This window comes from Neomonachus schauinslandi, chromosome 7 (assembly GCF_002201575.2).
Source record: "Neomonachus schauinslandi chromosome 7, ASM220157v2, whole genome shotgun sequence".
Taxonomy (NCBI): Eukaryota; Metazoa; Chordata; class Mammalia; order Carnivora; family Phocidae; genus Neomonachus; species Neomonachus schauinslandi.
Window position 1 is genome coordinate 39,731,731 of NC_058409.1, and position 144,179 is coordinate 39,875,909.

A 144,179-nucleotide genomic window follows, 5' to 3' on the forward strand; every position below is an offset into this window, starting at 1 on the left:
GCAGGCTTCCCGCTGAGCAGGGAGCCCGATGCGGGGCTCGATCCCAGGACCCTGGGATCATGACCTGAGCCGAAGGCAGACGCTTAACGACTGAGCCACCCAGGCGCCCCTATTATTTATTTATTTTTATAGATTTTGTTTATTTGACACAGAGAGAGAGAGCACAAGCAGAGGAAGCAGTAGGCAGAGGGAAAGGGAGAAGCAGGCTCCCCGTTGAGTAGAGAACCTGACGTGGGATAGATCCCAGACCCTGGGATCATGACCTGAGCCGAAGGCAGACACTTAACCAACTGAGCACCCAGGTGCCCCTCATATCTCCTTTTTTAAAACCTAAAACGGCATGTGTGTGTATGTGTGTGTGTGTGTGCACACCTATGTCTGTGTATTACCTACGGTGTTTGTACATTATTTATATTTACAACCAACCAGTTTTAGGTTTTATTTATCCTTCTGACTTTCTCTTCTATGAGTCACTTCCTAAGTGAGTCCAAGTGCTCACACCTGTTTCACATTTAAAGAGGGTCTGGGGTTGGGGGGTAGTTTCTCAAGTAATTTATAATTCCAAATTACCTTATTGTTCTATTTCTCCAGGTAACACAAATTTAATCTCTGGTGCTTCATTTTACTACAAAGAAGCAAGTTAGAACTCATCAGGAAAAAATTCCTCCATTTTTTACTTCTCTTGTCAACCTACAAATTTATTTGCATTCTTGCCTTTTTATTTTATTTTATTTTTACCATATTCCCTCTCACCACAGTGAGAGAAGGTGATTACTCAACTTAGTACTGCATCTATCTCTCCCACATTCCTAGAGATTCCAATTCATCAAATAACTTTTCTCAAGTGTCTTTAAATTCTATCAACTGATTTTCTTCCCTAGTCTGTAAACAGGCTTAAGTCTCTCCCATCTTAGTTAAACGGACATATATTCCCTTTCAGATACCTCTATGTCTTTTCTTTCCATTACAGCCAACCCCCTGAAATAGAAGCTACGGTGTCTACCCTCATTATTTCTCTAAATCTTCTCTTGCCGAAGTCAGCAGTGGCCTCTTCCTTGCTAAAAACCAGGGCATTCGCCACAGCATCTGATGCTCCTGACCTCCTTGGAATGCTTTCTTTTCTTAACTATCTTGGATTTTCCCTCACCCTCGTCTCCTGATTCCTCTACTTCTCTGGCTATTCCTTCTTATTCTCCTCCGCAGGTTCCTCTTTTTTTCAGAAACAGAGAAGACCTTCAAACATCAAATTTCCTACTGTTTTTCACTCTATTTTCCCTCTTAACCTGGAAGAAAATAGCATAAATTAATCTTTACAGAGTGATGTCCTCTGGAGCTGAACTCTCGTCCTAAACATTCTTACAGAGTCTTCTCTGTCCCCATTGGACTTGCCTAGGGTCCTATTTGCCTTTGCCAAAAGGCAAAGTGTCTAAACCGAAACTCATAATTTTTCCTCAGAACTTGTTTTTCCTCCCATACTTCCCTTTTGATGTATAGTACTGCTACATATCCAGTTATCCAAGCCAGTGATCTGGCATGGTAGTGTGAGACAGTAAGATTACAAAACAGAAAAGGCGCTGAAGTTTGCAAGTAAAAAGATGATTTATCATATGCTTAAGGATAATCTCATAAAAGGCAATCATATATAGACTATATACAAATAGGCTCTATGCAGGGCTTGAACTCATGACCCCAAGATTAAGAGTCACATGCTTTACCAACTGAGCCAGCCAGGCACCCCTGGTTATATTTCTTATAATTGCCTTTTATTGGGCACCTGTTTGGCTCACTTGGTAAAGCATGTGACTCTTAATCTTGGGGTCATGAGTTCAAGCCCCACGTTGGGTGTAGAGATCACTTAAAAAAAATACAACTAGACCTCAAAGGAATCTCTCTCCTCAAACTCTCTATTTCCCAAGTTCATCTGAATCACTTTTCTTGACTTCTATCTATTTCTTCCCTCTGTGACTAGATGTTTCTGCTAATCTATGGATCACTAAAACCACTATAACTCTGACCCAATCTGACCTTTGAGGCCAAGCCCACAATAGCATTTCTCTGAGGTCTCTGAATATCACAGTACATACCCAGGGAGAATCAGATTGCCCCAACTTAGCTGAGTCAAGTGGTGCAAACATGTCTGCTCCTGTCCTCTATCTTAGCTAGATCTATAGATGGAAAGATTCCCTTTGAAGGGATTGTGGGAAAGTTAGACTGTATATTGAGTGTCAATTCTTGACTTTTTACTCTTCACAAATCCTTGTATCTAAAAAAGAGTGATTGGGTTGCCTGGCTGGCTCAGTGGGAAGAGCATGCAGCTCTTGATTTCGGGGATTAAGTTCAAGCCCCACGTTGGGTGTAGCAATTACTTAAGTAAATAAACTGTAAAATTAATTAATTAGTTAATTAATTAACAAACAAATAAATAAGTGATCAATTTCTATCAGTTCGACCTAATATTTCACAAATCTAACCACTTCTCTTCATTTCCCTCTCTCACTTCTCTAGTTAAACCACAGTTTTCTAGATCCTCCCAATGTGTCCCTACATTTACTTTTTGTTTCTTCTCACCCATCTTCTACACTGCAGCCAGAGTGACCTTTTTATTTTTTTAATTTTTAAAATTAAAAAAAATTTTTTTTAAGATTTTATTTATTTATCTGACAGAGAGAGAGAGAGCACAAGCAGGGGGCAGTGGCAGGAAGAGGCAGAGGGAGAAGCAGACTTCCAGCTGAGCAGGGAGCCTGATGCAGGGCTCGATCCCAGGACCCTGAGATCATGACCTGAGCCAAAGGCAGACGCTCAACCAATTGAGCCATGCAGGTGCTCCAGAGTGACCTTTTTAAAGTACCAGTTTAATAATGTCACTTCTTTACTCAAATCTTTTCATAGGATATGTCAAGACTGACACCTGACTCGAAGATATCTATATGTCAGTTCAAACTTCTTAATATGATTGTATTAGTTTCCCAGGCTGCCGTAAAAAATTACCACAGATTTGGTGGCTTAAAACAACAGAGACTTATTTTTTCACAGTTCTGGAGGCTAGAAGCCCAAAATCAAGATGTTAGGAGGGCTATGCTCCCTCTGAAATCTCTAGGGAAGAATCCTTCCTTACTTTTTTCTAGAATCTGGTGACTCCTGGCTATCTGTGGCATTCCTTGGCTTGAACTGCATCTCTCCCAACTCTGCCTCCATCTTCACATGGCGTTTTTTCTGTGTCTCTCCGACTCCTTACAACAACAACAGTCATAGGATTTAGGGCCCACCCTCTATCCAGGATTATTTCATCCTGAAATCCTTAACATCTGCAGAAACCCTGACTTCTGAGGTTTCAGGTAGACAAGAATTCCAGGGGACTATGAATTAATCCATTACAATTGCCTACAGGCCTTTTATGATACGATATCTCCTCACCTCTCCAGCCTCATCTCTGACCACTCTCCACCTCTCATTGTAATCTCCATACTAACTCCATACTAATCTTCATACTAAGCCCCTTGCTATTCTGGACCACAGGTTGCTCATCCTCACTTCTGCAAAAGGATCTTTGCATTTCCTGCCCACCTCTGTTTAGAATGTCCTTGAAGCCTCCCTTTGCCTGACTTACTATTTTTCAGATTCAGTTGCTCTAGGAAGTTTTCCTGAATCTCACCCCTCATTTCCATATGCTCACCTCACCCCAGATGCCCACTGCACCTTCGGTCAACCTTGATCAGAGGTGCAGTGGGCATCTGGGGTGAGGTGAGCATATGGAGCATGTTCACCACTATTTCATAATTTTAATTGCTGCGCCATCTCTTCTCTACATTTCTATCCCCATTTCTTTGCCAGCCAAATAATCAGTAAGGGACCAATCATTTCTTGTTTTGTTTTTATTTGCTTTTGTATTCTCAGAACCTAACACAGCACCTAATAGGCACTTGACAAATGGTTATAGAACGAATGAATGAATGACTGTCTTTGAAAAGCTGTTCACATATGGTAAGAATTTCCAGGTGTTAAAATTGATATGCAGTAGCATCTGTGGTGGTTTCTTTATTCATGTTTGTCCTTTAAAGAGAATATTAACTTCATCTGAGGAAATTGAGAGAAGTACTCCATAACTATTAAATATTACATTAGGCAGTAGTAAATTACCCCATTTGGTTTTGGTGTTGCATGTGATAAAAACCCACTTTGATCTGACTGTAGCCCTATTCATTTTGATTATCCTTAGATCAAATAATGTAAGATACCCAATTACAGCCATAAATGGGAATGATGGGCTTACATTATAAATGGGTTTGAATTCCATATTAATATTAACATTAACTTTAAAGAAAATTATGTAGTTTACCTTCTAAAGAGAAGAAAAGCTTCTACTGAAGTTGGAAACTGTGTATACTTACAAGTGAAAGAACCAGAAAAATAGCCTTAAAGAGAAAGTTAAAGTAGATAGTATTGATTATCTTCAGGTAACTCACCACTCTCATTACGAACAGAATTTAATTTATACAATCACCTTAAATAAAACGAGGACCGGCAAATATTATTAGGAAGATCACATTCCTTTTAGTTAATCATTTCTGGAATAAAAGGCTCCCAGGATTCTCCAACGTTTTCCTTTTTGGTTGACATAACATCAAGGATTATACAACTATGTAGCAGAACCTCACACTTGTCAGAAAGGTTAAAATCAACAACACAGGAAACAACAGGTGTTGGCGAGGATGCAGAGAAAAAGGAACCCTCCTGCACTGCTGGTGGAAATGCAAACTGGTGCAGCCACTCTGGAAAACAGTATGGAGGTTTCTCAAAAAGTTGAAAATAGAGCTAGCCTATGATCCAGCAACCCTACTATTGGGTATTTACCCAAAGAATACAAAAACACAAATTCAAAATACACTGTACCTCAGGATAACCAACTATTTGATGAACAAATTTCTCTTTATAGAATTACAGATAGAAAGAAGGAACAAGGGCGCCTGAGTGGCTCAGTCGTTAAGCGTCTGCCTTCGGCTCAGGTCATGGTCCCAGGGTCCTGGGATCAAGCCCTGCATCAGGCTCCCTGCTCCGTGGGAAGCCTGCTTCTCCCTCTTCCACTCCCCCTGCTTGTGTTCCCTCTCTCACTGTGTCTCTCTCTGTCAAATAAATAAATAAAATCTAAAAAAAAAAAAAAACTTAAAAAAAAAGGAACAATATTGAATTCAAATATCACCATCTTGCAATCCCTAATGAATGAACAGATCTAATCAGTGAACATCAATGGATGCTAACATCACAAAGAACAACAACCAGACTTTCTGTGCCACCTAATAGGAGAATACACAGCATCACTCATGAAGTTGTCTTGGGGAAAAAAATCCAGTGTAAATCTCGTTAATCATTAGATCCCATTTACAGAAAATATGAAGGACTTCTGTTCTCTGCTTTTTCTGGAAGCTGGCACCCCACATCAATACCTCTGCCCGATTTCAGGTGTTCCAGCACTAGCTCATAGAGTTGGGCAGATCAATTAAGGTATTAAGTGGACAATTTGTTTATCTTTGAATTTCCAGACAGAATTCTCTCTCCTCATCTTCAATTCCTCATTCTCTACTGGATCCTCCTCATCAGCATTTAAATGTGCAATTAGTTCCCACTGAGTTGCAATCGGTTGTGTGTCAATCTTCATCTTATTGGACTTCTCAGTTGCATCTGTTATAGATCCTCTTTGAAGCCATTCTCTTCCACTGCTAGTATATTACACTCTCCTGCTGGTTTCCTAGTCTCCCTAATCAGGGCTTCTCATTCTCTTCTGCCAAATCATCTTTACATGTTAGACATTTTTAAAGGTTCAGTTCTGCTTTCCCTTCCTCCTCATTCTGCTTTCTGTCTTTCTCTCTCTTTGTCTTCCTCCCATTTCATAATATCCCTATCTTCAATTATTCACACTTCTCCAGTGATTTATATGCTGATGACTCCCAAATTTATATTTCCAGGCCAGGCCTCTCTGATTGTTTTAAAACATGTCTGTCAATCTCTGACAATCCTTCCATCAAAAATGGAGTCTAATTCTTCTTTGCTTAAATATGGTCTGGCCTTATGACTCTTGACAAAAAGAATGTGTGTAATGGAATACGTTTGTTGGCAGTGAGGCTGCACGACCTCTGAGGCAATTAGAAGAGGTGATCCAGCTTCCTCCTGGTTCTCTCTCTCAGGATGCATGCTCTAGAGCCCTGAACCATCATATAAGAATTCTGGTACCCTGAAGCTGCCTGGAGAGATAAAGCAGAGATCACATTGAGATAGAGACAGATGTCTGAGGAGCTTTAGCTATTCCAGACTCAGAGTCTTCCCAACCCAGTGTCAAGCTTGTGAATGAAGTCTTCCAGATGACATCAGTCCCAGCCATCATTTGACTGTGACCTCATGAGAGACCCAAGCCAGAACACTTCAGTCAACTCATTTCAGATTTCTGACCCATAGAAACAATGAAAAGTAATAAATGACTATTATTGTATAAAGCCACTAAGTTTTGGGGGATTTGGTACATAGCAATAGATATTCAGAATATCCTCTGACTTCCACACAGACATCTTCGAATTCAGGACACACCACCCCCAAATATGCCACTTAGGCAAATTGACTATTTTGAGCTAAAGGAACTGCAGATGCAGGAAGGGCCCTCTGACCTCCCCTTTCCTACCTAAAAACAATCCATAAAACCTCCCATGAGAAAGGCGCCCTCCTTGAACAGGAAGAAAAGAACATTCTTATCACCAGAAATTGAGAATTGGGGGCGCCTGGGTGGCTCAGTTGGTTAAGCGACTGCCTTTGGCTCAGGTCATGATCCTGGAGTCCCGGGATCGAGTCCCGCATCGGGCTCCCTGCTCGGCAGGGAGTCTGCTTCTCCGTCTGACCCTCCTCCCTCTCATGCTCTCTGTCTCTCATTCTCTCTGTCTCAAATAAATAAATAAAATCTTAAAAAAAAAAAAAAGAAATTGAGAATTGATGCTGAAATAGATCTATACAAATAAACTTACTAAAATAACACTTGTCTTCCACTAGTCTCCCACCCCCATATCTCTTAGTCGCTTCTCCATAATTTACTGCCCCTAGCCCAAACCCCTTTGTCTCATCATTTCTTCTCAAATGTATTGTTTCTTTATCTAAAAGGTATAAAAACTTTTTGCTCTGATCACTTTTCTGGGTCATTTTCTTGTAAGATTTCCATGTACATGTAAAATTCTAATGAAACTTGTATGCTTTTCTCCTATTATTCTGCCTTAAGTCAATTTAATTCTCAGGCCCAGCCAGAGATCCTAAGAGAGTAGAGGAGAAATTTTTCTTCCCCTTTGTCTGGCCCTATTGTTTTCCAACTTTTTCCACTTGTTAAGTAGTTCATTATCTTCATACATAACTCAACTCCCATCTTTTCATATTTGTTATCTGCCTTGTTTTTCCTAGAATTCTTATTTGGTAGTATCCCAGGCATTTGTGCAATATTAAAAAAAAAAAAATCCTGGGATGCCTGGGTGGCTCAGTCGGTTAAGCATCTGCCTTTAGCTCGGGTCATGATCCCAGGGTCTTGGGATCAAGCCCCACATTGGGCTCTCTACTTAGTGGGCTCCTTGCTCTGCAGGGAGCCTGCTTTTCCCTCTGCCTCTGCCTCTCCCCCCCTGCTCATTCTCTCTCTCCCTCTCTCTTTCAAATAAATAAAATGTTTAAAAAAAAAATTCCCTAGGTGGAGCCAAGGCAGACAACCTATGAAAGAGACTGTACTGACATATGCATAAATTGGAATGCAGATCCAAGTGTTTCATGAAAATAGTTATCTGACTGAAGTAGAACCATTAAGACCATTAAACTTTGACATGAGTTGTTAATGAAAGCAATTATTTCCTTTCCTAGAAGACATTAAAAGAATTAGATCCACAACAAATTAGGCATCTAAGTAGTAAAGATACAGTCACTTCTAAATCTAGGATAAAGGTCTGAAAGGCCAATGGTCTGTAGGGAACCTAATTTTAAAGGCTGATAATAGACTTGGATTAGAAATATTTGTGCCCAAAGCAGTGGTTTCTGTATATACTTCTACCCTGCCTATTCCAACCAAGGGATAAATGATACATTTTTTCTAGACTTGATGTCTCTTGGCCTTGATCTGCACTGGGAATGGAAAGAGTGGGATGAACCAAGAGAATCATTATGAAAGTAAAGAAAAGGGAGGAGCAGGAGAAGAGGGTCAGTAGGACTAGTAATGCTCAGGTCTGCCTCAAGAGGGGAGGAAATGAGACAGGATGACAGACAAGTTAAGAGAGGTTGTGCCCTAGATGGGTTCAAATGGAATTTCCTTTGGGGGACTTCCATCAACATACTTCCATCTCAGAAGGAAGAACTGTCTGCCTATTCTTGTGAGAAATTTTGGTCATGAATGTTAATAAATGGAAAAATGCCATTGATGTGTAACATCTAACTATACAGCTTCATATAGCTCCAAACTATGATGTGTTAAATCGAAGACTAATTCTCTGATAAGAAAATACAATAATTGATGTTTTTTAGAGGGAGAGGGAGAGAAAGAAAGAGACATTCACAGAGAGAGAGAGGAAGTAATCCTTCAAAAAATCCACAAGAAAAAATATTAATGGGGTGCCTGGCTGGCTATCAGTAGGGCATGAGACTCAATCTCAGGGTTGTAAGTTCAAGCCCCATGGTGGGTGTAGAGATTACTTTAAAAAAAAAAAATTAATGAAATGAAAGACCAGGTTCAATGTCATCTACACTGCAACATATCGGAACATAAAATAAATCAGTAACTCAGTCCCCAGATATTTTAACACAATGACTAACTCACCAAAGCAATGCATATTTAATAGAAAAGGCCGAAAGTGAAGCACTACAGTAATCTAGAATGAACATGAACAGCTTTTGATACTAGACACATTAAGTGTGAGGTGTTTGGGGAAAACAGCTCTGTTTTTGACAAGTATACATCTGAGATGACATCTGAATAATTAATATGTTTAGCCTGGATAATACATTTCCAGAATGAATGTGTTACTCTGCATACAAATTTTCAAACAGCAAACAGCACTTCTTATTGTCACCTCCCATTATGTGTCTTTTCATCACCTATTTAGCCAGCTGTGCTGCTATGTAGGCAAAAGCGAACATGTAACAGATGCTCCTAGAACTTAAACCATGAGGTGTTTTCAAACATGGCTAGCTACCTTGGTTAGAAATGAAAGGTGTCTGCACTGAAAAACAGATTAGTTTACCTATTAAGAGTAATAGATAATATAATAAAATTCATCACCCCCTAGCTCTGTGATCTTGGGCTAAGTCATTTAAACTTTCCAAGACTCAGTCTCCTCTTCTTCCTGCGATGGCTATGATGATTAAACAAGATAATCCACTTAACAACAAACATATCGGGCACAGGGTAAATGTTCAATAGATGTTAGCAATTCATTATTTCATTTTTATTGAACTGCGTATGTAAGAGCTTTGGAGAGTAAAGAAATAGTTTGAAGTAAGCAAGTTGGTTTGGTGCAGTATTGCAGCTGAGGCTGCTGCTTGGTTGCAAAAAACAAACAAATAAAACAAAACAAAAAAACAACCATATGAGTGGAGCTCCAAAACTCTCACCTAAGTGAAGTGGAGAAGTTCAACTTTTATCTTCTATATATTGAAGTTCTGTATAAAGTTCCAATTAAAAAAAAATACTACTATTTCTTTTTTTTTAATGATTTTATTTATTTATTCTAGAGAGAGAGCAGGAGGAGGAGCAGAGGGAGAGAGACAAGCAGACACCACACTGAGCGCCGAACCCAACATGGGGCTCAATCCTAGGACCCTGAGATCATGACCTGAGCCCAAACTAAATAAATACAGTAATTACAGGTGCCCCAATACTACTATTTCTTAAATAATTTACAATAATTGATAGTGGGTAGAGCCTCTGATTTCAAATCCATACATTACATGTCTATGATAAAACTCTTAGAAAACCGGGCATCTGAGTGGCTCAGTCGTTCAGCAACTGCCTTTGGCTCAGGTCATGGTCCCAGGGTCCTGGGATTGAGTTCCACATCAGGCTCTCTGCTCCGCGGGAAGCCTGCTTCTTCCTCTCCCACTCCCCCTTGCTTGTGTTCCCTCTCTCACTGTGTCTCTCTCGGTCAAATAAATAAATGCAATCTTAAAAAAAAAAAAACTCTTAGAAAACTAGAGACAATAAAGAACTTACATAATAGGACAAATAGTATCTACAAAAAAAATCTACAGCAACAATATACTTAATAGTAAAATGTTGACAGACTTCCCTCTAAGATAAAAATGAGAAAGGGATATCTGCTTTTCATTCAATATTGTACCAGCCAGTGCAATAAAGCAAGAAAAAGAAATCAAAGGTATAAAGATTGGAAATGAAACAATATAAGTGTCATTAGCTTCAAGTAATATGATTTTAAATATACATATCCAAAATAGTCTACAGATAACTATATTTAATGAGTTCATTAAAATTGATGGGTGCAAAGAAAATATATGAAACTCAGTTCTATTTCTTTTTTGTAAATATTTTATCTATCTATTTAGGGAGAGAGAGTGCAAGCTGGGGGAGGGGCTGGCGGGGGAGGGAGAGAAACCCCAGTAGACTCCATGCTGAGCGCAGATCCCATGAGCCTGAGATCATGACCTGAGCTGGAACCAAGAGTCCCACACTCAACCGACTGAGCCAACTAGGCACCCCACTCAATTCTATTTCTATATCCCAGCAACAAATAGAAAATAAGTTTTTAAAAAGATACAATTTTCAATACTTTCAAAAATATCAAATACATGGTAGTAAATATAGCAAGCAAGATGTTAGTGGGATAAATTTTTAAAACCTGAAATATAGAGATACAACACATTCTTAGATTGGAAAACTCAACGTTGAAAGGATGTCAATTCTTTCTAAATTGACTTCCAGTTCAATGTGATCTCATTAAAAATCTCAACAGAAATTTTGTGAGTTGAGAAGGTGATAGTAAAATTTACATGAAAATGCAAACAGCTAAGAATAATAAAAAACCATTGAAGAAGGATATAAAGTAGGAGGACTTGCTGTACTGATATCAAGGATTGTTATAATAACAAAGACCATAAGGTATCAGTGCAAGAATAGAAAATTGCAGAGTCCAAAAAAGACCCATATGCATTTTGGCACTTCCTTTACATTAAAAGTAGCAATGCACAGAAGTGAAGGAAAGACAGTTTTTCCAATGTTGGGTAACCTTATAGGAAAAAACAAAACTTGACCCCCACCCCACACAATACACAAAAATTAATTCCAGATGGATCTGGGCTCTAAATGTAAAAGGCAAAACAGTAAAGTTTCTAGATAGTAACTTAAGAAATTATCTCTATAATTCTCACATTCTCCCTCCCAGATCCTATATAGGAAACCACCTCTAGGAGAAAAAATGATCAACTCATTTACATTAACATGTAAATTCCAGGGACTGGATGTACCACTAGAGGTTATATGTTCCAGTTCCTCATCATGATGTATAAAAAGACTGACTGACAACAGTTAGCATTCCCAGGCCCTTCAACTGGACTATGGAGTAAATTTCCTACTATGGAAGTTAAGTGCCAGACTGCCAGGCTGAGGAGGACATTTCAGTCCCCTGCAATCATATCTCCGAGTTTGGGTTGTGCCTGATTTGTTTCACTTTGAAGGAGGTATTTTGCTTGGAGCTTTGGGCCATGTAATAGTGGAGGATCCTAAATCCTCAGATGTTGTTTTGAGGAGGGAGGGGATATGGCTCATCACCTAGGGTAGGGTGACCAACTGTCTTGGTTTGCCTGGGTCTGGAGTGATGGTGTCAGGACAGTCCCTCTTGACTCGGGACTGGAATCATCTAAAGGCTCATTTATATGTCTGGTCAGTGATGCTGACTATTGACTGGGAACTTAGCTGGAATTATCAACTGAAACACCTCTACATGAACTGTCCATATGGCTGCTGGGGAGTCCTCACCACGTGACAGCTGAGTTCCAAGAATAAACACCCCAAAAGAACCAGGCAGAAGTGTGTCAACTTGGGGCGCCTGGGTGGCTCAGTCGTTAAGCGTCTGCCTTCGGCTCAGGTCATGATCCCGGGGTCCTGGGATCGAGCCCCGCATCGGGCTCCCCGCTCGGCGGGAAGCCTGCTTCTCCCTCTCCCACTCCCCCTGATTGTGTTCCCTCTCTCACTGTGTCTCTCTCTGTCAAATAAATAAATAAAATCTTTAAAAAAAAAAAAGAAGTGTGTCACCTTTTATGGTCTAGCCTCAGATGTCACATAGCATCACCTAGTCACCCAGATTCAAGGAGGAGAACCCTAAATACCACATCTCCATGGGAAAACTGTCAAAGGCACATTGTAAGAAGAGTGGGTAGGATGAGGGATATTGTTGTGGCCATTTCTGGAAAGTACAATCTGCCACAGTTTTATACAGAGCCCACTGAGATACCCCAAGGACTTGAGCATACAGGTGATGGGTAGGGACTGGTGGTGGGAGCAAAAAGAAAATCATCCTCTCAGGTGCTTCTCATGATCTCAAGCATCTCATGGGTCAAGTTCTATCCTGTGAGTTTTAGGTTTTAAAATATGGGCTGGATTTCCATAAAATTATGGTAAAGAGTGAGAGCCATGTGGCTGGCAAGGCCATCTGCTCACAGTTTAGGTGTGCTTTATAACTTTGGTGACATTATATGAATGCAGACTGGGGGCTGGCCACTAAATGTGGTAAGAAGACTATCAGCTTAGGGTTAGAAATTCTGTCTCTTTCCACTGGCATCTCCACTGTTTCATCTTATGACATTGGTCAAGTCACTTTTGTGTCTCAGGTGCCTCATTTTTGAAATAAGAGTGATAGCAATACTTGACCTATTCACTTGACAGCTGTAGGAATTAGGTAAGATAAGTTTGAGAGGGGCGCCTGGGTGGCTCAGTCGGTTAAGCGTTTGATTTCGGCTCAGGTCATGATCACAGGGTCCTGGGATCGAGCCCGGCTCCCTGCTCAGCAGAGACTCTGTTTCTCTCTCTGCCTGCCGCTCCCCCTGCTCGTGCTCTCTTGCTCGCTCCCTCTCAAATAAATAAATAAAATCTTGGGGAAAAAAAGATAAGTATGAGAAACTGCTCTGGAAGCATAAAGCTTTACAATATTATATAAATGCGTCAAGTTTAACATGTGCCATCTTCAAGAAGGCAAAGTATAGAAGCAAAGACAAGAACAGCCTTGGATGGGAAGGCAGTGTAGATGACCTCTGAGGCCCTATCAGACGTTGAACCAAACTAATTACTTATACCTGACTTACTGAATTAAAAACATTTTTGACCAACTGAGGACCAACTAACAATTAAATGACAAAACTGTGTTTAATGCATTGATACAGTAAATCTGTAGATCAACTGAGGTCCAATTATACTCATTATTTTTGGAAAATAATAGAGAAAAAGCATAGTTCCTATCATTTTTATAGATCCAGAGTTTAACAAACTTTTAAACTTATTCTCATTTTATTTAACCAATGTTCCACTCCACTGAACTTCATGATGCAGAAAATAGACCATATTGTAGAAAAGGCTATTGGGAAACTGAAAATTGAAAGTAATGATCACAAGCCACTATGGAAAGTGGTTATAAAAAACTGAATGAAAAATGAATAACACTAAAAAGGAAGTTAAATTTCCTAAATTAATAATGAGTCTAGTAAAGAAGTCACAGACTGAAGGGGTGATAATAACCACCTTGATGGATAATGAATTTGACTGCATTTCTGTTTCTAAGACAGCAAGTTTATGGGACAGCTCACAATGGGATGGAAAGTAATTTGAAATACACAGTAAGTTAATCAATGCTTATTTTATCGTTGCTGAGCTAGGGAAATTGCTGGCCCAGAAAGAGAAATGCTCTGGGTCTCAGCTTCCAATTGAGGGTCTGAGGCCTTCTCACCTGGCTTTTCTTCTTGGTTTGCTTCAATCCCTCTCAAAACTTCAAATGATCACTTCTACATGGGTGTGTGCCCTTCTATCACGAACTTCATCTACTCTTCTGAGCCCGACTCACATCACTAATGGCCTACTAATTATAGGGCAAACTACTGTCCCATTTTATTAAGAATGAGGGGATTTCCAGGATGTAGACTTTCAGTGCTCTAACTGGGCAGGGCCCAAGCACACTGGGACAGGTTACACCTTACTACTGAGTAATTCTCCCTGAACACTCCTGAGGTGACTTACACTCAGCATATCCAGAAGTCACTGACCATCTTCCCCCTCAATACAGTTCCTCACAATATTCTCTCCAGCAATACCCAGCACCCTGTCTGTGCTGACTACTGTGTTAGAAACCTTGGAGTCATCACAGACCTTTCCTCCTCACCTATCTCCCACACAAAATTAATCAAGTCCTCTGAGTGCCTCTTTTGAAAGCGATGTCTCTTTAGTTGATTTAACTTCCTCGTCATCTCTTACGTGGACTAATGCAAAGGTCTCCTGTTATAAAATGAAATGATATTTAAATATTCACCCCCTAACATATGTCTCATTACTTATATTATTTGGACTCTGTATTCAATTTCTTTATTAACAAAAATTATTAGTATACCTTAGTGTCAATGAAAGACTGAGGAACTGCTTCAGAGCAATAGGACATGACAGAATCCTAGATTGAGGGGAGGGGGAGTTTGCTATAAAGGATGATATTGGGACAATCAGTGAAAACTGAATATGGAGTATATATTAGATAATAGTATTTTATCAATATTAAATTTCTTGAATTAGATCATCACTTAGTAGTTAGGTATCTGAATGTCTTTGTTCTTACGATTTATATGCTATAGGGGTGACAAGCCATGACCTTGGCAATTTTCATATTTTCAGCAAACCATTCTTAAAAAATTAAAAAATCAAAAGGGGATAAAATAAAAAGTAAAAAAGATACCGTAGGTGTGTGTAAGCACTTGGCAACATTATTGAAACAAAACATTAATCACAGGCTGGCCCAAGTCAGGCACTGTGTTTGGAGGTCCCATTTACAGCAGATGTGATGAAGATATCAGGTCCAATGTGAGGTCAACATAAGTTGTAAAGGCAAGACTTTCTAGAAGGCCATTTCTGGTCTCAAGAGGAGGTTAGGGGGTCCCGTGAGCCAAGGTTCTGTGGATAAACAATGGGATTTGCCAAGTAGGTGCTAACCAAAGTAAAGCTTGGAGGGATTCTAATAAAGACAGAGCAACAAATGTTGTCTACCACAACCCAGCCTTCCACTTTCTGATTTTTTTTTGCATCTCTGACATTAAAAAGTGAAGTCTTGAAAGGGTAAATCTATAGTATCGGGTCAACTGGCTTATGTCTTAAAGAAACCAGATCAGACCTGACCTTGCTGATAATTCCACCTCTGAGTCATTGAACCAGTGACTAGAGATCAGGTAACAGTCAGGCAGTGAGGTTGGCCCCTGAGAAGAGCACCTGTTTCATGAATTTGAAGCCTCTAACAGCTTCCTGCTCAGAGAGTCAGCTCCCAGTGTGTGGGTCAGGAATGACAATGTGTTGCCCTTATACTGCATCTGAGTACTTCTGTCCCACATCCAACTTCTATGCCTACTATTTCTGCAAACATGGCTTAATTTTCAGCTCTAAATCACCTGTTCCACCCTTAACCCATAACGCCCTCTATGCCTCCATATCTTTGCTCATATGTTGCTTCTACTCAGATGACCCTTTCCCACTAGGCATGCAAGAAACCTCACCTTGCTTCAAGTTTATAGCAAATGTCTGCTCTTTAAAATCTTTAGTGAGGGGTGCCAGGAGGGCTCAGTTGGTTGAACATCCAACTCTTGATTTCTGCTCAGGTCATGATCTTGGGGTCTTGGGATCGAGCCCCACATTGGGCTCCTCACTCAGCAGGGAGTCTGCTTCTCTCCCTCTCCCTCTGCCCCTGCCCCCACTTGTATGCTCTCTCTCTCTAAAATAAATAAATAGATCTTTAATAAATAAATAAAATCTTTAGTGAGATCTTTTCTAATTCCTCCAGAGGTTGGCTTTCTCACATAAGACTTTATACAGACTTCTACTATAATTTTTATTTTTAATTTTGTTTTATTGTTACATTTTTTTTTAGAGAGGGAGGGGGGAGGCCAGCTCACTGGCCATTGTACCAGGTGTCTGTGGTGCCCACTGTTTAGGTTGGTCTGAAACATGTATCTGTCTCCCTGTTTATTCTACCAGATTGAATAGTTTGGGTGTGGGATGGAATGCCTTGTTTAGATGAGGCTATAAACAAGGGCAGGGATGCGAACAGAAGTGGAGACAGGAGCAGGGCGCCAGGGTAGCTCAGTTAAGTATCTGACAATTGATTTCAGCTCAGGTAATGATCGCAGGATTGTGGGATCAAGCCCCGTGGTGGGCTCTGCGCTCAGCTCTTTCTCTCTCTCAAATAAATAAATTAATTAAATCTTAAAAAAAAAAAGGCAATTGTTTTGTTAGGTATGGTAATGGCATTGGAGTTTGTTTTTAAAAAATTGACCTTATATGTTAGTGATATATACCAAAGAATTTACAAATGAATTTATGTGGTATCTGCAATTTGTTTTAAAACAATCCAGAGAAAAGAAAAAAAGGAAATTAGAATATCTGACAAAATGTTAGCAATCATTCAATCTGGGGTAGTGGGAGGTTTTATTATATTATATTCTTTCTACTCTTATACATTTGAAAATTGTCATAACAAAAGATTTTGTAATGATAAATTCTTTAAAAAAATAGATTAATGGAATTTGGGATTAAAGCTGACCAAATTTTTATAGCTGAAAGTCACCATTAGGCTGTGAAATCTACCCAAGATACCCCCGGAGGAGACAAAAGCAAGATTCAACATGACCACCACCAACAACAAAATTCAGTGACTGGAGAATAAAACAAGTTCCTTTTTATATCCCTCCCTCCATCCTCTCCTGTCTTCCCCTTCCCAAAAGAGTGGATGTAGTAAAACAAGTTAAAATGCTACTCCTGTCATCCAGTGAAGGAGCAGCCTGGACTGGGAAAGTGGCTATGGAGATGGATTAAGAAGCGTTTGGATTTATTTACAAAGTGGGTGTAGGGAAACCTACAAGGATAGTGCAGTGATCTGGTGGCAGACTGGATGCTAGCTCCCTCAAGTATAGAGATTTGAGGAGAAGGAGCATAATAAACTGGAACCAAGGGGGAGAGTCACGTGGAGTTGGCCTGCTTTAGAGGAGAAGTCGCCTTCAGTGAGGAACGCAGCCAGCATGAAGGCAGCTCAGAGAGAGGGAGCCGGGGAGCTGACCTACACTTGTTCCTCTGTCCTCTGCAGAGATAACCAGGGGCTGAAGCCCAGTGTAAGACAGGCACATAGCCCTTGATACTGGGCCTTGAGTGGGGCAAAGCAGGGTGGAGAGTGAATTGTGAGGAGCAAACACAAAGTGTCTTGCACAGTCTTCAATTTTTGTGCATGACCTATGCTGTGAGGTTCACCATGATCTGAACACTGCCTACCTGTCTTGCCTCTTCTCTAGCCACACTCCTATAAAATGGAGGTATTAGGAGATAATAGTGTCCAATTCATAACCACTAGCCATGTGAGAATCAAATGAGTGAACCTGTGTAAAGCATTTAATTTGCATAATGCTTGGCAATAGTAAGCCCTCAAAAATATTATGAGAAAGCCTTTCTGGACATAGGTCTCTCTCTCTCAATTTTTTTTCTTTTTTCATTTTTTTTTTAAAGATTTTATTTATTTATTTGAGAGAGAGAGAATGAGAGACAGAGAGCATGAGAAGGAGGAAGGTCAGAGGGAGAAGCAGACCCCCCGCTGAGCAGGGAGCCCGATGCAGGACTCGATCCCAGGACTCCAGGATCATGACCTGAGCCGAAGGCAATCGCTTAACGAACTGAGCCACCCAGGCGCCCCTCTTTTTTCATTTTTTTAAAGATTTTATTTATTTATTTGAGAGAGAGAGCGCACGTGTGAGAGAGAGCACAAGCAGGGTGAAGGGCAGAGAGAGAAGCAGACTCTCCGCTGAGCAGGGAGCCTGATGCGGGACTCGATCCCAGGACTCCAGGATCATGACCTGGGCTGAAGGCAGATGGTTAACCGACTGAGCCACCCAAGTGCCCTCTCTGAATGTTTTTTCTTCCCAGGTACTCTAGGAACCATGTCTTTTTTTTTTTTTTAATTATTTTGTTATGTTTTTCTTTAGTTGCCTGAAAGAGTAGGTATTCAATAAATACTTGTTCAGTGACTTAACTCTCTTAATAATTACTGTTTTCCCACTCTACACATTTTTCTTTCCCCCCTTTTATTCTTTCACTGAATTTATATATATTTTTTAATTTTTTTCGAAGTCATCTCTATACCCATTGTGGGGCTTGAACTCACAACCCTGAGATCAAGAGTTGCATGCTCTACCAACTATGTCGGCCAGGTGACCCTCTCTGAATTTATATTACAAAATAAACACAGTTAATGTGAATTTGATACTTGTGTTGTCTGTATGAACAGCCATAAATTTATAAGAAAATATTAGTTAATTAATATGAAACCCTTTTCCAGATTGTGTTTCTTTTCTTTTCTTTTTTTTTTTACTTTAAATTCAATTAATTAACATATAATGTATTATTTGTTTCAGGGGTACAGGTCTGTGACTCATCAGTCTTATATAATACCCAGTGCTCATTACAACACATTTTCTCACGATCTGTGCTAGGTGTTTTTTTGTTTTTTAAAGATTTTATTTATTTATTTGAGAGAGAGAGAATGAGAGACAGAGAGCATGAGAGGGAGGAGGGTCAGACGGAGAAGCAGACTCCCTGCCGAGCAGGGAGCCCGATGAGGGACTTGATCCCGGGACTCCAGGATCATGACCTGAGCCGAAGGCAGTCGCTTAACCAACTGAGCCACCCAGGCGCCCTGTGCTAGGTGTTTTAACCTGCATCATCTCAACAACCAATAAGGTTGTTGTAATTCCCATTTTACATATCATCCCCATTTTACAGATGAGGCTATTTGAGGCTCGGCAACCTTCCAACTTGCCCAAAGCAGACCAGAGACTCAGGACTGTTTTACTCTAAAACCCATGTTCTTTGCCCTGAACCAGTGGCCTCATGCAGGAGGGACTTTCTGCATGGAATGAAAACTGGCCGATGGAGTGTCACCCTGACATTCACTCCACTGTGAATCCCCCAAAATGGGTCTCTGCTACCAGGAACCAGGTGACCATATGACTCTTATCTGCCAATAGGCTTTTGGGTCACAGAGTCTCTGCCTGAATCAACTTTGTGTCCCCACAGGACACCCCATTTCTTGGGTGCTATTCAATGTCTGTTGACTTAATTAATACAATAAACAATAGGCCATCTTCTGCTCTTGCTGACCCTCCTTCCAATGTACTTTGGTTCCCTGTGGGGTTGGGTGGCTTAGCCTCCAACTCGTAGTCTAGAAGGGCTCTGCCTAACATTCATTAAGCAATTTCATTGCCAGGCTTTGTTCTAGATGCTTTATGCATAATAAACCATTTACTCGTCGTGACAAATCTATGGGATAGGAATTATCCCTATTTCTATTTTAAGTTTCAGGAAACTGAAGTTCAGAAGAATTTAGTGAACTTGTTCAAGGTGACACAGCTAGCGAAAAAGCCAGAATTTTGAATCCAAGCAGTCTGATCCAGAACCTGTACCCTCAAATATTAATAATGAAGAGCTTACAATGTTCCAAGTGACCACCTTGCCCTTTTCTGTTCTTTCCACCTCTCATAGTTCTGTGGCCTTTAGCACCTCCCTGCTCACCGAGAGCCTAAGGCACACATTGTCTCTTGTTACAAGTGGCAGTTAAGAGCAAAACAAAGTGACAGCTTCTTTCCAGAATCTTTGCTGCCCACCTGCTTGACATAGATGAGTCTCACTTTCTTATCTTTGTCAGGCACATTTAGAGATGAAGCTGCTGAAAGGGAGTTCAGTTCAGCTTTTTATTTTTCATTTTTTTCCCACAGAACACATTTGGCCTGAATGCTCCTAGTAACAAACCAAAACCCAAAACTTCATGGCAAAGAGCTGTTGATTAAAGAAGATTGAAGAGACACTGAGGGTTCTAGAGCGGAGGGGGGTGGGGGGATGGGTTAGCCTGGTGATGGGTATTAAAGAGGGTACATATTGAATGGAGCACTGGGTGTTATATGCAAACAATGAATCATGGAACACTACATCAAAAACTAATGATGTAATGTATGGTGATTAACATAACATAATAAAAAAAAAGAAGACTGAAGAGAGAGATACAAAGCAAGCAGCACAAAAGCTAGAATGGTCTACAAATCTCTGCTGGGCACAATGTTAATTTCATTGAAATAATTGCTAGTACAAGTTACTTAATGTGACCAAAATAGTAATAAACTCAATTTTAAATTCATGACACAAATTTATGTTCCTTTAAAATTTAGTAATTACTGTTTTCCCACTCTACACATTTTTCTTTCCCCCCTTTTATTCTTTCACTGAATTTATATATATTTTTAAATTTATTTCAAAGTAATATCTTTACCCATTGTGGGGCTTGAACTCACAACCCTGAGATCAAGAGTTGCATGCTCTACCAACTATGCCGGCCAGGTGACCCTCTCTGTATTTATATTACAAAATAAACACAGTTAATTTGAATTTGATACTTGTGTTGTCTGTATGAACAGCCATAAATTTATAAGAAAATATTAGTTAATTAATATGAAACCCTTTTCCAGATTGTGTTTCTTTTCTTTTTTTTTTACTTTAAATTCAATTAATTAACATATAATGTATTATTTGTTTCAGGGGTACAGGTCTGTGACTCATCAGTCTTATATAATACCCAGTGCTCATTACAACACACACCCTCCCCAATGTCCATCACCCAGTGACCCCACCCCCCTCCCCTCCAGCAACCCTCAGTTTGTTTCCTGAGATTAAGCGTCTCTTATGGTTTGTCTCCCTCTCTGGTTTCGTTTGTTTCATTTTTTCCAGATTGTGTTTCTTAGAAATAGACTCTGACAGAAGTTAGCCTTAATTAGGGAATGAATTCTCTTAAGACCAACACCTGAAGAGGGGGGTGGAAGGCAGGATTAGGAAGTCAAGCTGAGAGGCAGGCCCAACAAAGGACTCAGCTAGCCTTACAAGGTTGTCCTGCAGACAGAGGACCCTTCACAACTGTCCTGAGTTGAGGAAAGGGAACCAGGCCTTTATAGCCCCACACTTGTTAGTCATTGGCTGCAGGCCAGCCCTGAAGAGACAGGTGATCTTAGGCAAGGAATTTTCTTGAAACCCAGGCAACTACCAAAGAGAGGGGACACCTGAGGGCTGACTCCTTGAAGCCTCTCCTGGCAGTTGTGGGGATCAAGTCTTCATTCCTGAAAGGGGATCTAGGTGTTGTGCGACAATGTCCACCACAGAAACTGGTTAAATGTAACTCCCTGCTTAGTTTTCAAACTCTAAGAAAGTCACATCACTGAATCTCCTAAGCAACAACACATTTCACCAGTCAAATGCAGTCAGTTGTCTTTTTTTTTCAGCCTTATGCTGAGGCCATGGCAGAAGCAAAGATCCTGAAAAGAGGCTCCATCAAGCAGTGGGAAACATATGTACAACTAAGTGTAGTACAAGAGCACTCTGGGAAGAGCTACAGCACAGCACAGGCAAGGCCAAGCGCTTCTGAGAACACAAGGGGAAAGGTGGATTCTGACTAGAATTCTCACTACAATTCCAGGAGAGGGAACCAAGTAAGCAAAGCACAAGGGGAATATGAGGGCACCTAAAGGGAATGGATTATAATTTGGCACTTCTGGCTCTATCATCGAAGAACATGGAGAGATTAAGCTCAGTTAGCATGCGGTGGACTGAATTGGAGAAGAGGTTATAAGATAGGACATAGGCCTAATTATGGAAGTTGTAGATGCCTGTAACTGTGCAACAGGCATGAATCTCAGTCCATAGACTCACACCTAACAGATACGTTGCAACCAATTACTTCTTATGAATGAGTTTAATTATTTCGTCGAGTCCCGTCCCGAGTTCAAAAAAATGAACCTCAGTCACTCTCTGAGTTTCCTCTCAGGATATGCCAAAAAGGAGGCTCTAACACAGTCAAAGAAGCAGGGGTGGGTTGGGGTCCTCTGGTCATGGCCAACTCTGCAGGCCCTGGTGGAGTTGGCCCTTGTTCCTGTCCGTATAACTCATTCCAATCCAGTGGCTCTGGGCAGTCACGTCACACTCAAGACCTGGGACTTGGCAGATCTTTTTATTTTGGTCCACAGAGTGGCATTCAGACATGTGAGTGAATTGCAACATGTAACAACAGGATATTTATCCTACAACATCCAGATTTATTCGTTTTTTAAATTGAGGTCTACATTCTCCTCTGACATCTCTAAGCCAGAACTAAGTAACCTCCTGGCTCTGAAGGTACTTGAATTTGCAATCCCTGCCCTACATGACCCATGTAGTTATTCCTCTTGGAAGGCTTGCTGCATTTTCTGAATACAATCCAGGAGCACCATGAGGCTCTCTGCTGCTCAAAAATATCAGAGTTCTTCTATGGGATCAATTGAGCTTTTGGAGATAAAGACAGGAAGTCTGACAAGCTCCTGTTTTTTGCACTGTTGCAGAGGCAAAGAGCCGGCTACCTGCTTGAGTGAGGGAAGAACAAGTGGAAAAGAAGGGTAGAAATTTGAAACTAATATCTCAAAATATCATCAGCTGCATATATTAAGGAGTTTGGACATTTTTATTTTGGAGATAATGGTTTCTGCTCATGATGGGCACTTTCCCAACTTTTTTTGGATGATAAAAATGTTTAGAACTGTTTAGATGACCCCAATTTTGTTGGCAGCATCAAATCCCCATAGTCAGAGACCAGTTTAGTGTTTGCCTCCTGGGCTCCTTCAGGCCTGACCAGGGTGTTGACTTCAGCCACATCAATGCCATGCAGCTTTTTCAAAGAGTGCTTGATCTGAGGATTGTTGGCCTTGGCATCTATAGTAAAAACCAATGTGTTGTTCTCCATCTTCTTTATGATCAAGGAGAACTTGATGATGGTATTGTGGTCTAATTTATTCTTTGGTCCTTGGGTTTCCTTTGGAATCACAGTGCATAATACCATGGGAAGGCAGGTAACTATTGGGCCTTTTGGGAGCTGTGGCTGCCTTTCCGCATGGCCTTCTTAACCTTCAAAGCCTTCGCTCTTGCTTTGATATCATGAGGGGCATGGTTCTCCTTTGCCTACGATGTCATCTCTGTATAAAGGTCATACCTCATTTTCATTTCCATTTATGATGACTGATGATCCTTGTTACGGTGATAAGAAATGCCCAGTGAGGGGCCCCTGGGTGGTGCAGTCAGTTAACCATCCAACACTTCGTTTTGGCTCAGGTCACGATCTCAGGGTCTTGAGATCAAGCCCGGTGTCAGGCTCAGCGAGGAGTCTGCTAAAGTTTCTCTTTCCCCTCTCCCTCTTCCCCTCCCTGCACTCACTCTCTCTTTCTTTCTCTCTCTCTCTCAAATAAATAAATCTTTAAAAAAGAAACAACAAAATGCCTAGTGAGACAGAGACAAGCCACATGGAGAAAGGTGACAGAAAATAGCAGAACTTTGCTGTGTACCACAATCTAGAGCTGAGTCTTCAAGTTAAAAAACTCCATCTTTTTAAATATTAATTTATCTAGAGAATCAGCTTCTCATTGTCCAGGAAATCAACAAAAAGCTGAAACCAGCATCCCAAAGGTATTAATTTATGATGAAAAAATAACTTCCAAATGGAGAAGCCATTACTATTGCCCGGTCAGAGTATTCTGTGTCCTGAAAAAATAAATACATGGGTAAAACCAGAAGGTAACTGGTTAATGTGGAATTAGGACAGGGGAAATTAGATGGTTTTAATATCTATCATCATCAAAATGACTGATACACCTATCTATGTAAGAAAGATACCCATATCTATGAAAGACAGACACACCTGTTGACACGATGGGGATCCTCTCTGTGGCTAGCTAATGTGCTCTCTTTGCTGCTAGATAGGGAGACGTGGTACCAACTTTAGTTTGTGGGGAAGCAGAATAATGGACCCCCAATGATGTCCACATCCTAATCCCTGGAACCTGTAAATATGTTATATTCTGTGGAAAGGGAGAATTAAAGATAACAGATAGAATTTGGTTGCTAACTGACCTTAAAATACAGAGATTATCCTGGATTATCTCAGTGGGCCCCATGTTATTGTAATATACCACATTTTGTTTATCCATTCACCTGATGATGGACACTTGGCTGTAACCACCCTTTGGCTATTGTGAATAATGCTGCCATGAACATGTGTGTACAAATATCTTTCAAGTTCCTGCTTTCGATTCTTTTGGGTATATACCCAGAAGTAGAATCACATGGTAATTCTAATTTTTTGATGAACTACCACATTGTTTTCCATAGTGGCTATATTTTACATTCCCACAACAGTGTACAAAAATTCCAATTTCTCCGCATCCTCACCAATACTTGTTTTCTATTTTTCAGATAGTAGCCATCCTAATGGGTGTGAAGTGATATCTCAATGTGGTTTTGGTTTGCTTTTTCCTAACGATTAGTGATGTTAAGCATCTTTTCATGTGCTTGTTGGCCATTTGTAGATCTTTGGAGAAATGTCTGTTCAAGTCCTTTACCCATTTTTAAATTTTTTGTTTTTTGTTATTGTTGAGCTGTAGAAGTTTTTTTTTTTAAATATATATATATTCTGGATATTAGTCTCTTATAGGATCTATGATTTGCAAATATTTTATCCCATCCCATAGGTTCCTGGGGGTTTTTGGTTTTTTGTTTGCTTGTTTTTAAGTTCAGTTTGATAGACATATTTATATCATCTGCCTGGTCCCTTTGGGCATTTGAATTTCTGACCCTAGCTGATACTTTCTTAGATGCAGCATTTAACATACCTCCCTGAAGTTAACACAAGCCTCCTTGATTAGATTTTAGATATTTTCCACATTCTTCAGTTAGTATTTGAAGACAATTTCTTTTGTTGTATCATTTGTACAAGCAGTTGAACTCATCTGTTAAATTTTGAATCTACCTGATTTCATTTCTCATTAACTTTAATTTGGGAAGGACCTTGCTGTGATCCCTATGCATATGTGATTTTAGCTTCATTGATCTTATTCAATCAGTTCTTTTTACAGGTGAACCTTGAACAACATGGATTTGAACTGCACCAGTCCACTTACACAGAGATTTTTTCCCATAAATACAGTACTGTAAATACATTCTCTCCTCTTTGTGATTTTCACAGTAACATTTTCTTTTCTCTAGCTTACTGTATTGTAAAATATAGTATATAATACATGTAACATATAACCAACTATGTTATCAGTAAGGCTTCTGGTCAGCAATAGGTTATTAATTGTTAAGTTTTGGGGAAGTCAAAGTAATACGTGGATTTTTAACTGCACAGGGTGGAGAGAAGAGTATTGGTGCCTTTAACCTCTGCATTGTTCATGGTCAACTGGATTTTGTTCTAGTTTTTAACCACAATACTTTCATTTTAATCTTTGTCTCCTAAAAGAAAAAGAGAGAGAGAGAGAATTTTGAAATTTGCAATTTCAGTAGTACCTGAAAACTGCTTGGTTAAATGTATTACTTTTCCATATTTTAAAATTATAAGCAGTTACTTCTTCTGGAAGCAAAGTTAACTGCACAGTGGGAAACAGAGGCCATGAACTGTGAGATGTTCTTGATGCTATCATTTCTCCTTTGAAGACATGTTTCTATGATACCTGTTTGTGGAAGGCACAAATACAACTCATATAGCACCTAGTCAAAAAGATACAGATTTTAAGAACAGTGGGGAGGGGGGTGGCAAAAACAATTTAAAAAAACCAGTAAACAATGGGCATTAAGGAGGGCACGGGATGTTACGAGCACTGGGTATTACAAAAGACTGACGAATCACTGACCTCTCCCTCTGAAACTAATAATACACTATATGTTAACTAATTTAATTTTAATAAAAAAAGAAAAAAACAGTAAACAAAGCAACAAAATTAAAAGAATATTGTTTCTGGGTCTCATGAGAGATGAAAGAGTTGGTTCTTTTAATTGTCATAACAAAAGCATACAAACCTCTTCAGTTGCCAAAATCAGTTTACAGAACTAAATTCTTTATCTAGGACCTCAAGCAGACCTATTTTTTTTCCTTTAGAAAAGACCCTAAGGAACACTCTGGATGTCATCACATCACCTGTATTCCAGGCTGGATTAAAACAAAGGTCTTGGAGACCCCAAAGATCTCTCAGGTCTCCAGTATATGTATGTTTTTATCATTTTTTTATTTATTACCTTTCATATTAGACCTCAGTTGTAGAAAATTTAGTTCATCATACCTTAATATTGAGACCAGCTACGTAATGTTGATTACCGGTTTATTTTAGTTTCTTTTAACCGCTATCCCTAAACAAACAAACAAACAAACCACCTCTATCCCTAATCCCATTTTCCTTTCCCCCACTCTAATGTATTTGGTACATGTTACAAAACATGCTTATGTTCTTATAAAATATGTAGTTTTGTATTGCATGTCTATGTATTTTAATTTACATAAATGATTTATGTATTCTGCTCTATTCCTTTCTTTCCTCCTCAGCATTATGTTTTTTATGATCTACCCATATTGCTGTGTGTGTGTGTGTGTGTGTAAAATTGCTTACACCTGCACAGCATTCTATATCCACCACATTTTATGTATCCAGCCCCAGTGTGCCTCTGGCTCACAATTACTGAAAACACTGCAGTGAATCTCATTGTGTAACTCTCCTTCAGATCTATGCAGGAATTTCTCTGGTATACTCAGGCCTTGAGATAAGTGAGTCTGAGGCACACACTAACTCATTTTCACTGAATTCTGCCAGATTGCTTTCCAGAATACCTGTGTCAATTTATACTACTTCCCCATATTCTTGCCAAACTGATGTATATCATCCTTTCTAAATTTTGCCAATCTGATGGGTGTAAAATTGTGTATCATTTTTGCTTTAATTTTTTATTTATCTACTTACTGGTGAGGTTGAGTACCTCTTCAAGATTTGTTAGCCCTCTGGTCTTCCCTTACTTCAAATTTCCTATTCATATCTTTTATTTAGTTTTCTATTCAGTTTCCAATTTTATTCCTAGTGATTTGCAGGAGCCCTTTGTATATTCTAGTTTAAATGTCCTGTACATTTGAGTCATTGCTAATATCTTCTCCTAGTCAGTCATCTGTCTCCTAAAGTTTGTACTTTATTGAACAGGAATACTTTATTAAATTTCATGCAGTCGCAATAATCATTTTTCATCTCATGTTTGTAGTTCTGGGTCTTGCTTACCAAGCTTTCCATCTGGTTCATAAAGATAGTTTGTATTTTCTATTACCTTAGTAAGCTGTAAAATTCATTTTGAATCCCCTTTGCATATGATAACAATGCAGTATCCAATTTGATTTTTCCCTGTATAGTAAGCCAGTTTTCTCATGCTACCTAAGAAATAATCCTTTCTACGTTGTTTTGTGGTGCTGGCTTTATCAAAAATCAAGTTGCCACATATTTCTAAGTTCTCTATTCTGTTCTACTGGCCTATTTGTCTTCCTACGTGAGCTCTATACTATTGTTACTATTATGACTTTGGATAAACATGACTGATCTTACATTTGTGTTGTACTTGGTCAAATTTTTTTTATTTTAAAGCTTTTTATTTATTTATTTTGACAGAAAGAGAGAGAGAGCACAAGTAGGGGAAGTGGAAAAGGGAGAGGGAGAAGTAGGCTCCCCGCTGAACAGGAAGCCTGATGTTGGGCTCAATCCCAGGACGTTGGGATCATGACCTGAGCCAAAGGGAGACACTTAACTGACTGAGCCACCCAGGTGCCTCTGTACTTGGTCAATTTTTAAATAGATTTTCAGTGAAGTTATAGTACCATTACATTTCCTTTTCCCTTGTTGTAATTGGTACAATTTCTCTTACTGGAAGGAGCACATAGTGATTAGTGTGACTCCCTTAACAGTGATAGAAAGCAATAACTTGTATTTAATCACATTTGTTTCCCCCAAGAACGGAAAAATTATTAATTACACCATGAGCGTCAGAGCATCTTTAAGTCCATATCTGCTGCTTAGCTAGGATGTTTATTTAAATCCTTTTCACACGGACTTTTCACATTTGGGGGTTTCTTCCTTACCCCTTCTTGAGGCCCCATATTCTTCATGAATATGGGTGAGCTTTATCAGGTCCCCTAGAAATTGCATGGAGTTAGTTGATTATCTTACTAGCCCCATTTGGGGGTGGGGGGACTTGTTTCTACACTCCCACTGACTTGATTTATTTTGGATACAATTCTTAGTATGCCCAATTCCCTACAAGCTGAATTCCTCTAGGTTTCGGGTTGCCAGACTGAAACTGGCCATGTTACTGCAGATACTTGTCCTCCAAATGTTAATCTCTTCCCTAAGATGTGTGACTTCTCTACCATTTTGTCTTATTCCAGGTAGCTTCCTGCTAAATCTCCCTCACTCTTCCTGCCTTGTGCAAAGAAGAGGTAGAAAATGAAATTTACAACCAGCATGTCTTTAGAAGGAGAATGGAGCATGGTAAATAAAGGTTTTTTTGTCCTGCTGAACATTTGGTTAGGTTTGGATATGCAAAAGTGGGTCTGGACCTTAGCTTGGAAGTAGACACAAACAAGAACTGCTGTGCTCTGCATAAAGAACAGGAATTTGCATTGGGGGCTACAGTCCAGGAAGGAGAGGGTGCTAATGACCTAAGAGACCCAGGAGAGAACAAGAAGAGAAACAAGCCAGCTAGTGTATTGCTGAGCCCCTATATGGGTGGGAACTGAGTAGAACAATTCCTGGGAAAAGGTCTTTTAAGAAGTGTCCAGTTTTGGGGCACCTGAGTGGCTCAGTCGGTTAAGCGGCTGCCTTCAGCTCAGGTCATGATCCCAGGGTCCTGGGATTGAGCCCCGCATCGGGCTCCCTGCTCGGCGGAGAGCCTGCTTCTCCCTCTCCCTCTGTCAGCCGCTCTGCCTACTTGTGCTCGCTCTCTACCTCTGTTAAATAAATAAATAAATAAAAATCTTTTAAAAAAAAAGAAGTGTCCAGTTTTCGGGGTGCCTGGCTGGCTCAGTTAGTGGAGTGTGCGACTCTTGATCTCATTGTTGTGAGTTCAAGCCTCACACTGGGCGTAGAACTTACTTAAAATAGTTAATTAATTAGTTAATTAAGTAGTTAAAAAATAAAATTGAGCTTCGTGGAAGCATTAGTGTAGCCATTAAAAAAAAGAAGTGCCTAGTTTTCAAGTAGAATGCCTTTACATTGTTGAGCTGTAAATACTCATACCCCAGGTGTCTTCCCAAATTTTCACTAAATTCTGACAAAAACAAAAGTGTTTCATGTTAACAGACACACTCATCTGTGTGTGTTAAAGGGAAAGGAGGGGGAGCGGTGGTATTATGAGGATGTATCAATTGAGAAAGGGAATGGAAATGATAAATTGATTCACATGGTAACAAAGGGGACAACCTGGGTAAGAAATAGTGAGACAATCCATTAACTGACCATGTTCAGTGGAAGCAGGAATCCAGAGCCAGAAGTCATAACAATAACAAGGAGAGGAGGAGGAAGCAAAAAAGAAGAAAGAAGAATGAAGACAGAGACATGAGTACCACTTGTAAAGTGTGCCAGGATTTGTTCTAAATGCTTAGCTTTAGACAGGTAATGGTGACCATGAGAACATAACACCCAACAACTGCCTCTCTCTCCCAGAGATGCACAAAAATCTTAGGGAGGGCTTTGGACTTCCCACAGTAACCAGTGAACATTCAGGCCAATCCTCTCCAGATTTCATAACACAGGAGACATCAGGTAACATCTGGAAAGCTTTTAAGCATTAGCCCTTACTCCCAAAAATACTCCAAAGGAAGCTTAAGACCTGGTGCAATGGTACATCACAACTTCCTTCTAGCTTCCAGCCCTGTAAGGGCGCCCAACCTCATTATTAGAACAAATTTTGTTGTAATTTCCGGTGTATCATAATGATCATGAATATTTTAAAAGGAAAAATTTTTTGAAAAATAGAAAAAGCTTGCCAGCCAACCTGTTCCTTTCATGGATTTCGATCTTTCATCGTCTCTTGCCTCTGATGTTGACACAGGTCAGCAACTTTCTGCTTTTTCTTAATCTCACTCTAGAGTACCTAAGCTGGTTCCTAGCCTCTTCTATTAACTTCTGTTCCTAGTCTAGTCAAGTTTGAACTCAGCAGGCCCCAAACTGGTCCTATATCTCTCTGGGAATTTCCACAATTTCATAATCACCCTTGAAGGTCTCAGCTGGTTCTCTCTGTAGTAGTTAAGGCAGCTCTTGGCTGCCCTCTTCTGGATCAGGTCCCTAAGCCACTCACTGCTGTTGACCAGAAACCCAAGTCCCAGCTTCCCCTCTGAGCTGGGATAGGTGGGGTAACCACAGGTGTACATCTGCAACTCTCTTCTGCTTCCACAGAATCTTAGCAATGTTATTTTACCTACATATATATTTTTTCATTTCTTAAATGTTGTAGCTCTTTTACCAATAAGGAAGATCTTGTGGGGGAAAAAAGAAATGCTGAGGCCTCTCAGGTAGTAAAACATTAAGTGAATTCAATAAAAATAGATAACATTATCTGGCACTATCCGTTAAACCATGTCTTCCAAAAATGTCACATACAGTTTGAACATCATAGCCATTTATAAATATCTCAAAATTTAAACAAAAATCCTCACTTACACTATTCTGGGACAGCTAATTTTTTAAAGAGTAAATTGAAATATGCAGAGTAAAAGAATACGCTTAATGTTCCTAAAGTTCCCACTTTCCAATTTGCCCCACGAATTATCTAAGAACACTCCCTTGGCACACACATGCATACACACACACACTCACACCTTTTCTTTGAAATATTATTAGGAATTAAATTGCTTAGGACCTTCAGACTTTCCATTCTTTCTATATTCTAGCTATGAACATATTTTGTCCCTACATTAAGAGCCCTCCTCCCAATCATATGGAAATGATTATGAGGCTGGGAAACAAGGGGGCAAAACAAAAAAGAAAAGAAAAAAGAAAGAAAAGAATTATCATACACTGCTGGTGGGAGTGTAACTACTTTGGCAAACTGTGGCAATTTCTACTCAAGTAAAATACGACCCACCATTTCCACTCTTAAGTATTTACTCAAAAGAAATTAAAACAGAGGCACCTGGGTGGCTCAGTTGCTAAGCGTCTGCCTTCAGCTCAGGTCATGATCCCAGGGCCCTAGGATCCAGCCCCCACATCGAGCCCCACATCGAGCCCAGCATCAGGCTCCCTGCTCCGCAGGAAGCCTGCTTCTCCCTCCCCCACTGCTTGTGTTCTCTCTCTTGCTGTGTCTCTCTCTGTCAAATAAATAAATAAAATCTTTAAAAAAAAAAAGAAAACAAATGTCCACATAAAAACTTGTATAAGGGGCGCCTGGGTGGCTCAGTTGGTTGAGCGACTGCGTTCGGCTCAGGTCATGATCCTGGAGTCCCGGGATCGAGTCCCACATCGGGCTCCCTGCTTGGCAGGGAGTCTGCTTCTCCCTCTGACCCTCCCCCCTCTCATGCTCGCTCTCTCTCATTCTCGCTCTCAAATAAATAAATAAAATCTTTAAAAAAAAAAAAAAAACTTGTATAAGAGCATTCACAGCAGCTTAATTTATAATAGGTCCAAACTAGAAACAACTCAAATGTCCATTAACACTTGAATGAATGAACAAATTCTGACGTATTCGCATAATGGAATACCAACAACAAGGGGAAAAAAAAAAGAACAGCTGCAACAGCATGGATGACTCTCAGAAATACTATGCAGAGACATAGAAGAATACACATTGAGCCCATTTCTATGAGGTTCTAGAAAAGACAAATAGGCAAAACTATTCTAGGGTAGCACAAATCAGAATAGTGGCAACCTCTGGTGGGGGGTTGGTGGTCCCCAGGAATGGACACAAGAGAACTTTCTGTGGTGAAGGAAATAGTCCATATCATGCCTAGGTAGTGGTTGCATGGGTGTAGACATAGGTAAAAAGTCATTGAGCTATCCATTCAAGATTTGGGCATTCTTAAATGTCAATTACATCTCAATTTAAACTAAAGAGCATAGATAAAGAAAAGGAAATCAGAACATCAAACAGTCACAGGGCTAGGAAAGAGAGCTGTCAGTTAGAGAATATCTACCTGCAACCCATAATGTTATTAAATATCCCATCCAATTTAAAAATAGAATAATTGTTAAAATTTATGTTAATTGCAAATGACATCCCAAATATTGCAGTAGTTTTCGAGGCTCTGCCTTTGCTCGGGACCTGGTAAACATCCTGAGAGGGCTGAATGTTGGCCCTGGAACCAAGGCGGACTTCAGGGATACACAACTTATGAAGTAACACGGGGCTCCATGTTCAGAAGGGCTCTGCACTTGGCTTAGGGCTCTGCTGTCACTGTCTTAAAACTCTTGAAAATTCTATCTTTGAACTTCTGTTTGGCAAGTGAGCTTCAGTGGGACAATGAAGCCAGCTCAGAAACAGAGGAAATCCAAGCATTATGTGTCTCTGCTGTTCATTGCTGTCCATTTGCACATACCACTTGTGATGCCCATGGGCACGGAATTTCTTCCATACACAAGGTGTGGGAGTTCCCTGTGACTCAAACCAAGTACTAGATAGCATAGTACATCTACGACTGAGTAAGGAGGGAGGTCCTGACAGTTCCCAGGACCACGTTACTTCTTACACCAAAACTTGTTTCCAAAACAGAAACAAAAGCAATGGTGTTCTAAGAAGCATGAACCATCAAGAAACCTTACCATATCCTTTCTTACCTTTGCTAATCCCTTGTATGAGCCGTGTGAACTTGATGACATAAAAGAAAGGGAAATAGAGGACAACTTGTTTTTTCTTTCCCTTTTAATCACTCCTTACTCATCAGAAAGCTGAAGGTAAAATGTGTTGGTACAACATACATAGACATGTCAAGAAGTGAAAAAGTTGTGCAGCCATCACCTCAATCTTGTTCAAAGCTATTTCTATCATCCCAGAAGAAACCCTCTACCCAGGGAAGTAGTCATTTGGATCCCTTATTTACATTTTTGCTCTATTTTGTCTTTGGAAAAGAATGAAAGAATCTGAGTTTAAATTATAGCATTATAAAAAGAAAGTGAAATAAAAACACGTGAGTTTTTAAATGAAAAAATAAAATGATGCCTCTTTAAAATCCTTGTTTGCCCAGGACACCTGAGTGGCTCAGTCAGTTAAGCTTGTCTTTGGCTCAGGTTGGGTCGTAGGGCTCTCTGCTCAGCGGGAAGCCTGCTTCTTCCTCTCCTTCTGCCTGCAGCTCTGCCTACTTGTGTTCTCTCTCTCTCTCTGTCAAATAAATAAAATCTTAAAAAAAAAACAACAAAACACTGGCAGACTCCACTTCCTGTCCCTTTTGGATGCTGGCCCTTGAAACCCATTCATTATGCCCCAAGAAAGTTGAAGTAGCTTATGAAAAACGCCTACATAGAAAGGAATTGTGTCGCCCTGGTTTCATCCTTGGCTGAGTTCTCAGTATCAATCAGCAACTAACCCGCGATGAGGATGAGCTATATGGGAAGTGGATCTTCCAGGCTCCAGCTGAGCTAGCTGCTTCACTTGACACTACATGGAGCAGAGATGGGCATCCCTGCTGAACCCCATTCAAACTGCAGATCTGTGAGCTAAATAAATTATTGTTGTTGTTTAAAACCAGGTGTTGGCATTTTTTTTTATGAGGTGACAGATAACTGATACACTTCTTGGGTTCTCCTGGGAGAAAGGTGGACTTGATTTAGGACTTGGAGTTCCAGCATTTTTACCCATGGGAGGTCAACAAAGGATAGAGGTTAAGCACACAGACCCTGGAGTTAGATTATCTTGGTTAATATTCCCAGTTCCACCGCCTACCAGTTGTGTAAACTGTAGGCAAGCCACTTATACTTGCTATTCCTCAGTTTCCTGTCCATAAAACAGAACAATAATATAATGATATCCCTATGACACTGTCATCAAGGTTAAATGAATACTTAGAAGAATATTTGACACATAGTAGGCTTCTATACCATCATTTCCAGAGTAGGAGCATCTTCATCTTTTTAAATTATCCCTCACCTGTGATTTTGCTCTCTCTAGAGCAGCCAGGCTTGAGAAAATCCTCTTACTTTTTACACGTTTAGTAACGACCTCTCTTTTAGGATTCCACTATCAGTCTGCCTCTTTACGTTCTACAAGATAATGTTTTACTTTATTTATAATCAGAAAAAGTGAAAAAAAAATCAGTAGCACAAAGAAATGAAGCTCATGCTGAAAAGCCACAGATTGGATTTGAAGCTGTCCGGTAGGCATATCATCTCATGCATCCCATTCTGTAACATATACTAATTTTGTATTACTCTGTTAATTATAAACATTATAGATGAGCTCTAAGTTATGGGGATGCAAGTATCATGCTTATGTTAGCACTTACCTGTACTTTTAACATCTCTCAAAGTTAAAAAAAAGAAAAAAACAGATATTTATTGTTCAAAATCTGGAAAATACAAAAAAGCAAAACAATCACCCATAATTTAACAACCTGGAAGTAATTACTCTGAAAATGTCAGTACCCATTTCTTAGTGAAGGGAAAATGAACCAATCTTCCAGAGATTTTATAAAGGTTAAGGAGGTGGCATCTGAAAGCAGAGGAAGCACTGCTCTTGAGAACAAGTGTTATCACGTCCTTCAAAATAAGCTGAGGGGCATAAAAGGGTACTTGACACAAAGGCAGAAAGGTAACATTTTAAGACAATCAACATTACAACACAATGGTTATAATTTAAGCAACTCTTTTAATTTCATATGAACATGTTTCAGAACTTTGCTATTCTAATTAGCAGAACCATTCACTTATAAAATATCCACTCTTGTAAAACAATTTTACTTGTCCTTTGGGTCTGCAGGTAGCAGAATGCTTTTTGTAAATTTATTTCTTCACCCAGCTTATAAGTCATAACATCATCTCTACAGGAATTTCTGCCAGTTTGTTTATTTCCACTGACCCAAGTGGACCTCTTGGGTGATTAAAATTATCCTTCTGGCTCTTTCTACAGAGAGCCAATGGCATGAGATTTCACCTGAAGGAAGGGGGTCTCAAACGGTGGTTTGAGGCTGCCGGAAGTTATGCCCCTGAGGCAGGAACCCCACAAAGGCAGACCATCCCTTCCAGCTCCGCCCCATGTTTGCTCACAGCAACTGTCCTAATGCAGGATAGAGTCAATTTGTGGTTTTCTGGCTTTAAAATATGACACCATTTTCCCTTTCCCCAAACTGCATCCCCTAGAGGCTAGACTCAGCTGGATTGGGGTTCCCCTGCTCAGCAGTAAAAATTCTTTCAGTCAGCACTCCATCTTGGGTCTCTGTTATTTTTCCTCCTTTAATGAAGCGCCAGGTTGCAGGCTGATACAGAAAGCTATTTTGGCAAGTCAGAGAAGCATCTGAGTTTTTCAGGACAGTGATGCATTGGTAAGAAGGTCTGAAGAAAGGAGCAAGGCACCACTGCTTAGGGAAATGGGAGAAACTGGTCCCAGGAAAGTACAAAAATCCCTGAGAACTGAAATTGGATGCTTGTAAACTTGCAATAGGGCCAATCAGCATGCTTCTACAGGAGAGTCCCTGAGTATAGAGACATAATACTCTGAAAACAAAATCCATATAAAGGAATGGTAGAGAACACTCATTTATAGTGATGAGTGCGTAAGTGACTTGGGGAGTATTAGAGCATCCAAAATTCAATCAAGATTTCTCTTTAGTTTATGCCCACCCAGGGACACACACACACACACACACACAAAGATTTCCTTTTATTAAGTAATCAGATCTAGTGATCTCCTCAATTCCTTAGCATTTCTAAAAGAAAAATACTGTAAAGAGATTTCTGTTTAGTCCACAAATTCCCCTTCAGTGAGGAAAGAGGGGAGGGTGGGATAGGGAAGAACTGAGAAGGCCTGAGGGAGAAGTGGGGATGACTTCTTCGAGGAACTGCTCAGTTCCTGAACACTGAATGCCAGGCTCGTCCCCTGAGAGTGACCTGGGAATCTGGGAGGGTGTGTTTGTTTGTTACAAAGACAGCACTTAGGAAACCCAAATTTTGTCAACTTCTTTTCTTTTCTTTTTTTTTTTTTAAGATTTTATTTATTTATTTGAGAGAGAGAGGATGAGGGGGGAAGCACAGAGGGAAAAGGAGAAGCAGGCTCCCCGCTGAGCAGGTAGCCCAATGCGGGGCTCGATCCCAGGACCCTGAGACCCTGCCCTGACCTGAGCCGAAGGCAAATGCTTAACCGACTGAGCCACCCAGGTGCCTTGGTCTAATTTCCTTTTCCAAAGATTGACGCTAGCCCTTTCCTATGTGACTAAAATGTACATTGAATACAACTGAGTAAACTGAAAGAAAATTGTACTTCCTTTCACGTAAACTCTTTACCAAGAAACATTCAGAACTTTAAGAAATAATACCACTAACGACATGTCAGCTAAAATTACTTAAGTCAATATAATGCACTTGGTTTAGACTGCATCTGGAGCTTTTGCAGTCAATGCTTCCACATGTGGGACTGTTAATAGATAAACTTGAGGCACAGTAAAAATTCTAAGATTGTTATTTGACCTAAAATTGATTGGAATTGGGCAGCATCCAATCAAGCAGAGAGAAGGCCCTCCAAGGAGCTGTAGAAAATGAAGACTTGTACAGGCAGAATGTAGCAGGAACAAGGAAGTTACACTAGACAATAAAGGGGGGTGGTTATTGCAAGGTTACAAGCCCTTAGGGGATGGCAGGGGTGTATCAGGCAGATTACCTAACTAGTGCTGATCAGGCGACTCCCAATTGACTGGTTTAAGATTCCATTTCTGGGAGGGTCAAATGTAATCAAGTTAAGTCTCTGGTGAGGTGGGACTTAGGATATCATCTGGGGCCTGTTTCTTGTTTTTTGTTGTTGTTCCTGTTGTTTTTGTTTTCTTGTACAAACGCATGAGTACAACATACGAATATCCCATTATGCATTTCAGTGAAACCCTGAACTAAGCATTTATACATTGAAGTGTGTTTTATTCTTACTTCCAGTTTATTACAGTAAAGGGGGCAACACAAAATATTTGTGATTAACAAAAGGAGAAGGATGTAGGTATGTGGAGCTGAGATCCAGTGGCCTCGTGTAAGAGCTTTTCATTTTGGAATCAACAGACCCCTCTCAGAATATGATGGACACCAGGAAACCTCCCATCCATATATAAGCATAAACATTTGCATAAGCACCCTGTGCAAATAGAGTCACTCTTAGGGGAATATTTGGAAGGTGAAGTAATAGAGGAGGGTGTGTTTAATAGTTTAATAAATAAACTAGACTTGGTAGGGTGCAAACAGAAAGCAACTTTACTCCTGCTCAGGTTTCTGCATTTAAACCCTCTCTCTACAATGGTTCTTGTCTTTCTTAGGACAAAATCTCAGGCATATTCCATACTATTTTCACCATCACTTTTGGATCATCTATATTCCAGGCTCTCACCAATTTATGTTTTTCCTTCCCTCAAACTTTAATCTTTTCAGGTTTTAAAGCTTTGGTGGGGGTAGGAGTGTGGTCAGTGTTTTTCCTACTATTTCCCTGCCCTGAATTTCATTGCCTCCTCTTGTTGCACTGAGATAGGCGATGGGGAGAGGAAACAAGGACGAGGAGCAGACAGCTCTCACACAGTTGTAATCTGGTACTGGTGCCCTCTAGATTGGACATATTCCAAATGCTGATTCTCTCCCACAGAGTGCTTTTCCAGACACTTGGTAAACCCTTCCCACTTTGAGAATTTCTAACCTTAAAAACTGTATTTGTGGACTCCTATTGGCTCCTCTAGCTGGCCACCCGTGAGCCTTCCTTAGCTCCTGGTTTTGACAGAGTCTCTCCTTCACCAAACTCTGGCCAGGCTCCTCTGAGCATCTGAGCCTGGAGAAAGTAGGGTTCAACCTTGGTCTGTAAAGACTTGAACAAACACTGACAGTTGCTAACATTCCAAAGCTACATCCTTAGGATGATGATAGGTCTCCTCTCCCCTCAGCCCCCTTGCTTAAAGCACCTGCCTGAGAAAACTCAATGCCACCAGAAGCATTTGCCCCTGTGGAAAGGTAGAACTCTAACTTTGATAAGGGCCAGTTAAGGAACTCAGATGTGTTTCACACAGACAAGCCTTTTGTGAGTTTTCATTTCCCTGATTCTATGGAGTCCCTGCTCTCCCCATCCCTATTCTTTTATCCTCCCTTTAAAATGCCCAGTCCCGGGTGCCTGGGTGGCTCAGTTGGTTAAGCGACTGCCTTCGGCTCAGGTCATGATCCTGGAGTCCCTGGATCGAGTCCCACATCGGGCTCCCTGCTCGGCAGGGAGTCTGCTTCTCCCTCTGACCACCCCCCCCCGCCTTGTGTTCTCTCTCATTCTCTCTCTCTCAAATAAATAAATAAAATCTTAAAAAAAAAAAATGCCCAGTCCCTTCTGTACAAACTGAGGTTGAGTTCAGTTCACACTGGACTCTTTCCCTATTGCGATAGTATATTACTGATTAAAATTTGTCCTTACCACTTTAAGCAGAGTCTGGCTTTGTCTATCTTTGATAGTTTCCAGTAACCCACCTCTCTGCTGGAGTCACCACATCTTTCAAGTGGTCTCATTGGGTAAGACCAGCCTCCTTCACTGAGTCCATATCTGGCTCATGGATAACTTATGCATCCTCTATCCCACCAAACTTTGGATGCAGCCCTTTCCCAACAGAGTCTCCTTGCTTAGCTCTGTTGTCAGAAAAGCAGGTCATCACAGTCTTGAGACTTTTCAGGCCTGAGTCAGGTGTCCTATGTCTTCCAATCTTCCCTCTTCATTGCCTTAAGGATAGACTAAGCACCCTCCTCCCTTTGCCCATTGCCCAGGGTGTTTGGGGAGCCTGGAGAACATCATTACAATAATAAAGTGGGTGTTTGATACTCATTTCCTCTCCTTCCTAGAATCAAATTTTGACTCTTACAAATATAAATGGACTCATAGGTATCTTACTCTTCGTTGCATCCTCAGCACTCACCCGGTGCCTAGGTCAGAGTAGACTTTGTATCTAATTGTTTAATGGATGACCAACTATGCCATTGGAAAGTACACTTCATGTAAGTTAAAGGAAAGAACAACAAAGAAAATACTGAGTAAGGTTATTTTCCTGTTTTAGTTTTCTTTCTTAACCAATTTTACTTTCTCACTACAATTCTACTTTTCTCTCACTCTTTGAGTCACCAGCTTTTTTCCCTGCAAAGTGATTTCCTTCCTTCACTGCCTATCCATTTTGCACTTCTAGAAGTTTGGGTAAACTCATCCTTTGCAGTAGAAAAAAAAAAAAGCCTCACTCTAAGGAGACTGCCCAGAGTCTTTCTCAGATTCCCTTTTCATTCTGCTGAAGTGAAAAGAGCATCTGCCCTGGATAATAGAGGAAAACTGGATAGGATAACTTGTTTCCTTTTCAATTTATTTTCCACAAAAGGGATCCTGCTTTAAAGGAAAACTTATTTATAGATAGAATAAGTGGATTTGATTCTTCTTTGGGCTAGTCATAGTGTTGATACAAAAGAAGAGAAAAACACCAGAATTGTTACACTTACCCCACTGGTTGTTTCAGATGGCCAGTTTCTTTAGCAGAAACAGAAAGTCTTTCGCAAATGACTTTGAATATCATGCCTGAAAGAAAACATTGCATAGTATCAGTCACCTTACAGGACAAAGACTCTGAATTCATAGGTATTCCTTAGACTGAAATGGACAGAAACCCAATACAAACTAGTAAAGCAATAAATGAAATTTATTTGCTTACATTACTGTGAAGTCCAGAGAGGATCACTGCTTTGGGGAGGACTAGATCCAAGGATTAAAAGGATGTTGTTAAGGCTCTGACTATGTTTGTCTCTGAAAACTACCTGGTAGACAGGATGGACATTCCAGATTTTTCTTACTGGAAATTTCAGATTTACACCCTCTCAGTTTTAGTAACCCCAATAGAAAGAGAATGGCTTCCTGACAGCATCTGTAGAAAACTCTCAGAGGTTTTGTTGTAATTAGTTTGAGTCAGGTGCCCTGAATCAATACTATGGCCATGGAGATAGTATTCTAATTAGGCAGGTCTAGGACACATGTCCACACCTGGAACTGAGTTCAGGGGTGAGGGGATGTCAATCCCGCTCATACTACACAAAATGGGTTCCCTCAAAAAACTGGCATTCTGTTATCAGAAGAAGAAGAAGAAAAGAATTGCTTGCCAGACATTTCCCTTGCTGATATGTGGGTGTATATAAGTATATATAAATGTATATATATTTGTTTTGTTTTTTACAAAAGGTCTCCTCTTTAAACTCCCTCCAAGCGTGAGGATTTAAAAGATGGCAATTTCTTACACTTCTCTGTTATCCACTCCAATATTTAATAAATTTCTTCCTTTCAGAAATCATCTCATTTCTAATGAAAATCATTCATGTTTTAACTTATAAGCACATTTACTTTTGTCATAATCTTGATAGAGAAGTCAAACAGCAGTGACAAAGTTTGCTTTAATAACTTTATAGCTTGGAAAAAGAGAAAATTAGGAAGAAAAAGAAAAGAAAATCAAGAAGGAAAAGCACAAATAAAATAGATGCAAAGTAACTCCAAGAGTAAAGAAACATGGTTCTAAGATAATCAGTAGCCTTAGTTATCACTGGAGTGAGTGCTGGAGATGACTGAGGTTAACACTGGGAATACAGCTTATTATGGAAATTTTGCCAAGTTTTATTTCTTGCCCAGTTGAGTTTGTGGTTTGAGATTTGTACCCACCACATATCCCAAACTGAACTCATGATGTCCATCTTCCACCTAACCTATTTCTCTGCCTTGGTCTCCTAACTCCGGGAATGCCACCAGCATCAACCCACATGACTAAATTAGAAACCACATTTAATCATTGACTTTTTTCTTGCCTTATCTTCACAAACATTTAAACATAACAATCTCTGTCTCCACTCTTGAATCGGTTCACATCTTTCCCTGCCCATTCACTTACTCACGCATTCCTCATGAAATCTAGAGTCCAGGGGGTGAGGCATATATCCAACGAATAACCACGTGAATAACTGTTTAATTTATAACTATGTTCAGTGCTATAAGGGAGAGTACAGAGGGAGCAGGGTGTCAGAGAAGGCTGCCTAAGGAAGTGACATTCAGGCTGAGACTTCAAAGCTTATAAGAACTGGTGGCAGAAAATGGGAGACGACATGTGTTCCAGCCAGAAAGACCAGTCTGTATGATGACCCTTCACACGATTGCATGTGTTAGAAGGAAAATGGACGGGGATTACGATGTGTAGGAGAAACTGAAATCTTTCATTTGGATTACTGCAATAGCCTCTTAGCTTCTTTCTCTTCCTGGAGTTTCATTTTCCTAATGTTTTCAGAGGATCATAAGCAGGCTCTTTGTAAAGTGTGAATCCAATCATGACTTTCTTCTTTAAAATACATAAGTTTCTCCTTACCCAGAGGGGATATGTTTCAACAACCCCAGTGGGTGCTTGAAACCACGGATAGTACCAAACCCTATATATATTATGTTTTTTTCTATACATCCATACCCCCGATAAAGTTTAGTTTTCCTTAAGTTTAACTTATAAATTAGTCACAGTAGGAAATTAACAACAATAACTCGTAATAAAACAGAGCAATTATAATAATATAGTTAGTCCTTGAACAACGTGGGGATTAGGGTTGCTGAATGTGCAGTCAAAAATCCGCATATAACTTTTTGACTCCTCCCAAATTTAACTGTTGACCAGAACCTTACCTACCGAGAACATAAACAGCCGATTAACATGTATTTTGTACATGTGTTACATAACATATTCCTACAATAAAGTAAGCTAGAGAAGAGAAAATGTTAAGAAAATCATAAGGAAGAGAAAATACATTTACAGTGCTGTATTTACCAAAAACACCCCACATACAAGTGGACCTGCACAGGTCAAATCCGTGTTGTTCAAGGGTCAACTGTATACTATAATAAAAGTTACGTGAAACTGGTCTCTCTCTCAAAATACCCTATTGTACTGTGTTCACCCTTCTTGTGGTGACATGAGATGATAAAATGTCTCTGTGATGAGATGAAGTGAGCTGAACGACGAAGGCATTGTGATGTGAGGCTACTACTGACCTTCGGACAATACAGAGGATCATCTACTTCCGGATCCTGGTTTACTGTGGGTAACTGCAACCTTGGAGAGGTGCCTGGGTGGCACGGTCAGTTAAGCAACTGACTCTTGATTTTGGCTCAGGTCATGCTCTCATTGGTCTTGAGATCAAGCCCCATGTTGGGATTAACTAGGAGTCAGCTTGGGATTCTATCTTCTCCCTCTGCCCCTTCCCCTGCTTGATCTCTCTCTCTCTCAAAATGAATAAATAAATCTTAAAAAAAAAAAAAAAAAAAAAGATGGGCGCCTGGGTGGCTCAGTCATTAAGCCTCTGCCTTCGGCTTAGGTCATGGTCCCAGGGTCCTGGGATCGAGCCCCGCATCGGGCTCTCTGCTTGGAGGGAAGCTTGCTTCTCCCTCTGGCCCTCCCCCTGCTTGTGTCCCTTTCTCGCTGTGTCTCTCTCTGTCAAATAAATAAATAAAATCTTAAAAAAAAAAAGAGAGAGAAAGCTTGGAAAGCAGAACTGCAGATAAAGGGGGACAAACTGTAAAAGTCAATTACACCTCCAGGGTTCATTGTATTCCATTTCTACAGATGATAAAGGACACAGCATACTGAAATAGACAACAAATCTTTTTAAAATATTGTAAAATGTGTTTTTCACCTTATCCACAACAGTTTACATGCTTATAGTCCGGCTGTAGGTTTAAAATTATAAAACCTGTGTAAGAAGAGCCTGTGTTTTGGAAGTCACATATAGAGAGAGAACATTTAAACATTTTTGCCGATAATTTGGGAACTTTAAAATGTGTTTCACATTTGTGTTCATGCTAATGGTGTTCCTCCATACTTCCTAGTACAGAGGGAGGGGCAGAGAAGTGGACGTGCCACTTAGGGAAACTGGGCCATCCATAACTGAAGCCTGGAGGAGTATTTGTCAACCTATGTATGTTTTGTTTAAAGAGGTAAGTGGTCAATTTTCCAGTGTTAGTCCTAAATGAAATTTATTTTTTTTAAAGATTTATTTATTTGAGAGCGAGAGAGCGTGAGCCTGTGAGCATGAGCGGGGGTGGGGGGGGCGGAGGGAGAGGAGAGAGAAAATCTCAGACTCCCTGCTTAGTGGGGAGCCCGACATGGGGCTGGATCTTGGGAGATCATGACCTGAGATGAAACTAAGAGTCCTACACCCAACACCCATGTGCCCAAATCCTATATGAAATTTAAAAACTGATCAAAAGGAGAAAATTTTGATAAATTTAAATTTATAATCATAAACTGAGGAAACCTTAATATAATCAGGCACCTTTTCTACTGGAAAGGAGGTTAGAAAAGAAGCTCAAAAATAGTAATCATCCTTATTATGTTCAAGTAAAGAGATAATAGGACTAGTATAAAATGTTTTAAATTAAGAAATCAAATCTTATGTTAATCTTTAAAATGGAACACAGGCAAAATGAAGACTTTTTAAAATATGGGGAATTTTAGAACATACAAAATAATAAATGGATGTAAAACTGTATATACACTATGACACAAAGATATAACATGCAAAGAACAAATGCTTGATAGAAATACATTAATATTTAAGGCTCCTTATTTCTGGGTGGTGGATTATAGGTGATTTTAATTTATTTATACTCTTCTGTGTCTGCCAAGCTTTCTAGAATATATACTATTTTTATACTTAAAAAACTGAAATGAATGAACACCAAATTTATTGATCCAATTTATCATCACACGTCATCGTAATTGATGAGATCATTTCAAAATTAAAATTATACTCTATTATTTTTCATTTGTTATATAACTTAATTAAAAACTATTTCTTGTAGAGCAGATTGTTTCTGAAACATTCCTCTTAAAAATGTTTTCATTTTTATTAACCAGTCTTCCTTCATCCAGGTAGTATTTATGGAGTATTTACTTTGTGCCCAGCCTTGTGCCAGGTGCTGGGGAAACAGCAGGGAACAAAATGGGCATGGGCTCTTGCTTTATTAAACCCACTGAGGAGAGAGACCCATTAAATGGATCAGCACAAAACTGTGAAACGTGCTAGGAAGAAAGAGGAACACGAAAGTATTTTTTTTTCTTAATACCAAAGAGAACGCCTTTGTGAGTTTGATTTTTTCCAATTTAGGTAGTTGAGCCTCAACTCAGACTGTCTGTGAACCACCAGAGTGAGATAGCAGGACCACAAGTGGTAGTCAACACAGAACAAGAGAGGACCTCTGCACCTAGGCAGTGACCTAAAACAGGTAAGGCTGTGCTGGTGCATGGGAACAGGAGCTGAGTGGATTATGGATGCTTCAGTCATCCGTCCTGTCAGTTATGTTTACTGAAGACCTTCTATGGGTTGAGCATTGTTTCAGGGAAAGGGGATGAATGGAATAGTGCCCCTGACAAGGGTCACACCATCTAGAAAGTGGGACATACAGGAGAACGAATGCTGATACAAGTGAGTGTAAACCCATGTGAGAGTCCAGAGAAGGAAGTTCTGAGCTTTACCTGACTGTGTTTTACCTGAGTGTTATTTGAACAGGGTCTCCAGGGACAAGAAATAAGAGTTTGCAAAGCAGGGAGTGGAGAGGAGAAAGGCAATCTAGTTAAAGGGAATAATATTTGCATAAAATGTTTAAGAACAAGGGCAATTCTGAGAACAGCAGTTAGTATGGGGCTAAAACAAAGACTAAACGTGGGGAAGCGATGCATTTAACAAAAATTGGAGAATTTACATTGTGGCTGAAACTTTGCTAGTTGCTATGAATAAGAAAAAGGCTTGGCTGCTGCTTTCAAGGATATTTGAGTTCAGTGGTAGAAATAGGAAATAAAATCAGAAATTACAACCTAGTATAGTAAGTGTAGGAGAAATGATAAGGAAGGTCCTGGACACCTCTTCAGGATCAAGGTAGAAGCAGGAATGGGTAGATGATTAATCAAAGTGGTAAGCATAGGATTGCACAATGGGAACACAGAAAAGGGACACTGGATATAGTTTTGAAGGATTCAAGGTTTCCAATACAAATTATTTTATTATGTTCCTCAACTGTTGCAGATTTTTGGGTAATTAAGTTTTAAACATTAACTTATAAAATAGTATATCAGATAGTATAGCAGTGAATAAAACAAAAATCCTGATTTAAAGAACATTAAAGAGTTACTCTTTAGGGCACCTGGGTGGCTCAGTTGGTTAAGCGGCTGCCTTCGGCTCAGGTCATGATCCTGGAGTCGTGGGATCGAGTCCCACATCGGGCTCCCTGCTCAGCAGGGAGTCTGCTTCTCCCTCTGACCCTCCCCCCTCTCATGCTCTCTCTATCTCATTCTCTCTCTCAAATAAATAAATAAAATCTTAAAAAAAAAAAGTTACTCTTTAAGCAACATGATGAACCCATATGCATATATATGTCTGTATATATATATATACATACACACACAGTGTTGTGCTACACTTTCCTCTCACAATATATTTTTTTAAGTAGGCTCCATGCCCAGTGTGGAGCCCAGTGTGGAGCTTGAACTCATGATCCTGAGATCAAGACCTGAGCTGAGATCAAGAGTTGGACACTTAAGCAACTGAGCCATCCAGGTGCTCCACTATGCTTTTATCTATTAACAAAATATTTTGAACATTTTTCTACATCAGTATGTATCAGTCTACCATATTCTTTTTTTAAGAGCTGTATGGTATTCTCTTATATAAAAAACCTTAGTTTTTTAACCAGTACTCCATTGATAGATATTTAGGTTTTCTAGTTTTCCTTTTTTAAAAAAGATTTTATTTATTTATTTGACAGAGAAAGACACAGTGAGAGCAGGAACACAAGCAGGGGGAGTGGAAGAGGGAGAAGCAGGTTTCCCATAGAGCAGGGAGCCAGATGCGGGGCTCGATCCCAGGACCCTGGGATCATGATCTGAGCTGAAGGCAGACACTTAACGACTGAGCCACCCAGGCACCCCTCTAGTTTTCTCTATTACAATCACATTGGAAATGAATACCTTTGTTTATACATGATGTATACTTGGGCTAATATTACTTTGGAGCAAATTACTTAATCTCTTTGTGGCTGATATCTACAAAATCATTGAGAGAATTATCAAACTAATTTACTTATTTAATTAAAATTTCTTGCATAGAGATTGGCTAAAGAAATGTTCTCTTAAACTACTATAATGTTATGTTCATTAATAAATTAAAATAATTATGTGATAAATCTTTTCTTTAGTTTTCACTGTGAATAGAATAAAATAATAGAAAACCTGCTGGTTGGAGATAGGTTCTTATATTTAATTGTTCAGTTTGCTTTTTATTTTTTATTTTTTTAAGATTTCACTTATTTATTTGTCAAAGGGAGAAAGAGCAAGCAAGCACAAGCTGGGGGAGCAGCACAAGCAGGGGGAGTGGCAGGCAGAGGAAGAAGCAGGCTCCCTGCTGAGCAAGGAGCCCAATGCGGGGCTTGATCCCAGGATCCTGGGATCATGACCTGAACCGAAGGCAGATGCTTAACCAACTGAGCCACCCAGGCATCTCCTGTTCAGTTTGCTTTTTAAAAAATGATTAGGAAAGTAACAAAGTCGGGTGTCTGGGTGGCTCAGTTGGTTAAGCGTCTGCCTTCGGCTCAGGTCATGATCTCAGGGTCCTGGGACTGAGCCCCACATCGGGCTCCCTGCTCAGCGGCGAGTCTTCTCCTCTCTCTCCCCCTACCCCTACTCATGCTCTCTCAAATAAATAAAATCTTTAAAGAAAATGAAAAGTAACATAGTTTCTTATGAAGTATAAAGAATAAAATAAAGATTCTCTATTATTCTGCCACCTAGAAATTAGCATGGTTTAACATTTTTGTAACTATTCAGTTAGGTGTTTGTCCTTTGATTCATACTTCATTTAATCAAAAATAGAACATTAGGTATTTTTATAACCTTTTATTTTTCTTATTGGCATGCTGTGAAACTTTTTTCATATGACCTTTTTTTTTTTTAAATCTTATTTGTCAGAGAGAGAGAGCACAAGCCGGGGTACCGGCAGGCAGAGGGAGAAGCAGGCTCCCTGAGGAGCAAGGAGCCCGATGAAGGACTCCATCCCAGGCCCCTGGGACCATGACCAGAGCTGAAGGCAGACACTCAAGCAACTGAGCCACCCAGGCTTCCCAACCATTTTTTTACAAAGAAGTACATCATGATATTTGTTTATTTATTCATAAGTAATCTCTACTTCCAACATGGGGCTTGAACTCATGACTCTGACTCGAGTCACATGCGCTACCAACTGAGTGGTTCAGGTGGCCCTACATCATCATTTTTATTTTTATTTATTTTTTTTTAAAGATTTTATTTATTTATTTGACAGAGAGAGACACAGTGAGAGAGGGAACAGGGGGAGTGGGAGAGGGAGAAGCAGGCTTCCCGAGGAACAGGGAGCCCGATGTGGGGCTCGATCCCAGGACCCTGGGATCATGACCTGAGCCGAAGGCAGACGCTTAACGACCGAGCCACCCAGGCGCCCCGTACATCATCATTTTTAATGGTTTTGTATTTTATACATGGATGTGCTGTACCATAATTTATTTACTCAGTCTCGTCATTTATAGGAATTTAGGTTGTTGCCAATTTTTTTTTGTAGTTATAAGCAATATATTAATGAATGTCTTTAAAATTGTTGGACACCTTTTCCACTATTTTATTAAAATTAATTCTAAGATGTAGAATAGCTGGGCAAAGGGTATCTTAAAGAACTTTTTTTTTTTTATGAAAGCCAAACTATCTTCCAGAAACTCTGCACAGATTTTGATTCTTGATATGGTTATGCAAATACCTATTCCTTCTACCCTCATCTAGGTTCTTTTAAAATTTTTGCCAGTCTAATAGGTGAAAAGTAGTATCTCGTTAGTTTTATTTTCATTTTTAAAAAAATTTCTATTGAGGTATAACATCTTTTCATATAATTTGACATACACATGACTAGCTTGTTTTTGTCCTTTGACTTTCTAAGAGATAGTATGGTTATCTTTTCCTTCATGATTTGTAAGAGCTCTTGATATATTTATTATGTAAACCGAACATTATTAGACATTAAGAGTAGTAACTGAGTATGTATAATTAAATATTAAGCAGTTTGTGTGAATGTTAAATTGTTTCTCCATTTTGTTATTTTTTTGACTTTGTCTTGTGCCATTGGAAAGGCACAATTTGTGTGCTCAAATTACCTATTTTTGGTTTGTTTCTGGAATGCATATCATGCTTAGAAATAGAGGAGAAGCAGGTCCTGTCCCAATACATAAATTATACTGAAGCACTGTGGTGTGGTGGAAAGAATGTGGATTAAGACTCTAGCACGTTGAAGATGGACAGCCAAGTTGGTGGCGCTCAGCTTCCATGTCGCGCAACCTTAAGTACATTACTTAACCTGAACCAGTTTCCTCATCTGCAAAACGCGACAAACAACACCCACTTCATAAGTTGGTATAAAGACAACATGCCTAGCACAGACAAGGCATCCAGCTTGTGTTAATGCTCTTTTCTTTTCTTTGCTCTCGGCGAGGTATTAATTACAAGAAGTGTCTCTCTCTTCGATGCAGACTAAAAGGTTGGGAGGTGTAATTTTTGTTGAGTTTACATTCAAACATTCTATCGGGGAGCTTTTAGAAGCAGTCCATTAAACTACAAACCCCATAATGCATATAAAATGACCATAAAATTTCTGTGTATGAAGCCTTTGTGGCTTGGGGGAGTGCGGAGAGCCACGGACTTTTTATTTACTGGATTTTCTCTCGTTGAGACACCTCCCCCCACATTTTCCCCTAAGCACATGCGGTTACTTTTCTTCCTCTTAGAAAGCTAACTTCACAGGTTTCAAAGTGAGCTTTCAGTTACAAAGCGAGAAAGTATCTCAATTAGAAAACTGTGAGTATCATGAAATTCATTAAAAAAACACACAAAACTGTGGGGTGTGTGGGCCATAATAATAATTCTCACCTCCCGTAGACTTAGCAGAAAGAAAAATGACTGGCACGATTACATCTAGTAGCCATTTTTACCCTTTGAGAATCTGAGCTTAGCTGCCACCGAGTTAGTCTCCTCTCGTCAGCTACCGGCCTCCCGTCCGAATTATTTACGTCCGACACACTCGTATTTGCATACGATGGTGGATCCACTGCTGCTGGGCGCCCAATTAGCCCTGTGCCTGCACGGCCAGCGCTCCGCCCGCGCAGGGCCGTGTACTGCCGAGCATGTGATCTCTCTTCCGCCCAGGCCCGAGCGCGGTACCCGGCAAGTAAAGCGCGCAGCGGCCGCTCCGAGCGTCCAGCCAGGGAAGACGCCGTGCCACGCGCCACTCCAGCTCGCGCGGCTGCGTCCCGGCTCGGCCTTCCCTTCTCATCCTCCCGAAGGCCCCACCATCCCAGGCTCCCGGGCGGCCCCGGGCGGGGGAGGGGTGGGAGGAGGGGCTCCTCAGGGAGCGGCGGGGAATTCCCCCTTCCACCGAACGTTCCCGATTGTTCACCATCCTCACGTCAGCAGCAGGGGGTAATCCCCGACTCCAGCTGCTCCTGACGTCACTGCGCGGAGCCACCGCCCCCCACGCGCCCTTACCTCCGGGGCTTCCTCGACGCTCCGCCCCCAGACGTAGCCACGCCTCATCCCTTCCCCCCCGCCCCAGCCGCCCGACGTAGAGGGCGGAGCTTTTTGGGCCAGGGCGTGAGCGGTTGCTTGGGCCAGAAGGTTCTCTGGTGGAGGCGCTCTTCCTACTGCCCCGCCCAGTAGGTTCGTTCGCACCGCTTCTTCCACACCCTTTATCCCTCCTCTTTCTCCTCGCCCCGCCTTTCCCCTCCCTTCTCCTCAACCCCTCTAGTTCCTTCCCCGCCTCGCCACCTTCCACGATCTCGCGAGACTTGACCCAGAACATTGCGGATCGGGTCGGCGCCATTTTGGGACCGAGACTGGTTGTGGGGGAGGGAAAAGCGGCAAAAGGGGATTATTCAAAGTACCGAAAACCTCCTCCCGGGATCGAGCGCAGCGGCACCCCCAGGCCAGGGGCACCTCTGGTGTAGCAGAAGGTAACACCGTCCTCTGTGCTCCACGCTGGAGTCTGGGGGAGGAAGGAGGGTGCCCCTGTCGGCGTTGGGGTTTGAGGGGTCGGGAGCGGCGTTGGCGGCGCGAGGTGTGAGGCTGCCCTCGGACGCGGTGGGGGGGGGTGGCGGAGAGCAAGGAGAGAGACGGAAGGACGGCGGCGAGAGGCCCTTTTAGATATTTACTCGGCCCCGGTGGAGTGGGGGTGGCGGTTGTGGGGAGGGGGTGGATGGCTTAGGCTCGGTGGCTGGGGGATGTTTGGCGGAGGCTGAGAACGGATCCGACGCCCTCCGTGCTGGGTCTTCCTTCCTCCGGCCTCTCACACATGCCCGCCTCCTTTGGCACTACTGCTCCTCTAAGAGGGCTGACGGAGTCGAGGCCGGGTTGTGGCCTTCGGTTGTTTCTTCAGTAGCGCGCCCGCTCTTTTCCTCCTCTCCCGGGTCCGTGGTCGTAGCTGTGTATTGAGTCGAATGCTACCATGTCCCTCGGAGTCCTGTGGGGCCTGAAGGGACCTATTCTGGTTTTGGAGAGAACCACTCTTAATGGGATTTACGAGAACGGTTTGGTACCTTCCACCCCCTCAGTGTTGGGAGAAACCTGTTTTCTTAATTCAGGGAAATGGGGACCGACACCTTTATCCCACAGCTGCTCTCAAAAGCCGGGGAAGTCTCACCCTCAGGCGAATTTAAGGAATGTTCTTGCCCCATTTCTCACCTCCCTACTTTCTACCCTTAGTGGGGAAAATGTCTCTTAGACATTCTAATTTGGAGAGAGCGTCTTTCTCTTTATATCCTTTTTTTTTGTGAGTTGTATTTACTAATGCTCCTTGGCACCACACCTGCCTGTTCATTTTCTTTCGGCCCAGTGAATTGAAAATGGAGAAAATCTTTTATAAGGTTGTGGGCCAGTTTCATAGTTTTAATTTTTTTACTCGAAAAGTATAGGAGGTTTATATAATTCTCCCGTATTATATCCGCACCCCCTTCCCAGTTGAAATCATTCCTTGTCCTCTGTAACATCATCTCCCACCTTTCCCTCTTTTATTCTAAAGTCTTTTTCATCCAGTAGACTGTTTCGGGGCGCTTGCTTGGGCTGAGCCTTTTTTCAGACCCCAGTAGAATTACGTAGAAGTGAATTTCTCTCCAGAAGTTGACTCTTCAAGATTGGGGTTAATTTTTAGCTCAAAATTAAAATTCAGTGTGTAATTGGTGTTTTTTTTTTTTATAACTTTTACAGGTGATTGAATTACTCATATATGAAGATCATCCTCTAGGTTTTGTGTAAAAGGCCCCGGATATTTGAAGTGGCCATTTTGGGATTACAATGTTTTTGGATAATTTTGCCCCAGAAGTTTATTAAAAGTGGCAAGAATCATCTCTGAAGTGAATTTATAGTAGTGAACAATTCTACAAGCTACTAAAAGGACCCAGGCATTTCTTCAGTATTTTGGTTCAAACGGATTATATAACTGGTTAAATTATTTCAGCTGGTGGTATTTTTTTTGCTTCTTCCCCACCCCCCCACCCCTCCCCTCCCCTGTAGTTGTTCTTCAGCCAAAACTGTAAGATATGTTTGATTTGTGTACTGAGTAGTTTCGGCAGTTTCAAATTACTGTTTAAATATTGCTGAAGTTTCTTGGCAGTTTATTTTTACCTTTATTAAAAGTTTTAGGAATTTTTGACCTCAGCCCTTTTCATGTCACAATGGGACAGCTTTTCTAAATGAAGACATTGAAAGAAGACAGAGTTTTTTCCCTTTTATCTTTTATTTACGTGGAAATTTAAGATGTTGCAGTTTTCCAGCAGCATGGTAGTATTGAGATAGCTATGTGTCTCCCTATATGCTGATGTTTAGGAATGCTCTTCAGATGTGAAATTTTCTTTTTGTTTTTGCTTTTTGGCTCATAAATTGGATATTTCATCTGGAGTGGATAAGTACAACGGTGACAAGTACATGGAATAATAAAGAAGACTTTAAAATCTTAAATCCAAGGAACTTGGCTAATTCTGGAGATAGCCATATGAAAACTTTGAAACAGAAGTATGGGTAGCTGACTTGAAGTAACTCTATGTCAAATAGTCATAGGTTAAGTATCTTCAAAGAACTTGGATATTATTTCAGAGGATACAAAATAAAAAAACAAACTGGAAAACATAAAGATTACAGAGAAAAACCCAACACCTTCCTGTGCAGTCCTGTTGGAATTTGTAAGTATTGTATGGTGAGCAAATCACATGTTCATTTGTAAACTGTAATAAGAGTCAAGTTTATTCTATGTTGGAAGCCTTTCAGTTTCTTGGAATAATACTGCTTGGCTTCAATTTCCTGGACAGTCTGAAGACTACCTACCATTAAGTAAATTGAAATGCAGAAAGAGTTAAGATTTAAAAAAATTTCAGGTCACACAATCCATATTTTTACATTTTTGTGCTTATGAAGTAAAGAAAATCCCTTTGGCGAGTATTCACCCTAATTTTTATGGATTCATAGATTGGTAAAAAGGTAGGAAAAAACAACAAATATTTTATGTGTCTTGCTAGCCAGTTTCTTTAGGCTGCTTTCTAAAGGGAGTTTAGTGTTATTTAGTTAGGTAGTTTAGAGTAAACTCTAACATATGACTTGGTTTTTAAACCTGATTTTCATCACAATTCATAATTCTTTTAAATAGCTTGATATATTTTCTTTTTGGAAGGTTATGCTGACTTAAGTTTATAAACAAAGCTTTTTTAAAAAGTTGGAAGTATTGCTGTAATAGATCCTTTGACAAAGGAGAATTATGTTTTAATAGTACTTCAATTTTTCAGTATTGAATAGTACTGTTTTTACTTACCCTTAGTTATTAGGGTTTTTCAGTGATTCCTAGGCATAGGAATGTTTGTTATTAAAAAACCCACTAAAATTTATTATTTAGACACTATTAGTGAATATATTAGTGTAGCTAAAATGAGAGTTTATTTCGTTTAATTACCTTTCTTAGATAAAAGATTGTAATTTTGAACATTTTGCCAAGATGGCTTTATAACTTGTCAGTTGTTCCCTTTATTCCAAAACAGAACTTTTTTTTCCTATGCTATTGCTTGAATTCTTTTATCTCACTTAGAGCAGAAGAGGTAGTAGAGTCCAGAACAATGTAGGTATCCAAATAAAGCGTTTATTTTCTGATCTAAAATTGAGATTAGAGTTAAGTAATCCTCTCTGTTAAAATAGACTGAGTTATTTTTGTTTTGTCTGTCAGAACTGTGTGTAGTACTTCTAATTGAGCTTTCACCTTGATTTATATTTAAAAAAATGGCGAGACCATTCAACCACCTTTTCCCTTCAGAAGGGACTGCTCTTATATGCATTTCTCAATTTAATGGTTTTTCAAGTTACTGGTCTAGGAATATGCCTCTTAAATGTGATTAAGAAGTTGAAGTGGAAATGAATAATCTTTTCATAGAAAAGAACATTATTTATGATTATTTTCCTTTAAATTATTCCTACTGTTGTTACCCAAAGCCATGTTACCAGGATAAAGATAATTCCAGAGACAGGGTTTTTAAGAATCAACTTTAATCTTTGAATAGTCTCACATCGGTGAAGTTTGCTTACAGAAATTGTTCATGGACAGATTTACTTACTTGAACGTTTTGATAAATATTTTATTATATTCTTGGCATCAAAATAGATAGCAATAGTAATTGGAACAATTGCTGGGCTGCTTCTCCCCCTCCCCCACCTTTTTTCCTCCTGTCTACCCTACTCCATTTTTTTAATCTCCTGTGCCTAGACTGTAGGTCTAAAAATAATAATCATAGTAATTAACATTTATAGATGATTGTGTCACATATTTTGCTGTGAACTTTGCATAGTATACTTTAGCTCTTAGAATAATTCTATGAAGAAAGTGCTATTATAGTTACAGTTATACAGGTGAGAAAATTAAGATTTTAGGAGATTGAGTCTGGGAGAAAGTAACTTGGTTAGGAACAGGGTTAGATAGAAGTTTTGACCAAATCTCCAACTCTGACTGGAGGGCTCAATGCTCTTAATCACTATGCTATATTGCTTTCTTGTGAATTGTATTTCATTAACGCCTATTTGAGCATTATCCCTGATATTTTTGTTTTTTCTTCTATATACTGCTTCTCTTCGGTTAATATTGATTACTAGTGGAACTTGGAGTTCTCTTTGGTTAATATTGATTACTAGTGGAACTTGGAATTAAGCTAAAAGGTAGAAGAGAAGGTATTGTTAGTGTTGCTACTTGTAACTATCTGGTAAAACTTTAGTTAGCTAAAAATTAAAATGTACTTTCAGGTTATATTTCTGTCTTATACACCCACATTCTCTTTGCACATGGGTGAAGCTAAATGCATGTTAGCTTTGTTTTTTTCTCTGGTTTTGAACTGAGATTAGTCCATAGGTTTTTATTATTATATTATGTTAATCACCATACATTACATCATTAGTTTTTGATGTATTCCATAGATTTTTTTTGCTTAAAGTTCCTAACACTTGAGAATGGAGGAAAGAAGGAATAGTAAGGAAATAACAGGAATGGGAAAAGAAGAAAGAAAAAAATGAAATTTAGAGAGTTACAGAGTAGGTAGGAATAAGGATGGGAACCTCTAATATGAGAGTAAAGTTAGCAAGTGAGGATAGACCCTAAACGCAGGCCAGATAATCTGTCTTCGACATAACCACCTTTTTTCTGTTTAATTTTTGATAAAATTTTTAAAATAACGATTTAGATCCAGGTAGAAAAAGGGAAATGGTTGGGAGTTAGGACATTTTCGGTTTAGCGTTTGGAAAATCTAGAAAGGGGCCTATGTGACCTTGTGTATTTGCCAAAGCTCTTTGGCCTTGGCTTTTCCAGAAAACTGATGGAAATAATTTATATGAAGGCTTTTTGTTAATTGTGAAGTGTAATATATGTGTAATTTTTTTTCTAATTTCCAGTATTTTGAGATTCTGGTAAGTACACGTCAAATCAGTATTTGTTACAGTCTGAAGTTGTTTCTTCTTCTGTATCTGTTAATGGCATTACCGGAAACCCATTCATACCCTGCCCCTCCCCATTTCCAGTTTCATTTATTATCCTAGCTTGGTCCTTGATCAAGAAAGTAACGAACTAAATCTCTTTGCCTTTTAGCTCCATTCTCTTTTTCCGCATAGTTTCTTCTGTGGCCAGAAGGGTAGCTCTTGGTTTCGTTAGTTCAGCAGCCCTCACTTAGGGTGGTGGATTTGGCATATTTAAGGAGAGCAGGTTGGAAAGAGATGTATTCCCTGTCCCCTTCTCCCCTTTTTTAAATGTTTTATATGTCAGGGTTTCCTAACGTCAATTTTTTTTGGCCACATAGGTGGGTGTGGGAGACAGTGGTTTGAAAATTCTCTAAAATCGATCATTTTGGGAGTGCTTATATATTTTTCTGGGGAGCAGGTCCATTACTTTGAACAGGAGATTCAAGAAAAACAAAATGTTAGAATTACTGATAAACCTTTTGTGGTTGGATGTTTTTCAGTTTTACCTGCTTTGCTTTTCCCCTTTTTTGTTAGCTGCCACACCCAGCGGAATAGTTACAGGCTTTTGGTCTATATCCTTTCAAGTAATTGCTAGTTTCTGCAACTTTTTATACAAGGTATCCCACTCATTTTCTTGTTCTTGAGTCATCTTTGTTCACAGCTTGGTGAGTGCAGTGTTTTGGTGTTTCATTTTCTGCCCTTTAATTCAGCTTATTCAGCTTATATTTTTTTGAAACCTTTTTAAAAAGTTTTTTCTGTACTTATTTTTAGCAAGAAAAAGTTTTAAAATTGTTAAATATGTTGTGTTTCCTTTGAAACTCAGAACTTGCAAATACACACTGAGGGTCTCCTGAATGGCTCAGTCAGTGTGTCTGACTCTTAATTGCTCCTCAGGTCTTTTTTTTTTTTTTTTTAAAGAGCGAGTGAGAAGAGGGGAGAGGAAAGAAAGGGCAGAGGGAGAGAGACTTTAAAGTAGGCTCCACACTGGGCTCCATCTCACAACCCTCCTGAGATCATAACCTGAGGCAAAATGAAGAGTCCGATGCTTAACTGAATGAGGCACTCAGGAACCCCTCAGCTCAGGTCTTGATCTCAGGGTGGTGAGTTCAAGCCCTGTGTTGGGCTCCATGCTGGGCCTGGAGCCTACTTAAAAAAAAAAAAAAAAAAAAACTTGAAAAAAAATTTTTAAAAAAAAAAATTTTTTTTTCCTTTATTTTTGAATACTATTTAAAAAAATTAGTTTGCCTTTCAATGAGTATAAATACGGTGACTTTAAAAAAAATAATAGTTACTATCTCACGTGATAACCTGTGGGTGGGAAGTTTGGCAGCCCTTACCTGTGTGGTTCTGGCTCCCTGTAGGTCTTTAATATAAAGTCTCAGATACAGTTACCAGGGCTACAGATATTTGAAGGCTTGACTGGGGCTGGAGGATCTTTTTTCCAAGATGGTGTACTCATTGGCCTGGCAGCAGTTGATGCTGGCTGTTGTCTGGAGGACTCAGTTCCTAACCACCTGTGGATCTCCAACTCCTTGGGGTTTTTTTGTTTGTTTTGTTTTGTTTTTAGTAATCTGTACACTCAACTTGGGGCTCGAACTCACAACCCCAAGGAAAAGAGTTGCATCCACTAGGTCAGCCAGGCACCCCTCCTTGAGTTTCTTTAAAATGTGGCAGCTGTAGCTCCTGGAGCAAGTGATCTCAGAGATAGGTAGAAGCCAGGCTATCTTTTATGACCTATTCCAGAAGTCATTTCTGCCACATTCTTTTTGTTCCAAACAAGTCATTAAGTCTAGCTTGAAACCAAGGAGTGTAGTTAGGTTTCATCTTTTCTCAAAAGAATTTGTGGACATACTCACAAAAACCACAGTAGGAGGTAATCTTTCCCAACCAGTAGTTGTCAGCATAATTGGAATTAGCCAGTCTTCACTCCACAATTAGCAGGTTGGGCTGTTACAACTTTAGAGAAGAAAGTATATTCTAAATTTGTATAAATTCAGGAGATTTAAATCTTTCCACATTTATAGCTATAGTCTGAGCTTTGGAGGTAAGGTTTTTTTTTTTCCCCCTTTCATACTAATCTTGAAATCACTGTAATGAGGGAAAGGTTTTTTTTTTTATCATGGCAAAAAAAAAAAATAGCCATTTTTGAGTGTATATTTAAGTGGCATTGAGTACATTCACATTGTTGTGCATTCATCACCACCTTCCATCTCCAGAACTTTTTTCATCTCTCCAAACTGAAACTGTGTACCCATTGAACATTAACTTTGCATTCCCCCCCTCCCTAGCCCTGGCAGTCACCATTCTACTTTTGTTTTTCTATGAATTAGACTATTGTAGGTACTTACTATAAGTGGAATTGTGCAGTATTTGTTGTTTTGTAACTGGTTTATTTCACCTTGCATAATGTCCTCGAGGTTCATCCATGTTACAGCATGTGGTAGAATCAATTTCCTTCCTAAACAAAAGAATAATCCATTGTGTGTATGTGTCACATTTTGATTATCCATTTATCTGTAAATTGACATTTTGGTTATTTCTGCCTTTCTGAGATCATGAATAATGCTGCTGTGAACATGGGTGTACAAATATTTGTTTGAATCCCTGCCTTTTTTTTTTTTTTTAATTCCTGCTTTTTATTCTTTTGGGTATATACCAGAAGTGGACTTGCTGGTTCATATGGTAATTCTATTTTTAATTCCTTGAGGAACCACCATACTGTTAGCTATCAAGGCTGCACTATTTTTTATTCCTACCATCAGTGCACATGGGTTCCACTTTCTCCATATTCTTTCTAACATTGTTTTCGATGTTTTTGATAATAGCCATCCTAGTGGTTGTGAAGTGGTATCTCATTGTGGTTTTGATTTGCATTTCTCTAATGATTACTTAGGTCTTCTCATTTGCTTATTGGCCATTTTATCTTTTTGAAGAAAAGTATATTCAAGTCCTCCACCCAGTTTTAAATTTGAGTTGTAGGAGTTCTTGATATATTCTGGAAATCAACACCTGTCACGATGACTAGATTTTGATAACTACTATTTATCAATGCTTACCACATTGCAGGCTGTATTAAGCCTTTTAAGTGAATTAACTAATCCTCATGGTTCTTGTGGGTGGGTATGCCTTATTCTTATTTCACAAATGAGAAGATGAAAGCACAGAGATTCAAGTTACGAAGGTCACACAATCAGTAAGTGATACTTCTGAACCTACACATTCTGTATATCCAGAGCCTAGACTTCACCTATGATGGCTCATAGTCAAGTTTTTAAGGTGAGAATATGAGGAAGGTAAAAATACTACTCTGTTTCAGGATTGAGAAGATAACTTATTTTATTCTTAGCCAGCTACAAAACTTTCTTATCCTTAGTGAGGTAAGTTGTGGCTTTTTTATAATATACTGTTAACATGGGTTTATTCTCATTCGGGAATATTTTCCTTTTGGATCACTTCATAACCAGTGTTTACAGTATTTTAGATTAGAAATTGCTTTTCCCAGTTGCCATGTGAAGTAAGTGCTATTTCCATTTAATGAGTTAAGAAACTTTGAGATTAATTTACGTAAGGTCATCAGTAAGTGACAGGGATTTGAATTTTGCTTATCTGTACTCGGTTATAGTTAATTTTCTTAGTGTTCTAAGTAGATCTTATTCTGGAGTAGGGCTGTCCAATAGAACTTTGTGAAGTGAGGGAAGCATTCTATGTCTGCGCTGTTCAGTATGGTAATTGCTAGACATATGTCCTTATTTGAAGTGTGGCTAGTGCAGATGAGGAACTGAATTGTAAGTTAAATTTTAATGTGAATTTAAACAACAGCATGTAGCTCCTAGCTGCCGTATTGGACAGCACAGTTCTAGAGACAGTGGTACAGAATCCAATCAGATCCATAGAACTTTCGTAACAAGTACTTTTTAAAGTTCCCTTTATTAACCTGAAATAAAATTTTATGCACATAAGATCATATTAATACGCTCCTAAAGTGAAAAAGATGGTTATAATAATGAATTTTAATACGTAGTAGCACAGATGTGACAGTTCTAGAAGACTGATTTTTCCAAAACATTCTCACAAATTTCCAAAACACACTATTTGGCCTTCTTAAAAGAAACAAGCGACTAATGTTCTTAAGTACTCTTGTCCTTTTAGGAAGAAAAGTCCCTCAGGTGGATTAATAATATATTGATTAGAGTATGTTTCATTTATCTTTCTAATATTTATTGCCATTTCAGTTGAATGGGCAGTTAGCCAACATTAAAGCTATCATACAGTGTAGTGACGGTATTTGGTATTTGTAGAAATGACCAAAAGGAAAGTAATTATCAGTTTTCCTCTACTACAAATTGAAGGTGAAAATCAGTATTCAGTTTGGATTGGTGGACTTGGTCCTGAAGGTAGAGGGAAAATTGTGGGATTACTTTATAATTCCTCAGAGTAGAGAATATAAATTTAGGGTCAAAGTAATACAGGGAAACACTATTATCTGTATGTTTTTATAATAATAAATAACATTTTGGGAGTTGGTTTTTATGAAAGAATGTGTCCCTATTCATTTTTTTTAATGAAATGTGAACCCATTTTTAAACTAGGTGTATTGAGGTATAATTTACATACATAAATTCACTCTTTAAGTGTACAGTTTGAAGATTTTTTTTTTACAAATCAGTTGTGTAATCCCATCACCTGAGAATGTAGAACATGTACATCACCCAGAAAGTTACGTTATTGTCCTTTACAGACCGTCGTCTTCCCTCACCCCTATGCTCTGGAAACCACCAGTCTGTTTTTCTTGTCTTTTGTATTGTGTATTGTTTTCCAGAATTTCATAAAGAGGGAACCAAACACTGTACACTTCTGTTTCTGACTTTTTTCATGCATGTTACTGCATGTATTACAACCCAATATTTTTTGTGGCTAAGTGGTATTCTCTTGTTTGGATACACAACAAATGTTTATCCATTCTCTGGTTACTGGACGTTTGGGTTGTTTCCAGTGTTTGGCTATTGTGAGTAGAGTTTGTATGAGCATTTGCACACTGGATTTGGTGAGGAGAAGGGTTCTTATTTCTCTTGGGAAAATTACCCAGCAATGTGATTGCAGGGTCATATAAATTTTGTGTATTTGATTCTGCTAAAAACTTGCCAGTGTCTTACAGAGTGCTGTTCGAACCATTTGCATTTGCATCAGCAATATAGGTTACATAGTTCTGCATTCTTGCCAGTATTTGATGTCAGTCTTTCAGTTTTATCTGTAGAGTGGGTGTATAGTTTGAATTTGCATGTGGTTTTAATTTGTATTTCCCTAATAATGTTTTTTGGTGGTGTCCAGATCTTTTGCCCATTTAAAAAAGATGAGATTGTCTTGTTGAATTGTAAGGATTATTTATGTATTTTGGATACATGTATATGAGATATATGTTTTGCACATAATTTCTCTTAGTCTGTGTTTTGCCATCATTTTTTTTTTTTTTAAGATTTTATTTAAGAGCGAGAGAGCGCACACTAGCACGGGGAAGGTCAGAGGGAGAGGGAGCAGCAGATTTCTCGCTGAGCAGGGAGTCCTGCGGGACTGGATCCCAGGACCCTAGGATCATGCCCTGAGCAGAAGGCAGCCGCTTAACCGACTGAGCCACCCAGGCGCCCCACCATCATTTTCTTAATAGTGTGTTTTGAAGAACAGGTATTTTAAATTTTGAAGTACGATTGGTTTGTGTTTTTTTGTGTCATAAGAAATCTTTCCCTAACCCAAGGTCACAGGATTTTCTCCTTTCCAATAGAAATTTTGTAGTTTGGCTTATACTTTGGGTCTTTGATGCATTTTGAATGATTTTTTTTTTGGCGTGTGGTGTGAGCAAAGGGTTGAGGTGCTATTTTTCTTTTTTTTTTTGAATATTGTAGACGACGTCCAGTTGTCCCCGTATCATTTGTTGAGAAGGCTTTGTTACCCCTTGAATCACTTTGAAATACCTCTGTTGAAAATCAGTTTCCTATATGTGTGGGACTACTGGTGTACTTACTATTGCTATATATGTTAAGTCTGTAGTTGATAAATATGGATGCTAGCATTTGAATTTTTCTGCTTTATTTTAAAATCCTGATGACGTCTTTTTAAAAATCTTTTATAGGAAATGTGGACTAAAAGAAATTGTTTTTATGGGCCTGTGAAGTAAGACCTGTTGCAAAATAATGCCATCTTGAATTGATGGAACAATCTTTGTGTGGCTTGAAGTGTTAGGTATTATCTAATTTATACTTGAACATACTTTGGAATAAATGATAATATTTCTATGTTGGAAATGAGAAAGGAGGATGCAAACTATCAACTGAATTTAAAACATTGATTCACCAGACGTTCTGGGATTTCTTGAGTGTTAGTTTGCTAGAGAAGATGTTCATTGCCTCAGTAGATGTTTCAGTGCCTACTGTATACCTGCTGTTTCATTTGTGCTGAGCATTTAGTAGCAAATGAGGCAAAAATGTAAGATTCCTGAACTCTACTTGGTCTGCTCTTTTCTCTGAATGCAGAGTAAATAGAGTCCTTAAACTTGAATTGTGGTTTCATCCCTTCTAGTAAATAATGGCCTTTTGATGATGGCCAGGGCAGCCTTTATAAGCCTCTTATTTCCTGCCCTAATAAAACTGGTTCTTTTCCTGCTTCACAAGGTTATCATTAGACTCAAGTGAAATAATGAGTGCTGAATGCTTTGAAATTGTAAAATGATGCAGACTTTATTTAGCAGTATTGTTATGGCTGCATCACATAGATAGTAATGGTTGAGGGCCATTATGATCGACCAGGAAGGAGAAGACTGTATTGGGAGCATAGGTAAAAATGTAAATTGAAAGCACAGAACTAAACAGAAACCAGGTATATTTATTATTTTTTAAAAGGTTTTTTTATTTGAGAGCGAGAGCAAGAGAGAGAGAATGAAGGGGGGCGGGAAGGGCAGAGGGAGAAGCAGACTCCCCTGCTGAGCAGGGAGCCCGTGGGGCTCAGTCCCAGGACCCTGGGATCATGACCTGAGCCGAAGGCGATGGTTAACCAACTGAGCCACCCAGGCACCCCAAACTAGGTATACTTAGATTGCATTTTATAACATGTTTAAAATTGATGAAAGGACAATGCATTACATTCTTTTGAGGTAATATTTGTGTAACCTGGGAAATGGTACCATAGTTTATGGTATGCAGATGATCTCAAATATAAATCCGCAGTCCAGATCTCTTCCCCATATTCTACTATTGTAATTTAATGGCCTTCTTAGCCTCTCCACTTAGTTTACAAATTTAATATATCCCAAACTGCACTCATTTGAGTCTTTCTTAGCTCCATACTTTCTCCATTCTTTCCTAGTTCAGTAAATGGATACGCTGTCCATCTGTTCAAGCTAAAAAACTTGGAAATCACCTTTGATTTCTACTTTTTCCTCCTGTCTAATCATTTAGCAAATCTTTTTGAAATAAGTCCTTTTTTATTCTACCGCCATTGGACTTGTTTAAGCCACCATCTTCTCTAACCTGAACTATTGCTGTAGCCTTATAACTTCGTTCCTCTGCCATTCTTGCACCAACCCTGTAGTTTGTTATTCATAGAGCAGGTGTTCCCACTGGATTTAAGAATAACATGTGGACGCTAGCCTGTAAGAATTATTTGTTCCCTCCATTTCTCTGCAACCTTCCTTAATGTCTTCCTAGACCATTTGCCTTTAAAGGCCCTCTTTGTCTTCCTTCAACACACTAGCCATTTTCCTTCCTGTCTTAGGGCCTTTATGCTTGCTCATTCTTCTGTTTTCCCTTTGTTAGCTCAGTTTTTAGTTTATGTGTTAGATTCTAGGTGACTTTGTAACCATTCTGTGTAAAGTGGGCAACCCCCCTTCCTATACCCTTTGGTTTCTCTTATCTGTTTATCCTATTTCTTTCTTTCAATGCACACTCTAATTATCTGGCTTACTTTCACTCATATTTATCACATACTCTTCTGAGGGCGGGGGACCTTGTCTCATTTGTTATATCCTTAGTGCACTTACTTGCAGAGTAAAAGAGTTAACATCTTAGATAATTTAGGTTAACTTACTTTTTCCCCAGAATTGAGTATGTGCAGTTGGTATTTTTATTATAGAACTGCAGTTTAACTGTTTGTGGGCTAGGAGAAATTTGTGAGGGGATTATTTATAGCCTAGTTGATTTGTTGTCAGATTATTTAGAAGCTTTTTTTTCTGCCTAGACTTAAATAGTTATATGAGGTTCTAGTCTGCTTGCTAGATTAAAGACTGGCTTTGGATTTGCTATTAGCGTCCTGAAAGAACTGACTGATAAGGGCTTATTCATTATGACCTTGCCTTTAAAAATGTTCCCTAGGGGTGCTTGGCTGGCTCAGTCAGTAGGGAGTGTTGACTGTTGATCTTAGTTAGGGTTGTGAGATCGAGCCCCATGTTGGATGTGGAGATTACTTAAAAATAAAATCTTAATATAAAAATGCTTCCTAGTTTGAACTGTTGAGTTGGAGGGATTAAAACCTAGTGAAATTGTCCTGTCAAGTTTAAAAAGATAAAACACACTTTAGGTTTCAAGGAGTAACTTTGAAACAAGTGAGCGAACAGAATTTTTGGCTCCTCATTTTCAGAAATGAGAAAGGCCATGAGAATTTATATTAACTATTTTTTTTTTTTTGAAGAGGAGACATAATCTTTACTCCTCAAAGATACAAAAGGAGATTTGTGTCCACCGAGTTTCAGTTATTTTTGATATCACAAATTTTCTCAGTGTGATCCTGATTTGGTTCTTCTAAGAAGAGCATGTTAAAGATTTCTTACAAGGTTCCTTATTTACTAAAGCTCTACAAGGATGCTAAACTTGAAGCTGTTACAGTGAGTGATAAAATAATTGTTTCATGGAATATTAGCTAGGTTGAAAACTACTTGAAAAATACATTCTCCTGATAGTCAAGATGTCTTAAGGACTTTCCATATGTAACTTAGTTGCCTTTGTTTTTCCCTCTAAGTCAACTGGTAGTTTTCAGATTTTTCACATGAATTACTCTTTGGTCTCTTCCATTAAAATGAGTCCTTATAGGGACATTGTGGAAATGGGAAAATGTGAGTGAAATGGTTTCAAGTTAGTCCTTTAAATTAGGACCTTCAAGGACAGTTTGATGAGAGGACAGAGTCTGTTGGGGACAAAATTGGCTTAGGTTGGTAGAAAGCAAGTTAGGACTGCGGTGGTAGTTCACACTGTCCCTTTTCTATGTGTTTGGGAGATTAAGATCTGTATTTTGTATAAGGTTTGTTATAGCTATAGGTCCAGGCAGTGCCTGACATGTGAAACTAAAACTTAACACTCAGAATTTAGAGAATTACCTAAATAGCTGTTATTAAGACTAAAATTTTGTATAAGGTAAGATTTCTACCTAATAATGTATTCTCAGTTATTTACAGTATGTGTGTAGGTTTAGTGGTTAAGAATTTCACCTACCGGGCGCCTGGGTGGCTCATTCGTTAAGCATCTGCCTTCTGCTCGGTCACGATCCCAGGGTCCTAGGATCTAGTCCCACATCGAGCTCCCTGCTCGGCAGGAAGCCTGCTTCTCCCTCTCCCACTCCCCCCTGCTTGTGTTCCTGCTCTCGCTATCTCGCTCTCTGTCAAATAAATACATAAAATCTTAAAAAAAAAAAAAAAATTTTTTCACCTACCACTGATGAGTACTCTGACATTGGGAACTTTAAAATGTGTTTCACATTAAAAAAAAATGTGTTTCACATCTATATAAAAACCTGTTTTTTTTTTTTTTAAGATTTTTAAAAATTGGAGAGATAGAGGTGTACGAGTGGGGGTGGGGGTGGGGAGGGGGGCGGAGGGAGAGGGAGAAGCAGACTCCCCCACTGAGCTGGAAGCCTGATGCAGGGCTCCATCCCAGGACCCTGAGATCATGACCTGAGCCGAAGTCAAACACTTAACCAACTGAACCACCCAGGTGCCCCTGTATAAAAACCTGTTGTTGTTTTGTTTTTTGAAGAAAAGATTATGCCAAAGCCCTAAAGAAATTGCCTAGTTAATTGTGTGTGTGTTTGTGTCTGTATGTTTATGTATTAAGTATATATTTTAGGCTATTGTTTTCATAATGAAAAAGTTAAGGTACTTGAATTTCCAAATCTTTCATTTCATATCAAGGATCCTGTCTCTGAACTGTTTGTGAAATGACTAGTTCAAAGTGTTAGGCTCATTTCAAAGTGTTAGGCTCATTTTCTAAATTCATTTGTTGAAGCTTGTTTGCTGCTCTTCGGATGCTGCGTTTTAGGCTTACTTGACTTCAGAAAAAGATGAGTAATGTTAAAGTTAGAGGATTCAAGAAATGGTAAAGTTAAATCAGAGTAAAGAGAATTTAAAATTACTTTGAATACATGTACCTAGTGCAAATTACAAAAAGTACAAGGGTTTTTAGAAAATTGTCACCCCCTCATGCCTATTTCCCAACTGTAGTTCCTACCTGAAGAAACCACTCTTAGTTATGTATTTTTCTGGAGAGACCTTATGTGTATATAAGCACATTATATTCTTTCTAATATAAGTGGTAACTTGAGGTCCACCTTGCTGTACAGCTTTTTTACTTAAGGAAATATCTGGGAAGGTTATTCCATATTTATATATGTAAAGCTACCCTGTTTTTATATTGGTGGCTTAATGTCTACTTAACTAGATCTCTTTTGCTGTGCATTGTTTCTTTTCTTTCTTTTTTTTACTGTTATGAACAATGCTAGTATCCTTGTAAATGTGGGGATACATTTGTACATTCTTTTTTTTTTTTTTAAGAGATTTTATTTGCTTATTTGTCAGAGAGGGAGGCCCCCACACGCAGGGCGGAGTGGCAGGCAGAGGGAGAAGCAGGCTCCCTGCTGAGCAAGGAGTCCAGTGTGGGACTCAATTCCAGGACCCTGGGATCATGACCTGAGCCGAAGGCAGGTGCTTAACGGACTAAGCCACCCAGGCATCCCTGGGGTACATTCTTCTAAGTGGAATTTCTGAGTGTAATTTTGAAAGCTATGCTAAATTGCTCTCCATAGAGGTATACCAACTTAACAGTTCTAGCACTAATGTGGTATCAGACTTTTTCCTTGGGCATTTTGCCTTTTTCTTTTGAATTAGAATGAAAATATTTCATATATAAGACCCTTTTCTGTCAGTTCTTTATATTTTTCCTTCATCTTTTAAGTTTTTTTTTCTCTTGATTTGTAGGAACATTTGATATATGAAGGGAAGTCAACCCTTTGTATGTGCTATTTGTGACAAGTATTTCCCCCATGTTGTTTTTTTTGATCTTGGTTGTGAATTTTGTCATGTAGAATGCATTTTGTGTTTATGCTTATGATTGAATATATAACTACATTTTTATCATTTGTTTTGTGTGTCAACGTTAGAACTTCCTAAGATCTTATAAAGATCTTTATAAAGATTATAAAAATTTTTCCCACATTTTCTCTTTCTCACAATTAACTTTTGTCAGTAATTTTCCATCCCTTTCAGTCCTCAAATTCAGGATTTCTACTGTTCTTTGTAAATAAATCTGATGTGGAGTTTCAGCACAACGTAACCAATTATGGAATTAATTTGATATTATCATAATTTAGTCTGCTGCATTTCACATTTTGGTAGTTTGAGGATAAGCCTTACCATTAATTGCTTTTTTTTTTTTTTTTTTAAACCTGTAATTGCCACTTCTGGTATCAGGAAAAATGAGCTAATCTTGCTGCCTTCTTCACTTTCTTCTTCCCTCTGTTCGGTCATAATAGTATGCATTCTTGTGGAGGAGAATATTGTTTAAAGTGCTGGTTAGAGTAGCTGCTCCATAAATGTTTATTGATGAATTATGTCATTCAGCAAACAAATATATCAGAAATGTTTCTTTATGGGAAGGAGAATTTTCGTAAGTTTATAAAGTAAAATGAAACTTGAAGATAAGTTACTTTGGTTAGTTGCTGAAATGTATTTCGGGTGAAATGTATTTGGGGTGGTGGTGGGGTTTGGAGGTGGGAGCAGGGCAGAGCAGGAGAATGAGTTAACTTTCAGTAATTTGTGTGGGAGTACTTGAGAGATACTGATAGTGAACAAAAGAGCATGGCTTTTGAGGCAGAAGGATCTAGGGTTCTTCTTACTGTCCAGGTCTTGTCATTACTGGCTGTGTAGCTTAGGGGTAAATTACTTAATCTCTTGTGAATCTGCCCCTTTTTCAGAGAACATGTTTAAGCTGATCCCAGTATATCTTTTGTTCTTTTTTAAAGTGTATCTGTTTACCTCATTTGAACCCTTATAACTTTGGTATTTTTCTCATGGTAAATACTTAAGGTAATTTACTTATACTTCAACTTTTCTGATAATGGATTTGAGGGTGCACTTTTTTTTAAAAAACAATTATTTGTTAACTCTGTTAGAATGTTCTAGGGGGACTACTCTCTTGAGCCTTTAAGTATCTTCGCTGTTTAGCACTTTGACCACATTGGCTGTTGAGTAAATGAGTTTATTTGAATTCAGTTTTAGTCCAGTTGAGTCCAGCTTGTTTGCAGTATAATTCTTAATTAAAGTGTACCATTACCAACCCTTATAAGAAAAAGGGTCTCATAGCTGAATTAGACAAAATTTCAGGGTGACTTAACCTACTTCAGTTTTATGAGGAAAGAGAAGCTCAATGCGTAAAAATTTGTTTATAGAGTAGGGTTTATATTTTTTCTTAGTGAAAATTAAGTCTTGAAGTTCATTTTAAGTTTCATAGCTCTTGAGTTTCCTTGTGTATTTTACCTTTAGTAGTCTGGAAACTTGAGAATTAGAAGCATCCTGTTTCCAGTAATGCTTTTTTTCTCCTTAAAATTCTTTTTGGAGGGTGAACATAGCAATTTTTGTATGTAACAATTTAACAGTCACAGTTCTCTAACTTTTTTTTCTGGTGAGCAAAGCATAGGCAGGTTTTGAATAATTTAAGAGGTAAACTGAGGGGGCGCCTGGGTGACTCAGTTAGTTAAGCATCCCAGTCTTGATTTTGGTTCAGGTCATGATCTCAGGGCCCTGGGATCAAGCCCCTCTTCAGGCTCTGCAGGGAGTCCCCTTGTGAATCTCTCCCCGCCTGTTTGCACTTGCACTTGGTGCACATGGTTTCTCAAATAAATAAATATATTTTTTAAAGATTTTATTTATTTATTTGAGAGAGAGAGAATGAGAGACAGAGAGCATGAGAGGGAGGAAGGTCAGAGGGAGAAGCAGACTCCCTGCCGAGCAGGGAGCCCGATGCGGGACTCGATCCCAGGACTCCAGGATCATGACCTGAGCCGAAGGCAGTCGCTTAACCAACTGAGCCACCCAGGCGCCCTCAAATAAATAAATATTTTAAAGAAAAGGTAAACTGAGGAGGAAGAAGAAAGGGTCTAAGAAAATTCCAGGTTAAAGGAAACATTAAGATGAAACTTTTTAAAGGATGGATTTGTAATATTCTAGGTTTCTTGTTCTTGTGAAATTTATTAATGTTCTATTTGTCTAATCTATAATTTTAAGTATATTGATAACAGAAGCTACTGGACATTGTTTCATGGTCCAGTGTAAAAAATAGTCAAGCTATAGAATATTTTCCTTTAGAGGCCATGTTCCTTAGGCAGGGATTTTTTTCTTGATGTTTATTGCAGTATTTACCATCCTTTCCTGATGATCATCACTTAAAAACAGAATTGTAGGTCCGGTTTAAGACCTGTGGAATCAGAATCTATAGGGGAGGGGCCTCTTTTACTTTTTATTAGGAAAGTCTGTAAATCAGTAGTTAATAGGTGTCTCCTAAATATTAATAGAGTTTCGTTATGGTATTACAGCAATGAAAACAAAATTCAATGGAATAAAATGTCATAGTATAGTTTTTAAAAGTTAAAATGTGACTCACAAAAGATTTAGGATGAGCATGTGTCACAGACTGATAATTTTTTAAAAATGATTTTCCTTTTATAACCTGATGCGTGAAGATTATGGGCCAGTTATTGTGGTATAACGTCTCTCTAGTTGGCGTTTCTCATGTTCAGACAGGCTGTGCTTCTTTGGGTTATGCATCTTTGACTAGACTATTACAGAGGTAAAGCAGTGCTTTCTTTGCTCATTGCATTCTGTCATTTGGCGCACGATTTCAGTTTGTTCTATAACTGATGATGTTCACTTTGACCTGTTCATTAAGGATTTCCCAGGCTATTTACCTGGCTATTTCACTGCAAAATTGTAATAAGTGGTTTTGTTTTTATTTTGGGTGGTAGGAGGTACTTAAAATTGTGTAAATAACCTCCTCTTTTAATTTTTCAATGTATGCATTTATATCTGGATTGATGGTGTTTTATTCAAGGGGTTGTAATACAGCACTTATTTTATTGAAATCAAAGTCACATTACATGAGGTTAACCATTTTAAAGCCTACAATTCAGTGGTGTTTAGTACATTCACACTGGTGTAAAACCACCTTTATTAAATTCCAGAACATTTTTGTCACCCAAAAAGAAAAATCTGTATCCATTTAGCAGTATTCCTCATTCCTCCCTCCCTGCAATCCTTGGCAACCACCAGTCTGCTTTTCGTCTCTATGGATTTACTCATGGATATTTCGTATAACTGGAATTGTGCAATATGTGACCTTTGGTCTGCCTTCTTTCATTTAGCATGTTTTTGAGGTTAATTCTTTACCATTCCTTTATAATGAATATATGTGTACATACACCACATTTTGTTTATTCATTGATGTATTGATGGACATTTGGAATACTTCCTCCTCTTGGCTGTTGTGAATAGATCTGGTATTGAACACTGGTGTGCAAATACTTGAATATCCATTTTCACTTCTTTTGGGTATATATGCATATATATATATACATACACACACACACACACGTATTTATAGTATTGCTGGGTCATATGGTATATATTTAACTTTTTAAGGAGTTACTGAACTGTTCTGCAGTGTTTGCACCAATTTACCTTCCCAGTAACAATGTACATGGGTACCAGTTTCTCCCATATTTTCATCAATAGATAGATACTATTTTTTTCTTCTTTTTTAATGGGGGGGGGGATGTCTTTCAAGTCCTTTGCCCATTTTAAAATTGGGATGTTTTGTCTTTGTTGTTGAGTTGAAAGAGTTCTTTATGTATTTTTTTAAAAAATTTTTATTATGTTAATCACCATACATTATGTATTAGTTTTTTTTTTTTTTAAAGATTTTATTTGAGCGAGAAAGCACGAGCAGGGGGAGGGGCAGGGGGAGAAGCAGGCTCCCTGCTAAGCAGGGAGCCTGATGTGGGACTAGATCCCAGGACCCTGGGATCATGACTTGAGTCGAAGGCAGACGTTTAACCGACTGAGCCACCCAGGCGCCCAACATCATTAGTTTTTGATGTAGTGTTCCATGATTGATTGATTGCATATAACACTCAGTGCTCCATTCAATACGTGCCCTCTTTAATACCCATCACCAGGCTAACCCATCCCCCCACTCCCCTCCCCTCTAGAACCCTCAGTTTGTTTCTCAGAGTCCATAGTCTCTCATGTTTCGTCTCCCCCTCCGATTTTCCCATCTTCATTTTTCCCTTCCTGTCTTTTTTTTTTTTAAACATATAATGTATTACTTGTTTCAGAGGTACAGCTCTGTGATTCATCAGTCTTACGCAATTCACAGTGCTCTAGACCCTTATCAGGATATGATTTACAAATACTTTATCCCATTCTTTTCATTCATTTATCTGTCTTTTCACTTTCTAGATAATATCCTTTGCCATGGAAGTTTCGTATTTTTATGAAGGCCATTTTTTTCTATTGTTGTTTGTCTTTTTGGTGTCGTATATAAAAATCTCTTGCCAAATCCAAGATCTTGAAGCTTTACCTCCATGTTTTCTTCGGATAGTTTTGTAGTTTTAGTTTTTATAGTTAGGTCTTTGATCCATTTTGAGTTTATTTTTGTATATCGTGTGAATAGGAGTCCATCGAATATCCATCTATCTTGGCACCATTTGTTGAAAAGACCATTCTTTCCCCCATTAAATGGTCTTAGTGCTTTGGTTAAAAAATTAACTGGCCGCCATACATATATGACTTTATTTCTGGACTCTCAATTCCATCCCATTGGTTTATATATCTGTCCTTAAGCCATTGCGATTTTATTTTTGTAGCTTTGTAATAAGTTTTGAAACACGGAAACGTGAGTCTTGTAACTCTGTTCTTCTCAATATTATTTTGGATGTTGGAGATCCCTTGCAGTTGCAAATGAATTTGAGAATGGCTTCTCTGTGCAAAAAAGAATGTTGGAATTTTAATAGGTAGTATGTGTATGTTACATACTTCCACTATGTGTATGTTGGTATTCTTGATGGTGTCCCACAGGTCTTTTTGTAGCTGGGGTGCAGAGGTGCAAGAGCACCTGTCTCGGGGGGTCCCAAACAAACGAGGTTCGCCTGCTCCCTGCTGACAGAATCCAAAGGCAGAGATACGAGTAGTGGTGAAACAAGAAAGGAATTTATTTCAGTGAGGCCAACGCCAGGAAGACAGTGGACTAGCATCTCAAAGATTGTCTCCAAAATGCTGAAAATACTTCCAGGTTTATATAAGGAAAATGTGCAGCAAAGATGAGTTGGGTACATGCAGGTAGGCAGTGAAGGTCAAATCGATCTCGGAGTCATTCACTGACAAAGGTGTCTTGCTGGCTCAGGATAATCCTTACTGCTTGAGAGGGTAGTTTCTGTTCCCTTCCGGGTATGCTTTGCCCTCAGGGTCTTTCGACTGAGCCAAAAAACAAGCTTAAAAGAAGAATCTAACTAGAAAGTTGGAGGTAAAAATTAAGGGTTGACACTCTGTAGTTTTCTTTCTTTTCCTTCCTGTTCCAGACTGATAATTTTAATTGACTTATCTTCCACTTAATCTGGTTCTTCCTTCTGTTGGCTCAGATCTTCCATTGCAGTTGTCTAGTGAAATTTTCATTTCAGTTATTGTACTTTTTGGCCCAAGAATTTGTTTGGTTCCTTTCTGTAATTCTTTCATTTTTTTAATTTTTTATTTATTCATGAGAGAGAGAGAAGCAGAGGGAGAAGCAGGCTCCCAAGGAGCAGGGAGTCCGATGTGGGACTCGATCCCAGCACCCTGGGATCATGACCTGAGCCGAAGGCAGACGCTTAACCATCTGAGCCACCCAGGCGCCCCCTTTCTGTAATTCTTAACCTCTTTAGGGATATTCTGTTTTTTTGAGACCTTGCTCTCTGTTTCTTTTAGCTTTCTGTATTTAGGACAGTTGATGTCTGTGTTTCATCAGAGAGACTGTTTTTTAATTTTCCCCCCCCCCCCCCCCCGTTAGTGGGCCATACTTTCATATTTCTTTGAATGCTTTGTAATTTTTTTGTAGAAAATTGAGCATTTTTTTTAAAGATTTTATTTATTTATTTGAGACAGAGAGAATGAGATACAGAGAGCACGAGAGGGAGGAGGGTCAGAGGGAGAAGCAGACTCCCTGCCGAGCAGGGAGCCCGATGCGGGACTCGATCCCGGGACTCCAGGATCATGACCTGAGCCGAAGGCAGTCGCTTAACCAACTGAGCCACCCAGGCGCCCGAAAATTGAGCATTTTTAATATTGTAATTTGGAGGCTGGGAACCGAATGTGTCATCCCCCCCCCCCCCCCCCGTCCTCAGGGTTACTTACTGTGGGTTTGTAGTTGGGTGTTTGTTTAGTGACGTTTTGAAACTATTTTTGTAAAGTTTCTGTTCTTTGTTTTGGGTAGTCTCTGAAGTCACTGTCCCTTAGCTTGTGGTCCCTTAGCTTAGTGTTTCTTGTTTTTGGTTTTTCAGATAATGTTTTAGTAAAATTTAAAAAATTAGTGCAAAAATCCATGATGGACAAAATACAAAAGTTTATCATTAGGATCAGTATGTTGTCTAAAGATGGCAGATCTTTTCACACATGGGTCAAACAAGGAACCAGCTCTTAGTGCTCACAGCACTGCTGAGACAGGTTGCAGCCTTTTAATAAGACTTACTAAAGGTTCATTACTAAAGTAATTTCAATGCAATACAGTAGCAGTTTTTTTTTCTGTTGTCCATGGATAATGCTGCTCTGAGAGCTCTTCAAACAAGAGCCACTTTTACCTTTGCTGTATTCAGCTAGTGTTTTGTTGCAGATGCATGTCTGGAGCCAAGAAGGAATAGAAATAAAGTTAAAAAGTAACTCTCCCAATCTTTGCCCATTAGGTCTGTGTTAGGTCATTTCTTCAAAGATTAGCCACAGTGTTTATAACTATCTTAGTCTTCACTTCCTGTTTTCTTTGACTCTAAAGAGTAATCTGAGGTTGAAGTAGAGGGTCTTCTCAGGTTTTTGTTTTTTTTTTTAAGCATGTGTCTTGCCCTGGCCATTTGTGTGGTTTTCTAAGCCTCCTGTTATAAGGGAGTTCTTTGCAATGTCATAATTTCCCAAAGAAAATTCTCAGCCTTTCTTTCCATGCTTTAGGTGTGCTGTTGTTTACTCAGTTATAAACCTTTGTCCCAAGGAGGAGGAGGTTCATACCCCTTACTGTTTGGAAGAAAATACCCTTAGCATAGCAGCTTTTCTTTCCATGTTAGGTAAAACAAAGGCGAGTACCTCTTGTCATTTCTTAGGTAGCCCCCAGACAGGTTTATACAAACGTAATTCTGTGAGAATAAGTTCTACAGGGCCCCAGAACCAGAGACCTGGGTACCCACTGGCTTTTTGGGACCTCCATTGTGCCCCGGAGAGATGGGGGTCAAGGGCAAGTAAAAATGCTACAAAGCTTTCCTACCATTTCTGTTTTCTGTTTCTGTTTTCTGGATTTAGTGTGCTTGATTGCTGTAAGCCTTTGACTGTTTCAGAGTTCTGACAAAGCTGATTCTGACAGATTTTGCTTTGAGTTTTGCTGTTACTGTGAAGGGGTAGGCTCTTGGAGTTCCCTCTTTCACCATTTTGTGTTAATGGCCTAAACATGTGTTTTCTTGTTTTTAATGCTCAAATTGTCCTGATTTGGCCAGTGGGAACCCATTCAAGCTGGTTTCTATGCCCTTTTGATATTTCATAATCATTATTTGGATATTTCCTTTTTGCTAAGATAAAATATTCTAGGCTTATTTTGTCATCTTCTTTCTCCAGCTCTGGGAATCAGCTATTTCTCAAAGCCCTGCTTTTGTTTAGTGGAAATCTGTTTTTAGAAGCCAAGATCTTAGGGGCGCCTGGTTGGCTCAGTCAGTTAAGCATCTGCCTTTGGTTCAGGTCATGATCCCGGGGTCCTGGGATGGAGCCCCTTGTCGGGCTCCCTGCTCTTCGGGGAGCCTGCTTCTCTCTCTCCCTCTGCCTGCGGCTCCCCCTGCTTGTGTGCGTGCGTGCGCTCTCTCTCTTAAAAAAAAAAAAAATAGAAGCCAAGATTCTGTGTTAAGTATGCTCATTTATTGGAGTCACTATGCTCATACCCTCTCAGTGCAGAGTTGGGGAGGTACATATACATAAATATTATCTTTGTGTAGTATATGTGAATGTAAGTATTTTAATATTATTAATATATGATTGTGTTAATCATTAATGGTACTGATAGAATATAACACTGCAAAATTCACTCCAGTTTTCACCCTTTCTGTTACTACTGCGTTCTTTCACAGTATGAAACTTAGCTTTCATTATTCTCAATACTTACTTTTCCCCTGTATATAATCGATTTTATGTTGTAGCCACTGCCACCACCCACATGTGGACACTCACCTCTGCCTGCTTAGCATCTTGACTCTTCTCACTAACCGCCCCTGCCACCCCCCCCCCCCCGGATGCCTTCCCCACTCTTTTGGGTTCAGTGCCTCATCCCTGGCTGTCCCTGCATGGATACCCTTCCTTACCCTGCTTTGACACTGACATCCTGTGCTGGGCCACTCCCAGGTGTTGATACCCTTTCATCCCTACTCTGACTCTTCACAGTCTGGAACCCTCTTGTGTTTCCTCATATAAATGACTTTAGTCCTGAATCAGGAAGAGGAAGACCCACTTTTTAAATGAAATCTATTAATATATTAAACTAAGCTTATATGAAAGGAGCATTTCACAGGCTTATTTTCAAGAGAACTAAAGTTGAATTTGAAAAGTCATCTTTTGGTTCTTATTAATGAAGGATTATGAGCAGTTTGGCTAAATGAAAAACAACCTTTTTAAAGGGTTGTATGTAGATAGTCTGGTAAGAAAGGGTAGTTGTCTTTTTAGAACTTTAGTAGATTCCAAGTTGAAGGTAAGTAGTAGTTACCTAATTTTAGTGAAGAGAAGAAACAGTCTGATGTTACCTTGCCAAAGTCATCCAGCCTAGTAAGGAAATGGTGGAAGGGGTCTGTCAGGTGATTACCTCACTACTGCTGACCAGGAAATTCCAGACTGACCAGTTAAGATTTCATTTCTGGGAGGGTATTTTTTAAAAAAATATTTATTTGAGAGAGAGTGCATGGCAGGGGGGCGGGGCGGGGTGGTGCAGAGAGGGAGGAGGAGAAGCAGCAGACTCGACGGGGGGCTGGATGGGAGGACTCTGGGATCCTGACCTGAGCCTCAGGCAGATGCTTAACCATCTGAGCCACCCATGTGCCCCTTTTTCTGGCAGGGTCTTAAAGTGTAATCAGGTTAGGTATTAAGTCTTGGTTTGTTAATGCAGGGCTTAGGAGAGGAGAGGTCACTCAGTTTTGGGCCTCTTATTTCTTTTAACATTTGCTAGGGAAGCCATAACAAAATACTGCAAACTGAGTGGGTTAAATTGATTTTGTCATAGTTTTGGAAGCTCAGATTCCAAGATCAAGATGTCAGCATGGTTGATTTCCTCTGAGACCTCTCTCTCCTTGGCTTGCAGATGGCCACCCTCTTGCTGCCTCTTCACATGGTCTCTTTCTGTGCAGCCTTGGTGTCTCAATGTGTCCCAATTTCCTCCTCTTACAAGGACGCAGGATTGGAATGGGGCCCACCCTAACAACCTCATTTAAGTTAATCTCATTAAGCCTTTATCTACTATTAATGGTTCTGTTCAGAGTTGGGGGCTTGCAACTTGGACATAGTGGGAGGGGCACAATTCAGCTCCTAATATTACACAGGGAAAGGAAGATAGAATGAATTTGGATGGCAGTAAGTGTAGTTAAAAGAAATTGATAGGGTGGCACTTTTGAAAGTTTAATTTGGTTTTATACAGGTAAGGGGGTAAAATTTCTTTCTTCTGTCCTTCTAGGTTCCCTGGCTTGGGGCCCTGTAAATTAGACTGACAAAATAAAGATTAACAAGAGAAAACAAATAGATGTTTATTAGAGTGTGCTTCTACCTCCGAGTAACTCAGGGGTGGTTAGAATTTGCCAACTCTTTACCTAATTGTAAAGTGACCGGGGGAAGGGCACTTAATGGAAAAACGTAACTTTTTGGAAAGATAGGTAAATGGGCCCTTAGGAGAATAGATGGGAGAAATGATAGTTTGTGGCAATGTCTGGGTGTGGTGCTGATTTTGTGTGTGTGTCTGTAGGGAAGAGTTGCTCCAGGGGAGGGGACTGATAAATTCTTTTTGGAGGCTCTGCTTTTAGAAAGATAAGGCATTGCAAGAATTAAAATGCCTTCAGCTCAAAACTATTCTTACGTTAAAGTAGCATATTTTGGGGTGCCCTATCATGATTCCTTCTCACTTGTGTAAATGCCTTAATATTAGCTAATAGTGTTCTTTACCTTTTTTCAGAATGTGAAAACTTTTGCCATTAGCTATTCATACTTTATTTTTTAAAACTAAATTTAAATTAAAAATTCTAAAGACATTGCAAAAATGAATAGGTAATATTATTGGTTTGTCTCCTAGGGATTGTTTTTTAGTATACAACTTATCACTTGACTATTTAAAATGATAAGCTTTATTTATTTCAGATTGTCTGCAATTTTTTTTTTTGTACACACTAAACGGGTTTTCATTCCCGTTTAGTTATTAAAACTGTAATTTTAGGGCTTTTCAACAAAAGCTTACTGGAAAAGTAACATCCTATTATATACATCACAAAGCAGCTTAGTATGTAGCTTCATGTAAGAATAGATAATGAAAATCCTTTACTCATCCAGAAACACTTTAGTTTGCATTTTAATTTCTGAAGACTTCAAAATGTAGTATAAGATGGTAATAGAATTAGAGCTTAGAGTGCCTGAATTTTTATGTAGTTTATTTTGATTAGGTGCACTCTTATATTTGTTTCACAAATGTATTACTGGCATTGGTTGTCTCAGGGTACTAAGATTGTATCAAGGTTTTTCAGCCATCAGCTCATGGCTCATATAAGCTTTATACCATTTAAACATTTTCATTACCCTGGTGAGTTACCATTTGTATCCATTTCTTGTGTCTGGCCACTCTTAACTTCTTTTTTTTCTTCAAAAAGATTTGATTTATTTATATATCAGAGACAGCACAGGCAGAGGGAGAAGCAGGTTCCTCGCCGAGCAAGGAGCCCCATGCGGGACTTGATCCCAGGACTCTGGGATCATGACCTGACCTGAAGGCGGCCGCTTCCCAAACTGAGCCACCCAGACGTCCCTACTTTTAACCTTTTGTTAAATAGATCTCTACGGTTTGGGATAGTAAAAATAGAATATTTTATAATATTTGAGAATTTTTCTTAAAGTATTTTAGGAAGTTGGTATGACGTTAAAGGATTCATAGAAACAATATTTGAAAGAATTTGGAAAAGGGAAGATTAACAGTGGTATTGATTTTGTTTTTTAAAATTTCACTTTTTAGATTATGCAGTTGTAAATATAAAACATTTGTTATTAGTAAACTCAGACATTGTGATGCACAGAAAATTTGATTCCTTCATTGAGTGATAGTCTTAAGCTTTGTATTGAAATGAGTACAGTTGCCCAATTGGCTTCTGCCTTATTTAAAAAAAAACCAAAAACTGAATTTGCTGTTTAGATTGGGCTGGCAACTTGAAACTTTTATTGATGCAGTCGATAGAGGCTCCCAAAAAGTTAAATTCAGAATGCAGAAAAGCACTAGTGTCTAAAATATTTGATACTTATTGTGATGATTGTAATTAAAAAACAAACAACAAACCTTTTCATTGTGAAAATTTTCAAACATAAAAAAGAGTATTTACACACCTCCTTGTACTATCATTTATAAACATACGTGCAACCTTTTTTCAGTTATCCCCATTTAGCACTATCAGGTTTTTATTTTTTAAAAATTTTTTATTATGTTAATCACCATACATTACATTATTAGTTTTTGATGTAGTGTTCCATGATTCATTGTTTGTGCATAACACCCAGTGCTCCATAGCATTATCTGGTTTTTAAAACAGATTCCAGATACGTCAGTGTAATTGTAAAGACTTCAGTCTTTTATTTACCACCATCACACTACATTGTCACATCTAAAATGAGTAATAATTTCTTAATGTCATTTAGTGTTCCGTTCATGTTTAAATTTTTGATTGTTTCCTAATTTTCATTTTTTAAAGGTTGGTTTGAGTAAGGATCTGTGTAAGGCCCACATGTGTTTGATCTGCATGTTGAAAGCCATTTATTTGTTGGGGGGGAAAAAACCGATCATTTCACCTCTCGAGTATCCTGTGATCTGGATTTGCTGGATTATTTCCCTCAGATTTCCTTTAATTTGTTTCTCTGTGTTGAACTTCGTGAAAGTTAGGTCAGATTTCAGATTCCATCTGGGGTGGGGGTGAGAATACATTATAGATGGTGTAATGTGCATCCTAGTTTGCCACATTTAGAGACACTTGATGTCTGGGATTAGACCATTGTAATTTAAAAAAAAAATAAGGTTTCCTGAGATTATTTATAGTGAAATTGGTCAATATTAAGTATTCAATTTGATTTTTGACAGATTTGTACATTTGTATAACCACAATCAGGATAAAACCCCCATTACCTCAAGAATAACCTTCCCTTTGCAGTCATACCCCTACCCCACAAGCCCTCTCCCCCCCATCCACTCCAGTGATCTAGTTTCTGTTATATTTTTGCCTATTTTAGAATTTCATTATAATTGGAATCTTAGAGTAGTAAAATCATTGTCGCTTAGAAGCGATAGAGCATAAGAAGATAATTTTGGCAAGGAGCTCCAGGTCTAATTTCCTTCCATTTTTATATGACAGGGACTTGCCATGAGGTGTTGAAGCCTTGTTTCACTGAGTTGGAGAGACTGGACCTAAATGGCGCAGCATGACTTTGCTCCAGCCTGGCTTAATTTTCCTACTCCACCATCATCAACAAAGGTACTCTTTGCATTTCTTTCTTTGTGTCTGCTTCTCATTTCTTCTTGTACGCAAATGTAGTTGAAACGTGAAGCCTTAATATTTTTGTGGAAAAAATGTTCTTGTATTACTACCTAAGTTATTTCATATGGAATCTGTTAGTTTTTATTATTTAAAAAGTCAGTTTTCCATCACCATACTGTACCATTTACTTCAGTTGTCTTTTGTACTAATCAGAGGTCCACACATTTTAACTCAAACCCATTAGATACATTGTGTCTTACCTTTATCTGTACTATTCCTTAGATAATAACTTGCTTTACTTACTGTTCTGTAGGTAATACTTTAAAAGAAAAATCTGAGGCTTTTGAGGTCTTTGCTTATACCCAGAAGATTTCTTTTTTAGACAAATAAGACTTTGAATGGCACATCACTAAAATTTCAAGAGTGATGAAAACTTTGCAACATTGTTACATATCAGGCCTCAGTAATCTTAAGAAATGTTCATTTTACTTAAAAATCAGAACAATAGTTTGTATAAGACTTGCTAGGCATTGTAGTTGTCTTCCACTTAAAGGCTTGATAAGAGAGACCTTTGGAATTGGTTAGAACCAGTCTAACTGGCTTAGTAGCTGTCTTTGACTTTGTTTTTTCCATAGTGCAAAGGAATCAAGGGGGAGAGTTTTGATCATCTGTTTGCCTGTTAATCATGCTCTATCATGCTAAGGCGTTCATCTAGGAACTTTTGGGGTACAGGCAGTTCTTAAAAAAACAAGTTTATTAAAAGCAACTCTTATGGGAACAATTTTTATAATTTGGAAAGTCCTTCCCCAGTAAGGACTTGTCAGATCATAATAGATTGACCCAAATTTTGGCCTGTAATTTTGTACAGATGGATTCTCTGGAAGGTTAATTGACTTGCCTGTTTTTCATAGAAATACTGTGAGCCTAGACTAGAATCCAGGATGCATTTCCTATTCTGTACTCTTTACATAGGTCTCATTTTGGAATGCTGTCAAATGATTAAATATCTCATTTCATGGATTTGAAATTGTTAGGAAATGGAGACATATTGATTAAGCTACTGAGAACACTTCTTAGAGATTCTCTGATTGCCCCCTTTCCTCTTAGGTGTAGGTCTGTGTCGTTTACTCCCCTCCCCCTTTCCTTGTAAACCCAGCTGCTCTAATGTTGCCCTCTAGCAGGCTTATTTTTTTCAGGCCTACTTCAGAGCTTGACTATGTAGAGTTTCCTGCCACCCACCTTTATTTCTTTTTTCTATTTGTTTACTTTCTCACTTGTTTTCATTTTCAAGGGAATTGATAAAAAATTAGCACCTGGGAAGTTAGTTACAAAACAATAAGATTGAGAATAATTTTTGTCTTCATTCAGATGTTAATCTGAGGTTGATTAGGAGTAGCTGTTGGTTGATTAAGATTAACTGTTGGTTTATGTGGTGAAATCCTTACTGCTTTCCAGTTTCCAGAACCTGACCCTTAATCTGGATATAGGTCTTCATGAATGATGATTTTGAGAATTGGGATTGCCACCTCTAAATCTCAGTTATTCTAACCTATTCTAATTTATCTACAGAAAATGGTATTTATTTGAACTCTTAACTAGCAGTACTTGAAATTATTTCTTAGACCTTACCCAGTGTGGTTTTGACAAATATAGAGCTTTTAGTAATGACTTCTTACACCTTCCATCTTATCCTTTCATGTCTCCAAATCACTATTCATGGGTTCTCATTTATAATTAACCTCTTATTTTCTGCCAGAGCCCTTTTAATCTTACCCTGAATAAATGGAACAGACTAATTTACTGTGGGGTTCTCTGTTTCAGTGTAATGGAAGTCTTTATTTATTGTTCAAAGGCATGAGGACTTGAAATAAAAAGATATTTTTAGAAGTGCACTTTAGTAGTTTTCTGAGGTGTGTAGAATTTTAGCCCCATCATGTGGTGAAATTTTAAACTGCATGTGGTTGATTATATGTGTCATAGGGCATTGACATTTGAGCTGTTGATTGGGACCCAATAAAAAGTAAATTTTACATAATGTTTTGTATACACATAGTATAACTAAAATAATAGTCATACATCTGTGGTGCACTTATGTTTTCTCTTGTGGTCTTCTGTTTTCTTTAATAGAAAATGTAAATTTCTACTGATACTGTAATCCTTTAATAGATCCTGAGTTACATTTTGGGTAATAACATTTTTATTATTGAAGCAATACTGAACTGAAATAGTTGTAGATACTGGAAAAGTTTAGATACCTCTTTGTTTTAGATGCTTCTTTTGGCCGTCTTACCGTAGGAAGGGTGATAAATCGATCCCTGTGATCAGGTTGAGGTATGCTTTCATAGTATTGTTAGAAGAAGGAAGATTCCTGGGGCAACTGCCTGGCTTATTTGGAAAAGTATGTAACTCTTGGTCTCGGGGTGGTGAACTTAAGCCCCACGTTGGTTGTGTGGAGCCTACTTAAAAAAGGTGGGGAGAAGGTGGTTGATGGCAGGGATGTGATACTGAAAGAGCAAATATGTGGTACAAAATAGAAAATACAGGAATTTTTATTCTTTTTAAGTACAAAATAATACAGACCTGTTTGATGACATTCCACTACAGTAAATTCATATTCATATTCAATATTCTGTAATTACTTCTCTGGCTAGAGTGTAGTATTTAGTGCATTATGGATTCTTTCACGGCAGCATCTAAAAAATAGTCATTAATATTTTACCAAAATTTCTTTGAATAGTGCGTAAACTGTTGGCTTGCGTTGAAAATGTGTATTTAAAGTTGAGGCTAGAGAAGATCAGAAAATTCAGTCAGACTGGTAGTGGAGTTCAATGAAACTTATTTACTATGTAGAATTTTTGTTAACTGGTGACTCATACTGCAGGCATCCAAGAAAAAATTGCAAAGTTACTTTTTAAAGGAATCCAGAAAAAGGTTTTAAGTATGTAAAGGGATAAAGACGGTAAAGGGATAGGGAGGGTCTCTTTCTTGCTCATGGTAGTATCTGTTTTTTTGAGTCATTACGTACCAATGATTGTATAAAACAGTTCATGTGAATACCAACAAAAAACGTAAGAGGTAAATTCTCGTACCAATGATTGTATAAAACAGTTCATGTGAATACCAACAAAAAACATAAGAGGTAAATTCTCTGTTTTCTTTCTCCCATATACAAAGGAGGGAACTGAGGTTGAGAGAGGTAAGTAATGTGCCCCAAAGTGCTGGAGGTAGGATACGAATCCATGTGTGCCAGACTTTAATGTTTATCAAGTTAATAAATTTCTTTTCTCAACTGTTAGGTAGTAGACTCATTTTCAGAAGTGAATATTAGGATGCTTTTATGCAGACACCAGAATGTATTTTTATCCTGGTTTGGATAAAATTAATTTTTTTCACTTTAGAGATGGCATCTCCAATATCTATCATCACTGCTTACGGATCTAACTTTTCAGTGTCTCTGAAATCTTTTATTGAGTGGATCTACATGTTATTATTTAATTAGTTTACCAATTAATGGACTGAGCTGCAGGATTGTCTAGGCATCTCTTGAATACATTTGTGGGGTAAATTCTTAGTAGAATCAGTGGATCAGAGGGTTTGTACATTTTGGTAGGTAATGTCTAATAGCTCTCAAAAAGGTTGTATTGGGGTGGTTTAGTCGGTTAAGTGTCCTACTCTTGATTTCAGTTCAGGTTGTGATCTCAGGGTCCTGAGTTCAAGCTTTGTGTTGGGCTACATGCTGGGTGTGGAGCCTACTTTTTTAAAAAAAAAAAAGGTTATACTTATTTATAATCCCATCAGAATTTAAGAGGGGGCTAGTGTTCTCAGTTTTGGCAACACTGGATGTTTTCATATTTTTTAATCTGCAATTAGATGAAAAATGGTAGTTCATTATTTTGCATTTTTAAATTATGGTTAGTATATATTTAAATTAGTATATTTTGGTGTTATGGTTTCTTAAGAACTGCTTGTTCATGTAATCTGTTTCTTAGTGATTTTGTAATAGCTCTTTTCACTTGAGGAATTTTTTTTTTAAGATTTTTATTTGACAGAGAGAGAGACAGTGAGAGAGGGAACACAAGCAGGGGGAGTGGGAGAGGGAGAAGCAGGCTTCCCGCTGAGCAGGGAGCCCGATGCAGGGCTCGATCCCAGAACCCTGGGATCATGACCTGAGCCGAAGGCAGACCCTTAACGACTGAGCCATCCAGGCGCCCTTACACTGGGGAATTTGTTTGCCATTGCAGATATATTTGCTTTGGTAATTTGTAATTTGCTTATTTGTTTTGGTAATTCTTTCTTCTTTAAGTTTTTAATTTTTATTCCAGTATAGTGAACATACAGTGTTATATTAGTTTCAGGTGTACAATGTAGTGATTCAGCAGTTCTTTACATGTTTTGATAATTCTTTAAAAAACCTCATTGAAGGTTTTAATGAAACATACACAGAATGATAGATAATAATTAAATGAGTATTTATTAAACATCAAGATAGTCCTATTTTAACATTCTTCTTCTAGATTAGCTTTTATTGCTTTTGGAAGTAAAGCATTATGTATGCAATTGAAGTCCACTGTCCTCTATTTCTTCACGTCCTTTCTCTTCATTTTTCCCCAGAGGTATTCTCAGCATATGTTCCTATAACTACGTATGTGAATGTCAAATGGTATTGTTATGTATGGTTAAAAAATTTTATCAGTGATTTTTATGTATATGTCTGCATCTTTTACATTCATTGTATCTTTGAGATTTTCTCCCCCCATGTTGGATATCCACAAATGTAGTGTAACCATCTTAAAACTCTGTGTGGTATCCTGTTTTGTTTATCTATACTACATTTTATTTGTCCATTTAAGTTTAGATTGTTCATAACATAACTTTTGGCTACTCTAGAGAAATACTGCATTGAATATTTTTATGGTATCTCCTTGTACACATGGATAAGAAATTTTAGGCCACTGCTCCTCACACTTGAATGGGTAAGAAAATAACCTGGGGGGCTACTGGGGGGCTCAGTTGGTTAAGCGTCTGCCTTCAGCTCAGGTCCTGATCCCAGGGTCTTGGGATCGAGTCCCGCGTCGGGCTCCCTGCTCCAAGGTGGGGAGCCTGCTTCTCCCTCTGCCTTTCTCTCTCTCTCTCTCTGTCTCATGAATAAATAAATAAAATCTTAAAAATAAATAACCTGGGGGGGTGCCTGGGTGGCTCAGTCGGTTAGGCGGCTGCCTTCGGCTCAGGTCATGATCCCAGGGTCCCTGGGATTGAGCCCCGCATCGGGCTCCCTGCTCGGCGGGGAGCCTGCCTCTCCCTCTCCCTCTGCCTGCCTCTCTGCCTACCTGTTCTATCTCTCTGTCAAATAAATAAATAAAATCTTTAAATAAATAAATAAATAACCTGGGGATTTTGTTAAAATGCAGATTCTCATTTCAGTAGTTCTTCGACGGGGCCTGAGTTATAACAGTCTTCAAAGTGAATTTGATTCTGCTTGTTTGTAGACCACAGTTTGAATAGAAGGCTTCAGTGTAGATTTAGGAAAAAATTGCTGGGGGGCGCCTGGGTGGCTCAGTTGGTTAAGCAACTGCCTTCGGCTCAGGTCATGATCCTGGAGTCCTGGGATCGAGTCCCGCATCGGACTTCCTGCTCAGCGGGGAGTCTGCTTCTTCCTCTGATCCTCCCCCTCTCATGCTCTCTTGTCTCCCATTCTCTCTCTCAGATAAATAAATAAAAAATCTTTAAAAAAAAAAAAAAGAAAAAGAAAAAAATTGCTGGGACTTGGTTAGATATTGCCAAATTCCTCTTCCGCATGGTGTACGAGCTAGTAACTATTCTCTTTACTTTAAATGCTTGTCAGACTTTGTTAGATCATCACAGTTTTTTGCCATTCTTTGTCATAAACTGCATTTTCAGTCTTTCTTGGACGTGGAGTTACATTTCTATGAAACACCTCTTAGCATTCTTCGTTACTTCTTTTGGGTTCCTTTTCTTTTCATGTTAGTTTAGGACAACATACATCTGTACACGTGTATGTATATGTATTACATATGTGTATGCACGTGTCATTTTTAACATTTTTAAAGTTACAGTGTTTTTCAGTCTTGCATATATATTTCATTGGGTGTATTCAAGTACTTTGTAGTACTTGTTGGCTATTTTAAATTATATTTATTTAATTTATTTTTTATTAAGTAAACTCTATGTCCTACATGGGGCTTAAGCTCCACCAGGTGCCCCTAAATGATATTTTATTTTATTTTATTTTTTAAAGATTTTACTTATTCATAAGAGACAGAGAGGCAGAGGGAGAAGCAGGCTCCCCGCTGAGCAGGGAGCCCGATGCGGGACTCGATCCCAGGAGTCTGGGATCATGACCTGAGCCGAAGGCAGACACTTAACAATCTGAGCCACCCAGGTGCCCCCTTAGTGATATTTTAAAAAGCTTTATTATTGGGGTGTGTGGCTGGCTTAGTTGGTAGAGCATGGAACTCTAAATCTTGGGTTGTGAGTTCAGGCCCACATTGGGCATAGAGTTTACTTAAAAAAAAAATAAAAAGCTTTATTATTAAGTCTTTGCTACAGATATATTACATCTTGTGTTAGTGTTGTATCTAGCAGCTTTAGTTCTTACTCTTTGTTATATTTTGTTTTTTTTAAATATGGGCAGTCATACATTCACAAATAATAAGTTTCCTATCTACCTTTTTAGCCTTATTACTTGTATTTCTTATTCTTATGTTATTGTGTATATGTCAGTCTGTGAAGGGTCTGGGTTTTATCCTGCTAGCAAGCTCACATAGATGCTGGCAGGAGACATGAGACTCCTGGATCAAGGGCCAAGAACTTTATTAGTAGAATGACAAGCAGAATAAGCCTGATGTCGGCACTGGTTCTTCATGCCCCCTAAAACCTTTGGTAGTTGACATGGATGGGTCCAGGTGGATGCTACCCTTGGTGCTGAGTGGGGGAGTCTACTGCATTTATAATAAGCTTGCTTTTTGTCCCAGAGAAGGATGCTACCTGTCATCTCTCAAATGATGCTCACTGCAGACATCAACTTGAGAAATGGGCCATACAAAGAGCAGTGAAGGCCTTGCATTCTTGCATTCTTGGCATAGAAGAAGAATGAAAGGAAGCGCTCAGGGCCCCTGATGGGTTTCCTGTCCCAACAATCAACCCATTGGCCCTACATGTTCTTGGCCAAACTTGAATTTTCATATGATTATACCACTCTGTCAGCCACTTTGATTATTCTAAGCAAGGCTAAAACCAAATCCATTTAATTGTTTTATACAGCATTTAAATAAGGCTTCTGTTCACATCCTGAACAGCAGGGTAAGACCAGGATCTAGCTGGTTGTGAGCAAATCCTAGAGAGGACAGGTAGGTGATTTCCCCCCCCCCCCCCCCCCATCCAGCCAGTATGTGGTCTGAGGCTTCTCTCTTACCCATTGAAATCCACTCAGGAGAGTTTAAACTGACGTGATTTTTGGTGTCCTTAACTTACAATTATAAGGACAATAGATGGGCCAGAAAACAACTCTCATCCTTCATTGAAGCTAGCCTGTGGCTTATTTTCCCTCACATAAAGACATTCCACCTGAAGGGGCACAGATCACTTTACTTAAGGATTTGTTGTTAAACATGATTTGGATTAATATTACATTAGTTTGGTTAAGAATCATGGACATTGTCACCATTACTTGCAGCATCATTTGCCATATATGGCATAACCTAAGACCAGTCAGGTGTTCGGAGAATCATGAATTTTTATCAGTCATTTGGGTTTTTTTTTTTGGTTGTTGTTGTTGTTTGTTGCTGCTTTTTGAAGATTTTTGTTTATTTAATTGCCAGAGAGTACAAGCAGGGGGAGTGGCAGGCAGAGGCGGAGGGAGAGGGAGACGCAGGCTCTCCACTGAGCAGGGAGGCTGATGCGGGCTTGATCCCAGGATCTGGGATCATAACCTGAACCGAAGGCAGACGCTTCACCGACTAAGCCACCCAGGCGCCCCCAGGTTGTGCTGGTTTAAGTGTTTTTACACATTCACATTCAGGAACTGCTCTTGACATCAAGCACAGGAAAATAGTTAGGGACTGTTTATGGTCACATGAGTGTTTCTGATTTCAGAGTATATGAGGATAATACATCTAGCAGTGATCAGTGTTTTCTCCAGCTTCTGTATGATTCAGGCAGTGGTGCTGGTTCTAGGAGATAGAGCATTAATTTTTCTTCCTTCCTGCACCTTCTGGAGTCAAAGATGTTCCCTCTACAGATGCTAGGGTTTTTTCTTTCTATATCCATGAAATTGGTGTGTCTTATTTGGATAGCTGACGTCGCTCAAAGAAAAATTCCCTACTCGCACCCAGATTTTTTATCTGGAAGAGTTGGATGTAAGTGGGTTAAGGACATTTTTACATAATTGTAGAGACCCATTATAATGCTCACCCTAGTCCACATTGGACACTGTACTGAGTACTTGGTGAGAAGTATACTGAAGGAAATGGTCACTATTTTCAGATACAGGATCATGTCGCACCAAAAAGAGAATCCAGGTGGCCAAACCAGATTGTTTGAGTTCATTAGGTTTCTTTTTGACCAGACCATTTCCTTGAGAGGTAGCTTGGCCTGCAGTTTCTCTTAGGATAAAGAAGCATCATGTGAAGAGATAATCAGGGCAAAATCCTGATATTTTAAAAATAAGTCTGTATATTGGGGCGCCTGGGTGGCTCAGTCATTGGGCAACAGGGTCCTGGGATTGAGCCCCGCATTGGGCTCCCTGCTCAGCGGGAAGCCTGCTTCTCCCTCTCCCACTCCCCCTGCTTCTGCTCCCTCTCTCGCTGTGTCTGTCAAATAAATAAAAAATCCTTAAAAAAAGAAATAGGTCTGTATAATTTCATAACTCTTTCTTTTTTTTTATCCTAATTACTACCTAGGAAGTGGCTAGGAAGAGATGATCTCTCTTTGGGTATGCTGCATTCATTGACCAAAGTGTCTCATTAAAGTGTGTGAAGAGTTGAGGAATGTAGTTGCAGATTGTTCTGAGTTGAATTTTGAGGAGACCATTTCTGTTGTTTGATAGACTGGATGCCTGTGTATAATGTCTTGAATATACTACTTGAATATTGACCCATTGCAGGTTGACCTTCATGACAAAAGATGCACTAATACTGGAATATTGATGGTCCAAAAAAAATGACATGGATTAATTTCAAGGGTCACAATCGTGTGACCAGAGTTAGCCAGTGAGATCGCAACAGTAACACTAACCTGAAAAAATTTCAACAGTGATGAAACACTATTGATAGCTCCAAGAAGTGATCACAGGTTTGATGTGTAATGTGTAATGTGGCCTCCTTCACAGTGGGACAAATGGACCAACTTTTGGCAGGCTCACAGGTTAGCATGCAGAGGGGGCGTCTGCATCAGAAAGAAAAAGTGTTCTATTTTGTGACCAGTCTATGGTAGTGGACAGTTACATGTCTGGTGCGATGATGGATCTAGGTAGCGTGCTACAGACTTCAGCAGTATTCTGATTTTAGTTGTTCTTTATGCCAGCATATCTTACTGTAAGCCTCTGAGTGATTCAGATTGTCTCATCAGCAGTAGCAGCTTCACAGTTTATAACCCCAAAGAATTACCTTTAATATGCTAGTTTCTAGTTTTTCAGGTGATCTGCCAGATGACTAGGACATTGGCAACAGTCCAAGAGGCAAAAAAACATAAAATGTCTAGTCCTTAAGACTTAAGTCCAGTGTTGTAGTTTTCATTTTAGCCCATTGTGCCGAATGACACTTAGCCACTTGGTCTTCCAGAGTTGTTGGGGCGGATGGCTGCTGCCACCCAGTGGACACTGTCCTCTTTTAACGGAGTTGAATAAGCAGTGAACCAGACCTAGGCATTCAGGGGACTATGATTTGAGAGCCTTATTGAACCAGGAGCTTGTTATGGTGTCAAGGAGGGGAATAAGGTTTACCCCAGAGGGTAGTTGCCACTTTGTGCAAAACAGATGTCCCAGTGGCCAGGTCAGCTGCATGCTCAAATACTTTGCATTAGATCAGGAGCCCTAATGGGCCCCCTTTTCTGGTTCGCTTTCATTTAAGAGCTCAGCAGTACGGCGAGAGCCATATACCCTTTAAAAAGGGGGTGTACATGGCAGGCACATGGCACTGCTGTACTGGGAAATAGCCTCTGAGTATTTCACTACCCATCAAATTTTCTAACTCTCTCTCTCTTTTTTTTTCTTTCTTTCCTTCTGGGAGCCTATAGTGTTTTTTGCTAGACTACCTGGAAGGTCCGGGACAGGAATCATCTGTCATCCTGTGGTATTCCCTAAATGGAAGACTCTTGAGCATTTTCAGTAACAATTAGTACCAAGTTAAAACACAGCAAACAATAGTACATTGAATTGCTCTAAAAGCCTCACCTGCAAGATCACTTTAATTTTTCTTTCCTACTGCTGAATTTTCCTCAAACTTCAAAATCAGTCAAATTGGGTCTTTGGGGCACCTTTTCTCACTACAGTGGCACAGACTAAGAAGTTTTGTACATGCACTTAAGGGTTACAATCCAAGCTTTTGGGAGATTACATGATTTCTTCATCTGTGAAAGTGGGAAAGTACACGGTGGAGGAGAAGATAACTCATTTGGGGATTGCATGTGTGGCTTGTAGGCTTACTGTTTCTCTTCTGATTTCCTCAACCCAGGGTTGATGTTGCTTCTTCTCCTGTGTACCTTCTGGCTTCAGCAGACTCACAGGATGGGGCGTTTCCTGCCCCCATGCACCGCACTGACATGTCTTTTCCCACATTCCTCGGTATTTTCAGCCACCCCTATGCTTAGTACTGTCTCACTCCTCATGGGAGTGGGTAGATGGTGACTTGAGCATGTGTGTCTAGCAGAGCTATAAAAGTTTGTCCCTTTCCTTAAATACCAGTATACTTGATGTTCTCATAAAGGCTGCTGAGGTTGATGTGTAGTAGGGAAGGGAGGGATCAGGGAGTACAGAGGGCACAGAACACTTCCACTCCAGGAAGCGAGGTTCTGCATTTATTTTGTTTCCAAGTAGGCCGTAGCCTTAACAAATTTTCTTCTAATGACTTTTTAATCTTTCTAAAACTGTATCCTCATTGCTGACCTCTATTTCATCTTTGGAGTTGTCTTGGTTCAGCAGCCATAGCAGTGTCTGCCTTTCAGGTGGGACCCCATTGTCATAATAAAAAATCCCATCGTTCTACTTGGGAGAGTTACCAAACCTAAAGCACTATTTGGACACCTGGTTTCAATTCTACTCTTTGCCAGTTGACTGCTAAACATTGAGGGGCCTTTACTTCCACCTGTCACTTGGATGACAGCAGTTGCTGCCAGAATCTTGAGAGTCTTCGCTTATGCCCTAATGTGGCCTAGAGACCCTTGTATTTATTTTTTCTAGAAAATTTAAGCTCTGTTAGCATTACATCCTCACCACCCAAACTGTTAGCGGTCCGTGAATGGTTTGCGTTTTTACCCTGCTTGGAAGCCTACCATGGTGACCTGTTACTACTGTTGCATGGATGCTGTCTGAAGATATGAGAATATCAAGGGGACTTATCTTGGCACAATAAGCAACATGAGGATGAGGCTGCTTTGGAGAGCAGCACCAGTAAGTCCCACAGTGACAATGTGGAAGGGCCCAGTGGATGACATGGGTATGTGCAGTGGGTTTACATTGCAACTAGAGACTCTGCTCCTTATCCTGGAGGTGGTTGTAAGATAAATTCAGCTCAGAAAAATGGTCAGGGCATTTTAAGAAAAGGTTTGAAGTTTTGATTATGATCTTATGAGATTAATGGGTTAATACTGGGAAAGAACAGCAACGTTTATAAACAGTTGTGACTTTCATGATTTTTATAGATTCCTAATTTTTGTTTATTTTTTTATTTTTTTTTTTTTAAGATTTTATTTATTTGTCAGAGAGAGAGAGAGAGAGAGCACAAGCAGAGGGAGAAGCAGGCTTCTCGCCGAGCAGGGACCCCAACATGGGACTCAATCCCAGGACCCCGGGATCATGACCTGAGCCGAAGGCAGACGGTTAACCGACTGAACCACCCAGGCGTCCTTATAGATTTCCTAATTTTTAAAAATAGTTTTTGGTGTTGTTTTTTTTTTTTATTTTTTTTAAAGATTTTTTTTTTTTTATTTGATAGGGAGAGACAGGCAATGAGAGGAGACAAGCAGGGTAAGTGGGAGAGAGAGAAGCAGGCTTCCCGCCGAGCAGGGAGCCCGATGCGGGGCTCGATCCCAGGACCCCGGGATCATGACCTGAGCCGAAGGCAGACGCTTAACGACTGAGCCACCCAGGCGCCCCTTGTTTTTTTTTTTTTAAAGATTTTATTTAGGGGCACTTGGGTGGCTCAGTTGGTTAAGCGTCTGCCTTCGGCTCAGGTCATGATTCTGGGGTCCTGGGATCGAGCCCCGCATGGTCGGGCTCCCTGCTCATCAGGGAGCCTGCTTCTCCCTCTCCCTCTGCCTGCTGTTCCCGCAGCTGGTGTGTGCACACACACACACACACACACACTCTCTCTCTCTCTTTGACAAATACATACATAAAATCTTAAAAAAAAAAATAAAGATTTTATTTATTGAGAGGGAGTGAGTGAGCATGAGCAGGGGGCCTGGGGAGAGGCAGAGGGAGAAGCAGACACCCTGCTGAGCAGGGAGCTTGATCCCAGGACCCTGAGATCATGACCTGAGCCAGAGGCAGACACTTAACCGACCAAGCCACCCAGGCGCCCTTAAAAATAGTTCTTGTACATTTTTTTTTTTTTAAGATTTTATTCATAAGTAATCCCCCCACCCAACGTGGGGCTTGAGCTCAAAACACTGAGATCAAGAGTCGCATGCTCCACTGACTGAGCCAGCTAGGTGCCTCTATATATATTATTTAGATAATTTTTAAAAAACATTTGTTTTGGGGAAGAGTTTGGCAATAAATCTGAAGAACTTAGAATTTTAGCTTCATTTGCCATAACTTTTCTGATACTAAAGAAAACCTTGAGCTATTTTAAATCAAGTAATGTATGATACGGAGTTTTACATTTTGTCATGTAAGAGGAAGTACACTATGTTTTGCCTTGTTTCCCTTATGGTGGCATTTTACTTTTAAAGTTTTTGGGTAAGTAGATGTCGTTAAGCTATTTCAGAATGATTCTATTAGACAAAATAGACCAACAGCGGAATCTATCTTAATAAGTTACCAGTTATCAAATACACTGAAAGTAACTACAGAATGTTCTTAACCGTTTAGAATCTTGGAAATAAGTTAAGCCAGGTTTTATATGTATGTTTACCTATGGGCTTATTTTGTTTCAGTCGTCAATAAATTTTGAGAAGCATTCTGAAAACTTTTCATGGACAGAAAATCGTTATGATGTGAATCGTCGACGACACAACTCCTCAGATGGCTTTGATTCTGGTATTGGACGTCCTAATGGAGGTAAAATTTGCCAAGAAATAAAAACTTAAGGATAATTTTCTTCATGCTTTTAAGAATGTTGACAGTGATTAACATTTAAGCATAACCATCTTTGAGTTTATAATACTTTACCATTATGAAATAAAGGTAATTTTGGAAGGAAAGAAAAAAATGGATGGCGGATGCATGGAAGAAATGGTACTGAAAACATAAATCATCGAGGGGGATACCATGGTGGAAGTTCCCGTTCTCGTAGCAGTATTTTCCATTCTGGAAAAAGCCAAGGACTACATGAAAACAGCATACCTGACAATGAAACGGGGAGGAAAGAAGACAAGAGAGAACGCAAACAGTTTGAGGCTGAGGATTTTGTAAGTTTCTTGTAGTTTAAATACAAATGAGGTTTCCGCAAGTGCCATTTTAATGTCAAGGCTTTCTCATGAGATTTTATCAGTATGGTTCATTTTCTATAGAAATCACACCAGACAGGTTCAATTATTTTTTTATTTTTAGATTTTTATTTTTTATAGATTTATTTATTTTAGAGAGAGAGTGGGCGCGTGCATGTGTGAGTGGGAGCAGGGGGAAGGGCAGAGGACTAGGGGGAGAGAATCTCAAGAGGATTCCCTGCCAACTGTGGAGCCTGACGCAGGGCTCAATCTCATGACCCTGGGATAAATTACCTGAGCTGAAATCAAGAGTCAGATACTCAACTGACTGAGCCCCCTAGCCCACCCCCCCCATCAGGTTCAATTATTTTTAATCCTTCCTTTTGTGAGGCTCTTTGTTTATATAATTCTCCCTTCCCAATTCCCCTCCCTCCTCCTACTTACTCCTGTGTCTTACGATATGATCTTTTATTTATTTATTTGAGAGAGAGAGTGACCGAGGTAGCAAGAGAGATCACAAGCAGGAAGGAGAGGGAGAAGCAGGCTCCCACTGAGCAGGGAGCCTGAAGTGGGGCTTGATCCCAGGACCCTGGCAACATGACTTGAGCCAAAGGCAGACACTTAACCGACTGACCCACCCAGGCGCCCATGATACAATCTTTTAAAAACTTTCATCTCTAAAAAGCTTTTAAGCTTTTGGAAAGAATATTTTACCAGTATGTCTTGTTTAGACTGTCTCTTCTAAATAACATTTGATTATTCATATATTACTCTTAAGCTAATTCCAGGATAATTCTCCTGTCTTTGAAGTACTTTATTCAAAAGTTTAGGGGCGCCTGGGTGGCTCAGATGGTTAAGCGTCTGCCTTCGGCTCAGGTCATGATCCCAGGGTCCTGGGATCGAGCCCTGCATCGGGCTCCCTGCTCTATGGGAAGCCTGCTTCTCCCTCTCCCTCTCCCACTCCCCCTGCTTGTGTTCCTCTCTTGCTGTGTCTCTCTGTCAAATAAATAAAATCTTTAAAAAAAAAAAAAAAAACTTTCTTAGTGGTCAGGGAAAGCAAACTAACTGTTAGCCTGTGTTAGATATAATTAGAAATGTTAACTCCACTCTTGGGGCGCCTGGGTGGCTCAGTTGGTTGAGCGTCTGCCTTCAGCTTGGGTCATGGTCCCAGGGTCCTGGGATTGAGCCCTGCGTTGGGCTCCCTGCTCAGCAGGGATTCTGCTTCTCCCTCTCACTGTCCCTCTGCCCCTCCTTATGCTCGTGCGTGCTCTCTCTCTCAAAAAAATAAAATCTTAAAAAAAAAAAAAAAAACAAGAAATGTTAACTTCACTCTTAAAAACAAGTATGAACTGGGTGCCTGGGTGGCTTAGTCAAGCGTCTGCCTTCGGCTCAGGTCCATGATCCCAGAGTCCTGGGATTGAGTCCCATGTTGGATTCCCTGCTCGGTGGGGAGCCTGTTTCTCTGCCCCTCTCCTGGTTCGTGCTCGCTCGCTCTCAAATAAATAAATAAAATCTTAAAAAGAAAACATGGGGCACCTTGGGTGGCTCAGTCGTTAAGTGTCTGCCTTCAGCTCAGGTCATGATCCCAGGGTCCTGGGATCGAGCCCTGCATCGGGCTCCCTGCTCAGCGGGAAGCCTGCTTCTCCCTCTCCCACTCCCCCTGCTTGTGTTCCCTCTCTCGCTGTGTCTCTCTCTGTCAAATAAATAAATAAAATCTTTAAAAGGAAAAAAAGTATGAACTAATCAGAAACAGAATTTTCTTAATTTTTCCTTATTCTTAAATCTCACTGTGTGGCTTTCTAAACACTGTGCTTCTCCATTTGCATAAAAAATTGATCTAGTGTACAATCTTATTTATCTAGTATTTTTTGTGATTCATCCCTGGTAATTTATTTTTCTGTATACGCTCATTTTTCATTCAGTATCTTTTTGAGTGGCTGTATGAGTCTAGCTGTCAATACGTGGAACAAGATATCAACGTGCTTACTCTGAGTTTCTATTCTATTAGATGCATTCATGACATGAAAAAGTAATTAGTATTTTGCAGAGAATTTAGACAAGAAGTGACTGGGTGGCTACTTTGGGAGGTCAGGAGAGGTTTCTCTAGGGAAGTGACATTTAACCTGGGACCTACTTGGTAAGGAGTGATCTTTGTTAAAACTGGAAGGAAGAGGGGAAGAATTAGTGTGAAGGCCTAACTAAGGTTGGGAGCGCTGAGCAGGGAGCCCGATTTGGGCCTCGATCTCAGGACCTTGGGATCATGACCCAAGCTGAAGGCAGATGCTTAACCAACTGAGCCACCCAGGCACCCTGAGGATAATAATATTTAAAGATTATTTCTTTGTTTTCCTTCTGAAAGTGAGAATAGTAACTATTTGGATGGTTAGCAGAATAAGCTGAAAGGTTTATGAATAGTCTTTTTTTTTTTTTTTTAAGATTTTACTTATTTGAGGGTGCCTGGGTGGCTCAGTCGGTTAAGCGACTGCCTTCGGCTCAGGTCATGATCCTGGAGTCCCGGGATCGAGTCCCGCATCGGGCCCCCTGCTCGGCGGGGGGTCTGCTTCTCCCTCTGACCCTCCCCCCTCTCATGTGCTCTCTCTCATTCTCTCTGTCTCAAATAAATAAATAAAATCTTTAAAAAAAAAAAAAAAGATTTTACTTATTTGACAGAGAGTGAGAAAGGGAACACAAGCAGAGGGAGTGGGAGAGGGAGAAGCAGGCTTCCCGCTGTGCCGGGAGCCTGATATGGGGCTCAATCCCAGGACCCTGGGATCCTGACCTGAGCTGAAGGCAGATGCTTAACTGACTGAGCCACCCAGGCGCCCCAGTATGCTTTTTTTTTTTTTTAAATTTATGTGAGAGAGCGTGCCAAGTGTGCACTGGAAGGGGGGGTGGTAGGGGTGGGTAGAGGGGGAGAGAATCTCAAGCAGACTGCCCACTGAGTGCCAAGGCCCACGTGGGGCTCTGTCCCAGGACCCATGAGATCATGACCTAAGCCGAAACTGAGTCGGATGCTCAACCAACTGAGCTGCCCAGGTGCCCCTTCATTATGGTTTTGAGATTACTTTTAAAAAGGTTTACTTTTTTTTTTTTTTTAAGATTTTATTTATTTATTTGACAGAGCGCGCACATGGGCAGGGAGCCTGACATAGGGCTGGATCCCAGGATCCTGGGATCATGACCTGGGAGCCCAAGGCAGATGTTTAACCAACTGAGCTACCCAGGCGCCCCTAAAAGGTTTATTTTTAAAATATGTGGGCAGTGTGAACATTTGTTTTATTCTTTTTATTCCAATTTCTTTCAGCCGTCTTTAAATCCTGAATATGAGAGAGAACCAAATCAGAATAAATCTTTAGCTGCAGGTGTATGGGGTAAGTAATTTTTAATCTATCTTTGAGGGGTATAAAATGTTTATAGGTTTCACTTTTTTGTGTTTTTAAAAATAAATAGGCTAGAATTAAACTTACTCTTCTAAATATATTTTTGAGTGCTCAGCTACATAAAAAGGTAGCACTTACCTTTTAAAAACAAGATATTGGGGATAGAAAGAGTTTGATTTGAAAGACTTGATTTGTGCGTATTAGTACCATTAAGTATACTCATGAGTTCAGTTTTTTTTTTAAGGGTTATAAGTTAATGTAATGAATCAATGTCATTTCAAGAGCAGCCTGATAATCTAAGGAAACAAAAAACTTAGTTTAAATTAATTTTTAGTTTTTCACAGTTGAAAACTTACTTAACTGGAAAGATAAGTACTTCTAATCATCCTGTGACATAAAATTAATCTTTTTACTTACAAAAATGGTTATACATAGAGAGTATTAAATAATTGTATAAATTTGCCTGTGGAACTAATCTATGTTTGAAATTATTTGCCTTTTTGATTGTCAAAACTTAATGACATTTTTTGGGTAATGACTCCCTTTTCATTAAAACTGCTGAGTTTAATAATTTGATAGCATCTTACAGAAGATTAAACTGCACTCATAGTACAAATCAGACAGCTTTTTATAGATTTCAAGTGAAGTTTAAAATAATGGAAAAATTTTAATATGAAGATTTGATATCTGAAAAATTATTTGATGCCAAATTCAAAGGTGATGAATCCACTTTGGAACTTCTACACATGTTCATTTGTATTTTCCTATTGAAAATTATCAACTTACCAAAACAAAAGGATTGTGGCTTGTGACAGCACACTAGTCTTAATGACAAAGGCATTATTTTAAACTTTGCCACTTCCTCTGCTGTTCTTTATTGTATTTATGGGGTGATACTCTGGGGAATTACCTTGTTTTCTTTTAATCTCCCGATTTATTTAAGGGCTTTTTGAGGGTGGGGGTGGGGGTGGTCAGACACTTTTGTTAGAACCATGTGAATGGCATTGTTTTTTCTGTATTGCAAATTAGTATTTCTACCACTCTCCCCAGGCCTACACGCCCAGACACACACATACCCAACCAAAAAAATCTCCCAAGCTCCTCTCTTAGGTATGTTTCCTTATTATTCAGTTTTTCTGGGAACAGCTGATTGCTTAAGAATATAGAACCACCTGGAAGGTGTTAAATAGAATCTCTAAGAAATTAGGAATAATTTGGATTTGATTAGAATGAAAGTAAATAAAAAATCAATGTCAGTGAGCATTTGTCATATAAAACTACCTATAGATACTATTGGTACTGATCCTTGCTTAATTTAATAATTTTAGAAATGATTTAAAGGCAAATACATCTTTGAAAATATTGAGAATAAAATGTATTAATATAAAGATTTTGGTTCTGCTGTTTCAGGGTTGGTCTAAGGATTTTGAGCACTAGTTGAAAAGATGTTTAAAAGGAAGATGTACTCTTTACTGTGCCTTAGGTAAACTAAGAAGTGTGTCTGCATTAGAAAAAAGAAAATGGTTAATTGTGGCTTGATTAACTGTTAAATTCCCAGTACTTCCCATAGGAATACAATGAAGTTTTCATTGTATTACACTTCACTATTCCTTTCTCACTTCCCCCCTGGGTTCCCAAATACTGTTTTCCCCATTGCAACATTTAAAATAGCAGTGTTCCTGAGGAAGACATGAGAGAATTTTAGGAAAGACTTCAGTAGAACTTTTATAGTGCTGCTTCCTTCCAGGTAAGTAAAAATTTAATAACAGAAATGTAATAAGTATTAAAAAAACAAACAAACCAGTTTGTCCCTGAAACTGTCCTTTTGTAGATCAGAAATTGCAAGAGTCTAAGCAATAATATCCCAGCTAAAAAAAAAATATTTGAGGGAAAGTAGTTAACCTGCTTAAAATACAGTTACATAAGTTTAATTTTACTTAGAACTTAATTAGCTTTTTTGGAAACACCTTCAGGGAGCTTTTATCTGTGATTTCTTTATTATTTTGATCTTAATTAGGATCACTGTTGTTGAGTGCCTAAGATTAATGCTTACTAAAATTATCTCTATGTCCTTAATAATTTAAAACTAAAAAAGGTACTTGAGTGTGCCTGTGACAATTTAAAAATATTAAGTTGTGTGACTGATTTATTTGGGAGGTGAGAAAGAGAAAAAATGATGTGTATGTGTTTGTATGCTATTTGAGACATAATTAGTGACTGTTGATTTGTGTGTTTTCAGAAGTCCTACTGGCTATTTTTGTGTTGATGATTATGTCAGCAATATATTACTGGCAGAAGCTAACATTTAGTACTTAAGATACTAAATAATGAAAAATTTCATTCACTAGTAATTAACTTAAGCATAGTCTTGTTTCAGCTCAGCATTTTTGTGTCTTTTCCTTGATAACTTGATCTTTCCTGATTTTTGCTCATATTTGATAATGAAGCATTTTTATTTGTTTAGCTTTCTAAAAGCACATTAGTGACTATTTCTTAAAGATGGGTTATTTTCTAGAGAATTCCAGTGATAGTAGCCAAAAGCATATAGATTGAGTGACATGTTATATTGAGTTAGATTATGATGAAAACCAGTAAGTTTTTTTTTTTTTTCTTAAAGATTGTATTTATTTATTTGAGAGAGAGAGAATGAGAGAGAGCACATGAGAGGGGGGAGGGTCAGAGGGAGAAGCAGACTCCCTGCCGAGCAGGGAGCCCGATGCGGGACTCGATCCAGGGACTCCAGGATCATGACCTGAGCCGAAGGCAGTCGCTTAACCAGCTGAGCCACCCAGGCGCCCAGTATTTTTTTTTTAAATGAACTTTGTAAAATAGAATTAAGAGAAAGGAATAATCCTTCTTGAATGTCTTTGTAAAAGCATTCTTTTGATAGTTTATATGTGGAAATGGCTCCACTTTCCTTTAATATTTTTTATGAAAATCGTTGTTAAACTTGTAACAAGAAGAAGAAAAAGGTATTCCAACATATGTTCAGGGTTGAAAAGGGAAAATTAATAAGATTTTATTAGACAATTTGACAGAAGTAAATTTCAGTGGGTCAGAGTTAGAAGTATTAATTTATTCGTCATGTAAGTTGTTATTCTTTGAGAAGTGTGAATAATGTAGGGGACCTTGTTAAAAACACCATACCCCTACTGTTGGCATAAATTATACGTTAGTGAATCTCATTTGTTTGAGGCTCACATTTCTATAAATCAAAACAGATTTGTACAGAAGATTTAAAAAAATTGAAAACCAAAAAGATTAAAACTGCATCAATTTATATAAATCAGAAACATTTAATTTTCTGCATTAAAATTAGTGTTCACAATCGGAAATTGTCTTAATTGCTGTGGTACAGATTGAGTTTGATATTTGTGTATTGTGTCTTATGTGACTAAATTTCCTCTTCAAGTTAGTGTGAAAATTTAATTCACATGTATTTCACCTGGCTATATGCTTTTGTTCACACATTCAGATTGCCTCTTTTCTTAGATCAAGATAATAAGGAACCTAGATCAGTAACTTGGCATCAGAAAACAGTGGACTTTGACCTCACTTGGTAGTATGCACTTACAGGCTTCTCATTCTGAACATTTAGTTACAGGCCTATTAGTAGTATTTTTAGTTGGGGATGGTAAACATATTGAAGTATTTGGCCTAGCAATACTTTAATTTCCGTTTTCTCCACTGTATAATATAGTGGTTAAGGGTATTTGCTTTGGAATCAGATAGACCTGGGTCCAAACATTAGGTCTTTTACTTACGTAATGGTTATTTAGACTTTGGGCAGATGACTTAATCTGAGTGAATTTTCTGTGAGATGAGGATGATCGCAAATTTTTTTTTTTTAGATTTTATTTATTTGTCAGAGAGCGAGCACAAGCAGGGGGAGTGGTAGGCAGAGCAGGCAGAGGGAGAAGCAGACCCCTCGCTGAGCAAGGAGCCTGATGTGGAACTGGATCCCAGGACCCCGGGATCATGACCCGAGCCAAAGGCAGACACTTAACTGAGCCACCCGGGCGTCCCGAGGATGATCACAATTTTAATGAGAAAAGCATTGTTAATATTAAATTGTATAAAATATTTAACTATGAAATCAATTTGTTGTATAAAATCCTTGATCCCATTACAGGTGTGTAATGAATGTTAGTTATGTTCAAATCTAGTAAGCAGTGCATATTCTAGTAGATTTATTAAAAAGCAAAAGGAATTTCTAAGTGAGAGATCAAAGAATAAAGTACTAAGGGACTGAATCCGAAAATATATTCAGGATACCTACATGGAGAGTAGTGGAAGACAGGATGAAAAATTGAGATGTCCTCTCTTAACTATACATGTTACCAAATTACTTTGTGCTACAGATGGCACTATTTTAATTATAACTTTTTCTCCAAAGAATTGAGCTAGTCCTCCTCCCACCATTGACTTTGTATTTAAGGAAAAGGACTGTTATATTCATAAATCTTGGGAGAGCATAAATAACAAGATAATAAAGGGATATTTAAAGTCAGTTTCTGTTAGATTACAGTTTGTGAGGATAGTGGAAAATGATGGTATGAAAATCTTAAACCAATATTTGCCTTCAGGTGTTTGTTTTTTTTTTAAGATTTTATTTATTTGAGAAAGAGGGGAGGGGAGAGAGAGAGACTGAGCAGCGGAGGGACAGAGGGAGAAGCAGACTCCCCCTGCTCAGCAGGGAGTCTGCTGTGGGACTTGATCCCAGGACTCCAGGATCATGACCTGAACCAAAGGCAGATGCTTAACCAACTGAGCCACCCAGGCACTCTGCCTCCAGATGTTTTAAACTTACATTTAAAAGAATACCTGCTTATATGAGCTTGAGATAATAAGGTCATGTAATTTACAGAAGGAAGCACTTTCTAGTTCTTTTTTATTTAAGTGTTAGTCTTTCGCCAGTACGTAAATTTTCTCTTTTATTTTTATTTTTTATTTTTTTTTAAAGATTTTATTTATTTATTTGAGAGAGCGAGAATGAGAGAGAGCACACGAGAGGGGGGAGGGTGAGAGGGAGAAGCAGACTCCCTGCCGAGCAGGGAGCCCAATGTGGGACTCGATCCAGGGACTCCAGGATCATGACCTGAGCCGAAGGCAGTCGCTTAACCAACTGAGCCACCCAGGCGCCCTAAATTTTCTCTTTTAAATAATAAGCAGTTTGGGTTTTTTCATATAGTTTACTAGTTGACAAAGTAAATGGAGAAAGTAGAGAAGGAGACATTGGATACTGTTTGAATCCAACAGCTTCAGTACTTTGAAGATTTAGGTCAGGAGAATTTGTAGAGAGAATCTGAACAGATGAACACGTTTGTAAGTACAGTTGACCTTTGGACAATGCAGGAGTTGGGGGCCTTAATGCCCCCTCCCCCTTCAGTCGAAAATCCATGTATAACTTTTGACCGCCCCCCCCCCAAAAAAACTTCTAATAGTTATTGTTGTTTGGAAGCCTTACTGTTAGCACAGGTGATTAACACATTTTATATATTACATGTATTATATATTCTTAAAGTAAGCTAGAGAAAAGAAAACATTAAGAAAACCGTAAGGAATAGAAAATTGTACTTTTATTTATCGGGGAAAAAACCTGCATATAGGTGAACTAGTACAGTTCAAACCTTGTTATTCAAGGGTCAACCGTAATATAAAGTGAATGTAAATGACTCAAGTTTGGCAACTAGTGCTGCCATCACCCTTTAAGTTTATATAATGATTGCTGTTAAGAACACGTTCTTGTTTTTATTTTTATTTAGTTTGAGAGAGAGGCAGCGTGCAAGTGGGGAGAGGGAGACAATCTAAGCAGACTCCTGAGCTCAGAGCCTGACGAGGGGCTCTATCCCAGGACCCTGGGATCATGACCTGAACTGAAATCAAGAGTTGGATGCTTAACTGACTGAGCCACCCAGGCACCCCCACTTTCTTATTTTTAAGTGGTCAGGCTCAGTTTATTCAGGATAGTTGCACAGGACTTAAGTTAGTCTGTATTATGTTTATTTCTGTCACAATTTTTCTCATTTTCCATAATGTTAAATCAACCTAAAATTTGATACAATATTGAAATATAATTGGAAGCGTATTGGGGATAGTATTTGACTTTTTTGGACATTTTTTTAAGTATTTTTTAAAAAACTTTTCACAGTAACTCTGTGACAGGAACTATTGATTTTCATTTTATAGATGAGAGAGTTCATACGATTAGAGCAAGATTCTATAAATTTGGTACACAGTAAATGTTCTTAACCTGTACTCTAATATTTGAATATGAATGCTTAATGAGTGCATTAGCACCATGCCTGCTGCTTTTCTCTCTCAAACCCTATCATCTTCCTTTAGGTACCTTTATCATCTTTTACTTTGCTGCTTAGTCTTCTTTGATTGATTTATTATGCTTCACCTTTCTTCTTTTTTTTTTTTTAAGTACACTTCACACCTAACGTGGGGCTTGAACTCACGACTCTTGAGATCAAGAGTTGCATGCTCTACTGACTGAGCCAGTTAGGCATCCCTTCACGTTCTTTTTTAATAGAGTGTTTTATCTTTGTACTAAAGGCCTTATTGAGGAAGAAGCCAGAATATTTCTTGCTCTGGATGTCTAAGAATCCAAATTTAGGAAAGTGAATTTTGTAGTCAGGTACTATGTTGAGGCTTAAAGATAATATATCTGTTTTGCTTATGTATTCTCTTTCTCTTTGACCTTTTAATTTTGATTGTTTATGCACAAAATATTTTACTTTTTTTTTTTCCTCGAACCTTCAGCCTTCCATGTGGGATCATTTTCCTTCTGCCTGCGGTACATTGTTTAGGATTTCCTTTAGTAGGGATCTTTTCTTAGTGGTTGATCTTTGAACAAAAGTTTCACTTCTGCCCTCTGCCATGTATGGTTTTTTTCAAGTCCTGTTTATAATCCAAGATTTTGTAAGGCTGATTAGTCCCATCCTCACCTGTTAGGTTCCTTTGTGGATACGCTAAAGTTTTTTTCTTTATTTTTTTCTCTAGAAGTGTGAGGTTGACATCACCTCTTGCAGATGACCCTTTTCCTGTTGTATTTGTTTTCTTCCCTCATTATAGTAATTTTAACATAAGGACCTACTAAAAGGTAGAGAAGATAAATGTGTGCTTAATGGGCCATATTGAACTGGAAGTGCTTCTCAGTCATGTTTGAATTTCTTTAATTGTGGTGTACTGATAGAAATGTCCTCTGCTTCAACACTTGAATTTTTCTGAGACCTTGAAACTTAATACCGTATGCATTTCCCAGCACCGTTCTTTCCCGATTCCTGAGTTTCATTTAGAGTTTGAATACCAGGCTGTTAAGAATTTCTCTTAAATTTGAATTTTAAGAATTGCTAATTTCTCTCTCTCTCTTTTTTTTTTTTTTACAATTCACACTGTCATCATCTGTTTACCAGAAGTAATAATTGCAAAACTTAAATTGTTTAGTGCTATTTCTAGCATTCTGCATTCACCTGTGTTTGAGATCTTTATTCTTAATTTTTGTTTTGTTGACTTAATTTTCTACGTTCTTTAGAAAAGCTTTATATTGCTTATTTAATTTCTGTGTTGTGTGCCTGAAGATTTCTTTCTTAGCCTTTATTTCTTAGGTCTTTTAAGGCCTCCAAGAAGTTGGAATGTTTGCCTTAGTAGGTGAGCCATATGTTTAACCTGTGCAAAGATTTGCTGTTTGCTCTAGGTCCTTGTTCTTTTGTACTTCACCATTAAAATAAATGAAGCATCGTACCAGCTGTATATTTTGAGGAGTTTGAAGCCTCAGATAAACTTTGAGAGTACCTTCATGTTCCTCCAAATCCTTGTGTAGTTTATTTTTTGAGATGATTTAGTAGAAAGTTTGGTTTAGTTTGTTTGACGTTGGGCATCCTCACAAACATGTAGGCAACTTGTTATGCTAATTTTGATTTAGATTTTCTAAGCTTTATCCCCTTAAGTTCATTCTTTTACTCTAAGCTCTCCAACTATGAAAGTGATACTTTGAGAATTTTTCTAAGGGAGGAAATACTTCACCACAATAATTGTGAACATGCTCACGTGTAACACCTACACTAACTAAACTCTAGGGGTATACATAAACTAAACTCTGTGGGCAGTTTTCCATGTTTTAACAACTGCAGTTTTCTTGAGAAAAACGCTTTGAGTTAGCAGCTATTCGTAGTACTATCTTCAGAAGGGTTGAACTCGTTGCCCTGTAACTTTTGCATAATGCCTTCATTGTACTTAGATGGCCAATAAATATTTGAATGACTTGGTATTGTGAAAATAGAATTCTATTTTCTGTTAGTCATAACTTTAGTAGAAATTTAGAAATAGAGGGACTGTAGTTTCTTGTTTATTGGTAATAACTATATAAGTGAGATAAGAATGAGAAGGAATTAGGAAAAATGTCTTTTTAAAATGGAAAAGGCAAAAATATAATGTACTTTATCTTCCAAGTCTTAGGCACAACTAGGGTGAAATTTGCATTTAAAAAAACTAAAAATGTTAGAGTGTAAATTAATCTTGATTTGGTCATAGTTAATATTCTAGGCCACTGTTGAGCTGAAATCATCTGTATTACTTGACATTGCTCAATTCTTGCTATATTCTGTTTGATTATGTTGTAGCTTTTATTTCTGAAGCAGGAATATAGCTCATACTTATTTAGCTTAATTATTTTATCCAGGAAGCAGCTATTATTTTTAAATATAATCAAGGTTTGGAATATGCTGTTTTTTGGGTGATTTAATTTTATGCTAAAATTTAAGCTGTGTGTAACTCTTGCTTGTGCTTTATTTATGCAGAATATCCTCCGAATCCTAAATCTAGAGCTCCAAGGATGCTGGTCATTAAGAAAGGTAATACAAAAGACTTACAGCTATCTGGATTCCCAGTGGTAGGAAATCTTCAATCACAACCAGTTAAGAACGGGACTGGTCCAAGTGTTTATAAAGGCTTAGTCCCTAAACCTGCTGCTCCACCTACAAAAGTAAGTTCTAAATTGTTAGAATGCAAGTTTTAAGTTGGTACCAATTTGAGTTACTTAGGAAAAGAATGTTAAAAATTTTACACCAAAGTGAGGGGGTTGTTGGTGGGGTACTGACTTTTAAGTGGGAAGAGTTTGACTCATTGTGTGTCATTAATTTTAGTTACTTTTTAAATGGTGTGTTTGTCCATGTATATGTTTTCTTGTTTCACTAGTAGTAAATGGAATCTAAAATTTCGTTTTGCCAGATTAATCTATGATATATATGCTTAATAATATATAGTGCTGTTACTTTGGTGTTCAGTTTTATGTTTTTGGAGCTCCCACTTGTGTTTTTTGATAAAGCAAACCTAACTTCAGGTTGATAAAACTTTGAAAAAATAACATTGCAGCCAGATGTTTTTATCTGAATGCCAGCCTTTGATTTTATTTGTAGGAAAAGATAGAAGAGAAATATGTAGGAATGATTAAGATGTAATACAAAAATAATTGTTTTATGAGTTGTATGTGTAGTCATTTTTATACTGTAGGGTTCACTTTGTTCTCTGTATAATCTGTTTTTGAAACACATTAATGTTTGTATGTTTTTCTTTAGCCTACACAATGGAAAAGCCAAACTAAAGAAAATAAAGTTGGGACTTCTTTCCCTCATGAGTCTACATATGGTGTTGGCAACTTCAATGCTTTTAAATCAACTGCCAAGAATTTTAGTCCAACAACATCTTCAGTGAAAGAGGTATGTCATCTGGAATTATTCCTGAGGAATGCAGCATATTTTAATTATGATAATTTGATTAACAGTGGGCAGAAGGCATAGATTCATTAAATGAATATATTAAAATGAGGTATTTCCGTTCCTTCGGAAGACTTGCTTTGAGATACTTTGATCTTTGCTAATCATTTTTGCCCTTTTGAGTAGGAATAATTTAAATATTTTTAAACAAAATTCCCAAGTATCCTAAAATGTAGAGAAAATAATACAGTGAAATGCCCACTTAATCAGCCACAAGTACAGATTTTTAAAAGAATTATGACAATTGCGATTTTGACATTTGTGATAGTTATGTTATGCTGTAAGATTGAACCTTGACTAAAAATGAGGATTTGTATCATACAATCTTTTGAGGATGATGGACATTTTGTTAGTGTTAACACTCAAGGGGCCAGAGAGGAGAGGAGGAAGAGAAAGATGAATATTGTTATTTTATGGACTTTGAATGCCTGGTAGCTTAAGTATCTCTCTGTCATTGGACCAAGTTTCTGAAGCTTCTAAGACCAGGGAGTTCCCTGATTAGTTCAGGGTCAAAAGGCATTTGTTTCTATGTTGCTACACTTGAAATTGCCCTGTGTACTGTACTGGAACATCATAGCCCCTCATTTAGTGGTATGTATGTATGTATGTAGGTATGTATTTATTTATTTATTTAAAGATTTTATTTATTTGAAAGAGAATGAGAAAGAGAGAGCACATGAGAGGGGGAAGGGTCAAAGGGAGAAGCAGACTCCCCGCTGAGCAGGGAGCCCGATGCGGGACTTGATCCCAGGACTCCAGGATCATGACCTGAGCCGAAGGCAGTCGCTTAACCAACTGAGCCACTCAGGCGCCCTACTGGTTTTTAATAAACCAGTAAACTTAGAAATTCAGAACTGGGATGAGAGGACCAGCATTCTCAGCTGGTAATAGTGGGTTAGATTCCTTATCGTCTGTAGACATTATTGCCAGCAGTTAGGCATTATGGTAATTTTCCTTGGCTAAAAATCCTGTGACACAGAGTTTAAACATTCTATTTTCTATTGTATTCCACTGTCAAAACAAAACACCAAAAACAAAGGGACTCTAGTACATGTCCCTCCCCATCTCCCTCCTGCTCTGCCACAAACATTTTCCTTGGTGAAATCCTACCTGATAAACTCTCTGTGTATCTGTTTGTAAATAATTATAAAATAGATTTTATTGGAGTTGTTTAAATTAGAGCCTTAGAATTCTGTCCTATATGTATTATAGGCATATTTAAATAGATTTACGATGTTTTATAAAATTATATTTAAGCTTTCAATTTAGAACAATAGTTGTTAGTAGTGTCAGACCTTAATTGTTTTATGGGATAAGAAAAAATTTTACTCATTCAGTGGGATAAATAAAACAGGGATAGAGGAAAATAAGACTTGAAAATCAATTTTGTATTGTGAGTAGGGTGAAATAGGAAGTTGTAGTTAACTTTATATTGATACTGTCTACATATTTATTAATATTTCTGAATTTTTTTCTTAGTGTAACCGCTCAAATTCCTCTTCACCTGTTGACAAACTTAATCAGCAGCCTCGTCTAACCAAACTGACACGTATGCGCACTGATAAGAAGAGTGAATTTTTGAAAGCATTGAAAAGGGACAGAGTAGAAGAAGAACATGAAGATGAAAGTCATGCTGGCTCAGAGAAGGTAACTCTTGGTTTGACATTAACATATCATTGAAATATTTGGGAGATACCATTTAAGACCTTTGAATAAACTTTAATCAAAATAGTCATCTCTGTTTAAAAAAAAAAAAAGTCATCTCCCTGAAAGCAAGGCTAGTTTACTATTTGTATAAAGAATGACTTCTTTCGGAAGTAGATTTTTATCATTCTTTTGTTCTATGCAAAATGATGTTTTCTTTTCTATTGTCCCGTCTTGCCTACTTTAATCCTTTTGATGGCGTTTGTTGAATAAATGTGAAGACATAGAGTAACTCATTCTTTTTTTTTTTTAACTCCCTAAAAATCAGGATGAGGATTCATTTAATTTGCATAACAGCAATAGTACTCACCAAGAAAGGGATATAAACCGAAACTTTGATGAAAATGAAATTCCACAGGAGAATGGCAATGCCTCAGTAATTTCCCAGCAGATCATTCGGTCTTCAGCCTTCCCACAAACTGATGTTCTTTCCAGTTCACTTGAGGCAGAACACAGGTTAGTACTCATTTTTACTTTTTTCTCTGCATGTTTTACATCCAGGGTTTTAATATTAGTATAGAAATGTTGTGATTTATTTAACAGTTTTATTGAGCTGTTTACCACAAATTGCGCCTATTTTAAGTGTACAGTTAATGATTTTTGGTATATTCAGAGCTGTGCAACTGTCTTCACATTCTGATTTTACATTTCTATCTCCCCTAAAAGAAACCTTGTGGTCATTTGCATTTATTTCTCCTTTTTCCTCTGTGTCTTAGGTAACTACTAATCTGTTTTCTTTATAGATTTGCCTTTGCTGGATATTTTCTTCACATAGAATCATATATTGGTGTTTTATGTCTGGCTTCTTTCACTTAGCATAATGCTTTCAAGATTCATTTTGTAGCGTGTGTCACTACCTTGTGTATCTTTATTAATAGTACACTGTATAGCTCTTACCACATTTTGTTCATTAGTTTTGATGGGCATTGAGTTGTTTGTACTTGATGAGTATTCTGGATAATGCTACTGTGGGAGTGTTCATGTCTAACTTTTTGTATGGACATGTTTCTCGTTCTTTTGGTGGGTGGATATCAGGAGTGGAATTGCTAGGACATAAGCTTAACAGTTTGAGACTGCCAAACTATTTTCCAAAATGACTGTACCATTTTACATTCTCATCAACAATATATGAAGTTTCCAGTTCTGTATATTTTCACCAACACCATTTACCATCTGTCTTTGATTTAGCCATTCTGATGGATATGAAGTATCTTTTTGTGGTTTTTAATAATGCATTTCACTTTAAAAATCAGTGTTGACCGTCTTGAGTATCTTTTCAAGTACTTGTTAGCCATTTGTATGTCTTCTGTGAAGAAATACCTGTTGAAATTCATTGCCCATTATTAAATTGTATTATTTGTCTTACTGAATTGTGTAAGAGTTCTGTATATATATATATTTTTTTTTAAAACCTCAGTGAGGCCATCTTCTTTTTTTTTTTTTTTTTTTAAGATTTTATTTATTTGACAGAGAAAGACACAGCGAGAGAGGGAACACAAACGGGGAGTGGGAGAGGGAGAAGCAGACTCCCCGCCGAGCAGGGAGCCCGATGCGGGACTCGATCCCGGGACTCCGGGATCATGACCTGAGCCGAAGGCAGTCGCTTAACCAACTGAGCCACCCAGGCGCCCTGTATATATTTTTTTAATATAAGTCCATAATCATATATAATTTGCAGATATTTTTTCCCATTCTGACTTGTTTTTTCATTTTTTCAGTGGTGCCCTTTGAAATATAAAAACATTACATTTGGTGAAGTCATTTTATCAGATTTTTTTCCCCTTTATTCCTTTTTGCATGTTTCGTTCATGGTGTGAGGTATAAGGGTCCAAATTAATCCTTTTCCATGTGGATATCCAGTTGTCTCAATATGTGATTTATTTTTTATTGCAAACTTTCAAGAGCACTTTGTGCTTCCATTATTACAGTCTTTAAACAGTTTTTAAATAGGGAACTCAAGTTTAAGAATTGAAGAGTATTGAAGTCTAGAGTGAACTTTTATGTTTTCTTCTTCTAGGATTGTAGAGGTAAGAGCAGGTATTGTAGAAATTTCTTAACCCTTCATGTGGTCTTAAAATAAACCACAGGGTTCAGCATTAGTAAATGAAGGACTTAAGGACTTCTGCTTAATTCCTTTTGATTTTTTTATTGTTTTAATTAAGCAGACTTTTATTAAAGCTTAAATTGTGGTATAGAGATATACTTCAGCTGATCTAACTCAAACACCATGAAGGGAGAAATTATGGCACCAAAACTTACCCTCTCTACCATATATACTAGTATTAATTTTCATTTTTTTCTATTGAAGACCTTATTTATTTGAGAGGGAGAGAGCATGAGCTGGAAGAGGGGCAGAGAGAGAGAGAGAGAGAAGCAGACTCCCCTCTAAGCAGGGAGCACTTTGTGGGGGCTGGATCCCAGGATCCTAAGATCCTGACCTGAGCTGAAGGTGGATGCTTAACCGACTGAGCCACCCAGATGCCCTTACAGTTTTCATTTGTATAGGCTTTGTTCCATACATATTTATACAGTTTTTCAGTGTAACTACTAAAGCAATAAAATGCTAATATGTACAGTTATATGGTCATATATTACCCTGTAATTGCTTTGTGTAGATTGAATTTTTTTTCCATTAAAAATTTTTACATCCTGAGATGCCTGGGTCGTTCAGTCCTATTTAGCGTCCACCTTCGCCTCGGGTCATGATCCCAGGGTTCTGGGATCGAGTCCCATGTCAGGGCTCCTTGCTCAAGGGGGAGCCTGCTTTTCCCTCTGCCTGCTGCTCCCCCTGTTTGTGTTCTCTCTCTCTGATAAATAAATAAAATCTTTAAAAAAAAATGTTTGTTTTTTTTTTAAACATCCTTTAGGACCAGGCTCAGTGTGGAGTGATACTTAACAGCCTAGGTGGTTGACTTGACTTTCTGTTTAGTTTCATGCCATTTCTCTTAGAACTTCATTTAATTCTAGGACAGTGGGCACATAGGCTTATACCTACTGTGGAATAACTTTTAAAAATTTATATTATAGACCCCTTTATGTCTTTGTCTTTCTGGCCCAATTCATACATTATTCTTTATCTCCATGATGGTTTTTGTTCCCCTTTACCAGACCATGTCTTGCTCTTTTTAGATGTGGCTATAACTATTGTATATGAGAATATAGGCATTTGTTTTAATTTTGTAATCCTCCTATACCAACTTGGACTTCCTTTTACAAATAATTTATTGGGTGAATGATAAATGTGAATGCCCATTTGATGAGAGTTAATTTAACTAGATTAATTTTAAGCTAACTTAACTAGGTAGTATCTTTAAATTTACTTGTTTGGGCAAAACTGTATTTTGTTACTATGCATTTAGTATGAATGGATCAGTAACCACACTTTTTATTCCCACCCAAAGGGTAGGATTCCCTTTACCTCATGATACAGTTTATGACTTGTGACTCTGATCGTAGGCCAAGTAATGGTTGCAATGTCATACGTGCAGAAACTCCTTTTTGAAAAGATAGGTGTAAGTAGACATTTCAGTATTTTTTCCCATTCTAGTAGAAACATTGTATACCTCCTTTGAAGCCACTATTCTGTAGTATGGATATAATTCATGAAACTATTTACCTACTGATCAGGGATCCTTCCCTGTGTTTCTTTTTTACAAGTAGTGCTCGTGTGAGGCATCTGGATACCTCAGTTAGTTCAGTGTCTGACTCTTGATTTTGGCTCAGGTCATGATCTCAGGCTCGTGAGATCAAGCCTCTTGTCGCATTCTGTGGTCAGCATGGAGTTTGCTCGAGATTCATTCTCTCCCTCTGCCCCTCCCCCTGCTTGCACTCTTTTTCTCTCAAAATAAATAAATAAAATCTTTAAAAAAAAAAGTGCTCATGTGAATATCCTTTATTATATCCTTAAACATTTGTGTGTGTATAAAAGAGACTACTGGGAATGAAGTTGATTGGTCAAATGGCACACATAATTAATCAGATTCTGCCATGTTAGTACCCAAAGATGTTTTTCCAGTTCCCATTCTCACCAGTAGTCATTTAAATATTTCTAGTCAGGCAGTTGATAGAAAAGAATAAGTCTTGTGCAGAGAAAGTGTACAAACCATATGTTCTAATGATAGTAAAAGATGAATTCTAAAAATCTTTTTTAGGGAAATACAGCATAGGCAATAAAAGAATGAAAATAATTACTTACTTGTAGAAACTGTTAAGGCTGTAGTAAAAGTTGAAACTTTACTAAATAGTCAAGTACCTTTGAAACTTGAGTACCTTTTTGTTTTTGTATTTGCCTTCAGTATTTTGTGGCAAATGAAGGTTGAGCCACAGTTACTTAGAAAATACTCTTATAACCCCAATACCTATAATGAATGATTTAATGTTATTATTTCTTCATCTGCAGACATAGTGTAGAAAGCATTTTGGTGGTTTCTTCTTTGGTTCATGAAGATGCAGGGAAGAGAGACTTGACAGGTTCCATACCTTGACAGAGTTTGGTCCTCTGCTGACCAGTAACAGAAAATTGAGAGAATAGGATTTAGGAACTAAGCCAAGTAGAGCAAGAAGAGGAGATCCAAAATTGGAATAAACTCTAGGACGGTTGGTGGGGAACCCATGCTGCATAAAGAGATTATCAGTGATGACTACCTGAATGAATATTTCATTATATGTCTTTGTTTTGTTCTGTTTTAAAGACTTTATATTATTTTGTGGAAATGTTGCACATGCTAAAAAGGATCCCAAATCAATAAAAAGAGGAAGTAAATGTGTTACTACTTGGGAACCATTTTAATTTAAATTTCTTAGCTTGAGTTTTCTTTGTGCTTTGTATAGTGTATGTTTCTAAGTGTTCTACAGATACATATTATTACTTTTTTTTTTTTTTGAGGTAACAAAGTTAATGCCTTCTTTTAGATTTTAGGTTTTATTTCTCTGAAAATGGAGTGATATTTCTTTTCCCTGGCTTCAGATTTCCTGTAAACTTTGTGATTCTTAAGTTATGTGCGTATTAAGTACTTGCATAGGTTGAATTTAACAAATCAGGTGCCAGTGATATAGTTCTTGAGGATGACAATTCTTAGTTCACATGTGTAAACTAAAACTTAAAATGAAAAATAATGAAACATATAAAATATTAAAAACACATATATTCTTAGTTTTGTTGTCAAGTTTCAGTATATCATCAGGATAGTGAGGGTAGCCTGAACATTAAGCAGGTGGGTTGGGGGGGGGGGGGGGTAGTTGTTGAAAGCATCAAATGAGTGCCAGAGAAATTCAAGGGAGTTTGGGATAGATCTCATGGCTTGAGTACCAATCAGAAGGAGTAATTCAGAGCTAAATTAAATCTTTAAAGGTGAGACATTAATAGGACAAGAAGGTGTGAAAGGGATATTTAGGGTTGAATACATAACCTAGTTTGTTTTAGGGGCAGTGAGTGAGGTGTCTTGAGGGAGTGTGTAGTCCTTAATGGAATTAGAGATGACATTGAAGAGGCAGAGCCTTCGAGATCTATTCAAGCTTCTTCATTTGAAGAAATAGTTCAGGGAAGTGAAGGTTTTTGCCTTTGGCTTATATACCTGTGTGTGATAGAGTAGGAAGTCCTCTGCTTCTAAACTTATGCTTTTTCTAATGTAAGAAATTTGAATTTGTGGTAATGGTGTTAAAGTTAAGGAGTTTGTTCTTTAGGAAGTGGGAAGCAATTGGAAACACTTAGCAGAGGGTATCATGAAAGTGTTAGGTGTATGGGTGACTTGGTAATAGTTTGAGAGAATGAGGAGAAACGCTAATGAAAAAACAAAGGTACAGATCACTGTCACAGTATATTACTAACTATGGGGCAAAGTATTTGTTTTGAAAGCTATTCCAGAAACAGTTAACCGTTACACCTACTGGAAGGAAAGGGAAAGGTATGAGATTGGACATTTAGGAATGCTTGTCTTCTATACAATTTGAAATAATTTGTTTCATTTGCATTATTGTTTAGTTAACATTCAGTTTTTAATTGTGAAACAAATGATCTAGCAAAAATAGATTGTTTTACCAGTCTAGATCTCTAGACTATGAACTAGGTGGCATTGGGAATGAAAATGCCATTCCATAGGAAGCTGTCTAGGTTAAAAGAGTGAAGACGGTGTGTTGGAAAAGAAGTGTTAAATGATTAAAAGGAATGAGAGAAATAGTAATTGACAACGATTGTGACATTTTGATCTAGAGGGTTTGGTGCAATATAAACTAACTTGGAAGGAGAAAACCAGAATTCTCTTTGCTTCTTTGCCATCAAGTAGGCAGGTTATTTTACTTACATCATCTTGATTCTTTACATGTAAAATATGGGTGTTGTGTTAAATTTTATTCAGATTCTCTGAGCACTGATATTCTGTGAGATTATTTGAAAAGGTACAAGATCTTTGTGGCAGGCTCAAGTTGAAAGATGAGTAGGTATAAATAAAGTAACATACTTAAGAGAGATAATTATTAAAAAAACCAGTACAGACCAATACAATATATGTGGCTGTATAAGAAACAAACTTTGAAATAGTTGAGTCAAATGTATCAGCTATGACTATGATTTTCATATTTGCCTGACTGGGGAGAAATCATTGGTTCCCTGAAAATGGAGTGCATGTGATTTTTTTTTTTTTTTTTTTAAAGCTCTCTTTGCCTAGGATGGAAGGAAAACAGAATAACCATATTTATTTTACTTACTTAGATCCTAGTTAAGAGCTTTTTAAAAAGTGGTCTTTCTGTTACTGTAGAACAACAATGCTCCTTTCACATTGAAATATGTGTTGAGGTTGATGACTGGCATACACCTTAGAGGTGATATCAACAGGTAAATACACTATAAAATGCAAGGTAGAGGATAAGATAGCTCAGCCTTTTCAAAGTAAAAAACCTAATGAGTAGCTAAGAATATGATAGATTGTGATGATATTAAAACCAGGAGGACTATTGCTTTTACTTTTAGTTTAAGTTTTTAACAATTTTTTTTTTTTTCTAGTTTCTGAGCTAGAGACCCTTATGCAAATTTCCAGCCTGGAGAACCTCTGCCAACAAAGTTAAAGCAATTGCACAGTTCATTCTTAATCTTATCTAACTACCTTTTCATTTTCAGAAAGATTGGAAGCACAGAGTAAACAAGTTCTTTTTTTTTTTTTTTTTTTTAAGATTTTATTTATTTATTTGACAGAGAGAGACAGTGAGAGAGGGAACACAAGCAGGGGAATGGGAGAGGGAGAAGCAGGCTTCCTGCCTAGCAGGGAGCACATGCGGGGACCCTGGGACCATGACCTGAGCTGAAGGCAGACGCTTAACGACTGAGCCACCCAGGCGCCCCAACAAGTTCTTTTGTCTTGAGGACTTTGTATAATGGATCTGGATGGTGTTTTCTTGCACACAATGTAAATGGTATTATCCTACTTGGGTGAAGCTCTGAATTTACCTATTTCCTATTACCTACCTTCTTTTCAGATTGTTAAAGGAGATGGGCTGGCAAGAAGACAGTGAGAATGATGAAACATGTGCTCCCTTAACTGAGGATGAAATGAGAGAATTCCAAGTTATTAGTGAACAGGTGAGAAGACCTGGATCATACAGGTTCACCTTAAATTGCCTTTCCTTAATCAGAACAACATATTACACTAAGGATTTTTTAAGGGAAGGGAGGTTTTATACCTTTCTCTTTAGGAATTTATTAGTCATCACAGTATATGTCAGAATTGCCTTTGTTTTAAACTGGTCTGCAGTGCTTAGGAATTAGTATAAATAATATGTCTATGATTTGTCATGTTCCAGACTTTTTTTTTTAAGATTTTATTTGACAGAGACACAGCAAGAGAGGGAACACAAGCAGGGGGAGTGGGAGAGGGAGAGAGAAGCAAGCTTCCTGCGGAGCAGGGAGCCCGATGCGGGGCTCGATCCCAGGACTCTGGGATCATGACCTGAGCCGAAGGCAGACGCTTAACGACTGAGCCACCCAGGCGCCCCGACTGTTTTTTTTTTTTTTTTTTTTTTATAGTACGGGGATAAGTAAAAAGCATCAGTAGCTTCCCATATAGTTTCACCTTTTATCCTTTTCCTTGCATAAAAATATTTCAAGTTCTGAAACATCTTGTTTTTTGTCTCCATAGTTTCTTTTTTGAAAGAGTATTAGGAAATGTTTGTAGAATTGGAATTGATGGATCATACGGTTATCTGTGTTAAACTTTTTGAGGAACCACCATACCATTTTTCCACAGTAGCTGTACCATCTTAATTCTCACCAGTGGTGCTCAAGAATTAATTAATTTTTCGATAGTAGCTATCCTAATGGTTGCCAAGTGGGTATCTCACTGTGGTTTTAATTTGCACCTAGTATTGGTTAGTGATGTTGAGCATGGCCATTTGTGTATCCTCTTTGGAGAAACGTTTATTCAAGTACTTTGCCCATTTTTAATCAGGTTGCTGTACTTCTTTATGTATTGTGGATTTTAACTCTTATATGATTTACAAATACTTGCTCACATTCCATAGATAGCCTTTTTACTCTTTTGATTATATTCTTTGATACATGAAAGTTTTAAATTTTTGATGAGGTCCTGTTTACCTATTTTTTTAGTTAGGTTCCCCTACTATTACTGTCATACTCCAGAAATGTTGCCAAACTGAATGTCATGAAGCTTTTCCCCTGTGTTTTCTTCTCAGTGTTCCATAGTTTTGGTTCTTATGTTTAAGTCTTTGATCCATTTGAGTTAGGGTTTTTTTTTTTTTTTTTAAGATTTTATTTATTTATTTGAGAGAGAGAGAATGAGAGACAGAGAGCATGAGAGGGGGTAGGGTCAGAGGGAGAAGCAGGCCCCCCGCTGAGCAGGGAGCCCGATGTGGGACTCAATCCCGGGACTCCAGGATCATGACCTGAGCCGAAGGCAGTCGTTTAACCAACTGAGCCACCCAGGCGCCCCCATTTGAGTTAGTTTTTGTTTGTATTGTAAGGACCTGCCTTCATTCTTTCGGATATATCTGTCAAAACTTTGTCAAAAATCATTTGAGTATGCAATTGCTCCTTGAAGAACACAGATCTCAACTGCATGAGTCTACTTAGATGCAGATTTTTTTACAGTACTGTACCTGTATTTTCTTTTAGGATTGTAGTACTGTACCTGTATTTTCTCATCATTCTCTTTAACATTTTCATTTTTTTACCTGCATTGTAAGAATACTGTATATAATATATATAACATACAAAATATATATTAATTGCCTTTCTGTTATCTGTAAGGCTTCATAGTCAACAGTAGACTGTTAGTAATTAAGTTTTGGGGAAGTCAAAAGTAATGCATGGGTTTTCGACTGCACGGGGTGGAGGGGGCGGGTTGGTGCCCCTAACCCTTGTATTGTTCAGGGATCAACTGTATATGCAAGGGTTTATTTCTGGGCTTTCTATTCCACTGGTCTTTTCTGTTTGATTTTTTGCCAGTACCACATTGTCTTGATGACTTCAACTCTGAAATGTTTAGAGACCAGTAAGCATGAAACTTCCGACTTAGTTGTTGTTTTTAAAGATTATTTTGGCTGTTTGGAATCCTTTGAGATTCCATATGAATTTTAGGATGGGTTTTTCTACTTATGCAGAAAATAACCTTTGGGATTTTGATAGGGATTGCATTTCATCTGTAGATTGCTTTGGATGTAATATTCATATCCTAATAATAAGGCTTTTAATCCAGGAATATGGACTGTCTTTACATATATATTGGTGTTTTTAAAATTTTTTCAGCAGTGACTTAGAGTTGCATTGTAGAAATTTTTGGCCCCTTTTGGTTGTTTATTCCTTATTTATTTCTAAGTGTTTATTCTTTTTAATACTATGGTAAATAGAATTTTCTTACTTCCTTTTCGGATTATTTATTGTTACAGAAGCACAGCTGACTTGTGTGTGTTGATCTTCAGTGTGCAGCTTTGCTATATTCTCAGTTCTTGTGTGGAATCTTTAGGGTGTTCTACATATAAGGTCATGTCTGTGAACAGATAATTTTACTTCTTTTCCAATTTCATATTTCTTCCTTCCCAATTTAAATTTTTTATTCAGAAGTTCTTAGTGAACCATGTTATTTTTCATAACATGATTGTGAAGCTAATGATGGGTAAGAGTTTTAAGAGATTTTTTTGTCTTTTTTTTTTTATACTGTATTTTACATAAAAACGTTGACTTTCAAGTGCAGAGTGGGATGAGTTTTGACAGGTGACAGATGTATAACCATCATCCCCCTTGGCATTCAATTCTTTACTCCCAGCTGCAGTCGCTGGCAGACATTGACTTGTGTTCTGTCACCATAATTTGCCTCTGGAATGTTTCAGTAATTGAACCAAGTACTGTATAGTTTTAGATTTGGCTGCTTTTATGCTTTTGAAACTCACCTGTGTTTGGTGAGTAGTAGTCCATTGTATGGATTTACCAGTTTGTTAACCTTTGAGCTGATAATTGTATCATTATAAACAGGAGCAAAGGAGGAGCTGGTTTTTTAGGAGGCCTTTAAAAAGAACATGCTAAGTTAGATGTTTGTGGGAACAGTGCAGACATTTATAGAGAAAATAGAAAAAAGATTTGGGTTTTTTCTTTTTTTAAAAGATTTTCTCCCCCCCCTTTTTTTAAAAATCAAAGTTCTCCAGCTGATTTCAGACTGTGGAAAGATGAGGCAGCACTGATGATAAGTATGTGAAAAGCAAGGATAGAACTTTGGGGGATGGTAAAGGTGTACCTTTAAGAAAGGGTCAAGGTGTATTTGTAATCATCACAGTGGCTGAGAACACCAGGGGATACATACATGGGCTTTGGTTTTTCTCCGTAAAGGTGGTATGAGGTCATTTGTTCAAAGTGAAGGGGAGGTAGCTTAAATTGTATAATTTAGGTAGAAAGGAAATATGCTATGGAAAATAGAGAATTAAATAGGGCAAAAGGACAATTGAGGGCTAAGACTCTAGACTTGTTATTTCTTGTTTGTCAGAGTCTATAACAAAATTAGCTGTGATGTAAGCGGCTCTTTTCATTTGGATCCTAACCTAATACTCAAGATTTAATGATTAAAAAAAAAGAAAAAAAACCCTCTAGAATGTGAAACTTCTAGACAGGCCCAAATAATAATATAGAGGTGGATTTGGCCTTATAGAAGGTTGTATTTAGAGATTTTGGTGTAAATTACCAGAGGCTGATTTTTCATGAACGAAATTTAGAAGACCAGAGTTATTTGAGAGTATAGTGTTGCCGTTATTAATGTAACTTAATTTTTTGTCTTTAAATTGTTTCTAATTTGGATTAACCACCCCTTTCCCCACCCCCCCCCCAATTTGTGATCTTTGGGCCCAGTTCTTACTTATTACCATCTAACCCCTTTAGTTCTGATTTCTCATTTTCAGAAATGGAAGACTTTTTTTTTTTTTCAGTATTAGAATCTCTCTGGCTAAGCAAAGGGCTTTATTTGATTTTGTTATTTTGTTCACCTTATTTGAATACTTACCTACTGGAATAGTTTGTATTCTACTTATTCTGCAAAGTGTGAATAAAGCAGTTTGTGGGGTGTGTTAATAAAGTCCAGTTTGGTCAGAATAATAAAAATAACAGCTAAAGCTTAATGGCTGCTGATTTTATTCTGGTTACACCTGAAGGTATTTAGTACGACTTTCACTTAAGGAAATGAAAATTTGGAAAGGGTTATTTGGTACCTTAACAAGTGATAGGGTTATGTCCACACCTACCCTGTCTGGATTGACAATCTGTGCTCTTTCCGCTATGTTAATAATAAACACTAATTTTACTTACTTTTTGGTTTGGTGGATGTTAATTGTGGTTCTCTAAAAGGTAAGGATTTATTCCTTGGAAATACTTCGTTAGAACAGTTGGATCAATTAACTGTATTTAACTAGTTTTCCAGAAATGATACAGGGTAGAATACAATTTTATTAATGTATTCGTGGTAACATTGAATTATTACAGTATTCTTAATTTATAAGTAACCCCTGGAGGATAGATTATGTATTTAATATATTTATTTTTGATATTTTAGTTACAGAAGAATGGTCTGAGGAAAAATGGTATTTTGAAAAATGGCCTCATCTGTGACTTCAAGTTTGGACCCTGGAAAAACAGCACTTTCAAACCCACTATTGAGAATGATGACACAGAAACAAGTAGCAGTGACACATCAGATGATGACGATGTGTGAAGGATTTCCTAACAGCTTTAGAAATTTTAGTGTGATACATCTCTCATACAGTTTGGGGTGAATTGTAAAAATGAAGAACTATAATTTATGTAGTAAAATACCCCATTAGAAGATGATTTTTTTGAGGGACTTCACTATGAAGAAAACCAAGAATGTTGTGTTGGGCTGTGTTGAACATTATTTCTTTGTAAATGAATGTTGTAGAAATGAGGACTTTGGTTGATCCAGCATTGACTTTCTTCATCACTGCAGCATTTCTCTGACTAGCAATGTGACGATGTAACAAATGAGATTTTCTCATTTAATAATAAAAAAATTGTGTAATGTTTTGCAAAGCTTCTGTCTTAAAATGTCGAACAGGTCTTAAGAAAAAAGGCAGCTTACACTGTTTTGCTTGCAGAGTCCTATCTTTTTCGTACAATGGAAATCTTCAAGTCCACTTTGTGCTCCCCGCCCCCAAAAGGACAATGTAGCATGTTGGCTAAAACTGGAGCAGAGTGCACTAAAACATTAATTTCCTGAACTCAAGTGTTGTACTAGTCACCTTTTAAAACATAAATTGCTCTTTAGCCATTTGTAGTTCGGTAAACGTTACAGGAAAGACTTGACACACTTTCTTCCAAATTTTAAGAGGTGATTTTCAAGAACTTTATTTGGATATGTTGTCAGACCAGGACTTTCAGAGTTGATGGAAGAGTCTTGTGGGAAAACTTATTTTGATAAATTATTACACATGCAGAAAAACTGATCACACTGACTGGATCTGTCCACACATGGAAAATAAACTGGATTTTCAGAATATTGTTGTTCTCTCTAGTGTTCAAGGTTTTGGTTTCTAAACACAATATGCTTTATTTACTTATTAAAACAAAGTTATACTGATTACTTTCTTAGTTTACAAAAAAAGTTACGAAAAAATCCTTTTTATTATCAAATGCTTAACAAGTTTATTAAATGAATGTTGTTAAATAGTCACTTTATTTTTCACTTGCATATTTTAGAATCATTACTGTTTCATTGCTGACTGGAAGAGTAATTTGGCTCTGTATATTTGTATTTCGATTTTTCTGGTTTTGTTTATCTGTGTTTGCTTATAGCTTTCCTCATTCCATTTGCATCCATGTTTAAATATATGCTGATTGTAAAGGGTGTAATCTCAGAGCAAGAATGTAGGTTTTCCATTAGATTAAGCTAATCATCAGAGTTTTTTCTTGTTTTAAATTGTATTTTCTCAGAAGGCCGCAGTGTTTTTGCTGTTTCTACCTCAAGATCCTGCCCAAACTCCCCAGCTTTCAAGAGAAGCCAGATTTTTTGTTCACACTGAGACTGGTGGTGATGGGGAAATTAAAACAAAAGCACAATTTCATCCCCACAAAACTCAGAGGATGAGTTAGAGTGGTAACAAAGTATTAAATAGGTCTTAAAGTTACCTTTTTAAATAGATTCTTACTATATAATATACCACAATGCAGTCCAGTCACCTAGTGTTAAATGTACTATTACATCTATGCTTTGACAAAGCTTTGTCAGTATCACATAATGAATGTTTGGGGGACTCTTAGATTGCACTGTTTAACAGATTAATGAAATCTATCAGATGGGAAATGTATTTGCTAACCATAAGCTAGAAGGGACCTGAGAAATGTGGTTTACATTAAAAATCTACCTTAACTGTTTCCACTTAATAGCTTTCAGAAGAGATTTCTTAAAAATTTTCTGGCATCTTCTGCTTTATATTCAGATAATTTTTTTTTTTTGGCCTTAATTCTCATCAGCAGTTAAGTAATGTTTATTGTGCATTCATGGCATTGATAATCGAATGTGTTTAGTAAGCATGGTAAGATACAGTGGTGTTATTCTTACTAAATGATAGCAACAAGTTTGGTTACTGAGTGGGTGGATCCATACAAAGTATTTCAATAGAAATAAAGCTTAGCATAATTTTAACTTGCTCTCTGAATAATGGGTAGCTGGTAAAGAGTTTGGACCATATTGTTTGAAAGGGAGCTCATAAGTACAGAAACTAGTTAAATTGCACATCTAGTGTGGAATTGTTGAACTCAGAATAGGCCATGAAGGTCTGGGGAAAAAAAAAAAAGTACTTTGGGCTGCTTCATACTCAGTTTCTCGGCAGCAGATTATTTTTTACAATCGACTTTATTAAAGTATAAATTGATGTAAACTACACACTTAAAGTATATAATTTGATAAGCTTTGACTTGTGAAACCATCACTGCAATCAAGGTAGTGAACAATACCTGTCACCCCCAGAAGTTCTTTGGTGTCCCCTCCTTTGTAATTCTTCTCTTATTACTACCTCCCTTCTCTCAGCACTTCCCCCCCCCTTTTGGTATGAAATGTAATTAATGAGCAAAAATCTTATGGTAATGGGTTTAAAATAGTATTTCAAAAATTGTATCTTATTTGCTTTATATTAAGGATTAGAATTATTTATATTTCCATAAATCTATTTCTATTAAAGTTGAAATAAATGTAGAAGTGTTAACCTAAAAATAATCAGATTGAATCAATCAGATTTATATTAACTATTAAAAATTAGTGTCTTGAAGGGCCTGGTTCCTATAAACAAATACTTTAAATTCCTTTTGCTAGTGTTTATTATGTACTGTTAGAATATGGTTATATGAACATACTTTAAACTTAGGAATATTTCATAAATGACTTGTTTTTGACTCAAAAAAACTCGTTAACTTGACATCACATTCTACTTGGATACTCCATAATCTCCTACTCATAACTTTATAAAAGATGTTTTATTAAGTGCTTTTATTTGAATCTAAGTACCTGGATTTAGAAAAGGCACACCCTTTTGAAGTTTTTCAAGTTACATGATAAACTTAGGGATACATTGCTAGGGCTTTTAAGTAATAGGATATCACTAATTGAGAGCTGGATATTATGACTGTCTTTTGACCAGTTACATTTCTGGAGGTTATAATGACCACCTGGCCATGGTGGGGGCAGGGCAGAAATAGAAAAATCCCCCGAGCCTGCCAAAGTACTGCAGAGAAGCTTCGGTTATTCTATTTTGCTACTTAATGTTATTTCCTTGCTAAGGGCTGAATGCTAGAACTTAAAAGGTTTGGTGCTCCAACAAAAGAGATTATATAGAACATGGGCACTTTGGGACACATGGACCCGAAAAGTTTGTAGATAAGAGTTTGGAAATGTGTAATTCAGTAATTACCTACTTTAAAAGGTTTTGTAGTTTTTTCTTGTTTAGTTAAGAGAAAAATTGTGCAGTTAATCACTTGATTAATTTATCCTGTTAAGTTCACTCCACCTACCCTTATGTAGTATTTGTTTTGTAGAAACTTAATCTGGCACAATGATTGAAGTTTATAGTATGTTAAATCACAAGATGTTCTGGAAGAACACTTCTGCTTCATGTTCAGTGCAACAGTGTCCTAACTCTTGGTGTGCTTAAGAACACATAGAGTAGTGGTTCCCAAACTTGTCTGCACATTGGTGTCACTGGAAAGCTTCAAAACACACACACAAAAAATGGTGATTTGAGAACTTGCTTTGCCTCTTACGAGCTGTGACCTTAATCCAGATACTTAATGCTTCTAGATGTTCATATCCCAAAGAGTTACTTTGAAGATGAAAATCATTAAGAGCACCTGGTGTAAATCTTGGGCACATAGTAGCAGCTGCTGCATAAATTTTAGCTGTTTTTTCACTGCTTAACACCATGTTACTCAATAGAAAGCTTCAAGGGGCATGTAGTGGTGGTTTTAAAATTACATGTTAGGTTAAACAGGTGGATCTTACTCCAAATGGTTGTATATGATGAGAAGCATCTGGTTGAGTTCTCAATGAATTAAGACTGAGCTGTTTGAATCTGCTTCATTTTTTTGGTATTATGTTGAGCTATGAACTAAGCTTGATAATCTGATTTAATCTTTAAAGTGAGGTTTATGAGTTTTCTGAAATGTAATCATTGCACTTTTAATGGTAAATCATGTCCTTGTGAACTAATTACAAAGATGGCCTTCAGTGCTTTCAAATCTTTAGAGTTGCCTCCAACAGTTACATCATTTCATGCTATTTAACAGTTCTAAGCTGGAGTTTGACTCCATTTCTTTCTTTTTTTTTTTTTTTTTTTCATTTTTCTGGGCTGCTAAAGATGACCAGAAAATGGGCTGGTGAATTGTGATGAGAGGGAAATAACCTTTCTTTGGCTTCTTACCCTTAAATGGGCACTATGATGAGAACAAGCTCAGTGAGTCTAGGTGACATTGATGATTTGAAGATTATAAGTGTCAGCTTTAGCATAAGAAGTTTATGATCCTGTAATGGCATTTTTATTTAGATATGAGTGCTTTTTTCAGTAGGGAATATACTTTTGCTGTCATAGCCTTAATTCCATTTTAACATGGTTTTCTTTAACGACTGAGAAAAGAGCAAACTTTAACTCAGTGAAATTTCCCTTCAGTTAGTCTGAATACTGTTAATAAGTAGATGTAGTTGCTTTATAAGAAGTTCATTTGGTTAGGTGAAAATTTTTAATTAGAACATAGTTAACATACAGTGTTACATTAGTTTAAGTTGTACAATATAGTGATTCAACAATACTGTACATTACTCAGTGCTCCTCACAACAAATGCACTCCTTAATCCCCAGAGGGGGGAAAAATTTATTTGGAGTTTGTTCCCCTTAAATCTGGATGCAATGTCCTGACACTGTTAAGCAATTTTTACTATTTTGGTGAAATGAGTTGCAGAGTTAGTCATTTTGCAGAATAGATAAAACCTATGTGTTGAGAAGTAAGGAGAATAGAGACCATGTCTCATGCCCAAATAGAGGCGTAGAGGTTTCATGGCACCTATTAAGATGTGTGGAGTTTCATTTTGGGAGATTTTTTCTGAGTTGGGTGTTGGCAAGGGTAAAATACTAAGTATTTTAGTAAAGGGTATCTGTAAAGGGTAGATAATAAATATTTTAGACCATATAATCTCATGCAACCACTCTGTCATTGTAGCATGAAACCTGCCATAGACAATACATAAATGGATGGATTATGTCTTCTGCAATAAAACTGGCCAGCTGGGGGCGCGGTAATTTGCTGATAACGATTCTAAATATTAAGGACCAATTCTTTCTTTGTAAACTTTAAAGTGAAAGAGCCGTGGTATTTAATCTTTACACCATTCCCAGGATGATCTTTGAGTCTTAGAAATTGCCTAGCTTTTAAAAGATTAATTTTGCCCCGGGCGCCTGGGTGGCTCAGTCGTTGAGTGTCTGCCTTAGGCTAAGGTCATGATCCCAGGGTCCTGGGATCGAGTCCCACATCGGGCTCCCTGCTCACCAGGAAGCCTGCTTCTCCCTCTCCCACTCCCCCTGCTTGTGTTCCTGCTCTCACTATCTCTCTGTCAAATAAATACATAAAATCTTAAAAAAAAAAAAAAAGATTAATTTTGCCCCTTTTGGTAAACATGGTTGTAGTATTGTGTCCACACAGGATCAAATATATTGCATCCTGAATCACACTGAAAGAAGTGCACATTTATCGGTGCAATACAATAGTATTTTAGTGAGAAATGGGAAAACCTTAGTAAATCATGGGGACGCTTTTGAAAGGGCAGCCCTGGTTTCCCTTTCTCCTCTAAAAGTAATTTCTTTCCTGACTTGTTACTCTGCCAGCGTTCTCTACTTTGCATTTTTATAAAGTTAGAAGTTTTGACTTTTTCTCATTTGGCTTATGCCAGCAAGAATAGGGACCATTTATTCTAAAGAATGAGACTGTGGTCAAAAGTAGAGCTTTTCTCTGAAGTGATGGAGAAGTATTTGGTAAAGAGTATGTCATCTCTGCTCTGAACATGAATTGAGTGAGAACCAGAAGCATCTCTTCACCAGCAATAGGACATAAAATGGAACAAGAACTTTGAAGTAAGTGCGGGTCCAAGGTTTGGTATTGCAAGTTGCTAATTCCAAGGCATCAGGTTCCTGTCCGATGTGATCATCGGGACATCAAGGACAGGTTTTGGTCCTTGCATTTGAAGTCTGGCAGGTGCCAGTGAGACAATACCCAGATGATAGCTCAGGTGACTGAAAGCGACAAGTGGTGAAGTTAAGTCTCTCAGTAGTGTGTGCTTCAGGCTAACAACTAGGCACAGAGCAGAGGGCAGTGTTGAAATTCTTTCTGGAGTGGAGGTGAGGGAAAGGTCGCACGTCTAATAGGGGAAAGAGGTAGAATCAGTGTATTGAATCTGAACCCAGGAACTAGATCTCAGAAACCCCTTCCTCAGCTAGTGAGGCTGCAAGGTGATAATGCAGTTAAGCCACGCCAGAGGTGCCACATGGGCTGCAAATCCATAGAATAAGGAACAAGTTGCTGCAGTTTAAGGACTGAGAACACAACCATAACTAATGAGGGCTAAACAGCTGCTAACTGGATCTGAAGTTCAAATGGCCTGCTTTAGCCAACCTGGGTAAGAAGGCATCTGATTGAAGATGGAGAGTAAGTGTACATATGAAGCCTACACTAGTTGACATTTTAAATATGATCAATGACTAATAGTGAATATTTCTTGAATCTGCGAATTCTCAAGTTAAATCATAAATTGACTAAAATGAGGGCCTGCTAGGCCAGGCTCTCTGCTGAAAGTACAAAGAATAAAGATAACCCCTGTGCTGAAATTGATCACAGCCTGGTAGGAAAAACATTGCAAATGAGTTTTCAAGTATGTGTAGTGTATAGGGTTAGCATAGGGCAGGGTCAGAGGGTTCAGGGAAGGCTTTCCAGAGGATATCATAGCTTGGTTTTAATGAATAACAATTTACTAAAGCACAGAGGTCAGAAGGAAATTTTAGGCAAAGGAATTGGCCTGTGCAAGGGCATGCTACAGCCAAAGAAGTTCAGGAAACCTTACGGAGTTCAGTATAAGTACAGGAGCAGGAGATGGAGGTGAGGCTGCAGGGACCAGATCACAAAGAACCTTGTTTACCATGTTGACCAAACTTTGATTTTACTCTGCAAGCAGTGGGGAACTATCAAAGACGTTAAAATTGGACCACCAGACTCAGTGTTCCTTCTGTTTAGCTTTAAAAATCCGTTAACGTGATTGCTTAAAACTGCAGGGACGGGGGGCATCTGGCTGGCTCAGTTGGAGGAGCATGCAACTCTTAATCTTGGGGTCATGAGTTCGAGCTCCACACTGGGTATAGAGATTACAAAAAAAACAAAAAACAGAACAAAAAACAAAACCAAAAAACCCCTGCAGGGACAGGTGGAAGGGTTAACTTGTGAATGCCTCATTCCAGGTGTGACTTTAGGTGAAGAATTGTCTGGGTAGAGGAGTGTGTGTTAGCAATGAAAGAGGCAAACTATTCCTGGCATGTTAGGGGAAAGTTGAACAAGGATCTGGCCTGCATTAGAGAAATTCCCCAAGGCAGTCCATCAGTAATACCTTCTATAATGACTTAAGAAAAATGAGGTTCTAAGATACTTCTTAGAAGATACTTTTTCTCAATAAGTAAGCCTTTTCTCTCTTCTGTGTCCAAAGTAAATCTGAAAATTTACTAAAAATCAAATAATTGAATAATTCTGGGCAATTACCATAAACATAATGTAGTGTTAGTGAATGAGGAAACCCGAAGATAAAAAGGTGTGGCCCTGCCTCAAGAAACATGATTATTTAACCTATATATGTGTATCCATATAACTAAGTCTAGGGAAGGTAAGTCTTGGATTCTTTTTGTAGATAGCTATGCACATTTCAGAATACCTGAAAAAAAATTTATTTTTCAAAAACTTTTCTTTGAATAGGTACTTCTAAAATATACTGAATTTACATTTAAAATGTATTCAAACTCTTCATGGTTTATGCACTTTTCTATGGTTTATTTCACAATTGAGAGGAAGAAGGAATTCCACAACTCGTTAAACAGTGACCTCTAAGACTAAGAAGAGCTACTGTCAAAGATAATTAAACGTATGTCTTGACTTTGGAGGACTTAACCAAAAGTATTCTAAAAATGCTTTAAGCAATGGCAGCATCACCAAAATCATTCACACCATGAGCGCCTGCCTTCTCAGTGCCTAGCACTGTCCCGCTTGTTTGTGAGTGCAGAGCCTACCAATGTCACTGCTCTGAAGGGAACATGAGTCTTTCGGATGGTCCAGTTCCAATGCGTCTGTCTGCTAAAAAATAAAAATCACATTTATTTCTTTTCTAAGATGTGACTTTAGTGAAAAAATTTGAGAGTAATATTGGTTGTTTGCCTTGAGTTCCAGGTATTGATTTGGTTAGACAAGAGTTCTACTGAAATTGCAGTTGCTAACAAATTTTCAAGCTGTTTTTTTTTGTTGTTGTTGTTAAAGATTTTATTTATTTATTTGACAGAGAGAGAGAGATAGCGAGAGCAGGAACACAAGCAGGTGGAGTGGGAGAAGGAGAAGCAGGCTTCCCGCAGAGCAGGGAGCCCGATGTGGGGCTCGATCCCAGGACCCCAGGATCATGACCTGAGCTGAAGGCAGACGCTTAACAACTGAGCCATCCAGGCACCCCTCAAGCTGTTCTTTCTGACTTGGAGGTAATTATGAAGAGAGGTTAGATTCTTCTGGAATGTCTCTCATTGCTGGCTGGGTGGCTGCTCAGGGGTATTTGTCTTGCTGTACCTGATTAGCATAGGCATTCTTGGGTCTCAGAAGGTCCACTGATCAATTGCTTTGACTCCAGGATTCTGGGCCAGCTTTCTGGCCAGGCTGTTCTGAGCAATAGTTTTTTTTTTTTTTTGAGCAATATTTTTTTTTTTTTTTTTTTTTTTTTTGGCAAGAGTGCCCAAAAATAGGTAAGTAGAGAGCAGGTAGGAAAGCTGTCTTCAAGTATTTAATGTATTAGGAAAAGAGATTAATTGGGTAGTTTTTGTGTGATGTTGGTTGAATTACCTAACTTGTATGTGCTTCAATTTCCTTAAGTGTAAAATGGGATAGTATTTGGAGCGATCTCAAAAAAATACATGTAAAGCCTTTATGGGGGTTTGGCACACAGTCCACTCAGCAATATTAGCTTTTGTTATTTTAATTTTTTTTCTGTGTATCTCAATGGGAAAAACTCTAGCAAGATAATTTTCTAAATGTGTATTTCATGGATAAACATGTGTTTACCAAGAAGTTTTAAACATGTTCTTATAGAACTTAGACCATTTGCTGGAGTGAAGTGGAAAGCATGAGTACTCCGCATTTGTACATGCTGAAACTCAAGAAGGTTAGTAATCTGCCCAAAGTCTTCCTGTGAGTATGTGAGTGCACTGGTACTTGAATGAGGTCTTCTAACTTCCTAAGTCAATGTGCTTTCTACTCTATCAGGCTACCTTAATAAAGAAACTAGGGCCAATCCAAGGATATTGGAGGATGCAGAGTCCAGTCACTGAATGAAAAATCTTTTACTGGGCGCCTGGGTGGCTCAGTTGGTTAAGCGACTGCCTTCGGCTCAGGTCATGATCCTGGAGTCCCGGGATCGAGTCCCACATCGGGCTCCCTGCTCGGCAGGGAGTCTGCTTCTGACCCTCCTCCCTCTCATGCTCTCTGTCTCTCATTCTCTCTCTCGCAAATAAATAAAAAATTTAGAAAAAAAAAAAAAAAAAGAAAAATCTTTTACTAGAGTTCTTACAAAATGGTTTGTAAGTGGGAGTGAGCAGTAGCAGTATTCAAACAAGAGCTTGGTGACCAGTTTTCATAGATACTGTGAAGGACTTCTTGCATTTGGGAAAATCTTGCCCTAGATGACTGTAATGGTCCTTTTGACTTAGATTGTATGGTCTTAAATTTGTTAGCTCATACTTTTAAAATTTTCATTATTTTTCATTGTGAGTCATCTCAAAGTCATAAATAATGTAAGCTGCTCTTAGATGTTTTGTGTAATTTATTTGCCTTATACTTTCTGATGGCAAAATGTGAGTAACATGACCTGGTGTATTTAGCCTCAGATATGTGCCCCACTGCATCACAGACATTGCATGTCTATTAAAAAGACATGTACTCAAGGGTTAAAATCTAGTAGGATCAGTAACTTTTACTGTTTTAGCAAAACATTCTTAAGTGAATCTTATATCTACCCCCCCCCCCTTGCTGTTAGGTACCTGGGAGTTAAAAAATAGAATAATTACTAATACTGTTTGGTGTCACCACCTCGGTTCATAGTGAAGTACCAGCAGTTTACCCACTTCTTTTGTACCATCAGTGCAAATGTTCAACACAATTGTTGCAGTATAAACTCTGTGATTCAAAAAGTTATTCAGTGCTTTGACTGCTTCAGCATCACTTGTGTTTGTTGGCAAGTATTCACATAAAAGAGATATTCTTTGATAATTAATTGGTGCTAGTTACCAGATGAATATAAGCAAAACAGTAAGTTCAGCACATCTGTAGATTCATCCATTTGTAAGGCAACTACAGTTTTTTTTTTTTTTTAAAGATTTTATTTATGAGAGAGAGAGAGAGAGAGAGCAGGAGCAGGGGGAGGGTTAGAGGGAGAAGCAGACTCCCCACTGAGCAGGGAGCCTGATTCAGGGCTCCATCCCAGGATCCCGGGACCCTGGGATCATGACCTGAGCCGAAGGCAGACGCTTAACCAACTGAGCCACCCAGGCGCCCCAGGCAAGTACAGTTTGGAAGATGAGCTATTAACTCAGTCTTCATGTTACAATTTCATTTTTAACTTGAGGGGAGCCTTTAACTTGAGCAGGCTCAGCGGGGAGCCTGCTTCTTCCTCTCGCTCTGCCTGCCTCTGTCAAATGAATAAATAAAATCTTAAGAAAATTTTTTTTAACTTGATGAATTACTATATCATTGGAAAATGGCACTCCTGTGACTTCTATACTGAATTTTCAGGTATTCGGCAATGTCCATTGTACCAGGGCTTTAAGTTAGCCTCTCAGCCAGTCAGTGGTATTCTCCAGGCAGTGCAATATGCAAGATCTGTATGATGCTTCAGTGGCTTCTATATTTCTGGTTTGGGAAAGCCGGGTACAAACAAGTTTTGGCTTTTAAAGAGCTCATGACTTCTATGTTTAAAATATTTGTATGAGTTTCATAGGGTTGCCTAACAAAATACCACAAACTATGCTTTAAACAACAGAAATTTTGTTATCTCACAGTTCTGGAGCCTACTAGGAGTGTGAAATCAATGTGTTGGCAGGGCCATGCCCTCTCTGAAGTCTCTAGGAGAGGATCCTTCCTTCATTTTTCCTATATTTGGGTGGTTTCTAACAATCCTTAGCATCCCTTGGTTTGTGGCAACAAAACTCTAATTCCTGCCTCAGTCTTCACATGGCTCCTTTCCCTGTGTGTGTCTGTATGTCTTTGCTTTCTTGTCTTCTGAGGACACTAGTCATTGGGTTAGGACCAAATCTGGTATGACCCATTTTAGCTGATTGCATTTGCAAAGACTCTGTTTCCATAAAGTGACATCCTCAGGTTCAGGATGATCATGAATTCTTGGGCACACAATTCAACCCAGTACAGTATTCCATTCCTTTTTCTTTAAACTTTCTTTAAACTTGGGTCTCAAACTGATGCTGCCATTTAAGTAGCACCGTAAAACTATTTGAAAGTGTTCTGCTGCATAAGGCACAATAAGTTAAAAATATCCTTAAGGCCAAGGTGAAGATGTTTTCATCATACTTTTGTTTATTTATAGCTTTGTGCAGTTTCTTTGGAGTAGATTCCTTCCTTCCATGAGTTCATTACTTTCAATATCTTTATGTGTAGATGGTGCAGCTGTGGACTGTGAAAACCAGTCTTTTAATCTCCCTATATTAAGCCAACTTTTCTTAAACATAAGAAAAATACATAGTTAATTTTAGGATGAAATATTAAGTTACAAAATGATATTTTAGATATAAAAAATCTAGAAAAAGTTTTCAAGAATTAAAAAATATTGTGAAATAAGATATCAGAGTATATTTAGTAGGGTTGTTTCCACAGAGGTGTAAGAAAACCTTGTGGGCTCCAAAATCGTGATTTAGTGCATACTGAGCAGAGACCATAGCAAGTATAACTGAAGATAGCCAGAAAGAGCCCAGTAAGAGTACAGAGAACAGAGTTAATCTCTGAAAATGCACAAACTTATAGTCTAAAGCAGCTACCTTAGAATTTTTTTTTTTTTGACCAAAGGACTAATTTGTTCATTATCATATATGTTCGAACAATCTGTTTATTTATTTATTTATTTATTTATTTTTAAAGATTTTATTTATTTGAGAGAGAGAGAATGAGAGACAGAGAGCATGAGAGGGGGTAGGGTCAGAGGGAGAAGCAGGCCCCCCGCTGAGCAGGGAGCCCGATGCGGGACTCGATCCCGGGACTCCAGGATCATGACCTGAGCCGAAGGCAGTCGCTTAACCAACTGAGCCACCCAGGCGCCCGAACAATCTGTTTATTTATCCCTCCACAGAACCACAACCTGGGGCCTAGAATCTGAAATCTGAGGCTCCCTCCTCCGTAATTTTGTGGCTTAACTGGGGGCATAGTCTAGGCAGAACAGGTGTCTCCTTTTGGATACTGCAGAAGGATGGTGGGGAAGGGGACATAGGCACACCCATACATAAAGATGGCCACACCAGGAGGCAGGTCGGAAGACAGTCTCACAATAAAGGCACTTTTACTTCAATAAGGGGCTGGGAGTTGACTGGGAGTGTTGTAGAGGCGGGGAGGAGTTTTTTGCAGGCTACAGAGAGAAATGAAGGGAGCTCACCTACACTGGGCCGTCCACGGGGTCACTGGGGGCTGCTGTATATCTTTACTGCCTCTAGGGGAAGGTGATGTATGGGCATCATGGCCAAAGAGGCACGCAGTGATGAGGCCCAGTACCCCTGCGATTTTGGAGTGGCTTCCTCTCTCAGCAAGGACAACAGTGGAAGTGATCAGATAGAGGATGGCCACTATGAGGGTTCAGAAGAAATCACTCCAAGGCCAGTTGATGAGCTGTATCTTGGTATGCAGGTCACACATGTAGATGGCAAAAAAGATAGCAGCAAGGATCATCTCAACCACTGGCAGGGAGGAAGATCCTGGTGCGGAGGTACTGGAGCAGATCAGAATCACCAGCCAAGATGTAATCTCAGCAAACAGGAGAATTCCCTTTCGGGTGCACGAAAAGTTGGTGCAGGAGGAGGGGGTGGCAGGAGGGTAGCTGTGGGGGCTGAGAGGCGCTCGGAAGGCGCCATGGGGTGAGCGGGGGTCCCTAGGGACGCAGACAATCTCCTCGCTTGCACATGGGTTCAGGGACGCTGCACACCCTAAGTTCGAATCACCTCACTACCTTAGAAATTTCTTAAAAACCAAGATCTACAAATACATTTCATTAGTCAGCAGAGCAGTAACATTATCACGTCATGAAGTCTCTGGAAAACACTACAGATGCATGAGAAAATGAAAGTGACAAAAGCAAAAACATGTTGGTATTATAATGAAAATAGTGTGAACTGAACCAACCTTGAAAGAGTCTCAGACTCTCAGGAATCTGGGCCCTAGTTAGAGAAGCAATGTCAAGGATAGACTGAATATGCTTATACCAAATGACAATAATTATGGGCCCAGCACGCCAAATGACTAATTAATGTGAGACATGACATTCTCCTCTGCAGCCAGCTCTAAGGCCACTCCCACTCATTCACCAAGGCTACTGATCATATTTGATTTGTATTCGGGTCCTTATTACGTCTCTTTGTTCTTAAAAAAATGAACAATGCTCAATAAATGTTCATTGAAAAAATTGGAGGAACTTTTTATTTCAGCAGACAACATGGTGAAAATATTTTTAAGTCTTTGGTGCCCTCAGGTGGCATAATATTGCAAAGCAATTTAGAAAAATAACTGCATGTATTATTATTATTAGCAGTGGTAGTAGTATTTTTTAATCTTGAGCCCAGTTTGAGTTTAGGCCGCGACTTCTATGTATTAATAAGTCTTTTCTTGCACTCCAAATTATTTTGCATAAGTCAAATAAATTATTTGGATATATTCCATCCACACCTCCCATTTCATGTTGATACAGTTTGAAATGTTAATATTCATTACTGAATAGTTTCTCACTAGCTATCCAGCTGACAAATCTACCATACCCCATCACTTCTTGCTCTCCCGTGGCCAAGAAAAATCGAGTGGTTCACATTGTTGCAGTTAGTTGTCTGATGAGAGAGGTGAGTTATATATTTATTTATTTATTTGAATTTTATTGTTATGTTAATCACCATAGATTACATCATTAGTTTTTGATGTAGTGTTCCATGATTCATTGTTTGTGTATAACACCCACTGCTCCATGCAGAACATGCCCTCTTTAATACCCATCACCAGGCTAACCCATCCTCCCACCCCCCTCCCCTCTAGAACCCTCAGTTTGTTTTTCAGAGTCCATCGTCTCTCATGGTTCGTCTCCCCCTCCAATTTCCCCCCCTTCCTTCTTCCCCTCCTGCTATCTTCTTCTTTTTTTTTTAACATATAATGTATTATTTGTTTCAGTGGTACAGATCTGAGATTCAACAGTCTTGCACACTTCACAGCGCTCACCATAGCACATACCCTCCCCAATGTCTATCACCCAGCCACCCCATCCCTCCCACCCCACCCCCCACTGCAGCAACCCTCAGTTTGTTTCCTGAGATTAAGAATTCCTCATATCAGTGAGATCATATGATACATGTCTTTCTCTGATTGACTTATTTCGCTCAGCATAATACCCTCCAGTTCCATCCACATCATTGCAAATGGCAAGATTTCATTCCTTTTGATGGCTGCATAATATTCCATTATATATATATACCACATATTCTTTAACCATTCATCTGTCGATGGACATCTTGGCTCATTCCATAGTTTGCCTATTGTGGACATTGCTGCTATAAACATCGGGGTGCACGTTCCCCTTTGGATCCCTACATTTGTATCTTTGGGGTAAATACCCAGTAGTGCAATTGCTGGATCATATGGTAGCTCTATTTTCAACTTTTTGAGGAACCTCCATACTGTTTTCCAGAGTGGCTGCACCAGCTTGCATTCCCACCAACAGTGTAGGAGGGTTCCCCTTTCTCCGCATCCCCGCCAACATCTGTCATTTCCTGACTTGTTAATTTCAGCCATTCTGACTGGTGTGAGGTGATATCTCATTAAGGTTTTGATTTGTATTTCCCTGATGCTGAGCGATGCTGAGCACTTTTTCATGTGTCTGTTGGGCATTTGGATGTCTTCTTTGCAGAAATGTCTGTTCATGTCTTCTGCCCATTTCTTGATTGGATTCTTTGTTCTTTGGGTGTTGAGTTTGATAAGTTCTTTATAGATTTTGGATACTAGCCCTTTATCTGATACGTCATTTGCAAATATCTTCTCCCATTCTGTCAGTTGTCTTTTGGTTTTGTTGACTTTCTTTTGCTGTGCAAAAGCTTTTTATCTTGATGAGGTCCCAATAGTTCATTTTTGCCCTTGCTTCCCTTGCCTTTGGTGATGTTTCTAGGAAGAAGTTGCTGTGGCTGAGGTCAGAGAGGTTGCTGCCTGTGTTCTCCTTTAGGATTTTGATGGACTCCTGTCTCACCTTTAGGTCTTTCAACCATTTTGAGTCTATTTTTGTGTGTGGTGTAAGGAAATGGTCCAGTTTCATTCTTCTGCATGTGGCTGTCCAATTTTCCCAACACCATTTGTTGAAGAGACTGTCTTTTTTCCATTGGACATTCTTTCCTGCTTTGTCAAAGATTAGTTGACCATAGAATTGAGGGTCCATTTCTGGTTTCTCTATTCAGTTCCATTGATCTATGTGTCTGTTTTTGTGCCAGTACCATACTGTCTTGATGATGACAGCTTTGTAATAGAGCTGGAAGTCCGGAATTTTGATGCCGCCAGCTTTGCTTTTCTTTTTCAACATTCCTCTGGCTATGCGGGGTCTTTTCTGGTTCCATACAAATTTTAGGATTATTTGTTCCATTTCTTTGAAAAAAGTGGATGGTATTTTGATGGGGATTGCACTGCATGTGTAGATTGCTCTAGGTAGCATTGACATCTTCATAATATTTGTTCTTCCAATCCATGAGCATGGAACGTTTTTCCATTTCTTTGTGTTCCATTGAGAGGATCACATGATTCTTGTTCTTTCTTTTGTTAATGTATTGTATCACGTTGATTGATTTGTGGATGTTGAAACAACCTTGCAGCCCAGGGATAAATCCCACTTGGTCATGGTGAATAATCCTTTGAATGTACTGTTGGATCCTATTGGCTAGTATTTTGGTGAGAATTTTTGCATGCATATTCATCAAGGATATTGGTCTGTAATTCTCCTTTTTGATGGGATCTTTGTCTGGTTTGGGGATCAAGGTAATGGTGGCCTCATAAAATGAGTTTGGAAGTTTCCCTTCCATTTCTATTTTTTGGAACAGTTTCAGAAGAATAGGTATTAATTCTTCTTGAAATGTGTGGTAGAATTCCCCTGGGAAGCCATCTGGCCCTGGGCTTTTGTTTGTTGGGAGATTTTTGATGACTGCTTCAATTTCCTTAGTGGTTATAGGTCTGTCCAGGTTTTCTCTTTCTTCCTGGTTCAGTTTTGGTAGTTGATACATCTCTAGGAATGCATCCATTTCTTCCAGCTTATCTAATTTGCTGGCATAGAGTTGCTCATAATATGTTCTTATAATTGTTTGTATTTCTTTGGTGTTGGTTGTGATCTCTCCTCTTTCATTCATGATTTTGTTGATTTGGGTCATTTCTCTTTTCTTTCTGATAAGTCTGGCCAGGGGTTTATCAATCTTGTTAATTCTTTCAAAGAACCAGCTCTTAGTTTTGTTGATCTGTTCTACTGTTCTTTTGGTTTCTCTTTCATTGATTTCTGCTCTGATCTTTATTATTTCTCTTCTCCTGCTGGGTTTAGGCTTTATTTGCTGTTCTTTCTCTAGCTCCTTTAGGTTGTGTATTTGAGATCTTTCTTGTTTCTTGAGAAAGGCTTGTATTGCTATATAATTTCCTCTTAGAACTGCCTTTGCCGTATCCCAAAGATTTTGAACAGTTGTGTTTTCATGTTCATTTGTTTCCATGAATTTTTAAAATTCTTCTTTAATTTCCTGGTTGACCCATTCATTCTTTAGTAGGATGTTCTTTAGCCTCCATGTATTTGAGTTCTTTCCGACTTTCCTCTTGTGGTTGAGTTCTAGTTTCAAAGCATTGTGGTCTGACAATAGGCAGGGAATGATCCCAGTCTTCTGGTACTGGTTGATACTTGATTTGTGACCTAGAATGTGATCTATTCTGGAGAATGTTCCATGGGCACTAGAGAAGAATGTGTATTCTGTTACTATGGGATGGAATGTTCTGAATAGATCTGTGAAGTCCATTTGGTCCAGTGTGTCATTTAAAGTCTTTATTTCCTTGTTGATCTTTTGCTTAGATGATCTGTCCATTTCAGTGAGGGGGGTGTTAAAGTCCCCCACTACTATTATATTGTTGTTGATGTGTTTCTTTGCTTTTGTTATTAATTGGCTTATATAATTGGCTGCTCCCATGTTAGGGGCATAGATATTTACAATTGTTAGATCTTCTTGTTGGACAGACCCTTTAAATAGGATACAGTGTCCTTCCTCATCTCTTATTATAGTCTTTGGTTTAAAATCTAATTTGTCTGATATAAGGATTGCCACCCCAGCTTTCTTTTGGTGTCCATTAGCATGGTAAATGGTTTTGCACCCCCTCACTTTCAATCTGGGGGTGTCTTTGGGTCTAAAATGAGTCTCTTGCAGACAGCATATCGATGGGCTTTGTTTTTTATCCAATCTGATAGCCTGTGTCTTTTGATTGGGGCATTTAGCCTATTTACATTCAGGGTAACTATTGAAAGATATGAATTTAGTGCCACTGTATTGCCTGTAAGGTGACTGTTACTGTATATTGTCTGTGTTCCTTCCTGGTCTATGTTGCTTTTAGGCTCTCTCATTGCTTAGAGGACCCCTTTCAATATGTCTTGTAGGGCTGGTTTTGTGTTTGCAAATTCCTTTAGTTTTTGTTTGTCCTGGAAGCTTTTTATTTCTCCTTCTATTTTTAATGACAGCCTAGCTGGATATAGTATTCTTGGCTGCATATTTTTCTCGCTTAGTGCTCTGAATATATCATGCCAGTCCTTTCTGGCCTGCCAGGTCTCTGCAGAGAGGCCTGTTGCCAATCTAATGTTTCTAGCATTGTAGGTTACAGATCTCTTGTCCCGAGCTGCTTTCAGGATTTTCTCTTTGTCCCTGAGACTCGTAAGTTTTACTATTAGATGTTGGGGTGTTGACCTATTTTTACTGATTTTGAGAGGGGTTCTCTGTGCCTCCTGGATTTTGATGCCTGTTTCCTTCCCCAAATTAGGGAAGTTCTCTGCTATAATTTGCTCTAATATACCTTCTGCCCCTCTCTCTCTTTCTTCTTCTTCTGGGATCCCAATTATTCTAATATCATTTCATCCTATAGTATCACTTATCTCTCGAATTCTGCCCTCGTTATCCAGTAGTTGTTTATCTCTCTTTTTCTCAGCTTCTTTATTTTCCATCATTTGGTCTTGTATATCACTGATTCTCTCTTCTGCCTCATTTATCCTAGCAGTTAGCGTCCCCATTTTTGATTGCACCTCGTTATTAGCCTTTTTGATTTCGACTTGGTTAGATTTTAGTTCTTTTTTTTAAAAAAGATTTTATTTATTTATTTGAGAGAGAGAGAGAATGAGAGACAGAGAGCACGAGAGGGAAGAGGGTCAGAGGGAGACGCAGACCCTCGCTGAGCAGGGAGCCGGATGTGGGACTCGATCCCGGGACTCCAGGATCATGACCTGAGCCGAAGGCAGTTGCTTAACCAGCTGAGCCACCCAGGTGCCCTAGATTTTAGTTCTTTTACTTCTCCAGAAAGGGTTTCTCTAATAATGTCCATGCTTTTTTCAAGCCAGCTAGTATCTTTAAAATCATCATTCTGAACTCTAGTTCCAACATTGTACTAATGTCTGTATTGATTAGGTCCCTGGCAGTCGGTACTGCCTCTTGTTCTTTTTGTTGAGGTGATTTTTTCCACCTTGTCATTTTGTCCAGAGGAGAATAGATGAATGAGAGAATAAAATGCTAACAGGGTGACAACATTCCCGGAAAATATACTCTAAACAAATCAGAAAAGACCTGAAACTGGGGGAAAAGAAAGGGAAAGAAAGAAGAAAGAAAAAGAAAAAGAAAAAGAAAAAGATAAAAACAAACAAAAACAGAACAAAGCAAAACAAAAATAATATGATCAAATATGATCAGGCTGGTGCATCGATTGGTGCCACACACTAGATTTTGGGTGTATTTTGGCCTGTTAGGAGAAAGTGCCTCCCAAAATTTTAAAGAAAGAAAAACTTATATATGTTCAAAAATAAGGGTGAATACGATGAAGGGATGGAATATGATGGTAAAGATGAAAATTATAAAAAATTTTATAAAAGGAATTGATAAGAAGTTGGTTGGAAAAAGAAAGAAGAGGATTTAAAAAAAAAGAAAAAAAAGGGAGAGAATGTGATCAGGCAGGATACTAGGACAAAGCCATACACTAGAGATTTAGGGTATATTTTGGTCTGTTAGAAGAAACCATATCTCAAAATTTTAAAGAGAGAACAACTTATATATATATATGCCAAAAATAAGGCTAACTACTTTGAAGGGATAGAATATGATTCTAAAAACGAAAAATAAAAATGTTTTTTAAAAAAGGATTGATAAGATGTTGGTTGAAAAAGGGAAAAAGAAAAATTAAAAAAAAAAAGACAGTTAAAAAAATTAGCTTTGAAAGACTAAAGAATCATGGTAAAAAAGCCATGAATTCTATGTGCAGTATTCCCCTAGCGCTGGAGTGCTGCCATTCTCATTGATCCGTAAACTTGGTCTTGGCTGGCTGTTCTCGCTGATCTTCTGGGGGAGGGGCCCGTTGCCGTGGTTCCCAAATGTCTTTGCGGGGGGCGGAATTGCCCCGCCCTTGCCGGTCTGGGCTAAGTAATCTGCTCGGGTTTGCTCTGGGGAACTTTTGTTCCCTGCAAGCTTTCCGTACAGCTTTGGAGGCGGAGAGTGAAAATGGCGGCCTCCCAATCTCTGCCCCGGAGGAGCCGAGAACTCAGGGTCCCGTCAGTCACTCCCGTCTCCCCGGTCTCCAGCCGCACTCCGTGCTCACCCGGCCTGTGACCGCGCGTTTCTATCTCTGGCACCCGACCCTGGGTGGAGTCTCCAAACCCAGCCGATCCCTGCGGTGCACTCCCGCGCGGCTCCTCCCCGGGCAGGAAGGGGAGTCTCCCCGGATTTGCCACTTGTTGGGTCCCTGCTGGAGGAGCAGTGGCCCGACTGTGCCGCGGATCACGGTTTATGGCAACCCCGAGCTGAGAGCCCGCGCCTGGGCTCTGCCTCTGCAGCCGGCTTCCCTGCTCCGATCCCTAGGAGCTCTGCCGCACTCAGGCACCCCTGGTCTTTCTGTGACCCCGAGGGTCCTGAGACCACACTGTCCCGGAGGGTTCCACCCCCCGCTTAGCCACCGGAGTGACGTCCCTCAGCGGAGCCGACTTCTAAAAGTTCCGATTTTGTGCTCCGCGGCTCTATCACTTGCCAGAAGCGGCCCACGGAGGCCCCCTCCCCCGCCTTCTATCCTCCTGAATATCACCTCAGATTCACTTCTCTGCACGTCCTACCTTCCAGAAAGTGGTCACTTTTCCGTTCAGAGAGTTGCTGCTCTTCTTTTCTTCTATCTCCTCAAAACATCCTGGTGTTCGGAATGGTTTGATCCCTATCCAGCTGAATTCTTGGGACCAGATGAAATCCAGATCTCCTACTCCTCCGCCATCTTGCTCCGCCCCCTCCGAGGTGAGTGTATATTTAATTGCTTTTCTTTTTTGGTAGTATTCTCATGCTACCTTTGCCTTTGATTCAGTTCTTCACTATTTAACCTCCTTATGGGTATGCATTTCTTTTGAGAGAGACATTTATTTCATATTAGGAATGTCCAGAGTATTTTTGTATCTTTCTTTATATTTTTTCTTGTTACTGTCTCTTCCAAAATAGATGAGCTTTTTACTTTGTGAATTTGTAGGTTCATGTGTTTCTATCCAAAGTTGCCTATTCATAGGCAACTCTTAGATAAATAGAAAACATGGGTGCTTTTCCCAGTTATTATTAAGGAATTTGGCAAATCTAATGACATGACATGAGGTGTATTGAGTTCCTTTTACTATGAAAGTTGTTAAAAATACTTTTAGATCGGGCGCCTGGGTGGCTCAGTTGGTTAAGCAACTGCCTTCGGCTCAGGTCATGATCCTGGAGTCCCGGGATCAAGTTCCGCATCGGGCTCCCTGCTCGGCGGGGAGTCTGCTTCTCCCTCTGACCCTCACCCCTCTCATGCTCTCTCTCTCAAATAAATAGATGGAATCTTTGGGAAAAAAAAAAAAAAACTTTTAGATCATTCAGTTACCCCGATGGTCAGTGCATTGGAAAGAACCAGGAGTGAATAGAACCAGAAGTGAGATACTTACTTTAGGGATGCCCAGTCCAAGTTCAATTCATTGTGAAGAACCTGGAGTGTTTTTTTTGTTGTTGTTGTTTGTTTGTTTGTTTTCTTTTTGGGGATGTTTACCAAAGTGATTAAAAGGAAAGGTTGGAAGAATTATAGTTGTTTGCCTAGGGAAAACTCTAGGGGAGAGGCATACCCAAAGTACATTTACAATATGACTACCCTTCTTTAAATATGTTGTTTCATTATGTCAACAAGTACTTGTGGAGAATTTAATACATATCAGCCACTGTCCTGGGCTCTGGGAACACAGATATTGAAAACGGAGTCCCATCCTTCATAAAGTTCTTCACCTAGTGAGGAAAGAGTGATGTTAAAACCAAGATAGCTTTATGAATGCTGTGACTTGCATAAAGGCATGTCCGAAAATTCTCTGCAAATATGTAAAATTCTCCTCATTTTGACTAATAATTAAATGTTAGCTGGATGATGGAGGAAAGGGCATTTCAACAGGGGCTAGTGTGTGAGCAGTATTAGAAGAATGTGTGTGGAGGAATAGGTAAAGGCCTCTGTAGCAGACAGACATCTTGATGATCAGACTAAATATCTGGGGTGTTGTCCTGGAAGCAATGAGAAATTACTGAAGAGAAGTCATATGAGCAGATACATATATTTTAGAATGATCACTTTGGCCACAGTGTAAAGAAAAGCTAGGAAGGGTGTACAGTGAGAAATAGGGAGACAGTTAAGAGTGTTGCAATAATACTGGCAAAGAATGGAAAATAAGTGAACTAAGGTGATTGTAGTGGGAATGAAATTGAGGTGTTAAGGAGAGAGAGTCACTGGGATTTTGTTGGTAAAGGAGTCAAGAGGTCAAGGCTATCTGCTCTGTGCTTAGCTTTGATGGTTGTGTCATCCCTTAAGAAAAGAAATTGAGAGGGGCACCTGGCTAGCTCAGTTGGAAGAGAATGCGACTCTTGATCTTGGGGTTGTGGGTTTGAGCCCCACAGTGGGTATAGAGATTACTTAAAAAAAAATCTTTAAAAAGAAAATAAATTGAGAAGGAAGAGTGTATTTTGAGAGAAAAAGAGTGTCCACTTTGGATGTTGAATTTGAGGCATTCAAACGGCAATGTCTAGAAAGCAGTTAGTCATACAGATTTGGAGTTCAGAAAGGGGTCACTGGAGAGAGACTGGCCAGCAAAATCTGGAAGGGGGTTGACCTTGGGAGAAATGAATGAGACTGACTCAGTTTCCTGTTTTGATGACTTCTAGCCTGAGTCAGGACCTAGTTAGGAACAGTTAAAACACCAGTGGACAACCTGTCTTTCTGGGTGAAGGACCACAGGACAGAAAGTTAGCGGTGACTTTCAGAAGGAAATGACCCACAGAAGGAAAACTCCAAATTCTGTCTATAAACTCTGCTTAAATCTGTCGGACAGACTTAGGTTGGAGCTTTAGGGGCTTACCTGGGGCAAGGTACTTCAATCCATAAAGCTTTAGGTTCTTCATTTTTATCTTTATTTATTTTTAAAAATTTGTTTATTTATTTATTTGAGAGAGAGAGAGAGAACATGAGCAGGGTAAGGGGCAGAGGGAGAGGGAGAAAGAATCCTCAAGCAGACTCCCCGATGAGTGCAGAGCCCGAGTGGGGCTTGATCCCAGGATCCTGAGAGCACGACCTGAGCCAAAACCAAGAGTCTGAAGCTTAACCGAATGAGCCACCCCGGCTCTTCATTTTTAAAATGCAAAAACTAATATTTTGCAGCATGGTTATGAGGAATAGAAAAATGCAAGTGTTTCACACAGTGCCTTGCCATATAGTAGACTCTTAATAAATGGCTGTTTCATTAATCAGAATTCTGGTAGTGGCAAGTGACAGAAACTGAACTCAAGCTTGTCAAGCAGAAAAGGAATGTGATCAATAGTAAGGAAGAACCGGAGTACTCAGCAACTCATTGTCATCAGGACAATGACATCTCTCTCTCCCCCACCCCCCTCCTCTTTCTCTCCCATACACACCCTGCCTTATCTCCTGAGGTTTACCCTTATTGTCCTGTTTGTTGATAGCTTCCTCCTTTGGAAGTGGGTGTGGGTGCAGATGTGGAGAAGCCTGGTGCAGACTGGTCCAGGCTTACACTCTCTGTGGTAGCAGCAGAATAGCTTCCAAAGAT

General features: G+C 38.7%; 1 protein-coding gene and 1 pseudogene across 2 annotated transcripts; one reads left to right on the forward strand and one right to left on the reverse strand.

Moving 5' to 3' along the window:
* Positions 1-50,030: 50,030 nt before the first annotated feature.
* Positions 50,031-121,317, forward strand: GPBP1 (GC-rich promoter binding protein 1). Of its 2 annotated transcripts, XM_021701846.2 has the most exons (13): positions 50,216-50,350; positions 51,600-52,570; positions 79,515-79,634; positions 92,970-93,093; positions 93,220-93,443; positions 96,766-96,832; positions 97,892-97,951; positions 105,646-105,830; positions 106,423-106,563; positions 108,100-108,267; positions 108,593-108,780; positions 115,792-115,894; positions 120,360-121,317. In XM_021701846.2, exons 3-13 carry the CDS (start codon positions 79,572-79,574, stop codon positions 120,516-120,518), a joined length of 1,482 nt encoding a protein of 493 aa, XP_021557521.1. In that variant the 5' UTR covers positions 50,216-50,350; positions 51,600-52,570; positions 79,515-79,571; the 3' UTR covers positions 120,519-121,317. The 2 variants fall into 2 exon arrangements, with proteins under 2 accessions (XP_021557522.1, XP_021557521.1); XM_021701847.2 differs by lacking the exon at positions 97,892-97,951 and having other exon boundaries at positions 50,031-50,350.
* An 11,924-nt stretch (positions 121,318-133,241) lies between these two features.
* LOC110591157 lies at positions 133,242-133,713 on the reverse strand (annotated as a pseudogene).
* Between the last annotated feature and the right edge of the window lie 10,466 nt (positions 133,714-144,179).

What these genes read in the sequence shown, in the direction of transcription:
- GPBP1 (XM_021701846.2), top strand. Translation starts at nt 79,572, where the DNA reads ATGGCGCAGCATGACTTTGCTCCAGCCTGGCTTAATTTTCCTACTCCA. An exon ending in AGTTTGAGGCTGAGGATTTT is followed by an intron (nt 93,444 to 96,765) that starts GTAAGTTTCTTG and finishes AATTTCTTTCAG; the next exon opens with CCGTCTTTAAATCCTGAATA. An exon ending in CTGCTGCTCCACCTACAAAA is followed by an intron (nt 105,831 to 106,422) that starts GTAAGTTCTAAA and finishes GTTTTTCTTTAG; the next exon opens with CCTACACAATGGAAAAGCCA.